At 39.4% G+C, this 121,896-nt stretch overlaps 1 protein-coding gene across 2 annotated transcripts; it reads left to right on the top strand.

The window, feature by feature from the left end:
- Positions 1 to 1,300: 1,300 nt before the first annotated feature.
- Positions 1,301 to 113,673, top strand: PCGF3 (polycomb group ring finger 3). 2 transcript variants are annotated; one of them, XM_036763259.1, is made up of 12 exons: positions 1,301 to 1,490; positions 37,116 to 37,206; positions 52,109 to 52,148; positions 52,903 to 53,055; positions 75,634 to 75,751; positions 80,245 to 80,341; positions 85,213 to 85,268; positions 90,433 to 90,543; positions 94,296 to 94,384; positions 102,940 to 103,077; positions 105,622 to 105,702; positions 107,636 to 113,673. In XM_036763259.1, the coding sequence occupies exons 5-12, from the start codon at positions 75,643 to 75,645 to the stop codon at positions 107,681 to 107,683; spliced, it is 729 nt and encodes a 242-aa protein (XP_036619154.1). In that variant the 5' UTR covers positions 1,301 to 1,490; positions 37,116 to 37,206; positions 52,109 to 52,148; positions 52,903 to 53,055; positions 75,634 to 75,642; the 3' UTR covers positions 107,684 to 113,673. The 2 variants fall into 2 exon arrangements, with proteins under 2 accessions (XP_036619154.1, XP_036619155.1); XM_036763260.1 differs by lacking the exons at positions 1,301 to 1,490; positions 52,903 to 53,055 and having other exon boundaries at positions 37,189 to 37,206.
- Positions 113,674 to 121,896: the final 8,223 nt, after the last annotated feature.

Genomic DNA, 121,896 nt, shown 5'->3' with positions numbered 1-121,896 from the left:
TGCCACTGGGTCAGGTGAGAATGTTAAGCTCCACAAAGTTTTCAGTAGCTTAGAATGATGCGCACAATTAAAAAAAAAGACAAAATTTAATAGATAAATGTAAAATCCCATACTTGGGTTCAAAGAATCAATTGCTCAAGTACAAGGTGGAAAGCTGTGACTAGCTAATGGTTCATACGAAAAAAGATCTGGGAGTTTTAGTGCACTGTGAGCTCAATGAGACAAAACATGGCAGCCAAAAAAGCTAAACCTGCATTAAGTAGTGGGAATTGGTAAGCCCACCGTACTCAGATAATATCTGGGATATTTTACTTAGTTTTGACTGCTACATTTTAAGAAGCCATCTTCAACTTGAAGCACATCCAGAGGATGGTGATCTGATGCTCAGGAGCCTGGAGATCATGCTGTCTAAGAGGAGGAAGACTGGTTGAAGCAGCTGAAAGTGTATAGCCTAGAGAAAAGCCTGCTATCTGTCCGCAAGTATTTTAAGGCAAGTCATCTGAAAGAAGATTGATACACTCTCTAGGTGCAGCCTGAGGGCAGGCACATTCGAGTATTTATTCCCGATGCTCGAACTGTGACAGTTCCTGCCGCTTTGCCCCAGAAGGCAGAACCAGGAGAGATGGGTGCAAGTCCTGGAGAGCCAGGTGTCACCTGGATGTAAAGAAAAACTCTCTCCACCCTTCAAAAAAACAGAATGCGCTGGTTGCCTCGGAATGGAGTGGGTTCTGCCTCCCTAGAGATCTTGGAGTCAAGGCTAGATGACCACTAGTTTGGGGTGCTTTGGGGCGGGGGATGACCAATCAAGACCCTCCCAGCTGAGAGTCTGTGATTCTGCAAAGTGTCAAACTGGCCACTTCTGGCCCAGACATCGTTTCTTCCCATGGTGGGGGGGGGGGGGGGAGAGGGGGAGGTTGTATTTTTAGCCCTTCCCTGACGAAGCCCCCATATCTTTCGCTCCATCCTCCAAACAGCAGGCGGGGGCCCTGGGGCTCTGGCCTCAGACCGGGGCTGGGGGAGGGCTGACACCTCTGGGGCGTGGGTAGCTCAGAAGGGTCTCCAGGCTGCAGGGCTGTGAGGGCAGGCGGCGGTCCCGCCCCCAGAGATAGACTCCACACCCAGCCAGGTGACCCAGCCACCTCTCGGCCGGAGCCCGGGGACTTCCTGGGCCGCGCCGGCGCCGTCGCCCCCGCCCCCGCCCTCTCCCTCGCGGCCGGCCCTCCTCGGTTCGCTCCGCTCCGTCGTCGCCCCCGCGTGCCGAGGGGCGGGGGGAGCCACGGGTGCCGGGCCGGCGCAGTGCGCATGCTCGGAGCGCGGCGCCCCCGACTCCTCGCTCGGCTGGGCTCGGGCATTTCCGCCTCTTTGTTTTAAACTCCGGACGGATTTTTTTTCCTCCTTTTCGGGGGGACCCGGAGGGAGCGGCGCCCCCTCCCCCTCTCCCCCTCCCCGCGCGGCCCCCGCGCGCGGCCCCGCCGATCGGCGACTCGCAGGTCAGTCTGTGCGCCGGCCCCTCGGGCCCTCCAACCGCGGCCCCCTCGGGCCCCCGCCGCCCCCAGCCCGGCTCGCATCTCGGGGCCACGCTCCCTCAGACCCTGGGTCCGGGCCGCCCGCCCCTGTCGGGCCTCCTCCGCCTCGGCGGCCGGGGGCCCGGTGCCCTGGGGCCCGGGCGGAGAGGGCCCCCGCGCGCCCGGCCCCCTCTAGCTCCCGCGCCCGGGCCCGGCCCTCGTCCCTTTAAATCCTCTGTCGGCGGGCCTCGCCGGCCTGACCGGGCCTGTTCTGCCTCCGCCTCCCCCGCAGCCCCGGCCCTTGTGAGGCCCCCGGGGCTGTCGTCGCCGACGAGGCCCTGGGGGCCCGAGGGGCCGGCCCTGCCCTGCCTGCGCTGCTCAACTTTGTTGGGGCTGCAGCTGCAGCTTCTCAAGGACGCCCTGGGGTGGGAGTGTGTGTGGGGGGCTGTGTGTGTGTGTGTGTGTGTGTGTGTGTGTGTGTGTATGTATGTGTATGTGTGTGTATATATGGCTATGGGGGGTACCCTCCGCCACCGGCAGGCGTTCTGTCTTTTCCCTGGCACTGAAATCTACCAAGGAGTAGCTGCCCCCGGACCTGGGGCGGGGGAGGGGGTGGTAGGTGGGGAGGGTGGGGAAATGGGTGGAGAAGAGACCCCGTAGTGGGGAGCAGTTAAGGACCCACTAGGTTAGCAACCAAATCTGCCCCTTTTCCAAAGATAGATGATGGTCACATTGCCCAGACCCGAGGGGGTGGGGTGGTGTAGACTCATTTTAAGGGTTACAGTTTTGGAGTAAAAATTAGCCTGATAGGGGAAAGATGGAGCTCTCCAGGGTATGTGGGTGGAGGGGGGGAAGCTTTTTTCTCCTACCTCCCCTCCTCCCCATTGGGAAAATATTAAAGGATCATGAGTGGGGGCCGGGGTGCTTGTTTTTTTCCTTGAACCCCTCTTCCCCCACAAAATCCCTTAGAATTTAACAGAACGTTTACTCCTTTGTTTAGGATGCTTAGGGAGCAGGTAATGAAATCCTGGGGAGGGGTGGAATGACCCTTTTTCGGGGTAATTTTGATCCTTCATTTGTGGAAAAATTAAGACCACAAAGGCTGATGGTGTCTGTCTCTTGGCTTCACGATATGGCTTGGAGCTTTAGAAAGACTCAGAAAGTGTCAGGTGTTGGAAGAGTGGGTTAAATAGGTGAGAAAACTGACTGATTGTGAGGATACCTAACTGATAGAAAAGTTGGGGGTTGACGCTTGGAGCCATATAGAATGTCGGGAAGATCTGCCTGCCAAAAAGTCTACACGTTTTCTTGTGGAAAAATAATTATTTCAGATTCTAGTTATATTTTCACAGGAACAGACCTCATATCTGAACTGTGTGCCCTGTGGGTATTTAAATAGTTTAGGAAAATTGATTCTTGTAGCTTGACTTCATAAGATCCACAACTTTTTGTACATGTTTATTTATATTTTTGGTTTATTTTTACAGCATCCTTTTAAATTTTATTTTTGTTTCATTTTTGTTTAATTGCAGTCCCATAAAAAGGACCCGGGGTTGGGGAAATAGGTCTTCTAATTTGATTTTTGACAGTGATCATGCCTTTTAATTAAATTAACCATCCTGGCTCAGTGGTTTTTTTTTTTCCCTTCTGATTTAAGTGTTAGGGGATTAGAATTAAGAGTATTCTTTAAAAATTTCCAGCTAGTACAATACCTTTTAGCCAGTTTTTTTTTTCGATTTGACATTAATGTGTCATAGCACCTATTCAATTTGCCTGTAGAGTCCTTTTGTTCTTTCACTGTAATATTGGACACACACTGCTTTTGAAGGTAGAGCCTTTTCCCCCAGTTCGAAGTTAGCATAGGATCATAGATATGATTTTAGATGTGGAAGGCATCCTAGAGATCATCTAGCCTAGCCGAGGCATCTGAGACCTAGGGAATGAAGTCACTTGCTACTAAAAGTCAGGTGGTATAGTATCCAACTCTGGTGGTCTTGACCAGTTCTTTATTTGAGGTGCTGCACTGCCTCTAATGATGTATTGCTTTATTTTGTAATATTTTAGTGTATTAGTTTTAGAAATTGTACAGTAAAATGTAAATTGATTAGGTAAATAATTAGCATCCTGTCAATTTGGTATTCCATGCATGATGTTGTAACTTCAAGTTTTGAAACTAGTTGTCACTTTCCCCCTGTTCCCTCTGATATAAAGGGAAAAGGATCAGAACTGTATAATTTATTTCCATCTGATTTTGTTTAGGTCATGTTAACCTAAAGTCTAATCTAATTCCAATTCAGCTAAAGTTCTCTTCTGATTTAATTTGTTGCAAACTCTGGCATATCCTGTTAGAATCCCACAGGCACCTCAAACATAACATGTTGAAAACCAAGCTCATTATTTTTCTTCTTAAAACTGTTTCTCCCGACTGGGCTGTTTCTGTTTGAGGCACATCCTTTCACTTACCTTCCCATGTTGCTAACGTTGGTCTTGTCTTTGACTCTTCCTTCTTCCTCAGTTTTCTTAATCCAATCATTTCTCAAGTCTGGTGGATTCTACCTTTGAAACATCTCTTCCATTCCCTTTTCTGGTTACATAGTCGACACTGCTGCAGTAGCCTTCTTCCTAGTCTTCTGCTTCTATTTTTCCTGGCTTGACCCTCTTTCCTCCCACCCCTAAATCATTCTTCACCCACTCCTCTGCTCAGAAATCTTCAGTTATTTAGTATTGCCCACCGAGTACAGTTTAGGCTTCTCTATTGGCTGTTAAAGCCGTCTAAAATCTAGTGCCACCCTAACTTTCATATTGTACTTATCCACCAACTCTTAATTTCAAGCTAAATTAGACTACTCTGCTTCCAGACCAACTCAGCACTCTTATGGCTCGTTGTCTATGCTCAGTGTTTCCTATTTCTGGAATGTTGTCCCTTTTCACCTCTAGACTTCCTGCCTAAGTCAAATGCCATCTCTTCTAGGAAGCCTTCCCTCATTTGTATTTATATTTCTAACACCTAGCATAGTACTTGAAACATAGTGGGTGCTTAATAAATGCGTGTTGATTGATCAGTGTGAAGACCTGTACAAGCAAAATCTTGGCTTAAACTATTATTGTCCATGGTCCAAAGGCTAGCTTAGTAAAGTTTGGAAAGGTTGCTTACCGGAAGATTGGAAACCACTACTTATAAAGACAAGTTTACTAAAGTGGGATGGAGGTTGGGGGTGGCTGAAATCTGTTGGTAGAAGATTGTTTTAAGTCTTGAAATAATATTAACGATCTTTACAAAAATGTTTGCCTCTAAAACATATGAGAGGAACTTGTTGCCTGCGTTTGAGAACTTTAGTAGTTGGTAAGTAAATATTCCCCAAAAGAACTTTGAAGAATTGGGATTAGACCTGTGATTTCATTGGTAGAGGCAACTCCTAGGCTTTTTACCCGTGCAGGTCGATACTTTGTCTGCAATTTATAATCTTAAGAGAGCTGCCTAAACCACCAAGAGCTGTATGTAGTCACTTGCTCAGGGTTATGCAGCCATTATCTGTTTGAGGTGGGATTTGAATCCAAGGTTTCCTGGTTTCTGGGTTGGCATGCTATGGCATTGCTACCATACTACCTATCAAAGCTCAGACTTTTAAGAAATGTGTGTTATACATAGAAAAAACCAAGTTTTTGCTTAAGTGAGTTTGTGACTTCGTGACATGCTCAGGTGCCCTCCCTATTGAGTTGCCCCTAATTCGTGAGGGATCATAATGACTGATTAGTCTGATCCTACCCTTTGTGGGCTCTTTTCAGTTTTGATTTGAAGGAGAAATTGCTGTAGATTTTAGGCTTTGCTCTCCTGTTGCTAGAACTCTTTTCTCTCTGACAACTGCAGCCATACTTTTGGAATTTTCTGGGACGCTTGAATTCCAGGGGGGGAAGTATATATACTGGATACCATGTATTTCCCTGTGGTTATATCTACAGGCTTTTGTGTGATGTTCAAAAGGCCATCTTAACATAACTTTGTGTAACTCTGACAATAAGTCTTAATGGTCCAGGGAAGCCATTCCCAAGTTTCAGGATCTTGATAGGGGACTCCTAATGCTCTCCAAAGGGACAAGCATTTCCTTTTGGTTACCTTTTTCCTTAAAGAACTGACCAAAAACCCTACCCCATTTTAGGTACTTGAGTTGGGATTCTCTGACCTGGTTGAGTGTCAGCCTTAACTTATGGGACCTTTGTTGTTCCCCAACTAATATTTCCAGAATTGAAATTTACTCAGTCATTTTCTTTAATTTGGGTTCTCTTATAAAATTTCTGTTTCTTAAATATGAATAGTGTTATAACTGGTTGTGTGATTCATTATATTTTATTTGGATCCCTACATTTTTTGTTATCTAATTAAGTGAACATTAGAACCGAGTTTAAGGTTAAAATTTAAACATTCTTTTAGCACTTTTGACCCTCCTTCCCCCCACCCCAAAATTATTCTTCACCTACTCCTCTGTTCAGAAATCTTCAGTTATTTATTATTGCCCACCAAGTACAATTTAGTCTTCTCTATGTGGCTGTTAAAGCTGTCTAAAATCTAGTGCCACCCTAACTTAACAACTTTATTTCATATTATACTTATCCACCAACTCTTAATTTCAAGCCAAATTAGACTACTCTGCTTCCAGACCAACTCAGTACTCTTATGGCTCTTTGTCTATGCTCAGTGTTTCCTATTTCTGGAATGTTGTCCCTTTTTACCTAATATCTGGGGCCTGTGGGTTAATCTTTTATATTTTAAAACCTAGTAACCTTAAAAGACAAACTTAAAAAACACCCTTTCTGACATTTTTGTTTCTTGAGGTTGAGTTATAAGAAAGACAAAGGAATTGCTAAACATATAAAAGCAAATAGTTGATCTGTAAATGGTGTTTTGGTAAATTCTGGCTAAGCTTGGAGATTAAGATTCTTCAGGTTGGTCCATTATTTAGGCAGTGATGCATTTAAAGATAATTTATGATATTTTAATGAATTCTGGGAGTTTAAGAACACTAAGTGTTTTGGGAAGGATACTCTGATTGGAATTTTTATTTGTAAACACACTGAAACTTGTTCTGTAAAAACACACCAAAAAAAGATAATTGAAAACTGGCAATAGTACCTCTCAAGAACCCTTAGATTTGATTTTGTCCTAGGCATTAAGAGATATAGCATCAAAAAACAGTTATTTCAGAGAGGTGAAATATATATATGTGTGTTTGTGTGTGTTTATATATGTGAGGTATACATGTACATACATACACACACGCACATGCACACCCACACACACTATCCACACAGTTAACTCTTGATTTTTCTTTTTGGGGAGATGTGGAGAGGAAGAGGAACAGTATTAAGCTTTTAACCATTTCACAAGTTTTTCTTTGCTGAGACAGGGAAGACCAATGAAACTCAGTCAGTCTTGATATTCATAACAGAACTGGTGAAGGATTTACTGTGGTAGGAGGAAATTAGTACCCTTAACCACAATCGTATTTTTCTCCTTATCAGAAACTCACTATTTGTTTATTCACTTTCTGAGAATTTAGATTACTACTTAATAAGTAGCTCCTTCTACCACAGATATTCAGCAGTCATATATTTATTAGCTTCATATTTATGCTGCGTATGTATTTATTGCCTCCCATCAGAATGTAAGTTTATGGTGAGTAGGGATTATTTCATCCTTTCTAGCTAGGTGGTGCAGTGGATAGAGCATGGGGGTGGAGTCAGGAAGACCCGAATTCAAATCCAGCCTCAGACACTTACAAGCTATGTACTTGGACAAGTCACTTAACCCTTTCTGCCTCAGTTCCTCTTTTGTAAAATGAGCTGGAGAAGGAAATAACAAACTACTCAAGTATCTTGGCCAAAAAAACCCCCAAATGGGTTCATAGAGAGTGGGATACAACTGAAACAATTGAACAGTGACAGCACAATACCTTAATAAACACTTACTAATTAATTGACCTTGGGCTAATTATTTTTCCCTTATCTGTAAAATGTGGAAAACCATACCTCTCCTGTCTTTCTAGTAGGATTCTTATGAAGATCCATTGAAAGAACTTAAGGGAAGCACTTTGCTTTATGCATATATACAGTAAGCTGATCAAGTCAGTTAAAAATATTCAGTGCCTGCTGTGTATCAGGCACAGTGCTAAGTGCTGGCGATCCAAAGAAAGTAAAAAGTAGTCTTTGCCCTCAAGGAGTTCACAGTCTAAGGTGGCAGGGGGAGAACAACATACAAACAACTATATGTAAACATTCTGTGTAGGATAATTTGGAGATCATTTGAGAGGGAAGACACATTAAGGAGGACTGGGAAAGGTTTCTTGTGGAAGGTGGGATTATAGCTGAAACTTGAGGAAGGTCAAGAAGCAAAGATTAGGGCAAAAATTTCAGGTATGTGTAAAAGCCAGTGAAAATGCACTGGGTCAGGAAATAAAGTGTCTTCTTTAGGGAACATCAAGGTGGACAGAGACACTAGATGAGAGTATTGGTATAAGAATACTAGAAAGCTAGGAACAGGTCGGATTATGAAGGGCCTTAAAAGCTAAACAGAATTTCCTGTTTGATCCTGTAAGTAAAAGTGAGCCACCAGTCTATTGAGTAGTTAGGTAACATGGTCACTTCTTGGAAGACTGACCAGAGTGGGGAGAGACTCAATGAAGGGAGGCTAATTAGCAGGCTATTGCAATAGTCTAGGCATGAGGTGATTAAGGCCTGCACCAAAGTGGTGGTAGTGTCAGAGGAGAGAAGGGGATGTGTACAGAAATACTGACAAAGTAGAACCAACAAGATTTGGCAACTAATTACATGTGGGGTGTAAGTGTGAGTGAGAAATTGAAGGTGACAGATTATGAGCATGGGTGATTGGATGGATGATGGTACCCTTGACAGTAATAGAGAAGTTAGGAAGGAGAGGGTGTGGGGGAAAGGTAATGAATTGAGTTTAAAATGTCTGAGGGACATCCATTCAGAGATGTCCAGAAGGCAGTTGGAGATGGAGACTGAAGGTCAGGAAAGAAATTAGGACTGGATAAATAGATCTAAGAATCATCTGCATAAAGATGATAATTAAATTGATGGGAGCTGATGAGGTCACCAAATGAAATTGTACAGCAGCAGCAGCAGAAGAAGAAATGTAATCCAGTTAGATGAGAGTCAAGTTTCTCATCCAAGATTGGAGAAGGAGGGGAGCTATTGGAAAAGCCACTATGGTGAATGGGACAAGTAAAAGAATGCCCTTACTACAGTGAGGACCCAGGTAGTTGAGATTCTAGTCACCTCAGTCAATATGGTTTCAGTGATTTTTCTTCAGCTTCATTCAGTAGCATGAGAATAGATAGTATCAAAGGCAGAAGATGGTGGAAATAATTAAAGACTAGGCTTGATGCGGTGGCTAGATTGACAATAGAATAAAGGGGCAAAAGACTTAGTAAGAATACAGTGTAGAGTTAAAATGGTTCACCAGGGGATCAGGATGGGAAAGAGAAGAGAATTTAGCTAGTGAAAGGATGATTGCCTGGTAAAGAGCTGAGTGATGGAGGTATTGGAGATCATATTGAGATAGAAGCACAAGGTTAGGAGTTGTAAGGCAAAGGGAGAGGTGGAATGAAAAAAGATTATGGCCAAGTTTTAAAAGGTAAATGTGATGTTAAATAGTGAGGTGGATTTCCCTTTGTAGATTTACAGAACCATATTAAACCATCATGGCCTGTGGTTCGCTTTCAAATTATGATCTATTTGAAAACCTGATTGCAGTTATCCTATGATGACAAACTTGACTTTTAAATTTTCTTTCAACTTGTTAATCCTAGCTACTGTCTTATGACTTCTCATAGAGTTTTGCTGTTAATCTAGTTATAAAGAAATAGCTGTTCTCAGTACATTATAACAGTGAAACTAACATGGTAGATTAGGTTTGGGCAATGCACCAGTACTTAATGTATTTTGAGAAATATCTTTTGAAGAGGTAGAGCCAAAATGGGAGAGTTGTAGAAAGCAGTAAAGCCAAACTCCGTTCCATAAAACTAAATAGATCTAGAAAATGCATCAGACTGATTCCTGATGGTGAAACCTAGAAAAAAATCGCAGTGAGTCATTTGCCAAGTGCAGCTTGGCATAGGAAGACAGACAGAGAGGTCTTTGGACATTGTGGATGGGTTAAACCAGGAGCAGAAGGAGCACTCCAGTGCCCTGGGAGGGCTGTTCACCAGGGCAGGAGGATGACATCTCAGACCCACACTGAGGTGCTACCAGACCCATACTGGGGCATCATGATGGGGACAGGTGCCAAGTGGAAGCTTTGTTGCCTACCACCCAGTTCTGGGTCATAGATTTAGGGTAAACTGAAAAAGTGGTTTTTGGTTTTGTTTTTTGGTGTCCCCAGCACTTAGCATGGTACCAGGCACATAGTAGACGCTTATTGACTGGCTGAATCAGGAATAAGTCAGATGAAGTCCTTTCTTGCTGTAGTTTTTGTTTATCAATGTGAATGGCTGTGTACCTTTGTAGGGACTGTGGGGAGTAGGGAGGGTTTAAAACAATCTACTTTTGTTATAAGGGCAGCTAGGTGACTATGGATAGAATGCTGGGACCAGAGTCAGAAGACCAGAGTTCAAATCCAGCTTCAGGCATTTACTAGCCATGTGACCCAGGGCAAGTCCCTTAACCCATGTTTGCTTTAGTTTCCTAATCTGTAAAATGAGCAGGAGAAGGAAATGGCAAACCACTCTAGTACCTTTGCCACAAAAAACCCAAATGGGGTCACAAAGAGTTGGATACAACTGAAATGACTGAACAACAAAACATTGAGAAGGGGACCTGCACACTATACCAAAAAAAGACAAAGTTTGGAAGGAAGCAGCAACAGTGGTGTGACTCAGACTTCAGGAACACAGCTGGGTCTCAGTTCTAGCAATTCCTCCAGCCTGCAGAGGAATCACTAGGAGAGGAATCCCAGACCAAAGACAATTCTGTCACTTTGAACCAACAGTTTTCTAGCTGGCTGATGGAGGACAAGTCCAGCAGCAGCCTACTGTTGCTCAGATCCAAACCCAGGTCAGAAATGTACAGAGCTTAGACTCGGGTGGATAGCAAATAAACTTTGCCTCAGATTAGACCACTTTGGGAGGACTGAAAGCTTGCAGAGCTCCAAGTAGTCCCTGAGACCCTGGAATAACACACTCCTCAAGAAAGCAGCAGTGGGACCAGCCTAGGCCTTCACTCCTGAAGTGCTACAGAGCCAGGCCCTAATATCAAGTCTGAAGTCAAGAAGTACTCTGGAAAAATGAGCAAATAAAAAAGAATCCCAGCAAAAGGAGCAGGGAAACCCAAGATACAAACTCAAAAGAGAATGACTCCAGAATATTTATAAGCAGAGCCTCAGAGGAAAACATACCTTGGGCAAAAACCCAGCTAGAATGGCTATAAGAGATGAAGGAAGAGTAAAAAAAAAATGTATAAATGGAGTGAGAATTATTGAAAAATTGGAAAAGAAATGAGAACTATGGAAGGAAGAATTAGAAAAGCAATTAACAGCTTGTCACAAGAGGTATAAAACCTTGCTAAAAGTATGAATGGATCAAATAGAAGTCAATGACTCCATGAGGCAACAAGAAATGTTAAAACAAAGTCAAAAGATTGAAAATATAAAAGAAAATGTAAGATATCTCATAATCAATACAAACAGACCAAGAAGAAAAAAAATTAAAGAATCATTGGACTGTCTGAATTTTCTGTTTCAAGAAAATTTAGAAGAAAACTCTCCAAATCTTAGACCTAAAGTGCAAAATGGAAATAGAAAAAATCCACCCCCTAAAAGAAACCCCAAAATGAAAACTCCCAGGACATTATATCTAGGATTATCCAAGATCCAGAATTCCAGGTCAAAGAAAAGACACTGAAAACAGCTAGAAAGAAAGAATTCAAGTACTGAGGAGCCACAGTCCAGAATTGCACATGATTTAGTAGCTATCACTGTAAAGGAGACAACTTGGAATACAGTATTCCACAAGGCAAAGGATATAGGTTTACAGCTATGAATAACTTACTCAGAAAAACTACATGTTTGGGCATGTAGGGGGGGAGAGGGAAAGAAAGGAAGGTTAGAGAAAATCTAATCAGGGTGTTCAGTTTGACTAATGAGGAGGTGGGAAAGGGGGGAGGCACTTGACACTTCAACCTCACTCTCATCTGAACTGGTCAAAAGAAGGGAAGAATAGGTAGATGCTGTTGAGTACAGAAATACATTTTATTCTTTGGGCAAATAGGAAAAAGGGAGAGGGGGGAAAAGTAGAGGGAGGCTAGGGTAAGGGAGGGATTAGTTCTAAGCAGAATAAACTATGGATGCACAAAAGTATTTGTAAAATCTTATTGAGGTGGCAAAGAATGGTAATTTTAGGGGATGCCTATAGACTGAGGAGTGAATGAACAGGTTATAGTATAGATATGTGATGGAATACTATTGTGCTTATGAAATGATGGAGGTGGTTGAAGAGAAAACTGGGAAGACTTGTATGAACTGATGCAAAGCGAACAGAACCAGAACAATTTATACATTGACAATAATATGGTAAAGGCCAACAGCTTTGAAAGAATTAGGAACTCTCATTAGCATAATGACCAACTTTGACTCCAGAGGACTAATGATGAAACATGCCCACTTCCTGATAGAGTAGTGAAGGGCTCAGAGTGCAGAATGAGACAAGTATTTTCTAGGACGTGGCCAATGTGGGAATTTGTTTTGATTGACTGTACATGTTTGTAATGAGTTTTGTTTTTCTTTTGTTCACAATTGGGAAGGGAGTAATAAGGATGGTTTTTGTTCATTGAAACAAATATAACAAAAAAAAATATTTCTTGGACTTTAACTTGGACTTGGACTAGTTCACCCTGCATAGGACATTTCACCTTTGGTTTCCATGCCTTGGTACAGATCGTCTCTCCTTTGCTAGAATGCTTTTTTTTCTCATCTCTGCCCTTCAAGAGGTGTTTCCTGATTCCTCAGTTATTAGTGCCTCCCCTCCCACCAACAAACACAGTGTGTACTAATTTTGCACATATTTATCTGAACATGTTTTGTCCTTCAGGTAGAATGTAAGCTCCTTGATTATAAGGACCCCACCGCCCACCCTCAACCTTTTGTAGTTGTCTCTGCAGCATTTACCTTGGTTTCTGGAGCATATAGTATTTATTAAATTTGGAAGTACTGGATTCCAGGGAGCATTGCTTCAATTCAAGTCAGCAAACATTTATTAGGTGGCCCCTATGTGTAAGGCTGAGTGCTGGCCATATAAAGACAAAAACAGGAGTCTCTGCCTCCATAAAGTTTACCTTCTCCTGGGGGTGAAGAATACTACCCATGCATAGATTAAAAAGTGGTACCACAATTAGAGCTAGGGCTATCAGGGATGCTTCATGGAAGAGACAGAATCTGAGCAGAGCCTTGAAGAAAGACAGGTTCTAAGAGACATTGAAGAGAGGAAAGCAACATTTCCAGAGATGGCGTAGTAAAGTCCAAGATCAACTAATGGCTGTTTGGATAGAACATAGAGATCATGAAGGTGGGAAATGTGAAATATATCCAAGAAAGATAGGTAAGAGCCAGATTTTGGAAAGCCTTAAAGGCCAGGGGGAGCAGTCTGTATTTTATCCTGAAGGCAGTGGAGCACCATTGAAGACTTTTGAGCCAGGAAGTAATATGGTCAGACCTATGCTTGAGGATTATTTTGGCTGCTGTAGTTCGGATGGGTTGGCGAGTAGAGACAGTAGCATTGGATAGACCAATTAGGAGGCTCATCTAATAGGGCTGGCCAGAGGTGATGAGGATCAGAGTTGTGTGAATGGCAGCTGTGTGAATTGAAAGGTACAAGTAGGAGTGATATTGTTAAAATTTCCTTGATTCTACCCCCCCTTTCTTTCATCTTTTCCTTTAGGCCTCGTATTTGTTCCATTTACTTCTAGAGAATCTCTAGTGTAGAAACTTCCTTATCTTCTGTAGCTAGTTCAACTAGTTTACAATTGTTAGTCTTAAGCATTACCTGATGAGGTGGGACTTGAACTTGGGTTTTCCTGCCCCAAATGCAATTAGTGTGGTATTTTTGACCTTTTCTATGACAGCTGATGAGTTGGTTTGATAATTTATGAAATGGGGACAGGCACGCCCTTTTCTTTAGGTTCTAACTAGGAAAGCCCACAGTGGCAGTGGGGAGCTGATGTAGGGCTGCAGTCACACTATAGTAAGGCTCAGAGGGTATAGAGACAAGCGGCGAATGCAGTGTGGAGGCAGAGAGCATCGGATGGTGAAGGGAAGCGGATGAGCAGGGAGGAGGGGAGGGAGGAGGTGCAGCAGAATATTGCTCGTATAACCGTGGCTCAGAGTTATGAACCCTTTGGAAACAGAATATTTGGGGCCAGTAGTTTGAGTTCTTGTTTTTATAGGTTTTTTTCTTTATCTGTGCCACTTTAGGGTTAGTTCATTAACTTACCCAAATCATTTCAGAGTTGTCAGTAAAACTTTAAAATTAACATGTCCACATCATCTCAAAATTATCAACACCCTTTACATACCACAGACCAAAAGGCCTTGACAGAGCAGGGCCTGGATGCCTTCTACTAGTTGAGCACATTCTATCAGAATGTGAATTTTAGTTAATATATGATACAATTTTAAATTATGTTCCTTTGATCTTTGGGATGGTTTGCATGTGATTTCTGTTTTCCCCTTTGCAATCCTATTTCCTGCTATTGCCCCTGTATACTGGTTACTTACAAACTTATATACTGACTAGAATGGGAGGGGTGGTCAAGGAGACTAGAATAAGATACAATTTCAACACACACATTTATCTGAAAAACCTCCAATTTGAACTCCCTCATTCGTTCCCTAAAATCTTACTATATTTTTACTGATTTTTCTCTTTTACTTCTGACTCAGAGAAAAAGATGGCCTTCACCCTTTATTGTCTTCTGCTTCTTCCTTGATCATATGCCAGTAATCATCTTGGTCTCATTCTGCATCTCTCCTGTGTACTTCCACCATGACTTTGCCCTGTTCTCTTTACTCTCTCTGTGGCATTTGCTACTCGATCACCTTCACTCTTCATCCTTCGTGACATTCTTTACTTCTTTGGCTTCCATGACACTATATTCTTTTCGTTTTTCTCCTATGGCTCTGCTCCCCTGTTGCCTTTGATAGGATCTTTTTGCTTCCTCCTTCCTACAAATATTGGTATTCTCCCTGACAGGTTGTTATGAGGTGAATGTTACAGATTGTTTTTGCCTTTCTTTATCCTCCAGTACTCAGCACAGTGTTTGGCAAGTAGTAAACATAAATGCTTGTTGACTAACTCCCAAGACTTCATGTCTCCCCTTTATGTCTCCTGAAGAACATCCGGTTTCACATCTCATCCCTGACTCCTAAGATCGTAGGATCATAAATGAAGAGCTGAAAGAGAGACCTTACAGGCTGTCTAGATAAGAAACTGTTTCCAAAGAGATTAAAGGATTTGGCTAGTAAACATCAAGGATGGAATGTGAGGTCCTCCTGAGTCCATTATACCTGTGTGATCTCAGACAAATCACTTAAACTCCCAGGGCCTCACTTTCTTCATCTCTAAAATTGAGGGTGTTCTACCAGATGACATCTGAGGTCCCATCTAGCACTATGAGATTATGTTATTTTCAGCCTGGACTCCAGCCCTGTTAGTTCCTGCTGGAGATTCCCACCTATCTGTGCTGCCCAAACTTTGAACCCAGAATGTCAATGGCATTGCTGTTCTCCAGGTTTAAGACCTTAAAGTCATCACTGTTTGTTCAGTTGAATTTCTTTTCTTCTACATCCTAAATTCAACAAATATTCTAAGTGCCCACTTTGTATAGAATATTGAGTCATTGAACCTAGTGGATTCTTCTCATGAAAATGTCTCTGGATCTGACCCTTCCTTTCCGTTTCCACTGCCACTATCTAGTTCAGCCTGCCACTACCTCATAACTTGCCTCTTAATTTAATTGGTCTCCCAATCTTTTTTCACTCTGTTCAATCCATTCTACACATAGGAGCTTGATCTTGTCACTCTCCTTTAGTTAACTTTTCATCCTTTACTAAATAATGACTATACTTTTTCATTGTGGTATGCAAGGCCCTCTAAGACTAGTCCCAAAACTATCCTTCTCAGAATATGTACTATTTGTACATATTCAGTGTTCTTGCTAAATTGATTCCTTGTCAAAGATACTTTTAAGATATGTGCCCTTTCCTCCCTTTTCTCCTTTGGTGATATCATTCCCTCTGCCTATATTGACTTCTCTAATATGTTCTTCTAGTATTGACTATTTGTATTTTTTATCATCTTTGCCTGTTGGGTGCAGTGTGGAAATCTCAGGGTTGCATTAGTTGGCTTTTCTCTTACTTGCAATTTAGAGCAATTGTATGTTTCTCATCGTATGTTTCACATTTTGTTAATCCTGCTTCTCTTCTGAAAGTCTTTCAAACCCTTTTACCACTTAAATTGTTAGGGAATGACTTCTGTTATGTCTCCTGCATAATAAGACCATTCCCTAAATATCTTGCTTCCATTTTCTGTTTGTTAGAGATAATAGGATTATGTATCCTTAGGAGCAGCTATTTCCCAAATTCCTGATCTCCATCCTAGTCACTCAGTTTTTATGACACTATTTCTTGATTCTCCTTTCTTTCATTGAAGTATATGGTAAGATTTTCTGCTGAGGAGAGAGGATAAAATGAGGGAAGGGAGAGTGTGGGTAGCTTGAGAAAAGAAAGACAGATGTTGAAGAAGAGAGACAGTTAATCTTGGAAAGATGAGTAAAAGGATGATCATGTAGCAGTGAGAGATCAAGTCCCACCTTAATACTAGTGTTTTCCCACTGTTCATAATGGGTCTACACATATTTTGTTAAGGCCAATATTCTCTGCTAAGCAAATTACAGAGGGATTTTGTGCAGTCAGGTTTTTTGGTCCTTATTCAAAAAAGTTAAGCAATTATTACCCAACTACATGTGTTTTATCTTCAAGGTTTTGTCATTTCATCCATGTGAGTGTTCTCTCCACTGATGTAGAGTGAATCTTCTTCATAACTTTGTAGTGGTTTTGAGAGTGGCGACTGAAAAAAATTATCACAATGTTCACTTCACTTATCATCAGTCTGATAATGAGCTTCCTTGAACTTTTCCATACTTAAATAAATCCTGTCTAGTACCTATTTGGGTTTTCAGTCCACTAGGATAGCCTTTAAGAACAAAAAGTCAGGGGTGTGTGTGTGTGTGTGTACAGATACAGATATCATGTACAGACATGATATATGCACACATCCCCTAGTTTTTAAACAATGTAAACTTGTTCATGTTTAGTGGTCTCCCAAAAAACATCTGTATAGTAAAACCCCAGTTAAAGCAGTTACTAGTGCAGTGCTGCTTAAAGCAGATGTTGAGACAAAGTTGCAGCTAACTTTTGACATAATCCCAGAAAAAGAAGGTGAAGTGAGGTTTTGTTGTATCCGACTCATCGTGACCCCTTTTAGGATTTCTCAGCAAAGATGCTGCAGTGTTTTGCCATCTCTTTCTCCACCTCATTTTACAGATGAGGGGACTGAGGCAAAATAAGGTTAAGTGTCTTGCCCAGGGTCACAGAGCTAGTAGGTGTCTTGAAGCTGGATTTGAACTCTGGTCTTCCTGACTTCAAGCCTGGCACTCTCTCCACTGTGCCACCTAGCTGCCCAAAGTGAGGTCGGGAAAACTAGCCTATCAGACTTAAGAATTACAAGGAATGGGCACTATTTCAATTTTTCTCTTATTTTTATCTGGATTATTATAGTGAATTAGTCTGTGTCCAGTTTCTGCCATTCCTCTTTCAATCCCTTTTGACTGTGAAAATAATCTTGCTAATGAACAGGTCTGACAGTGTCACTTAATCTTCAGTGACACCCCCCCCTTTTTTTTTAAACCAGAATTGTGATTCCATAGGTGCAGGACCCTTTTCACATCTCATAACTTTTGTATGTGTCATGGAACCCCTTTGGGAATTTGGTAAAGATTAATGCTACTCATGTATATTGCTTATGTACATGATTATTTATAATTGAAGGAAATGCTAAAATTCAGAGATTAGTGAAAAATAAAGATGTAATTTTTTTCCCCATTCCAGGTTCATAGACTCAAGAAATCTATCCATGGACCTCTGACCTATGCAGATCTACATTTGCTCTGTAATGGATAGTCTTAGACAGTTGTCTTCCTCTGTGTGGGCCAACTGACATGCCCAGGATCATATAGCCAGTTTGTTTCAGATCCAGGGACACTGGCCTCTTGGCTGTTCCTCTGGTAAGATACTCCATCTCTTGGGTCCAGGCATTTTCACCTGCTGTCTGCTGTGCTAAGGATGCTCTCCTTCCTCATCTCTGCCTCCTGGTTTCTTTCAAGTCCCACCTAAAATCCTACCTTTTATGGGAAGCCTTTCCCCATCCCTCTTAATACTAGTGTTTTCCCACTGTCGATTATTTCCTTTTTTAGCTTGTCGTACATAGTTGTTTACATGTTGTCTTCCTCATGAGTTCATTGAGGGCAGGAACTGTCTTTTGTCTCTCTTTGTAGCCCTAGCACTTTGAAGAGTATTGGTTATATAGCGGAGTATTGGTTATATAGCGAGGGCTTAATAAATGCTCATCATCTCGTTGACTGAGGCACGTTTTTCTGATTCAGGGTCCTTGTTGGTTCTCTATCCACTATACTAGCAGTCAGCAAACTGCAGCGGAGGGCCAGATTTGGCTAGCCACCTGTTTTGGTATGAGTGGCAAGCTAAGAATGGTTTTTACATTTTTAATACAATAAAACTTTTATTTAAAAATGTAAAAACCATTCCTAAGTTAGGCAGCAACAGGACTTGGCCTGCTGGTCATAGTTTTCTGACCCTTGCATTACACTTAACTGCTTATTATATTTGCCTATAATATGATCAGGGTAGATTTGATTTAATGTTAATTGATTTATATCCAGATTTGATTCATAATTTAAATCACTAGTAAGCTTTGATTTAATAATTTTTATTACATTAAACAATAAAATAAAGTGAATTTCTGCTGTCAGATATAGCTTTAGTAATATTTTTGTAATTTAGAACTAGTTTTAGGTTTGATCTCTATTTAATGAACCCCCTGGGAAAGATGCTGCTTTATACCTTTTGGGTAGAGCCACTGACCCTTAAAAAATGGAGAGAAAACTATAGAAGTAAAAAGCAACTTAATTTAATTTTTTTTTTTTGCAGAAGATAGTCACATTCAAGGTTAAACTCACTTGCTTTAAAAAATAAGAACAGGGAACAGAAAACAATTTAATAAATGCAACAAATTAAAAAACACACCTAAGATATTGAAGGGAACTAAGGTGAAAGAAGAAAGAGTAGAGAAAGGATATTCAGGCAATCTGAGAAGGAAGGAAATAGAGGGACATTAAGGAGAAACATTCTCAGTAAATCCCATGACTCCTCATTTCTTTCTCAGGCCATGAGCCCATGCTCAACTGCTCTCTTCTCCATTCCCCATCTTGGCCCCGATGAACCATTTCAGCTTTATATGCTCTCTCTTCTCTTGAGTTCCTTGCCACATCATTGTTTTACAGAACATTCCCTGCTGGGTCTCAGCCTTCTGTCACTCTCAACATCCACTGCTGCGTCCACTCCAAATTTATGTTACTCAGCTGGGCCCTTATTGCTTCAAGGCAGTGCTTTTTTATCTCCCTAATTAATTCATTATTCCATTTATCACACAGGCTCTCCTAAAACTTTGCATCCCTTCTCAAACCTCCTGTGGATCCCCCTCTCCTCATTCTCTCAGTTCACCTTTTATTTTACTGAAAAAAAACCTGAGACTATTTAAGTGAGAGTTCCCTTTTCTCCCATCTTCCTCATTTCTTATCACCCAGATGCATTCCGCTCTCATCTCCTCCTTCAGTTCTGTTTCACAGGATGATGTGGCCTTTTGGCCAAGACAAACCTTTTCATATGTGATACCATTTCATTTTGTCTTCTCCAGCAGTTGTTCCCTTTCTTGCTTATCTCTTCAGTTTTTCCTTGTGTACTGGTTGCTTCCCTACTGCCTAGAAACATGCTTACATCTTGCCATTCCTCAAAAAAGCCTAACTTGATCCATCCATTCCCAGTAACTATCATCCTCTACCTCTCCTCTCTTTTGTGGCTAAACTTAAGGCTCTCTCCTTTCCTTTCTTCTTAAGTCACTGCAGTCTGGCTTCGTCCCGCGTCATTCAACTAAACTTGTTGTCTCTAGCATTACTAACAATTTAACTGCCAAGTCTGTGGCCTTTTCTCAATCCTCATCCTTCTTCACCTTTCAGAGGCCTTAGACACTTGATCACTCTTCTTGATACTCTGGGTTTTCATGATTCTGCTCTGTCTTGGTTCACCTCCTATTTACCCAATCAATTCTTCTGTTTCCTTTCCTGAATCTTCGTCCAGGTCATACCTGCTAATCATAGATATTCCTCCGGGCTCTCTCCTTGGTCCTCTTCTCTTCTCCTTCTATATTGTTTCACTTGGTGATCTCATCCCAGAGATTCATTTGTCATCTTTATGCAGATGATTCTCAAATCTGCTTTTCCAGCCCTAACTTCCTTGCTGACTTCCAGTCTCACATCTCCAGCTGCCAGGACACCTCAAACTGGATGTCTTGTAGGCATCTTAAACTCAGCATGTCCAAAACTGAACTCCCTATCTTTTCCCTCAACCTTTTTCGTATATTGTTGAGGGTATCACCATCCTCCCAGTCACTCAGACTGGGTGCCATCCTTGATCCCACACTCTCTTACCTCTCATGGCTAATCTGTTATCAAGGACTATGGATTTTACCATCCTAACATTGTAGTCTCTCCTCTCCTCGACATTCCCCACTGTTCTCTTCTGACACTGTCCTGGTGCAGGCTTTCATCACCTCATGCTTGGATTACTGCAATAACCTTTTGGTTGGTATGTCTGCCTCAAGTCTCTCCCCATTCCGGACCATCCTTTACTCAGGTGACAAGGTAATCTTCCTAAAGCATGGTCTCACCATGGGTAACTCAGCTCGTCCTCTCCGTCTCCTCTCCAAAGGAAGGTAAATTTTGATGGCCAGAAGCTGCCCACTTAACTTGGGGCTTACTGGCTAGATTCCTTCCTCCCTTCCTTCCGTTTTACTCCCTTCCCTTCCTTTCTTCCCTTCTCTTTCTTCCCTTCCTTTCTTTTTTCTCAAAGACCAAATCTTAAACTCATTTTACTCTGGAGCTCAGAGTTTGGACCACAATAGGTCTCTGCCCAAACTCCACTTAATGGCTGTATTTTGGGCCCTCCTGGCTCAGAGTGAATGTCAATATTAACTGTTTCTCTTTTGACCAGTAGCCCTGAGGGTCTAACCCTCCCAGTTTGATTTTTTTTTTTAAATTAAAGGGGGCATCCCTTGCTTACTTCTTCTTAAAGAGGCCTATTCACTGAATGGGCGTTACCTCATCAAAGTGAGAACCTGAAAAGGCCTTAGCCTAAAAGGGCCAGGGTCTCCCATTGCATCCTGGGCCATCTCCAGTCATCCTGATGAATTTCAGGCCGCTGGACCCAGATGACTCTGGAGGAGAAAGTGAGGCTGGTGACCTTGCATAGCCTTCCTTCGCTCAAATGAGAGTCATCTGCAAGTCATGTCATTTCCCTGATGTCATGGTCCTTTTCAATTTTGAAGGACAAACACAACAAGAATCACCACCACCTCGATCAATTTAAAATCTTCTGTTTGCTCTTTAAAGCTCTTCATGACCTATCTTCCCCCCCCACCCCCCCACCCCTTCAGTCTTCCAGGTTCACCCCCACCTCTTTTTTTTCATTCCATTGACTTTGCCCTCTTTGCTGTTGAACAAGACACTCCAGGATTTTCATGGACTCCCCCATGCCTGGAATGCTTTCCCTCCTCATCTGTGCCTCTTGACTTTGCTGACTTCCTTCAAACCTCAGCTAAAATCCTACCTTCTTATAGGAAGTTTTTTTATATCCCCCTTAATTCTAGTACTTTCTATTGTTTATCTCCAATTTATCCTGTCTGTCTTATTTGTATATAGTTCTTTTTATGTCCCTTCCCTGGGCTTCATGAGTTTAAATCGGATCTCAGACACTTAATAGCTGTGTGATCCTGGGCAAGTTTACTTAACCCTGTTTGCCTCAGTTTCCTCATCTGTAAAATGAGCTGAAGAAGGAAATGGGAAACCACTCCAGTGTCTTTACCACGAAAAGCCCAAAAAGGGGTCTCAAAGAGTTGGACAGGAGTAAATTTCCCATTATACTGAGAGTTTCTTGAGAACTGGGGCTTTGCTTTATTTTTCTTTGTATCCTGAGAGCTTAGCACAGTGCCTGGCACTGTAGGCCTTAATAAATGTTTATTGACTATAAACATTGGTCCCTAGTTGAATTTATCTGGGTCTTATGTGTATCCCGGTAGGTAGACTTCCAGGTATTTCATACATTCTGGAGTTGTTTTAGATGGAATTTCTCTTTCTAACTCTTCCTGCTGGATTTTATTGATTTTACTAAGGGTGACCCAAAAGTTTTAGTACAGTTTTAAGCTATTAAAAGTTATGGTTTTTTTAAAAAGCTATTTAGCTATGACATTTTTAACTTTTAAGGTTTTGAAAAACTGCAGTAAGACTTTTGGGATACCCTGTGTAGGACATTATATAGAAATGCTAATTTGTGTGGATTTATTTTATATACTTCAGCTTTGCTGGGTTATTGTTAACTTTTAGTTGACTCTGTAGGTAGTTAAGTATGCCATCATATCATCTCCAAAAGATAACTTTGCTTTTTCTTTACCTAATGCTTATTTTCTCATTTTTTTCCCTGTCTTATTGCAGTAATCAGCATTTCTAGTATTATGTTAAAATGGAAATTGTGACAGTGTTTTCACTTGCATCCCTCCTGATTTTATTGGAAAGGATTCTAGTTTATTACATATTTTTTGTTGTTCAGTTGTTTCAGTCATGTCTAACTCTTCATGACCATTTGGGGTTTTCTTGGCAGAGATACTGGAGTGGTTTGCCATTTCCATCTCCAGCTCAATTTATAGATGAGGAAACTGAGGCAAACAGGGTTAAGTGACATGCCCAGGGTCACACAGCTAGAAGGTGTCTAAGGCTTCATAAAGTCTTTGAGGGCAGCTGAGTGGCACAGTGGATAGTGTCAGACTTGGAGGGGTTTGTCATGTCCTTCTTCAGCTCATTTTAGAGATGAAGAAACTGAGGCAAACAGAATTAAGTGACTTGTTCAGGATCACACAGTAAGTATCAGAGGTCATATTTGAATTCAGGAAGATATGTTTCCTGACTCCAGACCCAGTACCTTATCCATTGTGCACCTAGCTGCCCCATTATTGCATGTAGCGTTGCTATTTTAAATAGTTTTAAACTGCACTAAAACTTTTGGGACATGCTATGTGATGGTAGCTTTTGATTTTAGATATGTACTCTTTTATCATTTAAAGGAGAGGACCATTTATTCCTATGCTTTCCAGTGCTTTTAACATAATTAGATGTTGTATTTTGTCAAAAGCTTTTTCCTCTCTCAGTTGATCATAAGATTTTTGTTCATTTTGTTATTAATATTACCAACCTTGCATTCCAGGTAGGAATCCAAACTAGTCATAGTGTATCATTTTTGTGATATGTTGTTTTAGACTCTGGTAATAATTCATTTAAAATTTTTATATCAGTGTTCATTATGGAAATTGGTTTGTAGCAGCAATTCTCAACATTTTGGTTTCAGGAGCCCTATGCACCTTAAAAAATTATTGGAGACTGTTTTATACTCTTAAACATTGTTGAGAACTCTGCTTTTGTTTATATGAGTTCTATCTATTGTTTTGAAAAGCCCAAAAAGGGGTCTCAAATAGCTTTGGTATTTTATATTTTGGTAAATATTTGTTTACTTCATTTAAGTTGTAGGTTTTATTGGCATGTAGTTGGGCAGTATAGTTCCTAATAATGGCCATTATTTTGTTGAGAATTTCTTTTTCACTTTTGACCCTGGTAATTTGGGTTTCATCATCTTTTTAACCAAATTAGCCAGCTCTAGTTTTATTTATTAATACAGTGGGGTTTTTTGTTTTCAGTTTTATTAAAGTGCTTCTGAAAAAAAAGTATTAGAAATAAAATGGAGACTAAATTATTTAATACCAAGGAAATGATAGTTCAAAGAACCTATCATAGAAATGATAGATAATTTTATTAAAGATGAATGTCATCAAAATGTCGAAAAAGATGATAAATGAGAATGAGACAACAGAATTTTTGAATGTGGCCAAAGCACTCCTTGGGGGCAAATTTGTATATATAAAAGCTTTTATTTAAAATAGAGAAAGAACAGATCATTGGATTGGGAGTACAACTAAAAACATTAGAAAAACAATAAAACCCCCAATTTTCTTCTAATTTTCTAATTTGGCCTATTTCTCTTTGTCTCATGGAATCATTGATTTCTATTATGTCTATTCTAGTTTTCTTTTTTGTTTGTTTGTTTTTTTGACAGGGCAGTCGGGGTTAAGTGACTTGCCCAAAGTCACACAGCTAGTACATGTGTCAAGTTTCTGAGGCCGAATTTGAACTCAGACCCTCTTGACTCCGGGGCTGGTGCTCTACTCACTGTGCCACCTAGCTGCCCCTATTCTAGTTTTCAAGAGTCCATTTGTTGGATAAGGATTGTGGCCTTCTCTGCTAAGCCACTTATTCCCATTCTAAGCCACATATTTCCCTTTTTGTTCTTCTTGCCAGATCTCAATAGATTACATGTTCCTCTACCTAGTTAAATGAAGCTCTGGCTTCGTTGTCACCTAAACACACTTTCCTCTTGTAGTTTCTAGATTTCCTTACACCAGCATAGATTCTATGTATAACATCTTCCTATCATACAATGCCATTCCACCTCTTATCTCCTTAACCTATGTTCTTTGATTCACTTAAAATGTCTCTCGTCTGCTCCTTGCCCCTATCAAATTTTCATTTCATCCTTCACACCGCTGGCTGCATAATTTTTCTAACATGACATTCTACTTGTATAACTGCTCTACTTAAAAACCTGCAAGAACTGCTCACTTCCTATTGTATAAACTCTTGGTACTGGCTTTGAAAGCCTTTGATAAACTGGCCCAAGCCTTCCCGTTGATCCTCATCTCCTATGAGCTCACCTTTCGAACACTTTCCGTTCCACTGATTAATTTCAGTAACTTGCTTCTCACCCTGCCTCCCACAGCTCCTTGTCCATGCTCATGCAGTCTCCCCAGAATGTACTCCAGGCTCCTCTGCTTGTTGAAATTCCTCCCTTCCCGATAGTGCAATTTAGATACGCTCTTCCCTCAGTCCTTTAGTTGAAAGCAGTCACCCAGCTCTTCAAATTTCTCATCTCATTTTGACCTCTCCTTTGCACTTATATTGTATGAATCTCCCTCATTCAATAGTAAGTTTTATTTCATTGTTGTATCCTCAGTAGCTAGCAAAGCATATTAGGTTCTTCAAAAGATTTTTGAATTACATTTGATGAAGATAACCAAGATACAGATATCATTCAAAGTAACTGTGAAATAGGGATTACAATTTATAACTCAAATAACATGACAAGAAATTAACAGGCTTTTAAAAAAAGCTATAAATGAGTAAACATAGGCTGTATTATGGACCTGAGCCTCTTTAGTTTCCTGAGACATCTATATAGATTTAAAATTATTAAATTTATTTGCCCATCCATTGAAGTTAGTCATCATTAAGTCCAGAAGATCACATTAAGCATCAGGAATGTTCAACTCCTGGATGTTTCTGGAGATAACATACAATAAGTAGTAACAGACATGATTAGTCTCATTGTTTTTCTGTAAATTTAGGCATACAAAAATACAGCCTTTATTTCTTTAAAAAAAGAGGATCATTCTTTTTGTGGGTTTGTTTTCAAAAAATTACTGTTTTTATGAAGTGCATTATTAGTGGAAAGAGCATAGATAGGCTTCAGAAACATAAGACCTGAGTTCATATCTTGGGCTCTGCTACTTATTTCCTGTGATTTGTGGCATGTCACAACCTCTCAGAGGCTCTATTTCCTCATTTTAAAAAGGGGTTGGACTCAATTTCAAAGGTCTAAAGCTATAATCCTATTATCATTCTCAACAAATACAAACAATCAAGTAGAATTTGTAGCGAACCTCCAAATAAAACTGCAAAATCCAAATTATTTCCATCTTTATTTTTAAAAAGTAATATAATAACTTAAAATGAAACTACTCAGCATTTGTTAAGCACCTACTATATGCCAACACTGGTAAACTCACTATCTGTACCCAATATAAGTTAATAGTTTATATTTTCTTCCACTGAAGTCTTCTCCAGTGCCTGATTATCCAGGATTCTGGAAAGACTTTGGCCTTATATTGGACTATCTGCCTGTCATGAGAGGATCAGCCTGTGTAGTAAGTTGAGGCTCATCACTGAGCTAGTTGCAGAGTAACACTTTTTTTTTTTAAACCACATCAATTTTTGATTAAGGAATAGTACCAGAGAGGTCTCCCATCCATTTCAGGCCTCGGCCTTGGGATGTCCAGGGCAAAATGCCAGAGTGTAAATGTGAGACAGCTCAAGGCTCAGCTTCTGGATATCCGAGGCAGCAGAGACCTTCTCTGAAGACGACTCAAAACCTCAGTCCCCGGGAGGCAAAGTGCTTTTGTAGGGGCATTGCTTCTAGGGATTCAGGGCTCTAAGGCATCTCTTTTCAGTCATCATAGGACCTGGGGGGTGGATACCCCTGTATCTACCGTTTCCCTTTCTACCACAGGCAAAGCACTAAGGTCTGGCACTCCTCCTTCCTGTGCTTACCAAGTCAGTGTCTGCTAAGGCAAAAATCCTCTCATTTTGTCTGGTGAGAGGAGTCCACAGGTAGGAACGAGGGATGCTTTTACTGTTTTTCTTGGCACAGTGCGTGAGGAACAATGGAGAAGGTGATGAGGGATTCAGTAGTACTTGAGCAGAGGCAGGTTTTCTATACCCCAAGAAGAATGGAGACTGGAAAGGGAAAAGATCGAGGATTTCAGGCAGGGCAATATGAACCGGTCATAAGATAATAAATTTGTGGAATATATAGAGATAGGAGGTGGACAGCATTTTTCATGATGGGTTCTTCAGAATTGTCTTGCTATTACTGGGCATGTACAATGTTCTGGTTCTGCTCACAAAGTGATTTTCCTGAAGCACAGGTCTGACCATGTCTCTCCACTGCTCAGGAAATCTCTGTGGCTCCAAAATCAATTATAAATGCCTTTGTTTGGCATTTAAAACATTTCCCAGTCTAGCTCCTTCATACCTCTCCAAACTTCTTATACTTGCATCTCCCTTTCCACACACCCTTGGGCTCTAGCCACACTGGCCAGCTTGCTGGGCTTCATCCATGTTCTTCCATCTCCCATCACTGTGCCCATGCACTGACTGTTGCTTGCTTATGTCTGGAATGTTCCCATTCCATCCTTCTATTCTTAGAACACCTGACTTTCTGGTGGTTAGGCCTGAAGTTACAACCTCCTCCAGGAGACCTTTCCTGGTCCTTCTTCTAGATCAGGGGTGGGGAACCCCCAGCCTCGGGGCCTCAACTGGGGCCCTTTGACTGAATCCAAACAGCCATACTTGAAGACCTAGAGGACCACATGGGGCCTCGAAGCTGCAGGTTCCCCACTCCGGCTTTGGATGCTAGTCCACCCCCTCCAAGATTACTTACTTTCATCTTCTTGTGTGTTTTACCTCGTATATTCTGGTTTAGCTATGTTGTCTCCCCCATTAGAATGTAAGCTTCTTGAGCACTGGGCCTGTTTTTGCTTTGTATCTTCAGTACCTAGCAGAATGCCTGACACATATGTAGTTAAAATTGTTGATTGGTCTGATTGACAGAATTTAGTGTTGGAATTGACCTTAAAAGTCTTCTAGTTTAACTCCCCCATTTTGTAAATGAGGAAACTGAGGCCCAAAGAGGTTAAGTGATTTGTCCGATGTTGTCTATGCAGTAGATGTCAGAAGTGGAGTTTGAACCCAGCAGAGTTAGAAGGGGCCTGAGAGTCTTATTTAGTCCAATATCCTCATTTTACAAATGAAGAAATTGGGGCTTAAAGAGGTTAAGTGGAAAGCAGGAGGTTAAATGACCTGCCCTGAACTGTCAGTAAGGATTTGAAACCAGTTATTCCTGACAGCACCATTACAAAGAAATTATAGAATTTGAGAATTGGAAGGGAACTCAACAGCCAAACCATGCACTAACGGAGTTGTATAGCCAGCCTCTGCTTAAAGACCTCTTAACTGGGGTACCCTGCCACTTCTCAAGACAGGCTATTTTGTATTTAAATACTGTGAATTGTTAAGAATTATTTCTTCATCGAACTTAACTTTGCCTCCTTGCAGTTTCCACCCATTGATCCTGGTGTGGCCCTCTGGTGTCAAACAAATTAATCTCCACATAACAGCTATTCACAACATTTGGAGACAGCTGTCAAATCCCTTGAATCTTTTTTTCTCCAGGTTAAACATGCCTAGTTCCTTAACCAATTGTGTCATGTCAAGACCCTTCACCATTCTAGTTGTCTTCCTTTTGACACTCGGGCTTAAATGGGGGTGTCCAGAACTGAGCACCAATGTTCCAGATGAGGTCTCTTGAGGGCAGACTATGGTGGAGCTATCACTTTCCTATTCGTGAAGCTCTTAAGGCAGCCCAAGGTGGTCTTAGCTTTTTGACTGCTCTGTCATACTGCTGAGTCACTGATCTTACAGGTCTAAAAACCCCAGGTCGTTTTTTCAGAAATGCTATCTACGCATGCCTCTTGTACGTTATACTCGTTTGTACCTACGTGCATCATCCTTACTGAATTTTATCTTATTAGGTTGAGCTGAATGCTCTAGTCTTTCAAGATCCTTTTGATTCCTGATTGTCATCCACTGTGTTACCTGTCTCTCTAAGGTTTGTGTCGTAGGTGCAATTGAAGAGTATAATGCCTTTATCCAAGTCACAACGCACTGCCACTCAGGTTCTCAGACTCCAGTGGCAGTGATCTTTTTCCTGTACCATGTTGCCTCTCAAGAGGATAGGATTGGCAGTCCATCACCACCTGGCCACGCACAGAAGTAAATAACAGCAGCTATGGAAATAGGTGAGATTGTCCAGGGAAAAATGAAGAGAAAAAAGGAGAGGGCCGAGAAACAGTTTAAGTCTAGGGGATAGACTTAGAGATAGGCTTTCTCCTTGTTATCCTCCTTGACTTCTCTGTAGTTTTCAGCTCTGTCAGTCACTCCCTATTCCTGAATTATTCTCTCCTCTCCTGGCTTGGAAGCTGTTGACTTCAGGTTAAAAGGGAATTGCCACTGAAAAATTAGAGGATTTGGAATCATAGATCTTGGTTTTAGATCCTTGCTTTGTGTGTGACTTCAGGTAAATTACAAACTCTGGGCCTGTTTCCTCATCTGTAAAATGAGAGGGTTAGAAGTGGAGTTAGATCCTTTTAGTTCTAGAATCTATGACCTGGTAATACTTTTATCTCTATCATCCCTCATTTCTAAGGTTTCTTTTTTTTGTACCATGAATGTTTCTGAAACTTCAGTCTTGAGCTCTGCCTACTCTTGGTGATTTCATTTGCTTTCATGTGTACAAATATCAGCATGTATACAGATGACTCCTTGATCTAGATATCTGGCCCTAGTTTCTCCTCAACATCAAAAGACTGATGCATATCCCCATTTAACTGTTCCATTTGGCATTTCAAAAAGAGGGCCAAAACATAACTATCCAACTTTTGACCTAAATCTTCCAAACCTTACCTGTTTGAGAGCATTCTCACTTTCTAAGTCACTCAGATTCATAAGCTTAGCATCATTTCATATCCAAGTAGTTAAAAAGTCTTGTTGAGTTTATCTCTACATTTTTTCACCCTTAGTCCCCATTCTCATTCAGATCTTACTAATTTCTTGTCTAGAATACTACTTTATTCAGTACCTAACACATTTAATAATTGAGTTTACTTGAAGTCACTCTCTTATTCAAAAGCCTTCAGTGGCTCCCTATAGTCCAAAATATATAGTACAAAATATTGTTCATTTAAAGATCTTCAAAATCTTCCTCCATTCTATCTTTTCCTAGGCTTATCTCAAGTTACATCCCTTCATAGCCACTATATTCTGGCAGATTGAACTCCTAGCTATTTTCCTAACTTAACTAGTCTTTTCTTTCTGCATTCACACATGCCAGACTTCATTCCTAGATTTCTTGCTCATTCTGCTTGTAGGAGCCCTCATCTCTGGTACACGCAGTGAGCCCTCCCTCCGTTCCTTGATTACCCCCCTCCCCCACTACTTGTTAGTGCTCTTTCCGTCCCAAATTATGTTGTATTTATCTCTTTATGTTATATACTCCCACTTCTTTCAGAATGTAAGCTCCTTGAGAAAAGATTTCTTGTTTTTTTTTCCCAATGCTTAGCATAGTGCCTTCAACTCATCAGATGTTTAATAAATATTTATAAAATTGAGCCAAATGGAATGCTGGTAGAGATGATCCAGAAAGTATGGGGTAGAGGGAAGTGGTGAACTATGAAGTGAGGCTGGCATTCTAAATCATATGAACCCTATCAATGGGAGGAGAGTTAGGAAGAGGAAGTAGCAGTCAATCAGCATTTACTTAGCACCTTCACACAAAGAAAGGCAAAAAACATCTCTGCCCATGTGGAGCTCACAATTGACTGAGGAAGTCATTAGGTAAATAAATATGTACAAACAAGCTATGCACAGGATCAATAGGGGAAAATTAATGGAGAGAAGGCTTAGTTCTTGTCCTTTGTTCTTGAAAAGGACCAAATGACATCATTATGCTGGAGAGAAGGCACTAGAATTAAGAGAGATTGGAAAAGGCTTCCGTGTAGAAGGTGGGATTTTAGTTGGGGCTTAAAGGAAGCCAGGAAGTCTGGGAGGGAGAGCATTGCAGCTATGAAGGACAGCTAGAGAAAATGCCAGGAGTCAAGAGATGGAGTGGCTTGTTTGTGGAACAAAAAGGAGTCCAGTATCACTAGATTGAAGAGTATGTTGGGAGCACTGGAAAAGTGGGGGGCAGGAGAGGAGGAAGGGTAGGTTATAACAGGCTTTGAATGCCAGAGAATTTTGTATTTGATCTGGAAGCGCTAGGAAACCATTGGAGTTTACTGATCAGGGGGTGATATGATCAGACCTATGTTTTAGGGAAGTCACTGGTGGCAAAGCGGAGGGTGACCTGGAGTGGGGAGAGACTCAGGTCAGGCAGAGTTACCAGCAGGCTATTGCAGTAGTTCAGGGTGAGGGATTGAGGAGGGTGGTGGCAGTGTCAGAAGAGAGAAGGTGGGGTGGGGCACAAGTAGGACTTTTGCCTAAGGTTGTTAGCCTGGATCATGGAATTAAGGGAGCAGGAAATCTGGACGTGAGTTGTAGGGGCACCATTATCATGTGGGAATCTTTACTGCTAGGCAGCATGGCATTGTAGATGAGCATGCTCTACTAGGGAGTCTGGCCAGCCTAAAATGCTGTGGTGGCAAAGAATTAAATTGCAGGGATGCCCATCAGTTGGAATGGCTGAACAAGTTGTGGTATATGATTGTGATGGAACTCTGCTGTGCTATAAGAAATAGTGAAGTCAGTGATTTTAGAAAAATATGGAAAGACTTGCACAAAACAATGAAGAGTGAGATGAGCAGAATCAAGAGAACATTGTAGCAGAAAATTGGGAGAAAATCTTTACAAACAGCGTCTCTGATATAGGCCTCATATCTAAAATATACAGGGAACTGAGCCAAATTTACAGGAATAAAAGTCATTCCCCAATTGAGAAATGGTCAAAGGATATGAACAAGCAGTTTTTAGAGGAAGAAATTAAAGATATCTATAGGCTATGAAAAAATGCTCTAAATCACTATTGACTAGAGAAATGCAAATCAAAGCCACTCTTAAGGTACCACATCGCTCCTGTCAGATTGGCTAAAGTGACAAAACAGGAAAATGATAAATTCTGGAGAGGATGTGGGAAAATAGGAGTACTGTTACATTGTTGGTGGAGTTGTGAACTGATCCAGCCATTCTGGAAAGCAATATGGAACTATGCCCAAAGGGCTATAAAAATGTGCATACGCTCTGACCTAGCAATACCACTCCTAGGGCTATATCCCAAAGAGATCATAAAAGTGGGAAAAGGACCCATATGTACAAAAATATTTACAGCAGCAATTTTTGTGGTAGCAAGGAATTGGAAATCAGGGGGATGCCCATTGATTGGGGAATGGCTGAACAAATTGTGGTACATGAATGTAATGGAATGCCATTGTGCTATAAGAAATGGGGAAGACACGGATTTCATAGTCTGGAAAGACCTACATGATATGATGCTGAGTGAGAGGAGCAGAACCTGGAGAGCATTGTACACAACCACAGACATTGATTCTGTGATGACTAACTTTGACACACTTGGCCTCAGCAATACAAGGCTCAAAGATAGCTCCAAAGGACTCATGATGGAAAAAGCTATCTACATCCAGAGAAAGAACTATGGAGTCTGAATGCGGATTGAGGCAAACTATTTGCTCTTTTTTTTTTATTCTCTTCTTTTTTGGTTTCATTTCTTCTCTCTCATGATTCATTCCATTGGTCATAATTCCTCTTTACAACTTGACTGTTATGTAAATAAGTTTAATGCGAGGGTTTATATAGAATCTATATCAGATTACATGCCGTCTTGGGGGGCAAAGGGGGAGGGGAGAGAAGGGAAGAACATTTGAAACTCAAGAACATGTAGAACTGAGTGTTGTAAACTAAAAATAAAAAATTTAATAAAAAAAGAGAACATTGTATACACTAACAGCAATATTGTGTTAAGAGCGGCTTTGAGCAAGTAAGTTATTTTGACTATTATAAATACCCAAATTAACTATAAAGGACATAGGAAGAAAGGTGCTATCCGCACCCAGAGAAAGAACTGATAAAAAGATGTATAGAATAATTTTACACATATCTACTTATTTGTGTCTAATGGTAGTCGCCTCTACACCCCCAATCCCCACCCCAGCTCCACCCCTTGCACACTTAAAACTCTTGTCACAGTCTGTTTCTTTTTCTCTTTCTTGTTTTGAAGGCTCTGAGAGCTCCCCATCTTTCCAGGGAGAGGAAGAGAAGACCTCCATCTCCTGACTCTGGGCACTTTCTCCCTCTGTTCCAACTACTGACTTCCCTGGCTTCCTTTAAGTCCCAACTAAAATCCTGTCTTCCACAGGAAGTCTTTCCCAGCCCCTCTGAATTATAATGCCTTCCTTCTCTTATGTACTTCCTATTTATCCTGTCTGTAGCTTGTTTGTACATATTTCTTTGCTTATTGTCTCCCCCATTAGATTGTAAGTGACTTGAAGACAAAGATCTTTTTTTTTCTCTTCTGTATCCCTGAAGCTTAGTACAGTGTCTAACACACAGAAGGCACTTAATAAATGTTCATTGACTGACTGATTGCCTAGGCAGGCTTGAGACAATATCAAATCCATGACTATCGCATGTAGGTGATTCCTGCAGCTCTGGAAGGCAAGATGATGGCATGCCTGGCTAGCCAGACAGTATAGTCTTTTAGTGAGTTTCTGCCTGGCCAGTTCCGATTTAGGTGAAATTGACATCTGTTCTACATTTTCTGAAGTCATCTACAACCTCCAGGAGAGTATCATAGGGCTAATGGGCTTTCTGCGAGTCTTTGGAGTGTTTTCTATATCTGTTTATAGGCTACTGGGAGTCCTTTGTTAGGGATTACTGTTTTTATGTTTTAAGTATTTGTCTATGTGCACATGAGTGTTTTATGTTTGAAGCATTTTTTTTTTTGTGTTGGAGGGAAAATAGCTATTGTATGTCTCATCTATTTGTGTACTGAGTAATTTTTCAAGAAGGGACCTTGTTGATCTCTTTGCGTAGGTGATAGATTAGTGAGCCCTATTTAATATCTGTTTAAGGAATACTTCTTGGGACTCCAGGGTAGAGACATTATAAGCCAGAGAATGTGAGAAAAATCTAATCCTCCCTTTTTGGGGTCGGGTTTTCCAATGGCTGAACCCAGTTTATGTCCCAAGGTGATGCCCTTAGCGAGAAGAGGATTCTGCTCTGGGATGTGGGTGATGTAGAGAACATAGTTCCTGAGTTTAAGAAGTCTCAGGGAGGGACCTGATTCTAGTGGTGATGATGGGGAGGGTTGCGGTTGAACTTACAAGTAGCTTAATTTCTACATCCTTGCCTTGCCCTGGTATAGTATCCATCCCTTAATCAGAATGAATAACAGACCAGGGCTCTGAGTTCAAATATTGCCAACAAGATATGAAGGTAGAAGGGGATAACTGAAATATCCTGGAACTCAGCAGACTTGAGTACAGGTCTGGGTCTGGGCTCTGTTGTTTATTAGTTGGCAGGTAGGTGGCACGATGGACAGAATGCTGGGCTTGGAGTCAGGAGTTCAAATGTGGCCTCAGTCATTTACTAGCTGCATGACCCTGGGCAAATCGCTCAACCTGTGTGCCTCAGTTTCCTCAACTGTAAAATGGGAATAATAATAGTTCCTTGCTCCCAGGGTTGTTGTGAGGATCAAGTGAGATAATATCTATGAAGTGCTCAGCACAGTGCTTGTCACACTGTCATTAGCTGTTATTGTTGTTGTGAGATCTGGAGGAAATCTGCTGTCTGCATCCGGAGAAAGAATTGGGGGTGGGGGAGGGAAGAAAAAAAAGAAATTCATGTGTATTTTTGTTGTGTGTTTATTTGAAAGAAAGAGCAAGCTGTACATAGTAGACAGTTTCATATGCAATGATCTTTTTATTGTACTGTGTTATAGAGATGCTTGTTTTATTCCATAAATCAGAAACAAGATTTAAAAAATAACTGCCCTTGAATCTAACTAGCTGCGGGACCATAAGCAAGTCCTTCTGTAAATGGTGGGGAGTGACACCCACCTCACAGGGAGGGCTTTTCAGTAGGCACTTACTTTACAGAAGACCCTCTAATAGGCCCTGGAGAATCAAAGGCAAAAGGAAAAAAAAACATTCCCTTTCCTCAAAGAGTTTCCATTCTGTTTGTCAGAAGAAAAGATACATGGATGGATAAATAAGTTCAGAGTGATTTGACAGGAAAAAAGAACGCTAACTCTGGGGTTATGGGCCTGAGAAAGTATCGGGAAAGGCCTCCCTGGAGGAGGTGCTGCCTGAACTGAACCTTGACGAGACGAGGGGTTCCCAAAGGTCGGAGGAAAGAACCTTCCAGGCCGTAAGGAATATGCCCGTGTACCTTGTTGCAAGAGAAAATAATGTTGGAAAGGTTGGTTGGAACTACATTGTAAAAGGCTTTAAATGTCAAACAGAAGAGTGTAATTTTCCTGCAGAGCCAGTAGGAAGCCGCTGAAGCTTCTTGAGTAGGGGGATGATGACTCGTTTGTTTGTTTTGTAACATTTTTTTACTTTGTTTTATTTCATTTTATTTATTTATTTGGAAGGAGGAGAGAGAACCTGTGATATTTCATCGCTAATAGGAAATTACCAGTGTGGAAATTCCCTCTAGTGCTTGTGCATTGTGCCAGAACTCATGTGTCATAAAATTTGAACCTAGATCTTTCTGACTATCAACAGCAGTGCTCCACAGGATCTTATTGAAAAGGGCATTTCCTCCAGAAATATAGATGATAAACTATCCATACCTGCCTGTCCTGTGTGATTCCTATCCATGGCTTCTCTTAAATTCGCCAGAGTCTACCCAATATCCAGAAGCCTCCCTTGACATACATAGGAACACAGAGAGAGATGGAAAGGCACGTAGTAGAATGAACCTGAAGCTAAAGAAAGATATAAGCAATGGACAATCTGCTTCCATCACTCTATTGATATGAAAGAAATAAGACCCCAAGTAATTGCAGTACTTTCGGTGGATCCCTTGTGGTATATTTGTTTGAGAACTTTGAAAAGGATCCCACGTGATAAACAGCAGAGACCAGTAAGTCAACAAACATTTATGAAAAGCTTACTCAGTGAGAGGCCCTGTGTAAAAACATAGCCCCTGTCCCCAAGGATTCTAGTGGGAAAGAACATTCAAACAACTATGCATGTTTGATATATACAGTGTAAATTGGGAAGTAATCTCAGGGTGAGCACTAGCAGTGGAGGAAGCTGGGAAAGACCCTTCTCAGAAGGTAGGATTTGAGTTGAGTGTGGAAGGGAGCCAAGGGAAGGAGGGAGGGAGGAAACATCTCAGGCACTGGCCCCACTGGGGAGCAGCTAGTAAAAAGACATGGAGGCCAGAGATGGAGTGTCTTCAAGGAACAAAAAGAAGGCATTGATATATAAGGAACTGATTTCAAATTTATAAGAAAAAGCACTATTTCCCAGTTAATAAATGACCCAAGGATAGGATGAGGAAATTTTTATGTGTAGAAACCCAGCCTATCTATTTGCCATATTTAAAAAAAAAGTTCCAATCCTGAAGGACTTGCTTATGGTCCCACAGCTAATAAGGTCCAAGGGCAGTTATTTTTTAAATTTTGTTTTTAATTTATGGAATAAAACAAGCATTTCTATAACATAGTACAATAAAAAAGATTATTGCATATGAAACTGCCTGTCTACTATGTACAACTTGCTCTTTCAAATAAACATACAACATCTTCCTTCTTTGAGACCTTTAAATCCTTTATCAAGGGTGTCTTCAATTTGTGTATAGATTACTCATAAAGATTTTGTAGAGATGGGAAAGTAGACATGAGTTGCTAGTTACTGATAATTTTTCATTTGCTTCTTGTGTGATAAGTTTTATGATTTTTTTCCCCCCAAGCCCTGAATGTTTTCCATTAGTTCAAATATATTAAGAATCCCTCCCTTAATCCCCTTAAATTTGTTTCCCTTCCAATATGGACCTCATATATGTATATTTGGTCTAGTATATGATTTAGTTCTTCTGAGCTTTGTTTCTTTAGGGACATTTCTACCGCTTCATAGAACACTCAAGGAGGGAGTAAGAGGACAATCTCCCAGTCTTCAGGTTTGAGATCTGTTATGTGGAAAAGGAACTAGACTCCTTCTGCTTGTCCCCAGTGGGCAGAACTAAGAGTAATGGAATTAGGCTTGAGGTAAAGATGGTGCTATCCCAAAGTGAAGTGTGTGGGCTACCTTGGTTGGTAGTTCATTCATTCTCCCTCCCAATGAGTCTTAGACAAGTGGATGATCATTTGTTGTAGATATGTGGTAGAGAGGGTATAATTCTTCAGGTGTAGATTGGGCTAGCCTTCCAATCTTGAGATTCTCGGCCTTGAAGTGAGTACAGTACAGTAGATTGGTGGGGATGTTAAGCATAAATGTTTTTGGACTGATTTATAGACGTGTGAAATCAAGTATTTGTGACAACTGCTATCCTGTTTGCTCTAACAAGGAAAATTATTCATAACTTGAAGCCACATGTACAAGGATTCAAGAACATTTTCCTAGTTTGTGATATACTGTCATATTTATGTTATGCTGTCATTTGTAATCTTAAATTAATCTCTTTCAGCTTGTGAAGCTGCACAAGATATCACAAGGCTGAACGAAGTGGTACATTGTCATCAGTATTTTTACAAGTAAAATGAAGATTAGTTTTTAAAGTAAGTTTATTTTCCTTTTTTGAAACATTAAACTTCTGCAAAATAGAAATATGTGATGTAGCATGTGCTTGGCAAAGAATCTAGAATCTAGTTCAGCACATTTGTAGTAATGGAAGTATTGCCACCAACTGTGCAGTCTTTCCCTAAACCGTGCTCCAGTTGGAAGGAGGTAAGTGCCTAATCAGGGGACATGCATTTATTGAGCACTTCTTGTGAGACAGGCCTTCGTTCACTCGGGAAAAAAAGGCACAACAAGTAAGACAGCCTTTTCCTTTAAAGACTTTAATTCAATTGAGGGAGACAACATGTGTACATATCAGTGTAGAGAAAGTAATGACACAGTGAATACAAGGTAGTTGAGGGTGGGGAGGGAAAAAAGATGAGGAAAGAGGAAAGTGGCACTTGAGCTGAGACTTTAAGGGAAACTAGAAATTCCAAGAAGTAGAAGGGAAGTAGAAATGTATTCTAGATATGGGGTACAGTTAGAGTGATAGAAAGGTCATGTGTGTAGTTCATTGAGTAGACGTGTATGACTGGATTGAAGAGTTTGGAAAAGAGAGGGGGTCAGGCTGTGAAGAGATTGAAAGTGGTAAACAGAGGAGATAATATGGGGTTTGTTGAACAGTGAATCTTAAGAAAATCCCTTTGGTGGCTGCATGGAGGATCGATTGGAGTGGGGAGAGGCTTGAGGCAGGGAGACTACTCCAGGCAGGAGATAGTAAGGGCCTGAACTAGGTTGGTGGTTGTGGGAGTGGGGTAAGTGCATGAATTCTAGAAATGGAAAGTACAAGATTCACTACCTGACTGGATATATAGAGTGAGTGGGAATGAAGAGGGAGGATGAAAGTGAGCTTGGAAACTTGGTTGGAAGGGTGGTGGTGTTTTTGGCAATTATAGGGAAGTTTGGAAGCAGGATGGGTTTAGGGAGAGAAAAGAGTTCTTTTTGGAACGTGTTGATCTTGAGATAATTGTGGAACATCCAGTTTGAATTATCTAATAGTGGTTAGTCATGTAGGCCTTGAGCTCAGAAGAGAAACAAGCACTGGATTTATAGATGTGGGAGTCATCGGCAAAGAGATAGTGATTGAATCCATGAGTGCTTATGAGATCCCTAGAGAATGTAAAGAGAAAGAGAATAAGGCCTTGGACCAAACCTTGGAGTACAATCACAGTTGAAATGTGCATAACGTGGATGATGAATCAGTAAAAGAGGCTGAGAAGGAATGGTTAGACAGATAAGTGTATCAGTAAGGCAATAAACACATCAGCGATAATCATGAATATGCCTATGCAGTTCTGTATCTCAAAGTGTGAGAGACTCTCCACAAAGAAGGTAGAAGTATAACATTTATTCAGACACCAGAGAAGCATGTCCTATAATCAAATGTTCAGCTCCCACAGCCAGTTAGCCCACTTTATCATAAGAGCAAGGAACTTAAAACATAGTATCACAACATGGAGCCTCTCCATCCCAAAACCTCTCCGACCCCCTGCTGGGGTCTTCCCAAAAACAAACTCACAGTACAGCTAAGTCAGCCTGTTCAGTTCTAACTATCATGATGGTGGCCATTAGCAGCCATAACTGCGCTCTCTGTCTCTCTCTCTCTCTCTCTCCTGTGACATAACTTCTTTTTCCTGTCAGGAAGATCCTCCCACTACATGTGTCTTAGGCAGGTCACATGGCCTGTTAATGGGTGGGAAAGATCTAAAAATCTCAATTGCTACTATAATAGGAGAACCAGGAGAGAGCAGAGGATAGTGTTGGATTGGTTCACTAAATAGTCAAGATTGGGAAGAGAAGAAGCGTAGCATGGAAAGGGTAATGACCTGGAAAAATAGTAAGTGGAGAGATAGCAGATTCACTGAGGACAAAGAATGAGTTGGGGAATAGAGAGGCTCAAGGAGAGATGGAAGGATGGGAGATGGTAATGACTCAAAGATGAGATTCTTAACCAGGGAAGTGGAACACCTGTGGATCATGGCAAGCTGAACAGTGTGACCATCTCTTTATGAAGCTGAGGCAGAGTGGAGGAGTACATAGGAGTTAAGCCGATTGAGGAGCTGGAAAGTTAGGGTATTTGAGGGAATGTTAATAGATAAGTTGAAGTTCCCCAGTGTGAGAGCAAGAGTTGGGATGGAGATGAATACTGTGAGCCAAGTATTGAATTCATTGAGAAAATAGGGAGTCAGTAAATATAAGCTGTAGGATGCAGATAGAGTGATAAGTACAGACATTAGGAACCTCAGAGAAGGAGAGATTGCTGAGTGATGGTGGGAGAGGGAGAATCTGGAAGCACCATCTTCGAGGAGCAAGGAATATTCTGCCTTCCCCACTTGGAAAAGTAATTCAAGGTATGTAAGCAAAAGTACGACCAGTACTAGAAAGGAAGGCCTGAGCCTCATCCAGGGGGTACCTCATCTCACTGGGGTCTGAGAATCATGAGAAGAAGAGCTTTAAAATGAGGGGAAATTTCTTAAATCTAGACTGGGAGTTCCAGAAAGCACAGTGGAAGGAGTAGGCAGATATCCAGTGAACATGGTATGGCAACATTGATGTCAGTGGTGTTGAGAGAGTGGACAACAGGGCTGTAGAGTGCAAAGTTTCTTTTCAGAAATATGGGATTTAATATCACAGAGTTAGGGGAAGGGGTAAGAGCGAGTGCTAAACAGTTTGCCACCTGGTGTTCTGAGGTCTGAGAGTGACATGTGTCCCTACTAGTGGGAAGGAGAAGTGGCAGCCTGGTAATGTATGACTAACAATATTTAGTCACTCATCAAAACATTTTCTCAACTTCCGATGTGTGGAAACATCTTGAATGATAATACACTAGCCTCTATGAACAGATTTCAAAGAAACAGAAATGTAGTACTTGATCTCAGGATTTTATGCTCCACCTTAGGTGTTGATTAAACAGCTGCTATGTTCCAGTACTGTAATAGGCCCTGAGGAGATCATAAAGAGAAAAGACATCTCTATCATCAAGAAGATGTCTCCATGGCCACCCAAATTTTTTATCCTTTGGAGATTGTGGTGTTCCATAATTCCCTGCCATATAGCATCACTTCTTCAGCTTTGATTAAAAAAAAAAAATGAACACTGGGGCAGCTAGGTGGCTCAGTCACTAGAGCACTGGCTCTGGAGTCAGGAGAACCTGAGTTCAAATGCGATCTCAGACCCTTGACACACTAAATAGATGTATGACCTTAGGCAAGTCACTTAACCCCAATTGCCCTGCCTCCCCCCTCTCAAAAAAAAAACACCAAAAAAAACCCCTGTAACAAATAATCATAGTCAGGTAAATATGATTCCTACATTGGTTGTGTCCTACAATATGCATGTTATTCTGCATTTTGAGTCCAGTGTCTACCAAGAGGTGGGTAGCATGCTTCATCAATAGTTGGTTATTACATGTTGTCATTTTGTAAATAGTTCTTCTGACTGCTCACTTCACTATGCATCAGTTCATATAAGCTTTCTCAGATTTCATCTGTCCTTTTTGTCATTTCTTGCAGTGCAGTAATGTTCCATTATATTCATATACCATAATCTCTTCAGCCATTCCTCAGTTGATGGCTACCCACTTCATTTTTAATTCTTTGCTAGAACAGAAAGTGCTGCTATAAATAATTTTGTACATATGGATCCTTTCCATCTTCCATCTCTTTGGGGTATATGCTTAATCATGCTTATTTTTGAATAAAGTATTTATGAAATGCAGGCATGAGACTTCTTGGTAATCTACAATTTTTGGTCTCTTTCAGTCTCGATCCTATTTTCCCACTTTTTTTTCCCTATCCTCAATACCTGACTTTGCATTGAAGTCACTGAATATTAAGGTATGTGTAATGCAGACTTGGTCTAGAGATGCTTATTGAGTTATTTATAGAATTTTTTTATTTTTCCATTCTCTAAAGCCAGTGTTACTGCAGAAGCTACAATTATCTTCCAGGATGTTTGTTTGGTTATGCATATACAAAGTGGTGAGAATGACCAAATGGCCCCTGAAAAGATGCTTGTTTGAAACTTACTCAGGCAACTTGTTTATTTGCCTCACTAAAGAGAACCTTTGAGTCTTCCTTCTATTCAGCTGCAATTTGTTTATTTCTTGTTTCATTTCTAGCAAGATTGTCACTTAATAACACTCTCCTTCATATACTCTGCAGTGCTTTACAGAAGCCCCATGGATTACTCAATCCCTGCTCACTTTTGCTTCTTACAATACCTAGTTTCCTTCAGAGCTCATCTTAAACATCACATGCTAAATGAACCTTTCTTTTGATACACATCCCCACCTCCCCATCCCCTGCCTCCATTAGTGCCTTAACTGTAATATTGCCTTCTATTTATTTTATATATAGTTTGAATATCTGTATATGTTTCTTGTTTCCTTCCATAGAATTGAAGGTCCTCGAGGGCAATGTCTGTTTGATTTTTGTCTCCAGCACTGTGCCTAGTGCTAGCAGGTGCTTAGTAGGTGACTGCTGATTATTTGGCTAAAGATCTCACATTTAGTGCCAAAAGTTAAATTAAGTTCATCAGTAATATAGCTCTATGGTCCATTTTGTGTTTTGTTTGTTTTATGGGTTTTGTGTCCCAAAAAGTGGTCAATATAGTGGCCAACTTGCTGGTGAGTATCTTTTCGCTCATCTGTGCTGGTGCTAAAATAGAGGCACAGTCTTTATTCAGGGTATATTTAAAGCATTTGCTGGTAGAGCTTCAGAGAATCCAGGGTAACTTCCACACCATCAAGAGTCATTGGAACCAGTCTTTTAGTTTTACAAAGACTACACTAATAGAATTTTAGAGTTAGAAGCTGCTGTCTAGACCACACAGTCTTAACTTGGGATCCATGAACTTGGTTTCGAAAAGTATTTGAATAGTTATTTCATTGTGACTGGTTTCCCTTATATTACTACTTATTTTTTTAATACTTGTAAAAACAGTATTCTGAGAAAAGGGTATTGGTTTCACCACACTGCCTAAGGGGTCTGTAACTTAAAAGAGGTTAAGGACCTATAATCTAGACCAATTCTATAGCTGATACATGAATCTTCTCTAAAACATCCCTGACAAGCTGTCATCTATCCTGTATTTGAACAGTGTTGAGGAATTCCCTGAGGAAGCCCAGTTTATATAAGCACAACAGCATTATAAGAAAAAATAATTTTGAATGACTTGAGAATTTTAATCAATGCATTGACCAACCATGTCTCCGAAGGACATGTGATGAAGCATGTTGCCCCCTCCTGACAAAGAGATGATGGATTCAAGATGCAGAAAAAAAAACTTAAGTTTTTCTTCTTTCTTTTGTCTTCACTGTGGGAGGAGGAAGGAAGGTTTGCCAAACAAGAGGGCCTTTGGGACATTTTAAGACAGTGCATGGAGGGAAGAGAGGAAAGTTCAGATTGAAGTATAGATGGGCGCCACATGCTTACCTATCAAAACAGAGGCAACTGGGTTAGAGTTCAAGGTGGTTGTATTAGGGAAATGGTGATAATGGTCGTGGTATAGAGTAGGCAGCATGACAGTGGCCAGGAAGTCAAGAACCATGAGGATTGAGAAAACGCCATCTGATTTGGAATTGAGAACGTTGGTAACTTTGTCAAGAGCAGGTTCAATTACGAAGGTTAGAAACCAGATTGCAGAGCATTAGAAAATAGGAGAGAGCACAGGAAGTACATGTACTACGTGATTACTGCCTTTTCAGATGCTCAGCAGAAAGGGGAGCATAAAGGATGAGAGCAGAGACCGTGGGATGAAGTGAGGGTGGGGCTGTTTAAAGACAAGGGGGACATGGTCAGATTTGTGGGCAACAAGGAAACAACTAGTGGGTAGTGAGAGATTAGAGACGAGAGTGTAAGGATGCTAGTGGGGCCGTCTGCTAGAAAAGACTGGCTGGGGAAGTGGAATCCAGGGTCCACGTAGAGGTGTTGGCCCGGTTAAGGAGAAGGGCCACCTTTTTTCACTCATCTAAAGCAGATTAAAAGAAGAGTCAGTTAGGAAAGGTAGCCGAGTGATGAGACACGGTGACAGGGAACTCATTAGGAATGGCCATAGTGTTTTCAGAGAAGTGTAAGGTGCAAGGATTCTATCATGGGAGGCTTGAGGAAGGATGTGAAGGTCTGAAATGGCTCCAGTGGAGACTGGGATAGCAAATTGATTAGAGAGGAGTAAATTGCTGTAGTGAGAGATCAGCTGAGTTAGAGAACGTCAATTGATAGTTGGCCCTGTTGGCAGTTTCAGGATCTACTCTCCGCACCATTCAGCTGCACTTGAGTAAGCCCAAAAGAGGCAGTTGGTGGCAGGTACCTAGGGTTGGCATTTGTTAGATAAGGGGGAGAAAGATTTGAGAGTAGAGGATAGTGTAGAGGTGTGGTTTACTAAGGGGTAGGGATATAGGAAGGGGAGGAGAGAATAGCTGATGTTTTTTGAACCTTCTTCAGATTTCTTGGCCTTCTTTTTTAGATGTAGTGACATGAACTGGACACAAAACTCTTAAATCTCTGTGAAACAGAGTGTAACATAGTATCATTACCCTGTACTTGTCTATCAAATTTCTTTTCATATGTCTCAGTATCCTGTTGGCTTTTTTCAACATTGCTGACTCGTATTCAGATTATGGTTGACCATGACCTTTCAGACCGATTTGAAAAATACACACACAAACACACACACACACACACACACACACACACACACACACACACACACGGTCTTTCTTGGTCTTGGCAGTGAGAAGAGCCTGGGATTTGTAGTCAGAAGACCTGGGATAAATTCCTGGCTCTTCCACTTACTAGTTGTACAAGACTGGATAAGGTGTTTATCCCCTTGGATCTTTGATTTCCTTATCTGTAAAGTGGGAATAATAATGCTTGCACTACCAGACTCAAATGATGGAAATCACTTCCTGACTAAAACGTATATTCAAGTTCTTGCCTTATGTTTGTTGATTTTCTGTCTCTAGGTGTCACTTTTATGTGTTTAATTTCATGATGATTTGATCCTGTAAGTCTTAGGTTTCTTTTATTGGAAGTATTAATAATAACCTAATTTAGTATAATTTGAAGTTCATTGAGACTGGTCTCAGTATCCTTTATTCAGCTCTCAAATTTAGATATTAGATAGAATGGGTCTCAGGTTTGATGCTTTGCTTTTTGCATTTGTTGTTGAGCGTTTCAGTCATGTCTGACTCTTTGTGACCCCATTTGGGGTTTTCTTGGGAAAGAATGGTTTGCCATTTCCTTCTCCAGCTCATTTTACAGATGAGGAAACTGAGGCAAACAGGATTAAGTAACGTGCCCAGGGTCACGCAGCTAGTGAGTGTCTGAGGCCAGGTTTGCAGGCAAAACCCCAACACCGAGTTGCCTGCTTACTTTTTCCTGGGTCCTGACAGTTGAGACAGAGCCATTGGCCTTTTGGTATGCTGTCCTCATAACTTAGTAGTTGGTTGTTTTCTCCTTTCAGGATGATAGTTTTTAAACTTGTGGAGACTGTCCAGATGGATAGAGTTAACACGTTTGAAGTCACGATTTCATCTGTTGCTTCTCACTTGTTTTTAAATTAAAGTCTCATATAATTTGTTCTTCACAGAGCCATCTTGATTATACCTTACGGTTTTTTATTTAGTGGAGCCCTTGAAGGGTTTTCTTACTGTGGCCACTGTCTTGATGACATAGATCACCATCTCTTTATGACTTAGGTAAATGAACTTTGAGAATTGCTATGGCTAAAAAATTAATTACCTTATAGCCTACCTGGCGTAGTCCCTTAGTATAGCTATTGGGAACACAGGAGTCACCTCCTTTCTGGCAAGGACTTTAGGTGTGCCCTTGTAGGAGCTTGCAAATAGATTGATTTTTTGGGTTTAGTTCGTTCCTAGGTATTGATGTTAAGCTTTTCCCCTTTTAAAAGGTACTTATGTTCCCCTCACCTTTTATTATTCAGGAGGTCTTACCCTTTTCAATGACATATTAATTTCTTAAGTACCTTCGTATATGCTATTGGTCTTGCTAATGTGAGTACAGTCATATTTAAAAAAAAATATTCTTTAATTCGTCATATCTAGAATAGGTTGGAGCTGGCTCCTGAGTAGGCAAAGAATGTATGTTGAGTAGGATTTAGAGTTAGAGAATTTGGATTCAAATTTCTGTCCTGCCACTGTGTGATACTTGGCAAGTCCTTTTCAAAGCTCTCTGGGCATTTTTGGGCATCTGTAAAATGAACAGGTTGAGCCAGATCAGTGGTTCTCAAAAGTGTGGCCCAGGACTTTTGGAGGTCCCCGAGGCCTTTTTAGGGGGTCCACTAGGTCAAAACTACTTTCATAAGAATAAGACATCTGGTAAGACATATGGTAAATATCAATAAATACAACCCACCTGAATAAAAACTTTTTGAGTGCAGTGGTCCTCAGTTTTTAAGCGTCTCGGCGTCCTGAGACCAAAAAATTCAAGAGCTGCTTAACTAGATGATTTCTAGGATCTCTTTTAGTTCTAAATCTATTCCTATGTTCCTTATCCCAGTTATTGTTCAACTTCACTTAATCATTTCTATATAATTTTATTATTTCTTCATATTTATCTTCAATGATCTGGCTTAATTACCACATCTATTATCTCATTTGTCTTTTTTTGGGTTTGGTCAAATTATGTCCACTAATACGTTCATTTTTAGTCTCTTTTATGTAGAGGCAGAGATTGTTCCTGAGACTGTAGAATTATGTTCTTGAACTCATTAGATTCCTTCTCTTGCCTTTCAGGCTTTTCCATATTTTTGAATTATGTCTTGAACCTGTGAAAATTTACCTTCCTAAAGATCATTTTCCTAATTGAAATAACAGAGATTTAGCGCTGGGAGAGCCTTTAGAGGTCATAGTCCAACTGCTTCATTTTACAGGTGAGGAAACTGAGGCCCAGAGAAGTAACATCTGGCAGTAGGTGGTGCAGTAGAGAGCTGGATCTGAAATTAGGAGTACCGAAGTTCAGATCTGGCCTTCAGCCCTTATTAGCTGCATGAATGACCCTGGGCGCGTTCCTTAGCTTCTGCCAGTATGTAAAATGAGGACAATAACAGTACCTCAAAGGACTTATGTGAGGATAAAATGAGATAATATTTTTAAAGTGCTGTATTAATGCTATTATAATTTTTGATATCATCATCATCACCACCACCATTACTGTCATTCCTTTGATTGCACAGCTAACCAAATGATGAGGGGGATTTGAATCCAACTCTTAAGTCCATTCTCTTCTGTCTAGCAGTCATATTAACTTGTTTCCTTCTTGCTTTCTTAGGATCTTAAATTTTGATTGTTTCTGCCTAGGCTTTCATCAGCTTTTAGTTCTTCAAGTAAATCTTCCCTTTTAGAAGAGCTTCTGTCAGACCAATTGTTCTGTTTTCTGCTTGGAATTTTTTCCCAGGGCAGTACAAACTTCTCTGATAATCTGTGGGCTACGGAATTGCTTTTCTGGCACATACTTAGTGCATTTAAGTCCCCCGATATGACTATATGCTTTTTTGTTTTCTTTTCTTACTTTAATAAGTATCAAGTAAAACGAACATTTTCATCTACGGCACAGAAGAGAAAAAGGATTGCACATAAAACTGAATCTCCATCTCTGTTTTCTAAGTTTATAATAAATTTAACATGTAACTTTCAAAGCTGTCCTATTTATAGGACTATGTCTTAATATAAAGCATTGATAAGTCAACCAGAGAAAGCCTTCTTTCTGAAGCAAGCATACATCTTTTCGATAACAATATTTTTCCAGTGATGGTGTATGGCATCAAGTCATGTTATATACAGTCTTCAAAAAATTGAAGGCAAGGATCACAGAAAGGTATGGTGAGTGTAAGATGACTGGAACAGATTATGCATAAGGAATTAATTATGTGGAAGTTATGTAAAAGGAGTTGTGAAAGAAGGTTGCAAGACAAGCTAGGAGCTGGTTCTCAGCCAGAGTTGAGGAATCACTGATGGCCAGTCTCTTTCCTCCAGTGGTATCCATGCTATGGCAAACATGCTAGGTGGACCTCTGAGGTGAATTGAATTCGTGAGGACGTCATGGGGAAGAGTCATTCTGGGATGGGTAGGCATGAATGAGTTGTGTTTGTATCACTGGAAGAAGTACACACTGATGAAGTTACAGATCTCATGCTGTCTTGTGTAACAGGTACTTGACAAGACCATTTGACTTTTCCATTTTCTTACTCAGTGAAAATTTTGAAACCCTCAGTTTTCAGTTGTATTTTGCTTATTTGTATTTGTTATCTCCAGGGCTTAACTCAGTTCCTGGCTCTTAGTAAGCCCTTAATAAATGCTTTGTCCTCACCTTTCCTACTCCTTTTTCCATTCTCACTGTTCTACACTGCCTCTGTTGGTGAAATTTTGGAAGGAATATCTTAAACTTGCTACTGGAAGTGTGCTGATAAGTTAGATGAGGGAGAAGAAAAGAGTTATAACTTGGACCAAAGTCCTTATTTCTGGTGGGCTATATAAGTAGGAGAGAGTTAAAAATAAATATAACCTTACTTTCACTAATTATAATAACAGGCACTGGTGAAACCTTTAAAGATAAGTCATTCTGAGAATCTTGGCCTTATTACCTTCATCTACTTTTACTTTCAGTGACATCTTCCTCACTTGAAGTTTCAGGCTTTTCTGGTAGGAAATTGTCCAGAGTCAATATTTGGGGGCCTTACAATCAGTACATTTCAAATATTACACTTTTCTGGGGGAGTGTGTTGGCCCTATCATTTTAAACTTAAAATATTGCTTTATATGATAGCACACTTCAGTCACAACTGAAAATCAATACAAAAAGATATTTTTGAAAATTGTAAAAACTAATTTCATAGCAGAGCTGTGTGAAGTCATATATATGATGCCAGTATCTGCCTGTTGGTGATGAGCAACAATCAGCTTCTGATTACCCCTCTAGTGAATGGAAGAGACAGAAGGGAGGAGGTAATTCCAAATGATAAATACTTATAAATTAAAGAAATGATATGGTATGATGGATAAAACCCTGGACTCAGAACCGGGAGACCTTGGTTTGAATCCTGCTTCATATACTATCTAGTAGGGACTATAGGGAACCACAGTTTTATCGGCTTTATAATGGGCATAATAAAACTTATACTGCTTACCTAACAGAATGGGTGAAAGGAAAATGCTTTTCAACCCTTAAAGGGACATGCAAATACGAATTATTTTAAAATTTCATCGATATTTGGTTTTGCAATGCTTTGTGCCTACATTAAGTGAGTGTGTGTGTGTGTGTGTGTGTGTGTGTGTGTGTATTTTCATTAAGTTCAGAGAATTCACTTGAAAGAAATATATGGAGCCTTGTGATGAAATTCTGATTCAGGAGGAACTGGAAAACTTTATTCACCCTTAGCCCATATCACTGTGTTTTCCCACTCAGCTCATTTTTAACACTAACTTAAGCAGTATGGTATAGTATATGGTATATCCACTATAGGATAGTGGATAGAGAGCTTAGAGGCAAGATAGACCTAGATTCAAGTCCCCTCCTTGACATATACTGGTGGTGTTACCCTAGGCAAATCCCTTAATCTCTAAGTGTTCTAATCAGTTCTCTAAATGGTAGAGAATGTGCCTACTGCTTTGATTGGGGGAGTTTCCTTATCTAGAAGTTCCCTATATCATTGAAATTACAGATTCATTCCTTATCCATAAATGGAACAAGATAAGCTCCTGGGATTTCAAAGGTTTGACCTACCATCCAAAGGTGTTGAATACTCCAGTACTCTAATTTACTGGTAGTGAGGAGGTGGAACTGGTTGGGACAGAATATTCCTTGCTCCCCATTGCAGTTTCCAGACTCTGCCTCTAGACTCTGACGAATCTATCCTCCTTCGAAGTTCATTCAATCCCTGTTTATCACCCAGTCAAGATTCTGGTTGCTGTTGTCTACCAGCCTCTAGGGGCATTCTTCTTCCACTGTGAATTCAGTTACCTGACTTTGAGTCTTTCCTCCTGCACTCTTGCCCTCATACAGGGGATTTAAGCATACCTGTTTATAATATCCCAAACTCTCAGTTCCTCAACTTTATTATTTCCAGCGATCTAGTTCATTCTGCCTCAGCTACCCAGACATGCCTTTGATTTTGCCGTCGCTGGCAAGCATTCTACATCCGTGTTCATGAACCCTGAAATTCCTTTATTTGATCGTAATCTGTTGTCACCTCTCTCTTTGCCTTAGAACCCAAACCCTATTTTTTTCCCTCACTGTGACCTTCATTTCTTCCACCCCTCATTTCTTTCCTAGGCCATCATCCCTGCACTGCCTACACTGTCTTCCCTTCCCATTTTGATACCTGGACAACATCTATACTCTTCACCTCTACACTGTCTTCAGCCTTACGTTATTCCCACCATCTTTTGCCATTGCTTCCGTTCACATTCTGCTTAAGCAAACATGGAGGAAATAATGTAACTATTCCCATATAAATTAATGTAGCATTAAAATAATTGTATCCACTAGAAATTTATGTCACATGATATCAACTGGGGCCTCACTGGGCAAGGCAATTCTTTTACACCACCCTAATTTACCCACTCTCCCATTCATCAGTGTGGCTTTTCCACACCTTTTCATCCGACCTTAAACCTGTGGGTCTTCTTCATCTTATCCTTTTAGCTGAGAAGAAGCTTGACCTCATTTCACTGAAAACACTGAGGTCATTTGCCAGGAGCTCCCTCTTCTCCCCTTCTCATTTCACATCATTCAAATGCTTTCTACCACTATCTCTTGTGCCCCATCTCACAAGATACTAACATTGCCAAGGCTAACCTTTCTACATGCATAAGTGGTACCATTCCATCCCCTCTTTCCAGCAGTTTGCCTGTTATGTCCACTCTCACTAATCTTGTTTTTCCTATTCATTGGCTGCTTCCTTGCTGCCTGCAAACATGTCTCTTCCATCCTCAAAAAAACTCATCGGATCTGTCTATTCATGTTGGCTCCCATGGATTCAACTATCATCTCTACGTGGCTGATGACCAAATCTATTTGTCCAGCTCTAACCTCTAATCTCATTTCTACGACTAATTGCCTTTTAGACACCTTGAATTAGATGTCCTGTAGACATTTTAAAGATGATATGTCAAAGACTAAACCCTTTCCCCAAACCCACCCATCCCCCCCGCAAAAAACCCTCCCCTTTTCCTAAAATCCCTATTACTGTCAAGGGTACCATTACCTCCCAGGCACTCAGGCTCCCAACCTAGCTGTTATCTTTGACTTTTCACTTTAACTCCCCAGATCTAGTCAGTTGCCAAGTGCTACAGCTCTACCTTCTTAGAATCTCTTGTACCTCCTTCTCTTGTGACACTGCTACCACCCGGGTGCAAATTCTCATCACCTCATGCCTGGACTATTGTAATAGCTTGCTGGTCTCCCTGCTTCAAGTTTTTTGCTTCTCTAATCCATTACCCGCTCATCTGTTAAACTCATTTTCCTAAATGATGTCTGACCATGTCACTACCGGCACTCCCTCAACCCCTATTTAATCAACTCCAGTGGCCCTCCATCCCTTCTGGAATCAGATATAAAATCCTCTGATTGGCTCTTCACAACCTGGCCCCTTCCTTGTTTTCCAGTGTTCTTATAACTTACTATCTCCCACGTACTCTCAGGTCCAGTGGCACTGATCTCCTTGGTGTTCCTGTCACATCATGCTCCATCTTGTCACTCTCAAGTATTTTTTGTTGTTCCCGCTCCCACTTTCATCATCTCTACCTCCTGGCTTTCCTGGCTTCCTTCAAGTCTCAACTCAGGTTCCACTCATAAGAAGCCTTTTCCACTGCTTCATTGTAGCACTTTTTCTTTGAATTCATCTACAACTTAACCTGGATTTATCTTGTTGATACGTAATGGTTGGCATGATGTTTTTCCTGTTAGACTTTGAGCTCCTTGAGAATGGGTCTGCTTTTTGACTCTTGAGTACTCTCTCAATGCCTGGCAAATAGTAGGAGCTTAATAAATGCTTGTTGATTGACCAAGCAAGATCCTGAGGTTTTTTGATACAATTCAGTATCAGTATTTAGGTAAATAATAGAAATTATGAAAGGAAGCTGGTCTTTCTGTTAATTGCCTATTCTATACCAGGCATGGTGCTTTTGTGTCAGTCCCTGTCCTCGAGGAGCTTTTATCCTAAGAGACTACATGTATATAAATTAGATTGTGATAGAGGTAAGGAAAAGTTTTCATTTGTATGAAAAATGTGTTGGAGGGAGACTTAAACAATGTGATTTTCCCTCTCACTCCCCTTCTGCATGTTTTTCCCTTCAGCACATAGATGTTTAGGGATGAATCCGTTGGTAACTACATAATGAATATCAGAAGAACTTGAGGAGAAGCTTCTCAGCACGTTGAATAAATCCCCTTGTGGTATATTTGTGAGAGGCTAGTAAGGAGAACCACTGAGGATAGGCAATATGTGTTTGATGTAACCTGCATTGTTGGAAAAAAATAGCCGTATTTATGATACCACAGATCAGTTAAGAGTACTGTATTATTGAGCTGGAGAAGAAGTGGACTTCTTCATTGTAAGTGGTTCATTATGCAAACAAAAGAACCTGATTTTTTTTTCTTTTAATAAAAGACTGTTTTTAGGCCTTTTCAGGTCTTACATTAGCTATCTATTTTTGTCTTTGGTTTTTTTAAAAAATAAAATATGACACCTTTAAATCAGAAAGATTTAAATCTCATTCATTGCTGGAGACACATAAAATAATAACTTTGATTCCTCTGTCTTAATGGCTCTTACATTAAATTTTGGTATTTTTATCATAAGCATAATTGCCATGTATTCTCCTAAAAGTGCTATATAGTATGTGAAGTCTAAAACATATTTTTGTATTGTGCTTCTCTACAGGTTTCCAAAATGTAGCATGAGATTCCAGTCTGTCTGCTAGGTAAATATAGATAATTAAATAAACTTTGAACATTTCAGGGTTTATTCTTCTTTTAATTGAATGCCTATGAATAGATTAAACATTTTTTGGGGGAGGGGGGAAGACAAAGGAAGGGCCTACTTCTCTGATTAAAGTGTAATTAGAGAAAATCTGTCCTTCTGGTTCTATGTGTTTAAGTACTTGAACCATGACAATTTATTCCCCAGTTTTGTTTAGCATATTAAAGGAAAGTCCTATTGCTCGTCTTTTGGAGTCTGCTCTCAATAAGTATTTACCAAACTGTTCTCTACAGAGGTGTGAATAAAGGTTTTTGGGGGAAAATTCAAGTGCAAATACTATTTCCCCCTCGGCATAAAGTGTGGCATTGTGCATGTGCCAAAAATTGTATTTATGTATGCCAGTTTGTTTGTATGAAGATAGGCCTGATTTCCTGTTTTACTTCAAAATTTCCCTTTTATCTTGGGGTGTTTCATAATCCCCATTGGTTACGACCCTCTTCACTAGCATTCACGAATTCCTTTTCTTATTTATCAAGCTTGGAAGTATATCCCTTGTTCAAGTTAGTTTAAGACATGCTACTGCAGCATGGTTTTCTCTGCATATTGGAGATGGAGTACACTAATCCTATATAGCTAAAGTAATGATTGTGGTAAATGCTTTTGTACTGTAGGAAGTTAAAACTTTAGAATTGTGGTGATGATATGTTAAAGCTTAAATGATCAGAGATAAAATAATGGGTAAATGTCTTTGTTAGAAAATGGAAAATAAACAAGGGACAGAGGAAAGGAGCAAGGGTGAAGAGCCAGAATACAAACTAAGACAGACTACCCGGGATAACAGAGTAAAGCCAGTAGCATAAAAACCCAATGAGAAGACAAACTGAAGACAAAGAAAACATCTAGAAGAGGTAAAAAACAAAACCACACACACATACATGCACAGGATAATGGGGAAAAACAAGAAAGCAGAAATGTTTCTCTGTTCCTCTTGTCGGGGGTGAGGGGGCAGTTGTTTTGTGTTTTGGAGGGAGGTGAGAAGGGTCACACGGTATTTTCATATTTTTTTTTTTTGCTTTTATTCTCTCCCTATTAGCTCTGCACTCCTTCTTTCCCACTCTCCTTCTCTCTCCCTCTCTTCCCTTTTTCTTTCTTCCTTCCTTCTAAGTGTGTGACATAGTGAGAATTAGGCAGCCAGGTGGCACCATAGGGCACAGAGTGCTAGATCTGGAGTTAGGAAGACCTGAGTTCAAATCCAGCCTCAGACACTTACTAGCTACTGTAACCCTGGGCTAGTCACTGAACCTCTGTCTACTTTCGCTTTTATTTTCAACATTATGAAATGAGGATAATAACAGCCCCTGCCTCCCGGAGTTGTGAGCTCAAAACGAGATGGTATTTGTAAAGTACTTTGCAAACCTTAAAGCAGTTTGTTCAACTCAGATGCCACCCTTTCTGTGAATATTTCTTTATCCTACCAACTGAAAATGACCTATCCTTCCTCAGATTTCTTATAAATGTGCCACTCGTCACATTTTACCTTCTCTTACAGTTATTTGTGTATTTGTTTTATCTCATTATTAGAGTATAATGTCCCTGCAGCTAGGAACTGTGTTTCATTTGGGGGGGCGGGGCGCGGGGTTGGGCAGTGTTGTAGCAGAAAAAGTATTATACTCAGTAAACAAGAAGTGTTGTACTTGCAAAACAAATCCTCGAGTGAGCATGTGATCTTAGTTAAGTCTCTCAACCTCATTAAATTCAATTTCCCAGTTTGTAAAATGGAGACATTCAAACTTGCACTACTTGATTTTCAGAGTTCATAAATTGTAAAGTGCTTAATGCAGAGAATATTGAGAACATTTTTCTCATCTTTTTATGGCATTAGCAGCAGTGGTCCTGGGACAGGCAAATCATCATTCTATGATATTTAATATTCTTTGAACTATTGCATAGGTAGATAAATTAACTGAATTTTGTAATTAAATAAAAGTATTGGGGTGCAGGGTTGCTTTCTGTAATCTCATCGAAGACATCTTTGGCACAATTGCAATAGCAGACATAGTATGTGTGCCTTGTTCTTATTCCTTCTGCTGGTAAAAAGGTTTTTTGTTTCTCCTATCTTGTGAATTATGAGCACTTGGTATAATAACACTTGTTAAAGACACTGTTCTTAAATTTTTATGGATCAGTGTTATATCAGGGAAATTGTAGACAGCAGTTCTGTCATAATGGTCTAGTTTCAGTACAGTTAACTTGTTGAATCCTCAAGAATATTTTGTGGTCTCTTTCTGTATGAATATTTTCGTACTGTTGGTTTCTGAAAGATTGTGAACTTCTGTTGTTTACTTCTGGCTGTTGGGTCATCTCTTGCTAGGTATTCATTTTACAGGTGTTAAATTTTTGCAGCCTGTGGTGTGATAGTGGTAGTTTCTGCTGTTTCTTTGCATAATCTGTAGCTTAAATCTTTAAGTTTAAGCCATTTATAAATTCTTGTGGTTATGACCTGATCCTCAGTGACCATTATAAACTCTTTGGTTTTATATACAAATCCACATGACAGTAGTTTTTTTGGATGCTTCTTAGCCAATGTATTGTTGGTTGAGTTCATATGGATGTCATTTTTTGATTTCACTCTCTGAGTTTCACATTTTCATTAAATCCAATAGTGTGTACCTGTTAGTGTTGTTTTATTGGAACGTGATATCTCCCTATTCCAGAAGTTTTTCTCTAAGTTTTAAACAGTTTATCCTGTGCTCTGGTAATGTCTCTTAATTCTGCTCTTTTTTTGATTAGTTAGTATTAATCTTTTCATAGCTTCATTACGGTGATAGGACACATTTCATTAATATTTCATGACTTTTATTTGGCTACTTTTCAGATCTGTTATGGACTAGTTCATAGTTCCAAAAGTGTATATGTCAAGACTAGTATTATATAGGTATAAATTACTTTAAATGTGATCTTCCCACACTTTAATTTCAGGGTGCCAATTGGTCTTGACATACACAGGCAGAACTTTCTGTTTGATAGCTTTGTGATGGATGTGCTTTGAGTGGAAGAGCCCAAGGTATTTGTAAGTTTGCCTTTTCCATTGTTTCATGCTTAAGCCTTCAGTATTGCCTCATTCTTTGCCAACAATATTGAGGCTATTCTCTCAAACTCAATCTTCTCCCTCCTCCTCCTCCTCCTTCTCCTCCTCCTCTCACAGCTCTTCAATGCACAACTCTCCTTACTTCCCCACTTTTTCCTCTTTTACTCCAGTTTCTGGGTGATCAGCCCTTCTTTGTGTAACCTCATTTCCAACCTGTCCTATCTTTTTCACACTGAGTTCTTCCAACTGCCACCCTCTATCTTGATGACTGGTTTCTTCCCTGCTGCCTTCATAGGTACTCAATTGTTTATAAAAAACAAAATCCTTAATAGGTACCATCAACAGATAATCCCTCAGTAGATGCTAAGACTCTCTCTGCTTGTTGTTGTCCTCTAGCTCTCCTCCCTTACCATACTCCACACTTAGTACTTGCTCTACTTCACTCTCTCATAAACCCTCTGCAATCTGGGTTCTGATCTTATCATTCAGTTGAAATTCTCTCACCAAAGTTACCAGTGAGGTCTTAATTGGCCTCTTCTCTGTCCTTTTCCTTCTGGACAGCTCTGCAGCAGTTGACACCATTGAGCAGCCCTTTGTCCTGGCTACTGTTTCTCCTCTGGTTTTCATAATACTATTTTGTCTCCTGTTGGTCTTCCTCCTTATCTCACTGTTTCATTTCATTCTACTTTGCTGGGTCATCCCACTAACTGGGTGTAGGTAGCTCAGCTCTGTCCTAGATCATCTCCCTTTTCTCTCCTCCTCATCTATATTTATTGACAAGGTAGAGAAAGAACAGAATTACAAAACACCAGGGGTACCCTTCCCCCTCTGCCACCTTAGTCTCTGGGCATAGTGGGCTTAGAATTGAAGCAATTGCTACAAAACATTCCCCTCACATAGCTCACTTCCTAGCGCAGCCTAACCACTGCATGAGATCCTCCCTTTAGGCAACTCAGCTCCTGGGTTCATTCACTGCCATGTTGGGTCACGCAGGTCACTCCTTGGGGGACACACTGGCCAAATCTGCTATGGATTCCACTTCCCGGATCCCTGGTGGCTCTTTCGAAGCTTAAAAAGCCATGGCCCAGGAAAGAATAGACAATGGGCACTGCAGCAGCAGCAGCAGCAGCACTACTTAGCCAGTACAGCCTGGCTGGGCAGATGAAGCCTGTCTCCCACACAGAGGCTTACACCATTTCTTCTTCCTTCCTTACGCTGACTGCCGTCTTCTTTTTTTCTTTGCTATCCCATTTGATGATATAATCAATACCCAGACTCAGTGATCATTTCTTGATACGCAGATCTCTATTCAGCCTTAATCTCTCTCCTGAATGACAGTTCCACATCACTGTCTGCCTATTGGACGTATATGATAGACATCTTAACTCAGCATGTTCAGAACTGAACTTATTTTCTTTCTCTCCAGTCTTCCCCTTCCTCCTGACTTTCCTGTTACTGCCCCAGGTAACCATCTTTCTAGTCACACAAGTTCACATCCTCAGCTTCTTCCTTTCACTTGGGCAGCCGTTGGTACAGTAGATAACACTGCTGGTGGAGTCAGAAAGACCTGAGTTCAAATCCTGCTTCAGAGTCTTACTAGCTGTGTGACCCTAGGCAAATCAGTTCATCTCTGCCTCAGTTTCCTCAAATCTAAAATGGGGATAGTAATAGCACTTACTTCATACTGTTGTGAGGATTGAATGAGACAATATTTGTGAAGTGCTTAGTTACAGTGTGCCTGGCACGTAGTAGGCACTACATAAATGCTTAGTGCTTTCCTCTTCCCTTCCTCAGCCCTCACTGTTGCTCACTGCACATCTACACTTTTGTAAAATGTTATTTCTCCTAGACATCCCCTTTCCTTCACTCACATGACTACCTTTTTTTTCAGTCCCTTATCACCTTTCATCTGGACTTTTTTCATACCCTGCTGACCCATCTCCATATCTTGGGTTTCTCCTCACTAAATCCCTCCTTTACTTACTTGCCAAGGTGATTTTTCAAAGGTATAAGCCTGACATTCTGTCCCTGCTCAATGAACTCTAGTGGCTTACTGTTAGGGTCAAATATAAAGTCCTCTGGTATTTAAAACCCTTCCCAGCCTTCATCCCCCTTCATACATTCTACAGTCCACTCAAACTGACCCTCATCTTTCCCATCCCTGTGCTTTTTTACTGGCCATCCATCATGCCTGGAATTCATTCCCTCCTTCCTTCTCCCTTGTAGAATTGTTAGTTTTGGGAGACTTTCTCCCCACCCCAAAAAAAAACTCAGTTCAAATGCCACCTTCTACATGGAATCTTTCCTTTCCAGGTTTCTCTGAGAGCATCCTTCTCATCATTTCTTATAATACAATAGTATTCCATCATAATCACACACCACAACTTGTTCAGCCAATCCCTAATTGATGGGCATCTCAGCTTCTGATTCTTTACCTGCAGAAAAGAGCTACTATCAGTATTTTTGTACACATAGGTCTTTTTCCTTTTTGTTTTTTACCTCTTTTGGGATACAGACCTAGTAGTGGTATTGCTAGGTCAAAGGGTATGCATGGTTTCATGGGTTCTTTCCTTAATACTGCTCTTCCCCCAGCTGCCTGTTGTTCCTCTCCCCAAACTACCTTGCATTTATTTGTACATTTTCTGTATATACAAAGGGTATTGCAGAGGAGGAGATGGATAGATAGTATCATGGAAACAATGAACATGAACTTGGACATACTTTGTGCTGTGGTCCATGGGGTCACAAAGGGTCAAGACACAGCTGAACATATATACATGCATACGTATATGTATATTTTCATGTTCTTTCCTCCGATAGACGGCCTCTTAAAGACAAGGACATTTTTTTTTTCATTTTGTCATTATCAGCAATTAGCACAGTATCTGGCAAATAATAAATTGTTTATTGATTTAAGAATTTTGTATTTATGAAATATAAAGCCCAAATGGCATTTTGGTATCATCATATATCATCAATCTCATCACAAGATGCAGATGCCATTTAATGTACTATTCAGTATAACTTGATGTCATTATTGTATATCAAGTGATAAATAAAATGTTTTAGAATGCTTCCTTTAACTTGGAAGGCGTGCTTAGTTCTGTTGAGAAGGGATGGTAATGGGTTTAAGGCTAGGAAGAACCATAAGGAACTTAACCCACCTTCCTGAAAGAGTCCATATTTTCCAACATTTGTTTTTGACATTATCTTGTTGGCACTGAAAACCAAAAGGCCGATGCTGATTGTCTGGGATTTCATCATATCAGTGCTCTGTGCTGTGACTGAGCATAGCTAGAATACGGTGGGGCAGGATTCTAGTGTGTGGGGTACTCCGTGAAGCCTGAGGGAAAGGGCCCAGTATCCTGCTAGGTTAGTTCTATCCACCATCAAGCAGTAGAGGAATGTGAGGGAAAAAATTCCCAAGTATCTCAGGTGGATGAAAACTTAGCTAAAAACCTTGAACAGAAGCAGATAAATGAGTAGGGAAGATTAGGAACTGGAGAGGGTGGCTGGGCCCTCCAGCCATCTGGGAATAAATATTTTAAGATAAAGGAAAAAGAATCAACACCTGAAGAGAAGAGGAAGAGAACCTTATAAATTCCCCAACGAGCATGGAAAGAGTAGGATGTTCCTGAATGGTTTAAAATAGAAATGAGAGTTGTGAAAGCACATCCCCCTTAACCGGCATTCTCCTGCTTTGCTGTTGTGTCCCCTCCCAAACTCTGCCTCCAGGGACATGTATGTTGGGGGTTGGGCTTTGAGAGGGGTTCTAATTTAGCAGTGGCAGCAGTGTCAATCTCAGCAGTGGTGTCAGCACCTCGGTTAGTTATTTTTACTAATGATTTGTTTTGGAATTGAACACAGCTGAAGAATATTTTGTATTGTTTTATAATAAGAGTAACATAGACCTACAAGAATAGTGCTAGAATGACTAAAGCCCAGAATGATACGGGTCTGGAGAAAAATGCTAAGGATAACAATACGCTTTTTAAACTTAGGATCAGAGCAACTAAAAAGTTAAAAGAAGGAGAAAGACTTGTTATTAAAGAGATGGTATAAAGTTAATAGATGAACAAAAGAAAGCCAGATGATTCAAGATAGAAAAAGCATTGGTCTGGGAGTCAGGAGTCAGTGAATTCAATTGAAGAAGCCTTTAATAAATGTCTATACTATAGATTCTAGCAATGTGCTAGAAATACAAGGGCTGAAACAAAAATAGATTTGGGAGAAGAGATAAAGCAATAACAAATACATATAATACAAATAGAGTCTTCGAGTGCATAAAAGAGTTATAAACAAAGTGCTCTAAGAGATCAAAGGATGGATGCATTATCATAAGGGAGTAGGGATCAAAATATGAATAAGCATAGCCACTGGAGGCCTCAGTAGCTGAAGAACAAGATCATTACAAATCAGGAGCAGAAAGGCTTGGTGGAGGCATATAGTGGAAAGAGAGTACTGTGCTAGTATTCTGGAGACCTGGGTTTCAGCCTTCTCTCTGCCATTAGCTAGCTGTATGAGCTCTCTGGGCCTTAGTATTCTCGTTGGAGGGGGAGTTGGCTGGAAGCAGGGAGACCAGATTTAGTATGTTAGAATGGTTACAGACCTGGACTAGGTTGGTGGTGGCTTATAGTAGACAGAAAGGGATGAATCGTGTAAGAAGCTATGGAAGTTGATGAACAACACTTGGTACCTGGTTAGTGGTCAGAGATGACCTGGAAGTTTTAAACCTGGAAAACTGAGAGGATAGTGGAAATCATCGATAGGAGTGTGGAAGTTAGGAGGAGAGGATGAGTTTAGGGGAGAGGGGGGCATGATCGGGAGTTTGACATGTTAGCAGCTGGACATCTAGTTGATGTCCAACAGGCAGTTGAAGGTTTGGGACTGGAGTTTAAGAGACTATATCTATATTTATAGATTGATAGTCATGTGGGTAGAAGTGATAATTGAATACCGCTGATGTTTTTTCCTCCCTTTTTGAGTACTCTTGGAGTGCTTTGCTTCCTTCTTTTGCCTCATACTCATCTGTCTTATTTCATTTCCTTCATTCCACCTGTTTTCTTCCTCGACGTATACAATGTAAACTCCTTTGGGACAGGGACTGTTTTGATTTTGAATTAAATTCATCTTGGATCTTACATAGTGAAAAGCTTTACTTCCGTAAAAGAACAGTTTTTTGGCAAGCTAAAATTCGTTTAGAGGATCTCAACCATGATAATGGATAGTTTGGAAGCCAGGTGTAAAGTTTAGTTGTGGGGAACCTGGAGATGAAGGAGAAAAGACTAGGTTGAGCTTTAAGAATTGTCCTAAAATATTTGAAGGGTATTACGTGAAAGATTATACAAATTACAGGGAAGATTTTGTCTGTGTGCAGAAAAGCTTTCTAAAAATTCAGTATTGGAACCTTAGACAATCAATCATCTGTCTATAGTTTTAGACTGGATTCCTGCTTTGGGTTGGAGGGTTGGGTAGGACTACTTGAAATCTAAGATTCCTTCCTAGTTCTCAGATTCCATGATTCAGTCAAAAGAGTTTTTTGAGCACCTACTCAGAACTTTGTAAAGTCTGTCGATCAAAAGGATTATGGGCTATTATTGAGAGGAATTGAGTTATAGGTCATGGTTTGGCATTCAACACTAAATGATTATCTGTCCAGAAAATGCATTTAAAAGGGGAAGAGCCAAATTGCTATTGATTATTATCAACAGCAATTTCCAGTTCTTTGGTGGTGACTAGTATCATTTTTTCTAGTGTTCAAATGTCAGCTTCTGCATAAGGCAGACACAGTTTTAGTGCTCTACATTTAGTAAGCCTTCAGCCAGCCTTTTGTCCTTTCTATGCAGGCAGGGTTATGGTGCCATCTTCTGGCTATATAGATAGTCTTCTGGCTGTCTTTTCTGAAAGGCTTAGATTTCCAGGCCTCTTGTTACAGTATATTCCTACATCCTAGAATAATTGCCCTTCTTCCTCCGGAGATAAGTTAAGCTTTTTTCTTTTTTCTTCACAGTCCTCACATGTCAGAGATAGGCCTGCAGTTCTGGTATAGGTGAGACATTCTCTAGGTCCCATTTTTCTGAATTTGCTAGCTATTTTTTCTTTGCCTTTTTTCTGTTCCATTTTTGGGGGTACTTAAAAACAAAATTTTTCATTAAGCTCTGTGAATCCCCTATTTTCTGTCTTTTTTTGCATGTTAAGTTAGAATCCAGATCAGAATCATAAAATTGAAAAAAAAAAAGCAACAAACCTCAGAGGTCATGTAGTCACACTGATACTAACTATATTCCCTGTACATCTTCTCCAAAAAAATATGATCATTCAGCCTTCGTTCGAAGACTTTCATTGAAAGAGTCTTCTCTGCCTCCTGAGTAACTATTTTGGACAGTTCATAATTACTAGTGAGCTTTCCCTTAAATTCAGCTGAGATTGATCTCATTACAACTTCTAGAGTGTTCTTGTTTCTGCCCGCGGGAAGCAAGCAAAGGAATCTTAATTGTTCTTCCGTACTTCACTCTCTCCTCTAAGTCTGTTCTCCATACGAAACATTCTTAGTTCCTCTATCCAGTCTTTATAGGATGTGGTTTAAATATTCTTCATCATTCTAGTCTCTCCTGGGTTCATTCCAGCTTTTCAGTCTTTTTCGAAATGTAGGATTGAATGCAGCATTCCAGATGTGTCCAGACCAGGGCAGAGCACCTGGTGGGACTGTAATTGCTTTCATTCTGGATGCTAGGTATCCATTAATGCAATTTCCTTCACTAACGTTCTATTTCACTGCCCCTTCATGGTGTGCACATGACCTTCCATCTATGGTTATATGAGAGTAATGTAGGCCTTTCCACGTAGGGAAGGGTCTGAGTATAAGCCTTGTGATGGATTGTCTGTCTGTTGTCCAAAGACCAACCAGCGAAGCTTATTGCCAGATGGTTAATCCCTGAATGATGGATTTTTAAAGAAGCCGTTACATGTTGCATAGAAAGAAATAAGCCCATAGATGGAATCACTGATCCTTGAGGTATTCTAAGTAAGATCTAGTGAGCTTTGGGGCTACCACATTATACCAATTCCTTTTCCTATTAACTATAGTCCAATCAAATATTTCTCATTCTGTATTGATACAGTTGATATCTTTTTTGACTCAGCCCATCATTCCAGGTTGTTGAGCTCTTTTGGGATTCTGATTCTGTGATCCAACATGTGTCTATTTCTTCCAGCTTGTTATTGTCCACAAATTTGATAAGTATTCTACCTTTGCCTCCATCTAAATCATTAAAATAAATGTTGAACCAATCAGAGAACACAATGACCCTCCACTAAAGATGGCCTTCCAGTTTGACATTGATCTAAATCATTCTACTTTGGGTCTAGTTGTACAAAATGATCTATCATCCCATCTATATCTTTCCATCTTATCTGTAGTGATGATGTGTGAAATTCTTGCCAAAAATCATCCTGAAATTCTAGAGTTATCTTCAGCCTTCCTTTGAACTTACCAGTGTGCTAACACTGTCAAATGAGGAAATGAGATTATTCTGGTATTACCTCTTTTTGATGAACCTAGCATAGTGCCTGGCACAGAGTAGGCACTCAATTAATATTTCTTGACTGATTGAATACCACTTCACTTTCTAAATGCTAATAAACTAATACTTTAATAGTCTGTTCTTGCATTTTTTTTTGACAAATCAAACTCAAGCTTATTGACCTATTATCTGAAGAATCTACTTATTGCTTTTAAAAAATCAGGACATCTTTTACTCACAGTTTTATGGTAATCATATATGCAGATTCTTTTAGGACTTTGGGATGTAATTCATCTGACCTTGTGCTAACTTGAGCATAGCTTGGTGGTGGCATTATTGTTGTTTAAACCATCTCTCTAATACATTTCCTGTTAACTCTTTTTGTTTTGTCCTTCTCAGGTCAAAATTCATTCTTCTTGGTACAGGGGAGAAGAAGCAAACTCAAAGTTGATTACTTCTGCCTTTTTAAGTCACCCTTTATCATCCTCCCCCAAGCAAGAATGCCTTTTCTGATCTTTTGTCTCTCAACATAGCTACAAAAGGGGGCCCTTTTTTGTTGTCCTTAACATTGTTGGATGTATTATCTTATTCTGGGTTTGGGATTCCTGATATTCTTTCTTTTTCTTTTTCATGTAAGTCCAGGTTTTTCTGAAATCTGCCTGCTCATCATTTCTTTTAGCACAATAATATTCCATTACATTCATATAGTGCAACTTGTTCAGCTATTCCCCAATTGATGGGCATCCCCTCAATTTCCAATTCTTCATCTATATAAAAAGAGCTTCTATAAATATTTTTGTATATGTGGGTTATTTTCCATTTTTTTTTAGGATCTCTTTGGGATATAGACCTAGTAGGATTTTTACTAACCTTTAACCAAAATTTAGCATTTCCTTCAATTATGAGTGTATGCAACAAGAGGTCCATAATCTTTACCAGACTGCCAAGTTCCAAAATAGCTTAAGAACACTTACATTTTACAATGACACTACTTTCATGAAAACAGTTGATAGGTACTGTACATGATATAAATAATATTGTAAAAAAAATGGAATAGATTCATTTTAGCAGAAAAGAAAAAAAATGCTGTTGATGTGGGAGTTAGTCCTTTAATCAATTTTCTGTATAGTCAGACCATTGATTTGTCATAGCTAAGATCAGAATTAATAAAAACTAAAAAGAATAATGATTAAAGACATGGCATATAATCAAAATAACTCAATCCTGAACTATTTAAAAAAATTGACAATCGAAAATAGGTAATGAACAATGACCATGACATTGATGCCAATTATAATTTTATGTGGAAGTTTAATCAGTATAATTTCTATAACAAGAATACCAGAATAACCCAAAAAACATCCCAAACAGAGAGAGATAGCTACCAAAGGCAACAGGGAAGAAATTTGCTGCCAAAATATAAATTATGAGAACCTTAGAGAAGAAGTGGCCATGCCATATTAGAATCTATTAAAAGTGAGGAGAGAAAAGCTATAATCTGACACATACACTAGATTTTAGTGGAGAAAACTTGAAAGCAAGTGGAAAAACAATAGAGGAGGGGATCCTATGGCCTAAAATTCTGTAGGCTACCAGTTTTAGAATTTATACTAAATTTTACTATTTATGTAAAATCTTATTAAGAAAGATGATGGACAGTTTTGAATAATATCATCTCACAGAGTAGTGGAGAGTAAAACCCATTTTAAAGAAAGCATAGCAAGACATTCTATCCAAGCGCAATTGTCTTAAAGGTATTTAAGGACAAAAATGGAAAGGCAACAAACAAGAAAAATGGAAAAGTTTTATAGGAATTATTATAGTGGACCTTTTTCCATAAAGGCCAATGGAACCCACTGTACTTGGACCCTAACTTTACAGTTCCAGAAGAGAGACAGAAATGTGATTAAAGTGGGAGCAAAGCAGCTAGAATGAACTAAATGGAAATAAAGGAGATCTGTGCTGGAAATTGCATGGTTGTAAGGGCATTGAGAAGTCAATATACAAAGTATTTGAAGCAAAGGAAGTTTCCATACGGGTGGGAAAATGTCAATACCAAAAATGGCAAGTGAGAGAACATTGATAACCACTTACATATATATCTACTCTCTCATCCATCCACAATCTTTAAAAATTATCTGTATATGAATTGAGAGAACCAGGCTCTTTCAAGTGATATTCAACAGCTAAACCATGTTGTTCAGTTATTTCAGTCGTGTGTGACTCTTCGTGACCCCATTTCGGGTTTTCTTTGCCACAATACTGGAGTGATTTGCCATTTCCTTCTCCAGCTCTTTTTACAGATGAAGAAACTAAGGTAGACAGGGTTAAGTGACTTGCCCAGGGTCACACAGCTAGTATCTCAGGGTGGATTTGAACTCAGATCTTCCTGACTCTGAGTTTGGCACCCTATCCATTATACCTAGCGGACAAGATCATATACACATATACATACATATATATATATATTTTTTTCTTTACCATTTTATAATTGACTGAAAGATATAGACATTATTACATTCTACTATGTTTGTTGTTTGCTGATTATGGGAAAAAAATTGATTATAAGATGCTGTCTTTTAGGCTTTTTTCCCCAACTCGCTGTCTCCTATCTGTATATCAAAATCATTCAAGATTTCTTGAGAGAAATAAAACAAACAACTGTATTCAGTGATCCTCTTATTATAAACATTAAGCCAAGTAGTTGAGATATGCAGACTTGCCAGCGGTGTTTGAATACAGGATATTCAGCACAAAGCTCAAGTTGAAGAGGGAATCCTTGTAGATGGTGGGGTCCCTCCAAAGATAATGCTGTTTGCACATGATACTGTGCTGTTTGTGTCAAGCCCCAGGACATTGTCGAACCTCTGGGAAGAGATCTTTAGTTGTCCAGAGGTGTTTGATCAGAGAAGTGGATGAAGAATCTTTATTGCCTAGATTATAACATGTATTTAGACAACTTGTTGAGCTTGCCCATCATTGTATATATGTGATAGACAGTAGGTGAACAATGAGTGGGACCCAGAGATGAGAAGAAGAGAATAAATTAAATTGCTTTCAGGAAATTGTAGAGTTCCTTTAATGACCCTCAGCTTTCCATGAAAGCAAGGCCCCTCTTAATAGCAACATTCTCCTGTTGTTGCGATTATAGCAAAGCTTGGAATACTGCAGTCTTTGAAGAATAAAAAATGATTATCACACAGATGGTAATAGAAAGTTAGCTAGGTAGGTGTGAGCAGGCTGTAGCATATAGCAAGAAACTTTGAAGAAGAGGAGTAAAATATGTCATTGAATATGGACTGGATAAAGAGGACATGGGATGATAGTCATATTGCTCAACTGGTATCCAGTGATGTCAGGAGTAATTGAGAAAAGCTTCTAGCTTGTTGCATGAACCCTCTTTATTAAACTTAAGAGAAGCCATGGACAGGAGTCATACAGGATGGACTTTCACAGATTGGTTGCAATCTGCATCATTTGAGGGGACTTACAAATTAATGAAATCATAGCTCCGTTTAAGTATGTAAGCATTTGGGAGGTTCATTTTTGTTTTTGTTTCTGTAATTTCATCCCTGCATTTATCTTATCCCATCCTTCTCAGGCTGACTTAGGTTATAGAATTTTAGGCCACAGGATATTCTCTATTGTTTTTTGATTTCTTTGAATGTTGTTTCCTAAAAGCTAGATTATGGCTAGCTTTTTTTCTTCCTATTTTATGCAAACACCAATTTCCTGGTAACAAGATCCTTCCCCGATTTTTGCCTTGTGGAAATAAACAGTGTCTCCTCACATAAATATTGGCAGCTAGGTAGTGCAGTGGATAGAGTGCAAATGACCTTGAACCTATGTACAAATTTAACATGTAAAATAACCAAATGAGAAAAGAAGCACAAACCTAGAACTGAATGAAATGAACATCCTTAAAGAATTTTCCAGATGGCAGGGAACAGTCAGCTTAATGTCAACTGCCCTCTCGTGGCCAAAAATTATTATTGTTGTAAGAATTGAAATCTTTAGTATTTCAGGATCAGGAATCTTTGGGACAGCCTCTAGAGTCTCTGGCTAGGCAGGATCTTGGTAGGAAATCTAGACTCTCTTCCTACTTATCAAGAGTGCATGTAAACAAACCTAGAAAGCTGTGGGTTTATTTTATGAAGACTTTTAAAAGATTCACAGTTTTCCTCAATGAGCTATTCTAGTGTTTAACAGTGATATTATGAAATTTTTCCATAAATCCCCTATGCTGTTGGTTTATATTCCCTTTGACAGTAGTTAAGCTTCTGCGGTAATGTATTTTCGTCTCGCCTAAACGGTGTGAAGTCCAGAATTGAAATTGAGATTGTTGTGTAATTTCAGACTTGATAGTTTGAAAAGGAGCTCAGTTCTCAACCCCACTCCTTATCCAGATTGTGTATCTGCAAGTTGTTCACCTTCTGCCTGAAAACCTCCAGTGACAGGGATCTTGTCCTCACATGAGGCAGCTTGCACTACTTTTAGATAGCTCTAATTGTTGGGAAATTTTTTCTCTATATTGAGCTATTACCTGTCTCTCTAGACCTCATTCTTCTCTCTGGAGCCAAGTGGAAGAAGCCTAATTCAGGTAGGGATGACATGTTGTCAATGTTGAAGAACAGGACAGGAGGCTGGAGTTTAGGAGGGAGGTCATAAGTGGAGATGAACATTTGGGAAGTATCTGTAAAGAGATGGAGTGGAAGCCTTCAAACTCTCCAGGTCTCTTGACTCCCAGGCTTTGCCACTACATGACATTTTTACAGGGGGAAAAAATCCTCTTAATACATAGTTTTTAGACATTATGTAAGATGAATTTAGGGAGGAAAAACCACGTAGCAGTAGCAGTGTACGGAAAGCTTTCTGCTTCAGAAACTTTGGCGCTGCTGAAAGAAAGTGGATTTGACTTAAGAAGCTCACTGAGAAGCTTTGATACTCTCTCATAGTGTGAGCATGGATTAAAAAAAAAATTAAAAACTTCATTTTTCTGAGCCTTGGTTTTTTGTTTTGTTTTGTTTTTTATAAAATGGTGTCGTGGTTAGAGATTTGTCCTCAAAACAGTTGGTTGTGTTACCCTGAACAAGTCATTCTCAATACTCTAAACTAGTGGTATCGAACTCAAATAGGAATGGATAACCTATAAATTAGCTTTACCTGTGTGGTATTTTTATTTATCTTATTAAATATGTCCCAGTTCATTAAAGCATAGATCTGATCATGTCTCCCCCTACTCAGTAAATTCTTGTGGCTCCCCATTGCCCCTAGGCCCTCTGTTTTTAATGCCCATTACAATCTGACCCCTTCTTTCTTTTCCAGTCTTCTTATACTTTATTCCGCTCCCAAGGACTCCGTGGTGTGGTGTCACGGACCTCCTTGTCCAAGACATTCCATCCCCTGAGTTATCTGTACCTTTTCACTGGCTCTCCCCCAGGCCCAAAATACCATCTCTTCTGCCCTTTGCCTCCTGGCTTCCTTTAAGACTCAGCTCAAATCCTGCCTTCTGTAAGAGGCCTTCCCTTTGAGACTACTTATGATTTGCCCTGGATGTTATTTGTCCATCGTTGTTTGCACGTTGTCTCCCTCCCAATGAGGGTAGAGACCTCATTTTTTAGCTTTCTTTTTATCCCCAGCTCTTAGCATAGTACCTAGCATATAGTAAACACATAAAAGCTTGGTGATGGTGATGGTGATGGTGATGATGATAAAGGTAGCATTTTTCTTAATAGTCTGGTAGGTTAATAAGGAGTTTTGCTTCTGGTCAGCACAGTACAAAATGGACTAACTTGAGTCATGTAATTCTAAAAATGGAGAACTTGTAGGAAGCTTGAATCAGAAATGATTTTAAAATGGGCGGTACTCAGTGAGATAAGAAAAATTTACAGTATAATGGCCTTCTAAAGCTTTGGATGGTCATTGTCTCTCCATGGATCTATCTGCTGGAATAAAACTTTGCTAGTTTTCGTCTTTTCTGAAGGCAGGGTTTCTTAGTGTCACATGAAACTGTGGAAAGAACATTGGATTTCGACCCAGCAGAGCTGAGTTTCTGTCCTGACATTACCGCTTACTCTCTGGGTGACCTTGGGCAGTTCATTTAATTTCTCCTGGGCCTCGTTTTCTTAATTTCTAAAAATTAGGGGGTTGGACTGGGTGATAGCCAAGGGCTCGTCCTGCTGTAAAATTCTGTGGCCCCGGTGACTGCCTGGCTATACAGTGATTTAATTTTTGGTTAACATTGAAAGATGGTGCTTTTTGCTGCAGTAATACTAGGAATGTTGTATTACAGGGGCCTCATACATTAAGTACTTGATAAATTATTTGTTGCATTGAATTGTCTTTTACTAAGATCACTGTAGTCAACCTTAAGAGATTATCTAGATTACCCTGGCATTTTATAGACAGGGAATGGGTCCCTCCCAGCCCTCCCTTTCCATCCTTTTGCCTTTGCTCTCTGGCGTTCTTCCTTCCCTCTCCTTTCTTGTCTCTTACTCTTCTCCCTGCTTTGTGTTTCTTTCCTCCCTGTTTTTTTGTTTGTTTGTTTGTTTTTGAGGCAGCTTGTCTTACTGAAGATCACACAGGTATTAAGGAACTGAGCCAAAATTTAAACGTGGCTTTAGACTCTAATGCTAATTAGAAAAATAATTGCAAAAACAATTTCTATGTTTTCAAATTTTAATTCCCAACCTACATTATAACTTAAGCCTTTCGATTTGTGGTCTTAAATTTCTAAAAAAGTAGCCAAACTTCCAGTTGAAAAATAGTCAAGGAGAGGATTCTGGGAAGATGGTGGAGTAGGCCAGAAAATTCCAAGCTCTCCAGAGTTCTACCACAAACGGGAAAAAATAATACCTGAATGTAGAGTGGCAAAAATAAACAAGAGTTGGGGCAGAACAGTGGTCCTCCTGGGACAACAGAAGAATGTCCAAAGAAAGATCCTAGAACAGTGGTTTGGCCCAAGTGAATATAAACATCTCCAGACTAACTCCACTGAAACAGTCAGTGGTGAGTCCTGGGGGCAGCTGGGCTGGGAAGTAGTCTCCACCTGAGCCACAGAAATTTTCACATCCTAGACAGTGTGGGGAGTCAGGTATCTGAGTGGGGGAAGATTGAGGGAGCCTCTGCTGACAAGGGATGCCAGGCCTAGTTATGCTGCTGAGACTTGGTCTTGGGCAAGAAGGAACCAGCACATGCCCAATGAGTGCAGAAGCAGTGGGACAGGGGTGCTGCTGGCTGCGGCCACTTACAGGAAAGCTGAGTTTTGTCTCCATTTCCAGGCCAGAGGGGAGAACTGAAGGTCATTACAACTGGAGGGTTCTCAGGGAGCAAGACCATTTCCAGCATAGTGTGCCAGAGGCTCAGAGAGGGGAAGGAAAGCAGAGGTTGGGCCCATGACAAAGCTCAAAAAATAACAGCGGGAAAGACCTGAGGCCGGAAGCACCACCCCCACACCCCAGGACTGGAGGTGATTATAATTACAAGCTGCTGAAAACATTTTTAAAAAATGAGTAGACAAAGGAGAAAGACCCTAACCATACTTAGTTACTATGGGGATCAAAAAGACCAGGGTTCATCCTCAGAGGATACTGAAGCAAAAAAAAAAGTCTCTCCTACTCCAAAGAATAATATCAAATGGTCACATGCCCAAAATGAACTCAAAAAAGACTCAGAAATCAAATAAGAGAGATTGAAGAGAAAAAAAAATTTTAAAGAAAGAACAAGAAGATTATAAAAACAAAGTCAACCAGCTGGAAAAGGAGATCCAGAATCTTGAGGAAGAAAATGACTCCTTGAATGGGCAAAGGGAAGCTAGTGAAGTTATAAGAAGGCCAAGAAATAATAAAATATAAATAATGAAAAAATACAAGAGAATATGAAACATCTTATAAGAAAGACAACTGATCTGGAGAACAGATCAAGAAGAGAAAACGTAAGAATAATTGGACTACCTGAAAGCTATGATCAAAAAAAGAATCTCGATACATTGATACTTGAAATAATTAAAGAAAATTGCCTTGAAGTGTTAGAACAAGAGGGGAAAGTAGAAATAGAAAAAAAATCCACCAATCACACCCTGAAAAAGATCCTACGAAGATAACCTACAAGATAGCCAAATTCCGAAACCCCTAGGTTTGAGGAGAAAATAGTATGAATAACAAGAAAAAAAATTCATATATGGCAGCGCCACAATTAGAATCACACAAGACTCAGCAGTGGCTACACTAAAAGACTGTAGGTCTTGGAACATTATGTATGGAAAAGCAAAAGAACTAGAGTTATGGCCAAAGATACCCAGCAAAGTTAAGTATAATCCTGAATGAAAAAAAAAATGGACATTCAATGAATTGACAGACCTTCAGGAATTTATTGCAAAAAGACCAGAATTTAATAGACAATAGATCCAAGAGAAATGTAAGGTAAACATTGTAGATGAATTGCAAGGGACTCAAGGATAAACTGTTTACTATTTACATGGAAATGTAAACCATATGTCTAAGAGTATCATTAGTAATTGGGTAGTTCTGAAGAAAGGCTGAGGTAGAGCAGAATATGATGTGATTCTGAAAAGCAAAATGATTTAGGAAAAGGTAAAAAGAGTAATTATCTCATACAGAGGAAGTGTGAGAAGAAGAGCTAATACAGAGAAATTAGATGGGGAAGGAGGACGGGTAGTTCTGGAACCCTACTGTCATGGGGAATGGGTTAAAGAGGGAATAATACACATATCTAGAAGAGTATAAAAGTCAGAAAGAAGAGGGTAAAGAGATAGGGAGGGGGACAGAATAGGGGAGGGGGAGAGAATAGGATAAGGGGGGTATAGAAGGATGTATAGATTAATGGGAGTGAGATAAAGAGGGAACAACGTATATTTAGAAGGGTATAAAAATCTTGTAAATTCAGAAAGAAATGAGACGGTAAGGGGATAGGGTGGAAGGAGAGGGTACAGGAGGGATTCTTGGGGAGGGTGTTAAGGAATAGGAGGGCAGGGTAGTGGGTAAAAGTGAACCAGAGGAATGAGGATACTGAAGAAAATAGGAAGGAGGAAAATATACAGTAAGTAATTATAGTTTAGAATGTGAATGGAATGAATTGGCCTATAAAAGAAACCGATACCAGATTAAATTTTTGAATTCAACAAAATGTTGCTTTCAGGAAATGCTATAAAAATGAGAGATACACACAAACATAAAATAAAGGCAGGAGTAGAATATTATATTAAAAAGCAGGGGTAGTAATCATGATCTCAGACAAAGTTAAAGCTAAAATCATATTTAATTAAAAGAGAAAAATAGGGAAACTACACTAAGCATCAGCCGTATTAATCGGTAGTTTTAGACAATAAAAATAACTAGACAGTAAAAAAAATGAGCGTATACCTGCCAAAACAGACACAGGAACTATATTAATATAAACACAAAACACCTTTTATACAAAGTTAGTTCTAAATAATTGATGTAATATTTATTGAGCATGGTTAGGTAAAGCTAATATAATTTTTAACATGACAGTTTTACCTAATGAATCTATTTATGTAATGCCACCCCAATTAAATTACTAAAAAATTATCTGAGTCAGAAAAAATAATAACAGCGTTCATTTGGAAGAGCAGAGGGTCAGGAACTTCAAGGAAAATGGGGGGAAAAGATGTGAAGGAGCTAGATTCAGTAGTATCAGACCTTAAACCATACTGTAAGATAAGAGTAGTGTTGAAGTATAACATGAATAATTACGATTATTTTAAATTAAAAATTTCCTGTATAAATAAAACCTATGTAGCCAAAGCAGAGGGAATGTAGAAAATTGGGGGGAAAACTCTCATAGACAATCTCCAAGATAAAATTGGGTCAGAATATTGTTGCAGTGTAGGAAATGATGAGTTGGTAGATATAGAAAAATATGGAAAGACTTGGAAGATGCTATCCCCTCGTCAGAGAGACAGATAACAGGTGGAAATAAGCATGATACTGTTTTACATACATGTGTTTGAGTGTATATGCGCATATATGTCTATGTTTATGGATATGTAAGTGTATACATATGTATGTGCATACATGCACATATACATGCATACACGCATACATGCATGCATGCATACATACACACACACCTGTGTTTAATTGTAGCCTTGTGGCGGGGTGGGGGGGCAGGAAGGGGAAAAAATAAAATGAAAAGTGCACAACAGAGGACAAGAAAACATACAAGGAAGCAAAGAAAAGATGGACAGCTTTGAAAATAAAGTGTAGTATTCATTATAGGTTTTCTTGAAATGGAAATTTATTGTTCTATATTGAGTCCTCTCATGTTCTGCTGTGTACATGGTGATTTTTTTTCTTATTTTGTATTTAAGTTTAAAAATAAATTTAAAAACTTAAAGAAGAAAGAAAAATAGTCAAGTGGTTAAATTACTCAACAATCAAGCACTTACCAATACCCTTTCTAAATCCCAGACTCCTTCTGTTCCTCACTGCCGAGAAACTGAGATCAGAGGTTTTGAGAGTCGAAAGGGATCTTAGTGGTAATTGAATCATCATAAAATGTTGTAACAGTGTGACATAATCAGGAAACAGATTCACATACTGGCAATAACCTTAGGTCTGTGACCATGGATGCATGTCATGTTCTCTGAAAAATACTTGTCAGTCAATAAATATTTAAATGCCTACTATGTGCCAAGTACTGCTATGTTCTAGGGATACAAATATGGAAAAGAAAGACAGTGCCTGTCCTCAAGGAGTATATATCCTATTGAGAGAAGATAACACACAAAAGGAAGCTGAAAAGTGGGGAGAGGAGGGAAGGGAAGGTACCAGTCTAGGCTACAGTATGATGGAGAAAGCCAAAGGAGTTCATCCAGGAGGGGAATGAAGAGATGACCCTCTTTAAATGGGTGTTTGGGGTAGAGCTCTATACTCCTACCCTTTTATCAAGTAATTGTTGGGGAGAGAGGGGGCACTGCTGTGGTATGAGTCCCAAGGCCGATGTGGATGGCAAGGCATTGTGAGGAAAGTGCTTTGGAAATCCCAAAGCATTGTACAAAGATGAGTTCTCATCTAGTCTAGCCCTTTCAAGCCTAAGATCACACAGGGAGTAGTGATTGTGCTGGGATTTGAGCCTTCCTTTTCCAGCCCCACTGGGATGGATCCTTCTCCTGTGCTTATAAACAGATTCCCCACATGTCCGCAAACTTTCCTTCTTGTCACCTCCTTAAATTAAACTGTTTATTTTCCTCTGTGACACTGCATCCTTTAAAACCTTCCTCAAAGAGCCCATTCTTTTCCTCACTTCTCCTCATTCAAGCCAAGAGAAGGGGCTGCTGCACCTTCTGAATGAAGGGCAACACCGTGATGGCAGGCGGCAGAGAGCACCACTGGCCAAGTGAGCAAGTTACCTCGTGTAGCCAGACTCAGCTTCAGTTTTCTCATCTCTAAAGTGTTGATGAGAATTATTGCTCTGCCTACTTAGTTTTTTCCTTCACTTATAATTCTGTATGTAGAATTGCAGTTTGTAACTGTGTGTGTGTGTGCGTGTGTGTGTGTGTGTGTAAAAGTAGTTTGAAGAAACATAGTCCCACGACTGAAAATTTCAAGTGGAGACTGAGTAGGAGTCACTTCTCCAGGTTGTCGTACATGGGATATCTGCCAATTATGGTCAGGATTTTAAGGTTTCTTTTAGCGCTAAGATTCTATAATTATTACGCCGAACTGTGGCATCATCTTCCAGGACTCCTCCATATTTATCAAATACTTTAGCCTGTAGTTCTGTCAGTCTTCTCCATCCTGTCCCCTTCCTTCATTCTCCATTCAGGTTGGTGATTATCCTGTTACAGGGGATAATTTTCTATTGAGGAGAGAGGAAAGGGAATTTATTTGGAAATGGAAGCGATGTTAAAACAAGATTATTTTTTGAGAGAGGAAAAAAAATGAAGGGCAAATGACCTGGAAGGCTTGTAGATGACTGTGACAGCCCTGGGCTTGTTTGATTGAAGGGAACCTTAAAGGAGGAGAAGTTTTTAAATGATCATAGATGGGCATTATGAAAGAGAGGAGGAGCAGGTAGAGGAGGCCTGTTTTTCCTCCTGGACCAGTGTTTAAATTTTTTTTTAACTTAAATTAAATATCTCTGGACACAAATAGCTCATTATGATAAGGGGTTCAATTTGCAAAAGGGCCACTTAACCTTCCAACTAGGCAAAAATTAATTTCTTTAATATATATCAGCTTTATCTTTATTAAATGCCATTGGTTACAAGAAGACCAGGAAAGAGGATGTCATTGGTTAAGCAGAGGGCTTAGCCTCAAAGCCATCTCCACACCCAGTGAAATCATTCTATGAACACATTTTCCTGATGAGCTACAGTCATTTTTGTATATTAAAGAAAGCACAGAAGCAAATTTCTGGCATACCGTTTAAATTAATAGCTATAAGTTGAAATTAAGCAAAATTTAGATTAGTAACTCCAAATTATAGGCAGTGTTTTTCAAAATATTTTGATAACATGAATCTTTTCCTAAATTAATGGGAAAAAAAGCCAATATTCTGACACCTTTTTTTTTCACATAAGACGATTGTAATCGATACAAAGAACAATTCGTTGTTCCTTTTTCAGTGCCTCACATAAGATGAGCAAACCTCTTTTAGTACTGCCAAAAGAGGTTTGCTCATTTTTGTCTGTACCTGACTAAAGTCTGTCTCTTTGGTTCTTTGCGATAGAGGACTCTAATATATCAAGGCAATAGTGTTGAAATGAGATCAAGTAAAGAATCATTTGAGTCATATTTATTAAGCTGATTCACATAGATAAAAAGTGAACTTTTAGTAGTGCTCATTATTTTTTTCAGATCTTAATTTCTTTTTTCTTTTCCCTCTTACAGACACCAAAGATGTTGACCAGAAAGATTAAACTTTGGGACATAAATGCCCATATCACATGCCGCCTGTGCAATGGATACCTAATTGATGCTACCACTGTAACGGAGTGTTTGCATACCTGTATGTATAAAAGTTATTTTAGAATGTTAAAAATTTTAAAAACTCAAGTGACATAGGTCCCTTATTTCTGGCTGAAGATCATTCTGTGCTGGATCCAAGCATATGCATGAGCCAAGTATGGAAAAAGCTGTACTGTACCATTTTAGTTCCAAAGTATACAGTGGAAGCACATAAGGAAAAAGGACTATAGTTGGTTTTATGGAATTTTAGTAGTAGTAATTTGTAATAGAAGAAGCAAATGGGAAAATAAAAAATAATTGAAGCAGTATATTTAAGAAAGTTCAATTATGTAGTGACAGTTTGTCTTCATAATCATTATAGAAATTAGAAAAATTGCTTGTAAATAAAATGTGCAGAAGCTATAATACATTAAATTTCTTAAAAATTAGTTAACCTGTGATGTTTAAACAATTTACAAGTAAATTACTTATGGGAAAAAGCCAGCCACAGGCATTTGGACCAATTAGTTATCTTAGTACAGAAGGTATATTCAGAGTTGACACATGGGAGATAGGCCTCATTCTTACAGAACTGGTTAGTAGACATAGCCCTTTATTATAGAACATATTAAAGAAGAATCCTATATCCAGTTTAAAAAAATTGACAAATTTGATATATTAGGAAAGATACACGCAGAGTATTTTTGAACTGACACACACACCATTAGTTTTGATGGGTCTAGAGTAAAAATTAAGGGCTTGTTGACCCGAGTGTTGGGACAAGTGACCAGTGAGCTAAAGGACTTTTTGTTCATGAGGAAAGTTCCAAAGAAGCCCTGGTGAGGTTTCCTTCCATGACAGTCAAAGTGAAAACTATGGTCAAGATAGAGGGACCCAGGGATGTGCTGTTAAATGTTTAATAGCTGGCTCTCTAGGATTTAAAAAAAAGTCCACAGGACAGAATGCATTATTAACATTTTCCCCATTACTTTATAAGTGCAGACAGTAAATCAAGTCCTGGTTGGTAGCATTTACCAATTTTCAGTGTTTAAATGTGTGATTGTTTTCAATGTATAAATGCTCCCACTGAAAATTTAACAATTGTTGTCCAGCTTGCTCCAGCACACTCCTGGTAGGAACACTAAATACTTAAGCTTCACATTGAGGAAAAGCAAACATGGTTCCTATCTTGGAAAGGAAAACTTAAATAACCCGATCTGTTAGTTTCTTGCAGGTATCTGTCATGTGAACAAGGGGAATTAGTAGTCACAGTTTAATCCAGGGTCAGCAGATTTGCTTTAGATGATTCTGATAGCACATGTTTATGTAGCACTTTACATTCCTCACAACAGCCATATACAACAAGCAGTACAAGGAATATTTTACTTTTTATAGATTACATTTTATAGATTAAATTGAACCCTGGTTTCCTCAGTGTCTTGAAGGAAGTGACTTGCCTAATATTGAATAGTCAATAATGCGTCTTTGACTCCAAGTCTAGTGTTCTTCCCACTATATCATGTCGCCCCAAAATTTAGGAGCTAGATAAATTTATTAATATATTAAAAAGTGCTTTTCAAATGTAAAAAAAAAAGCACATTTCAGATGCTAAACCCTATTAAGCCATTAAAAAATATTTATAGATTGAGAGATTAGGAGGACAAATTATATTATTTGTGACCTAAGTGACCTCACAAAAGACTGGGAATTTTCTCTCATTGAGGTAGATTTTCTACTTTCCTAGCCATGCATGAGCATTTAGTATGTTTTAAGGCAAGAAGGAAGATTCAGGTGCTGGGGACTCTACCCCCCTCCTTCACTGAGCAAGCAGATGAGAAGGACTTGGGAAGAAGGGTGTAGAGACCCTTTATTTTAATAATTTAATGACACTGGAAGGCTAGGACAACTAAAAGTTTTTTGAAGTTAGTGATTGTTGGAGCAAGGGCCATGAATTGAGGGCCTATAAGGTAAAGTACAGTTTGTGATGGGCTCCAGTGAGCCATGGTATGATGGGGAAACACAGCATCATAATACTTAGAGATGGAAAGGATCTTCAAACTTTGACTCTAAATTGAATGGTTCTTGCTACTATAATGATGCACAACTTCCTCCTCTTTTTTGTGGCACATCAGCTGGTGACAGGAGGGGGTGGTAGAAGCTGATCTGGAGTCCCTCCCCCACATGCTTTTCTTGCATTGGATGGAATCCAGAGTCAATACGACACATCTGGTACTTAATAAGAATCCTAATATGCTCTATGTAATACATAAAGCCATGCATTTGAATTTACATTTGTTTTTACTATTAATTACTATTAAAAATATTAGATACTGTGATAAAATTTCTAAATGTTATATAGTAATTGGTCCAAAGATTGAAAAATTCTGATTTAGACTTTTCAAAAAGACTGATAACATTAGAGGCCAAATGAAAATACCATGAAAAATGTAGGGGAAGAGGCCACTTGATGTGGTAGAAAGAACCCTAGACTCTTGAGTCTTGATCCCCAGGTTCTGATCTTGACTCATCTGCAAGTCACTTCACCTCTCTGGAGTTCAGTGTGGTTATCTGGAAAAGAATGGAATTGAATCAGATGATTTCAAAGTTCTGCTTTAACTGTGATCTCAGTGGTGGGAGAAATAGGCATAAAGCGCCATTGGATTTGTTTTTACAAATGGTCTACAGGGGGAAATTGAGGGGTGGTTTTTTGAAGTTTGCAAATGGTACTAAGCATAGTGAAATGTCACGTGAGCAGGGTTCATGCAAAACTGGCCAAAGTTCATAGCTTAGATCTAGGGTGTCATCCACCTTCCCACACTCCTCCCAGTGCAGCCTGACCTAGATTAAAATGGAATTGGGAAATATTATTAAACTAAATAAAAATACAATAAAACATAGATAATGTTAGGATGTGGTTTTCTAAGCCTGGGGAAATCTGTATGTTAGTGTTTAATGGCTCCTGTTTCTATTTGAGTTTGACACTGTTGCCTGAACTATTCCTCTCACCCCAATATCATTTTAATCATCGTAAGTAAACCACTGTGGGTCAAAAAGTAATTAGAAATAATGTACCCTCCTTTCTCTAGGGTTACAGAAAAAAACTTAAGGTATGAAAAAGATAGGAGACAGAAAATTCTGTAAGATGAGATCTAAGGCCCTTATAACTTGTTATGTAGAGGCGATGCTGGAGAGCCTTGAATTTGGCAACATTGTACTAGCAGCTGGCCTTTTTCCTTGGCTTTTCTGGGTAGCAGCTGTATCATTTAACTCAGCTGCTTACAGCTCCTTTTATTGGAGACTCTTGAGTGTGTAGCAAAGAACTACATGTCTCATAGTCAGCAGGAATTGCTATCAATGTGACCCTGACAATTTCTCATGAACATAAAATAGGATATGAATACCCTTTAGTATCATGTTCAAATAAATACTCTTTATCATATTACTATATGTATTTTAATGCTTAATAAACCCATTTGTTTTGATCGTTTAAAATTTCAGCTGGTACTGCAGTTGAGTTTTTTTTGCATTATCTTAACTGAAAGGTAGATGTCACTGTTTAACTTTACAATGTGGTTTTATAATCTTAAGTATTTTAAGTGTGGTGTATGTACTAAGGATTGTTAATATGCCAGTGGGTGATACATTTGAGGGTTCTGGGGAACATCGATTTTTAAAATATGATGAAAGCCTACCTCCCACCCCTACCCTGCAGAGTGAAAATGGAAAAAGCAAATTAGAAATGTTTTTTTTCTGGTAATTATGGTAAGGAAAATAAAACTCATTCAGATATACCTTTTGATTAGCTGTATTTTTAGATGCTGGTGGGGTAGCTTGTTCAAAACTATTCTAGTTGACTTATATTCAGCTTTAACCAATCCAGAATATTCTGATGCCTGATTCTTGAAGGTGAAGCCAGTATCATACGCACTCTGGCCAGAGCTACTAGGTCTGGCTATACCAGACCACCAAGGACCAGCTGAGCTACAGGATGTGCAGCAGCCCCTGCAGCTGCTCTGCTTAAGTATGGAGGGGCTGCAGTCTTGGCCAGTTGAGTCAGTACCCACAACAATGAAAGAATCATTTCAGTCCTAAGTTAGTTCAAAGGAAAGGTTATGACCTTTTAGTCTTCATCTAAGTGAATATGATTTTTAAAAACAGTCTCACAGTGAAAATGTTGAGATTCTGAAACTTCTGTCCCATTACCTCATGGCCCTTGACATTGGTCCCCACACCTGAATCAGTTTGCCTGTCTCTTCCATTTTTCACCTTTTACCCCCCAAACACAGAAAAGCAAGCAAAGTAGATTTAGTGGGGGGAGAGGGCCCACGTTTTTTGTCCACTGTCAGCTTAGGGGTGATAAGAGTATCAAATCATTTCCTGCCTGAAGCCAGGAATAAGGTATGCATGTGAAAATTTGAAGAATGAACTTTTCAAATCTTTAGAAATTCATGGTAACTCATTTTTAGGCACTTAAAGATATTCATAATAGTTTGTATGAACACTTTCTAATTTGAGAATTTAGTTTTCTAACTTTAAATATACTTTTGAAAACAGTCTGTAGAAGTTGCCTGGTAAAGTATTTGGAAGAAAATAACACTTGTCCTACGTGTAGAATTGTTATTCATCAGAGTCATCCGCTGCAATACATTGGGTAAGTACGCATTATAAGAGAGAAAGAAGATATGAAACTAACAGTGCATGAAAATAACTTGCATATTGGCGTGGTGACAGCATATTGTATGGTAAAATTATTCATCATAGTTTTTAAAAATTTAATTATGTATATCTCCTTTGTGGCTAATCATGCTAATTAATGGCATTTCTTCTTGGTGTGGATTAAAATACAGTTCCTCATGCATATACCAAGTGCCCCTTTTCTGTTCTTCTGCTTTTAGGGCATGCCACTGTGTGTTATGATGTCTCTTGGCCTAAAGAACTACACATTTTCTTCCTTTAAAATGAAATAATCTCTGTTCACACTCCACAAATGTTTGTCCAACATAAATTGGAAGGTTGAATTTCTAAGGGTGATTGAAAATTTCATATTTTAAAATAAATTTTTAAAAAAATCTTAATTTTCAGAAACTAAATTTGACTAAATGTTATTTTTTTTGTTCGTAATAATATTTTTATGTTTACACAATATTTAAAACTTAATGTAGTAGGTGCAGTAGATTCTGACCTTCTAGAAGGACTTGTGCTGAGAGAGAGCCCCTTAGCACTCCTGCCCAGAACCTTGTTCAACATCTAGACTCTTGTCTGCAGTTATGGATGGCTTGTTTTCTTATACCCCAGGAAGCAGACACTTCTTAAAACTCTGTCTTGTATTCCCGGTCCTCCCTTCACATGGGGAATGACTGAGATAGTTTCTTCACATATACATGGACTCAGTCAGCATTTACCTGTTGGGCATAGAGTAGTTCTTGAGTGTGCTAGGGCAAGACACATGAGGCTCCTGCTTTCAATTCCACAACCATTTACTAAGTGCATGGCCCTGCGGATGCGAGAACCAAAGCCAAAGAGTCTTTGACTTCATGTAAATTACATTCTTCTATGGGGGTACAACTTGGAGCCAGATAAGAGAGCAGTAAGAAGCAGGGATCTGGGAAGATTGCAGAGGAGATGGTGGCCTCTGAGCCAGACCTGAAGGGAGAGGTTGTCTTTGGAGGTCAGGGTGGGCCTGAGGTAGAGCTTGTGTGAGCTCCTGGAAGGAGACAATAGAATGGGGAATTGGGGGTGTAGTCCAGTAAGAAATAAAACTAGAAGGGTAGGTAGGAACCAAATGGACAAGACCTTTGAATGTCAGGCTGAATTTGGATTTTGTCCTAGAGGAATAGGGAGCCACTAAAGCTATTTTGAACAATGGAGTTTAAGCTGCAGTGGTGAATTATGGCTGTGAAGAAGTAGTTACAGAAGTGCTGTGCAGGTTGGCTGGAATGAAGAAGAGTCTCTCAGACAGAGACAGGAGGGAAGGGGAGGGGAAACTTTCTGAGAGGGGGCCCTGCCTGCTCAGACACAAATGTCCTTGATGAAAGGTGCCTTAGTGTCTAGGGTGGCACCTGTGGAAGCAGCTGCTCTTTAGTTATTTGAAGCCCTTCCACATTAACAACTCTGCACCTGTTCCTGAATTTACCTTGTTCATTTGCCTAGCCATTAATTACCTGAAGCTACTGATACTTCTGCCCTGGTACAGTCTGGACTCAGTAACCTGGATTGCCCAACTTTACTCCAAGTCCCATAGGTGAATCTACTGTATGACTTAGACTGCTGACTTTTAAACTTCCCATTGGGAAAACTGCAATAATAGGAGCATCATTGGTGGTTGCAGAAAAGAAGAAGAAAATTTACTTTGTTTTTGACATGTTAAGTTTTAAGTGGCTGTGAGTTATTTAAAATGGAGATTTTTAGGAAGAGGTAGAGAATTGGAAAGAAGATAATATATCTAAACTAAAGATGGTATAGTTGTAAATTTGTAAATCTCCACACAGATTCAGTAGAATTGATTTTGTTGTTCAAGTGTTCTCTCTTTAGATACAGTAGCTTCTTGGAAACTAACTGCTTCTTAGAATAAGGTGTTATAAGAGAAGATCTTGACTATGCCTGCTCTCCTAACCCTATACATGTGTTTGGCCACTGGTTACATAGGGACTGAGAAGTGAAATATTTCTAAAGTCTTAAGGAATCTTCAAATGAGTAGGGCAATACAAGGTGAGGCAATGAAAAGTCAGGATTGCCTGTTTAAAGGGAACAGAAGTTTGGATGGGCTAGAATTCTGTCGGGGAATTAAACTTTGCAAAATGAACTGCCACTTTTCTAGGTTCTGTTCTGTTCTGTTGACTGGGGGTGAGATGGTTACTGAACAATGTTGCAGACAGTGGTTAAAAAATCTCCTATTTGAGAAAGAGACCGCTATGAGCTCTACTCCTAATGTTCCTTCAACACTTTTTCTCTAGCCTAAACATCCAGTTCTTTGTATGGCATCCTGCTTACCTTACTCTTAACACCTTTTATCTTATCAGTGTTTTTCCCAAGATGTGGCTACCAGAACTGAACCCAGTACTTCTGATATAATCTGACTGGGGCATAGTAAAGTGGATGTCATTTTCCTCAGTTGGGACATTATGCCTTGCTTAATACTACCTGAGACATGTTAGCTGCTCCAACGGTCCTGTTATACTGTTGTTGAGCTTTCCACTAACTCCCCTCCCTCCTCCTCCCCCCGCAGTCTGTTTCAAACGATTGTCTGGCCACGCCCCTCCAATTATTTACTTGTAAAGTTATTTCTTCCAACCCAGGAGAGCAGAAATAGGGATTATGGCAACAGAGTATGGACTTTGGCAGATCCCACCAATTTGGAAGATCTTTGAGTGTGAACCCAGCAATTGATTATTTATTGGGCATTGGAGGACTAACGTAGTTTGCAAAGGTTCATCTTTAAAATATTGGTGGCAGATATTTTTTGGCCACATCAACTCAAAGAAGACAGTCTATTTAGCAGTGGAGGAGTTATAACTTACATTGTTATGCACACTAATCCGTTCACAAATTTTTTGGATGAATTAGGCTTTAAAGAAGAGTTTTTAAGTAGGACCTAGCAGGGCAGAAACTATATAACATAATCTTAGAAAGTCAGCAGAAATTTTCTGTTTATTTAGAAAGATTGGGGATTACTCTAACCAACAAAAATCACTGTTGATTCAGGTTATTGGATCCCATTAACTGTCAGAGATTTGTATTCCTATACTTTACAATTTAATATGCTTGCTGACAGTGAGATATGGAGATGAAAGGTAAGACTTCATCAGTTCTTTTGTCTTTGCAAATTTTCATACATAAACTTTTACCTCTCGGGAAGTACCAATTTTGTTATTAGAGAAAAAAGTCAACTAAATAGAGCCTTTTATTTAAGTTAAATCTACTCTTCTTGATTCAATTAAAAGTTGACCCCATGCTACTCTTCTTGTGGCTTTACCTATACCCATTGAAGCGTGACTAAGACTTTTGGTTCCAGTGACAGCTATTTTTGAGGTAATTATCAGGTTCTCAGGTTGGGTGCTTTCTGAAGTTTTTTTTGCAGTACAGGAAGGCAGGATTACATTATTGGTTCAGAACACTTTATGTGTGCATGAATATTATTAATAGCAGCAGCTTATTGATAACAGTTTAACAGCTTTTTGACATATAACAGGGCTTGAATTCATGTCACTCAAATCACAAAATTTTACTACATCTCATTAAAATTACTGTGTTTCACAAAATTGTCTGTTAAGAAATTTATTTGCAGACTGGCTCTTGTATAGCACTTGAAGCTAGTTGGCGCAGTGGATGGAACACCAAGCCTGGAGTCAGAAAGACTTGAATTCAAATATGGCCTGAGATACTTATGATCTGTGTGACCCTGGACAAGTCACTTTAAACCCCTTCCTTCTGTGTGCCTCAGTTTTCTCAACTGCAAAATGGGGATAATAACAGTACTTAGCTCACAGGTTTATCATAAGGATAAAATTAGATATTAATTGTAAAGCACTTAGCACATTGCCTGACATAGAAATGTTTATTTCCTTTCCCTCATGACAATCACATTTTGAAATTACACCTGAAACCTCACAGGTCATGATGGGACTCTTCCATTGTTTTTTGTTGTTGTTTTTAAAATAAATTTTGTTGATACCTTACGGTTTTTTTTAACATCACTAAAATTTTACCCACTATCTCTCCTGCCCTCCCAGAGAACCATCCCATATATATAACAAAAGAATGTTTGTGAAGGGAAAAAAGTAAAAGAAAAAGAGAAAAAAATATCAGCAAAACTTACCAATACTTCAAAAAAGTGTGGGAATGTGTTCAATGTCCTCTGCCAAAGAGTGGCCCCCTTCATTACTGAAATTGGTTAAATGTTAATTAGTGTCTTTCATCATAGATAAGTGATGGTCATTGGAAGTATACAGTCATCTGATGACTATCAGAAAACATTGAGGGCCTCATTGCACATGATATCTTGCCAGTGATATTATAAAACTGTATCAACTCAGGGCATACCTACTGGTGCTTACACTTTAATATTGGAAATTATGGTAGGGCTTTCCAACTCTGGATCTACGGTATTATGATTCTGTATACAAGACAATTCTGTTTTTCCCTTTCAAAACCCAGAATAATTTAGAAATACAGATGATTAAAATGCTCTTTCATATTTTTATACTTTTCTATAACTTAATAAATTTTCATGTATGCATGATCCCTAACTTACATAATGTTCATTTAACAAAGTATATTCTAAACAAATTATAATTTTTAAAAACACATGTGTTTATGGCTTTTAGCTTTTTAAAAATGAGAAACATAATGCATCTCATTGGATTCTTCTACAGTGCAAAAAATAAATACTTCCAAACCTTTGTGATTTTGTGTATTGCTCAATGCAAGATAGAAAAGGAAATTTAAAAAGAACACTTCAATTTGCATCTTATGATAATTTCAGATGTTTTTTAATTGTAATTTTGTTTTTGCTTTTTTTGCCAGTCATGACAGGACAATGCAAGATATTGTTTACAAATTGGTACCAGGCCTCCAAGAAGGTAAGTCTTAGAATGTCAGAATTTAGTTATTAAATTATATATATATCACTGATAGCAGAAATGCCATGGAATTTCTTCTCACTTATTTTTCCTCTTGCAGTACTATATAGTCTTGTGTGTCCCTCAAATTTCTAATGTTAAATGGATTTTTTTTTACCTATTATAATTTGACATTTGGCTAGAACTTGCCTCTTTTCCACCATGATCTGTCTTGTATTCATAATGTCTTTTCCATTTCTACAGAAAGACCTTATCTATGATCATTTGTGTATGCACAGAAATGTTGGGTTTTTTTTGGGTTTCCTGTGGTCATTCAGACTTGCATGTATCCTGTGCCATCCTGGCAGTGTAATTCACTGAGCCTAGTAAGTCAGCCTAGTTGTGTTCTCCCAGTCCAACCCAACAAGCATTCATTAGGTGCTTACTGTCTGCAAAGTGTTGTGTGAGGTTCTAGAAAGAAGAATAGTCCCTGTCTTCAAGAAGCTCATAGTCTGCTAGGGAGGTGGAACATGCAAACAGACATGTGTACAAGGAGTGTGTATGTGTGTGTGTGTGTGTGTGTAAATTTTGTTGGTGCCTTTTGTACATCGTAGTCATTTGTAGAAGAGCACTTTCTCTGGTAAATAAGCCCCTCATAACACAGGTAAATAGTTAAGGAAAAACAGGTCTGAGATAATCTATGCAGCATTAGTACCCTGAGGATGCCAACTTCTCAGCCAAGAGAAGGAGGTATGTTTCCTTACCTGCTGCTGGGGATTTTTATTCAAATAACTAGATTTGAGCTCGCTTTAAGGATGCTTTTCATTTATATCAATGTAGTCATTTTGTATATTCTTTTGGTTCTGTTCATTCCACTCTGCATTTGTTTATACCACTCTATCTGTGTTCCTTTGAATTTCTCATATTCCATCACATCCATGTGTGGTTTTTCCAGACCTCCCCTGGTCAGCTGGCACCCCCTTTTTTCCAGCATTTACCTCATGCAACTCCCTAAACACTTTACTAGCTACTGAGTCATAACCAGCTTATGATCTACCTGCTTTTGGTGGAGGGAATTCCCACACCAGAACTTTCCAGTACTGACAAAAATCACAACTGCTTCTTATTTGCCCATGGAGTCACTACTGTGTCTTTCTTTGATATTAGAGAGAAGAAGAAAATACTTAGGCAGAGAGAGAGAGGGAGAGAGAGAAGTGAAGATACTGAGATGTTAACAGTTTGGAGGAGAAAGTATTAAGGAATCTTACCTTAGTTGGTCTTAATTTTCTCAGGGAAGTAGAAAACAGTCATTTGTATTTAAAGGGAGAGAAGCTCTGGAGTTGGAGGATTGATTAGAGGAGAATACTCTTGGGGGTTGGGGGGAAATGAGATAGGGAATCATTGGTTATGGAAATGTCTTTAATCCTATATTCCTTTGGTGGGTTCTGCGTACTTACATCTGAATCCTATCCCAGAATGTAAGTCCATTCTAAACTCATACTCTGGATTTCAACACCTTGCTTCAACTACTTCTCCCTTGCCTTCTCCATTCATCCCTGTGGCCCTCCTCTCCCCTTGGTGAGCTCTTCCCACAACCTCCATTTTGAAGAAGGGCCCATCCATCCCTCATTCTCTGGGCTTCACCACCTCCATGCCAGTACCCGCTCCCCTACCCCACCTCCTGCTTTTCAGCTCCTTTTTATGTGTTGTCTCCTGAAGTTGAGTTGAAGGGAAACTGGGACTATAATGTCTGGGTGTAAGAGCCTTCACACTGCCTATTCTTTTGGCAGTCCAAACCTACACTTTTCAGAGCATTTCTCCTCTCAAGTTGGAAAATCTCTCTCACTAGCATGGGACAGACTTCTTAGATGGATGAATCTTATTCAGAGGAGAAAGAAAAGACATTTTAGAACAGAAATTTTCCTTTGATTATAATTTTTAGAATTTGGGGAGAGAAGAAATGATCAGCTTGGGCTTGATTCACTCAAGCACTTGGTACTAATGGCCTGCTACAGAAGTATTTTCACTCCCCCAGCTTTTGTCTGCTGGCCTGTAGAACAGCTGTGAAGTTTTTACCCTATTCATTTGGAATCAGAGAAGTGTTCTTTGCCTCGTCTTTGGAAGCTTTATGCAGAATGTGGTAGTCACCAACAAAGGTGCTTGTGTTTTTTATGTCTAGATCTTTCATTCTTCTTTTAGGCCCTCTTCAATATGATCCAAAGTATAACTTTTCTTATTTATGTTGCATAATTTCAGTACTTTTTTTGTGGACCTTTCTCAGTTCAGGTGAAATCAGAATCTTGTGTGACGTATATATTCCAATAGGCCATTAATCCCATTTTAAAATATTTCATGGGGCACAGGGTAAGCTTCATTAGACTTGAATTATGTTTAAATGGAAACTACTTTAGAGGAGGTATTGTTTCTTTCTTTTTTTTTGTTTTTGGCTACCTGAGTTTCTTACCTCCATCTCTCCTACCTTCTTGGCTCTGCTAACTACCAGTCTTGTACCCCAGAATACAAGTGTAGGAAAATCAAAAGCAATAATCAACCAAATTCACATTTCTGTTACATAGATTGACCACTTTATGAACTAGGATTTGCAAAGACATCTGTTCTACAGGATCTTTCATTTTATCAAATTCCTTTGAGCCAGATCAGCAAAGCTTTAACTATGAGCCGTCTGCTCGAACAGGAAAATAATTCTGCTCAGTAGAATGCATTCTTAAATTGGTGTTCATTAAATAGGATTTTACCCGTATTATTCAGGCAGCTAAGACTAGTGGCAAAGGATTCAATTCTTGTACCTATTGAAACACGGTCTTAGTAATAGTATACTTTGTGTCTCTACCCAGGACTGTTGGTCTGAAGCCAATACTCTTGAGATGGTAGCAAGTACCATTTTGGAAGTTTCCTCAGGAATAGACAAAGTGTTTTATTTTAAAATTCTATGACCTTAAATGGAAGAGATCTCCATTTTGCTCTTCATACAAGATTTCCATGGACTGTGTTATACCTAGGGCACAGATTTAGCAGTTCCACAGCTATGACCATTTGTAGTTCCCCTGTGAGGTCAAAAAGACAGGGTGGAACACAGGTGCAGGCAATGAGAGACTAAAGGTTTAAGGCTAGCCAGAAAGGGAGATTGAAGGGTTCCCCAAAAGAAGTCACTAGGCAACAAGCCCACAAACACAGCAGAGAATATAAATGAACGTGACTTCTAACAAAACCAGAGAGCCATGTGTTACAGGCTTAGTAATTCCAAGGTCAGGAGTTAAACTTCACAAGGTAAATAAGTTGTTCAGAAATCACCTTTCTGGGCACTGTCTACATTTAATAGCTGGTCTTACATTTGGCCTGGCTTTGGCATTGCTCCCCAATAGGGCTTCCAGGTCTCCTAAGGCCATGACTTAGGAGGAAAAGAAAAGGGCCCAATGAAGGGGAGGAGGAAGGTGTGTGATGCTGTATGACTTTTCTATGACTTCATTGTCTGATTCTTACCCCAAAAGACCAGGACTGATGGTTTGTGGCTATTAAATTATAACTGACATCCATTTGTCTTTCTCACTGGTGGAGAAGGGAGATTAGGTAGTTGTTTCACCATGATTTCTCCATATGTATATATTTTAAAATATTGCCATCTTTTGTTTTATATCACTGTATTTCCTTCTTTTTCTCGTGTTGATGCTATCCTATGTAACAAAGTATTAAAAAAAACCAAAAATAGTTCAGAAAAACAGACCAACATATCAGCCAACTTTGTCTGATGTGTAGTTATCCATACCCATGGCTCTCTGGAAAGAAAGGAGATGCATTCTCATATCTCTACTTTGTGGACATATTTGGTCAATATGATTTCACAGTTTGTCCTCTCTGTTTACATTGTTGTATATTGTACATTGTATATATTTTCTGGTTCTGCTTACTTCCTTTTGTATCAATTCTTTATAAGTGTTTCCATACTTCTCTACATTTATCATCTTCAGTGTTTCTTATGGCATAGTAATATTCGTTTATTCATGTGCCACAATTTTTTTAAACTTGACCCTGATGAGTAGGCATCTACTTTGTTTCCAGTCCTTTGCAGTTACACAAAGTGTTGCTATAAATATTTGATGTGTATTCTTTTCATCATTGGCTTCTTTGGAGATATGTGACTGGCAGAGGGATCTCTGGGGTCAGCGAGTGTGGATATTTTAGTCGGCTTCTTTGCATTGCTCCAGATTTCTTTCCAGAATGTTTTTCAGAATGACCAGTTCATAGCCCCAGTAATATCATGCTAGCATGCCTGTCTTTCTACAAACTTCTAGTATTATCTTTCAGTCTTCTTTTGTATTTGCCAATTTGATGGGTAAGAGGGGAATCTGCAAAATTATTTTGATTTGCATTTTTCATTAATGATTTGGAGCATTCTTCAATATGCTTGTTAATGGTTTACAATTCGTGTGTGTGTGTGTGTGTGTTCACTTTTAATGAATGCTAGAGGCCCATGTTACAGTAATAGTTTGTGAAAAAGATTAGAAAGAACAGATAACCCTTGATTAGCCAGTAAATTACTGTGTACAAAGTGGGTGCTTAGTAATCTTGATTGAATGGGGTAGCACAGAGGGAGGTTGTTAATAGGTGTATTTAACAAACAGCTGTATCTCCGATCTCACGTCTATTTCCAATGAATGCTTTTTGGACACTTTCAATTATATGAACTGCTAGGCATGCTATATAAAATGGGCAAGAGGTAGCATTTGTGGATGTTAGATTGGAAGCATTTAATTTCAGAACTGGAACATAGATGGATCACCCAACCATTCCTGAGAAAATGGGAGGCCCAGAGAGGGAAAGGGATCTGTAGGAGTCGCACAATGATTTGGACAGCTGCACATAATTTTATTTTTATTTAAGGAGGCTTACAGGTTATTCATTTGCATAATCAGGCACTGGTTCAGCACCTCCTGTTTTCATTTAACAAACCCAAAGCCACTCAGGAGTGACTGAATCAAGGCAGGAACCCTCAACTCCTGACTCTTTCCACTATATCTCTATCCCTAGAGCAATTTGCCATCTAAATTATCAGTTTTCTTCAGCTGACAGTTCTGTGAGATCTTATTGTTGGTGGGGCAAAGTTTTAATATGATAAAAGCATTCTATTGGCCTTGTTAAAATAAAAGATAAATGTTGTTTTTAATAGCGGAAATGAGGAAACAGAGGGAATTCTATCACAAATTAGGCATGGAAGTGCCAGGAGACATCAAAGGGGAGACTTGCTCTGCAAAGCAGCACTTAGACTCACATCGGAATGGTAAGCCATCTTCTGACTAGTTCTTGTGGTGATCAGTTACACTAAGAATCTCTTTAAACTCTGTTAAATTAGAAGCTTTACTCAGCACTCAGATTCTGTGTTCAGTAGTCTGTATTCCAACATAACTCATGTTTTTGAACATTTATGGGGACCCATGAACCTTGGTACAGATAATGACATGTGAAGATAATAACAGATAATGAGAGTGAAGAAACATTTTCTCATGTAGGCCAGGAAATGTAGAGGTTGTGGATAAGAAGATTGTTTACCCCAGAATACATTTCCCACATAGAAAATGAGAGGGAAAGTATCAGAACAACCCGCATTTTGTCTAAGCATATATCACAGGAAGAGAAAATGCATAAAATTGGGTGAAGGAGGAGCAGTAGGGAAGTGTGTTCCAGAATAGGTATTCTCAGAGAAGATAGAGGAGACTTGCCTCCTCTTTATCTGTTGTGCCTGAGGCAACATAAAGCAACTGTCCCAGACTTTCTGGGAATAAAATCTCTTTTCTGAACTAATTCAGGTGATTCTACCCTTCAGCATTCACATTTCCCTAATCTCATTGACCTCTGTATTCCAGTTTGAGTCATTAAGCCTCCTTGGATTTTCTTGCTCCCTGAGCTGATTTGACTTCCTGGTTTCAGATGCCTGTTTACCTGAACTCTAACTGTCCCATGTCACACACACTACCCCCCCCCCCCCCCCCACGCACATACACACTTTCTACCATAGTCATCATCTCTAGGTGCATTGGTTATTAACCCACTTGCCTCTCTCCTACCGCCGTCTACACACACACACCCCCTTTTCATTTGGACAGGACCTTGAAGGTCAACTAGTCAGACCAAACCTGAATAAAGATAACTATTCCCAACAAGTGGAAATCTGCCCTTTGCTTGAACACTACAAGTGCAGGGGAACCCACTCCCTCCCAAGGTAGCTCATTCCACTTTGAGATTTTGCTTAATTACTAAGAACCTTTTTCTTGCTTCAAGACTAAATTTATCTCTTTGCAAATTCTACTCATTTTTTATAGTTCTGCCTTCTAAAAGCAAAACTAGTCTAATCCTTCCATGTGATAGCACAATTACCTCTTTTTTCACTCAAGTTTTACTTTCTGCAGGCCAAACATCCTTAGTTCTTTTAGCTCGTAGGAAATCAGCTTGAGACCTTTAAACTTCCTGGTGACTCTCTTCTGGATAGTCTAAGCTTATAAATGTCCTCCCTAAAATATGATGCCCAGAATTGTACATAATACTCTAAATGATTAAGGCAGAGGCCAGTGGAACTACTTATTGTCACCTCCCTAGTTTTAGGAACCCCTGGTCCCTAGGTCCTTTTTCAACATTATTCTAATTACTAGGTGTTTTTTTTCCCACAAGGAAAAAGAGAAAAATCACCATCATTAGACATATGTTATAAAAAACCTATCCTGTTTTAGACTAAGTGTACTTTTTCTTTCTAATTTGATTCTTTTTTTTATCTTTTTAAAAAAAATTTTTTTGAGGGGGGGAAGACAGGGTAATTGGGGTTAAGTGACTTACCCAATGTCACACAGCTAGTAAGTGTGTCAAGTGTCTGAGGCCGGATTTGAACTCAGGTCCTCCTGACTCCAGGGCTGGTGCTCTACTCACTCTGCCATCTAGCTGCCTCTCTAATTTGATTCTTAGCTAAAGTTCTCTAAATCTAGGCACAGTTCATCTTTCTTCTCCATGGCCCCAAATGAGAATGGTTCCTTCTCTTTAGAACAAAATCCCCAGTTTAAGGACTTGCCCAACTGAGCTCTTTGAATCGGGTTTATTGGTTCATTTTCACAGTCCCAGTTCAGTTTAGACAGTCAGAATGCCTAATGCTCTGAGAGCCTTGTGATGTTTCACTTTGTCATTTGTAATAGTTAATTAACGTCTTCCATCCTCCTCCAAAGGGAAAATCAGGTAAATACAAATCAGGTAACATGTTCCCATCACCTCAAAACTATGGATGATCAGATAAATACAGATCTGTAGATAATTCTGTGATCCCATCAGTGTGGGTACAGATTACAAGCCTTTTTGCCACTTCATCTTGTACTATTCTATCTCTTGTTTTTCCATAAATCCTCTATAGAGGATTCACTCCACATCTGGAGTCCTTCCTGTGGTTCAAGAATGTCAGTATGGATATAGTTCAGTTCTTCTAGTTGTTTGTATCAACTTGCTGGTCCTAGATACAGATTTCACTTAAAGAGCACTAGCTGTGAAATTAACCTATGACTCAGTTGTTCTCAGCACTCTGTGTCCTCCCCCTTTCTGCCATCACTTTCCTTGCAGAAGTTGAAGAGGCCACACACAACCAAAGGCTGGTTTTTCATGGACTGCTCTGGCCACCAGATTCATTACTTGATATGTTACCTTTTGGTGATGAACCTCCCTGTACTTAGCAAGACACACACATTCAAAGTCTTTCCTGTTTATTAGAATCTTCAGGAGGTTGTGCCCACTGGCACATCAGCCTTCGAGAACCACAGGTACCTTCCATGTTATAGAGGTCTTGGAGTAGGACTTTTTAACAGAGATAGACAAAATAAGTCACTTCCTTAAAAAAAAAGTTTTATTGACATTTTTTGCTTTTATATCACAAAAATTTCTCCCCATGTTCCTACCTTTCCCCCTCCAAGAGAGCCATCTCTTTCGACAAATAGTTTTTGTTTGTTTGTTTTTTAAATAAAAAGAGAAAGAAGGCAAAAAAAATCAACAAAAGTGTTTAAGAATTTTCTGGCAACAGGGTGAAGCATATAAGAATTTGAAGATAAAAGGAAAGAGGTAGACTTCTAGAGATGAGTAATATCCTCTGTGATTTCACCATGGTGAGAAGTAGGGACTTTTCTGACACCACCATCACATGTCCATGTAGAAGGATAAAGTCTAGGCTCTTAAGGAGGAAGTCTGCCATTCTTACATAGTCTGTATGGGGTCACGACCCACAGTTTAAGAAGCATTGCAGGGGTCATGAGTGCAAAAAGTTTAAGAAGCCCTGGGCTAAACCTTAATTTGACTTGGCTTTCAGTGAAGGGTTAATATCACAGGTTCTCCCCAGTTACTATAGTATTAAATGCATTAATAATCTTCATTGACACATGAAATGAGCTAAATTACTTAGTTTTTTTTATTAGTATAGTATTTTTCCCCTTTTCTTAACATTTCTTTCTGAGTGAACAGTGACTGTTCTAGTTAAATATAAACTCCTGGAACATTTTATTCCTAAAGGCTATAACTTTTTTTTTTTACAGGAAAGATTCTATTTTTAACAATCAACAGTAATAAAAATTTCCTAACAATTGTTAGATAGTATGGGACTACATATGTTTTTTTCCTTCAGGACTTACGTTGAAAAAAACTTAAACATTAACATCATGTTAGATGCTCTAAGAGCTAACAGTATGGAAAAGACATGGTAGATATCAGCTCACCTTGTGATAATTTATGAAATATTGTAGGGTGATATACCTATTCAGAAAACTTCTTATCTGATATTAAGTAACTGGGGCCTGGTGAATGATCTAGTTTTGAAGAAGACCATGCTCTTTTAGAGTCCATTGCACCTAAGTTATCTGCCTTTGATTTTGCATGCATTCCATAGGCAAATACTCTGCTTACTATGTTATTTAGACTTTAGTGTTTTGATATCACTTTGACTTATACTGCATAGACTTGAGTAATGAACAAGACATTCTGGATTTCGTCAGTAAAGTATTTACTTTGTATTAAAAGGTGAAACAAAAGCCGATGACAGTTCCAATAAGGAAACATCAGAAGAAAAACAAGAAGAGGATAATGACTATCACAGAAGTGATGAACAGGTAGTTTATCTTTCCATCAATATTTGTGTCTTAAAATGCTCTTTTGCTGGTATTTATGTTTCTGGACATGTAACATTTAGCACATTTTAAAAGTTCACAAGTACATTAGAAGCCTGTGGCTTTACCCCGATAAGTTTTGTTCTTAACAGATAATAAAGTCATCTGCATGTTGGCTTCACAAAAACATTTTGTTCCATCACTAGGCCTAGACTCAGATAGATTTTAAAGAGAATTAGCTGCTCAATAAACATCCTAAGAATTTTAGGATTTCTCTAATAGGATATACCAACCTTAGGTGTTTTTATGGAGTTTACACTATAGTAAAGGAATAAGTAGATACAGATAACTATAATATTGAATATTATGTGATAATCACATTAGATTGCTATGTCAAGTCAGAAGAGAATTGCTTCCTTGAGGGATTAGAATAGGCTTCCTGGAAGAGGCGTCTTTGACTTAACCTCTAAACAATGAGTAAGAATTCATTGGGTGGCAAGAGATAAGGGAGGGCATTCTAGCTGTGCACAACAGGAGAGCAAAAGCACAGGAGTGAATTGGTGGGTGTATAAAGTTTAGGTCAGATTCTTAATCTTGTTTGTGTTATGGACCCTTTTGGCAGTCTGTTGAAACCTATAGACTCTCTTCTCAGAACAATGTTTTTAAATGAATGAACTAAAATACATAGAGTAACAAGAGAAACCATTGTATTGGAATGAAGTTTTTGAAGCATTTAAAAATTCATAGACCATTAGGTCAAGAACCTCTGGTCAAGAGTAATAAGAACTAAAACTAGAAAGATGGGTTGTAGAGTTCCTAGAGTACCTGGGGGAATGTTTGAACTTTACTTGGCAGATAGTAGGAAACTACTGAAGCTTTTTGAACAGAGGTTCAATGTAACTACACAGTTTTAAAGACAAGATTATGCTTGTAGCAGTTTAAAGGATGGTTTGGAGGGAGAGGAGGCCTTGCACATAGTGGGCACTTAAAAAATACTTGTTGGATCAAAGACAGGAAAACATATTGGAAGGTTGTTGCCATTGGGTGGGTAGTAAATGAGCATCTATAGGAGGGCAACTGGAGTAGGAATGGAGAAGGGAGACTTTAATGCAAGATAGGCAGGAATGTGCTAGAGCCACCTTGCTAAACTGTCTCTTGGGTTTAGAGACTGAGCCAACGCTTAAATTTTCAGTGTGATTATTTACACTTTGGAAATGGGCAAATGCTACAAATCAGGATTTGATTTATTGTTTTGTTGATTGTCTAGATCTAAGAAGGTGATGGAAAAATATTAATAATACAGATTAAACTCAAAGGTGTGTCATGCATGCAGTTTTGGTTATTTTTTTTTGAGTGCTGCTTATTAAATATTTACCAGCACACCTCTGAAGATATGTTATAGAAGTTGAATGAACAGGACCCTGGAATCGATGGGATATGCGAAGGAAATTCAGAAAGATAACCCCAGAATTACAGATATAGGAAACTCAATGGTATTTACACAGATGGAAGGAAGAAAGAAGTAATAGGTTTAAAGAGAAAGAAAATCAGCTTGGTACATGTTGAGCTCCAGTAGCCAGTAGAACATCCTGTAGATGCTTTGAGATGTAAATCTAATTTCTGAAGACAATGGGAGGTATTTGTGAGTCATCTGACTAGAGGTCATAGTTAAAAATAAGATTGCCAAGGGAGAAAGTATAGAGACAAACAACAAGAGGGCTGAAGGCAGACCCTTGAGGAACAGTCACATACTTAAAGGAGTCATGAAGAAAATGAGGAGTGGATGAAGGAGACAAAGAGGAGAGATCAGAAAGACAGAGTGTAGCATCTCTGAAGCCGAGGGGAGAGCAAGGCTCTCTAAGCACTGACTGGTCAGCGGTGTTAGAGCTGCAGAGACATCCACGAGGACTGTGACTAAAGAAAGGCCTTTGGATTTGGTGGTGAGAGCTCATTGCGGACCTTTTAGGAAGCCATCTCATTAGCATTGTGGAAATGAGAGCGTGAGGGCAGAGACTTGGAAAGATAGTGTAGTAAGGACAGGAAGGAATTAGATATAGACATGTTTTTCAAGGAGGTCAGCAGTAAAGGAAAGGATAGAGGTAAGACAAGGCCAGTTCAGTAGCTATGAGTGTCAAGGAAGACTGCCAGGTTTAGAGGGGCCTGAGCATGTTCTTTGCACTCAGATATGGAGGAGGTGTTATCAGGAGAGGGGCGTAATGGAATAGTCTCAGAGGAGGCAAGAGGGAAGGCATCAGTGGTGTAGTGGGAAGGGGGGAGTCTTAGGAGGAGGAGGGACACCTTCTGTCTCATGCTGCTTTTTTGAACGATGGAGTAAGGAAGCTGGGAATCAATGTTAATCTATTCTTTTGATCCTAGATATAGTCTTGTCCTGCAATCCTTTACTCAGGAAAGCCTAAGTTCTAAACCAGCCTGAGCCATTTACTAACTGGGGGAGCTTGGGGAAGTCATTTAACCCCTCTGAGCCTCAGGTTCCTCATCTGTAAGATGGATATAATAACAACACCTACCTCACAGGGCTGTTGTGAGGGTCCAGTGAGATAATATGTGTAAAATGCTTTGCAAACCTTAAAGTACTACATAAATGTGAGCTATTGCTACCTTCTAGGATATTGTTTCCCAGATTGTTCTGTGGACCCTGTTGTTTTGAACAATATGAATAAGGATTTTGTGAGAAAATTTGATTTTAGTGGTACTTTTTCCTCAAATATTAAATATGAAGTATTCATTTGGTAATTTTTTTGTTACAGAAATAGAATTTGTTTTTTTCCAAGATTTCCCTAATTTTTTGCTTATCCTGGAGCTATTCCTTCTTCCAGATCCCCCTATATTTATGGACTCCCTCAATATATTTCATTTCAGGAACCAACATGTTCAATGGCCAGATAAGGGAAATGCTGCTCTGGGAAATAGGGATGTAATTCAGTGTGATTATGAACATAATCAGAGTATACAGAAATCCATATATCTCCAAACATGCTGATGGTACCACATGCAGACAGAAAATGTTTTGTTTTGGTTTTTTTTTTTGTGAAATAAACATAGCCCTTTGGATTAATGATCAGCTTAAAGAAAGCTAAAGCCATATCAGTTTTCATTAAGGAGAAAAAATTATAAAGTATTTTTGTGAGAGTTTATTTTCAGGACTAAAAGCACTCATATCTTTTTATCTGGTCATCACATTACCTAGTGATACAAAGAGAAATAAAAATCCAAATCACGAAAGATTGTGATTTTGGGTGAGTCATAAAGTACAATATTGTATCACTCCAAAGCATAATGTCCAACTTTCTGTATGATGATGAGTCTTAGAAAGAAGACAGGTACATCTTCTTGAATGGCTTCTTCACCTTCTTTTTTGAGTCTTATTTCAGTACTTTGATGGATCCAATCTACATGCTGGGGGCCTTCCTGACATTTTGTGATAGAACACGTGGGCTATCTCTATATCAGTTATCTCTTGCTCTTACTGTGTAACCAACCCATCTTGTTTTCCCTGGTGACTTCTTTTTACCTGCTTCCTTTGCATAATTCTTAGTTGGGAGTGTGTTGAAGCCTATTCGTGCCAACTATGTACCTCTCTCCATTGGTCTCTGGGTATCCCTCAGCTTCCATAACTTGTAGCTACATAGCATCACTGAAAAGAAATTTGTAGTTAACAAGATGCACCTTTGGTCACCTTCCTTTTGTAAGAGAGTTGGTACTGTCGTTAAGGAACATTATGTATGCTGTTCGACATGATCAATATGTTAGTGGTTTTGCTGGTTGTTAGAAAGAAAGGCTCTTGGAGTGGGGGAGGGGTGCAGGGGGAGGTGGGTATATTGGGAAATTAATGTGGTGTAAAAACAAAGCCTTCAATAAATTAAAAAAAAACAGATGGACTTGTGTTTTGGAGAGAAGCTTGTGGTCATTACAAGAACTGTGTAGTTTCCCAAAGACTACTGTCTTCCTCCTATTCAATCCCTGGACCCAGCACATTCACAGTGCCTGTATTAGATGTATTGCTCAGATGGACCAACTCTATGGGTTGTCCGTTCAACTGCATATAAAAATATAGACAATAAGCATTCTTCATCTGTTTCATTTGTCCTATGTACATGATTAGGCCAAATTCTCTCGAGTGATTATGGATCTAATTGAAGAGGCTGTGCAGTATTTCTGGGCTTGATGCAATTAGTGGGATATCATTTGCAGACAGGAACATCTGGAAGACCTGAATCATCAGTAGGGAATCCTGCTTTCCTTTGTGCCCTGCACACTGCATCATTTATGATGGGGGCAAAACACCTTTGATGAACTGAATATTTTTCCCCATTTTATGCTGCACTTGATATTAATGACCTGAGGTTCATTGAATGAAGTTATATCTTGTTGACTTTTTCAAGGACTATTTTATAATTCTGGGTACCTTTTTGGAGTAAAGCCCTTAGTTTAAGCCAGTACTCGACTAAATCATACTGCTTTAAAGAAAGTCATCAAACAGTAAACACAATGAGATCTTGTATTTATGATACTCAGTTAAGTGTGAGATTATAAGCACATGTTCTGCTATAGAATGTAATTAGCAAAAGCTTGCCTGTTTCCTTGTTTTGTCATCAAGGTGATCTCAATGTTTGTAAGTTATTTTCATAAAAAAAATTGTAGAAATGGAAAAGAAGGCACACAGGTCAATAGATCTGAAATTTTTGTCAAGCTTTCGTTCTCTCCTTTTCGAGATATCTTGAAATTATACCTCAACACCCTCAGAAGTACAGCCCTCCCAGCTTTGACCTCTTTGTATGTGCATGATGATCCAGCTACTTTTTCTTTATTTTCTTTATTAATATTACTACCTTCTTATGTAGTAGCACACCAAAGGCTCTACTGTCTAAATATTGTGGCTTTGCTGTCACTTTGTAGTGAAAAGAATTCTTTTAAAAAAAAGCTTTATCTCTGTTTTTCATTTTTTTATCTACTTTTTTAGCTTTCCAGTTTTATCCTTAAATGGTCAAGATGACTATACCTAGTTGGGTTTCTCACCAAACTTTTTGTCTAAAGCTATGTTTGCCCCTCCACTGGTTCTTGCTACTTTATGAGGCAGTGCTTCTCATAAGTTTAAACCATCCTTCCAAAATCTAACAAATTAGTCTATTCTGTACATCAGTATTGCCCTTAGTGACTATCTCTGTGTTTTGCAAGGAGAACACATTAATTTTGTTTCGTCAATTTGTTGACGTTGATTAAATTTGTTTTAGGAAATGGTAAATGTCTAGGTCGATGTCTGTTCTTTATCCAATCCCCATTTTGAGGCATCAGTAATTTGTTTAAATGAGTTATGAGTTGCCTCAGTTATATGTCATATCTTCATCTCATTTTTATCCTTTTTTTCTAATTTGATACTGATTTTGTTTTTGCTTGATTGGTGGCCTGACTCTGATTTAGAAATAACTCACATCAGTCACTAATGGTATCTTAAATGCTTCATGTGTTTCTTTGAGTCATGTTTGACATTAAATTGCACAGCTGTCAATAACAATGAAATACCAAAAGTAAGCCCACTAGTGTGTTAGTGATAATTTCTCCAGTATGCCTTTACTAGGCAGAAAATAGGCTGATATGAACTGATCTGAAATGGAAACTGTAAGTTAGGAAGTAAAAAAGTCCTGTGGATGCACAATTGTGAATGATGGAGCGTACCTGTGAACTTTCAGGAAAATCTACAGTAGGTGGACCAGTGTAGTGGTCAACACTCAGAAATGGAATTGTTCTTTATTAAAAAAAAAAAAACAAAAAAAACAAATTCAGCAGCCCTTGGTACAGAGGTAGTAAAACCACAAAAACAGGTTTGATGCTGTTCATAGCTTTAACTACTGTTTAAGGGCATTCACATGCAAATGGCATAGAGATTACCTCATAGACACTTCATCTAGTCCCCTCCCTGAATAACATCAGCACAACATATGCCATATGTTTTGAAATGTAAATCTACACAGTATAGAGTTTAGACTGAATTTTTCTGCCCTGTCACTGCACTGCTTGCAGATCTCCCCATTCCTATTCTTAACCATGACTGAAAGCACAGTATTTTATTTGAAAAGAGAACTAAGAACAGTAGAGTAGTTGATGATGCCGAAAGGATAACACAGTGAGAGTTGGAAAGGATCCTTAGAGATCATCTATGAGGTGACCGACTTAGAGATTCTCATTTTATAAATAAAGAAATGAATCCATAAGGATTCAGTAGAACCAAAAGCCATTGAAAATATCACCCTATTTCAGCTTCTTTGTTTCTGTCTCCCCGTATTTATGCCCCATGATGAAACATAACTAAACCAGGGCTGCCTCACTCAGCCTGGCATCTCTGTCCAGCAGATAGCAATCAGAGCAAATTCCAAGCCAGAACACGGAAGATCTCTTAAGGTTTCAAAAGTGAATTCCTAAAGCCCAGAGCGCGTTCTGTTTAATGTGTAGTACTAAACTTCATTTCATGAAAGATATTACTCTATTTTTTAAAGTATCTTAGAGTGGCTTAAAAATTTAAAAATCTGATGCTAAAGTGGTAGGAAAAAAGACTCTTCTCCATTTTGCAATCAGTTCCTGAAGAGCTCATCAGTTTGTGAAAGGACTGTTATCACCCCTCCAGAGGTCAAAGCAGCTTAGTATACACATATTCATGAGATGGATTCCGTAGCCATGAATTCAACCTCCTAATGTCACAAAGGCCAACGGTGCTAGAATGGATTCACCTGTGATTATGGAGGGGCCATGAGGCAGAGGAAATGGAGTACAGTGGAAAAAGTACCAGATTCAGAGTTATAGGTCCAGGATTCAGCTCCCAGATGAGCCGTTTACTACCTATAGCAGGTTATTTTCCTTATTTGTAAACCCACAGAGTCAGACTCAGGGCTCCCTTTCAGTTCTAAGCCTATAATTCTAGGATCCTGTCCCATCTGGTAACAGTAGAGGAGCTGATAGCGAGTCTCTGGAATAGTACAAGTGGGTAAACCTTGTTAGACTACATTTAAAATGATGTCACAAAGGTGGTGGACAACTCCTCCATGGCTGCCCGAATGGAGAAGCTCTGCTGCCAATGTGTCCAGACTAAGTCAGCCTCCATTTGGGAAAATACTGATTTATATTATACATGAGAGGAGGGCAGTTACACATACACAGGCTTGAACACAGCATCATACAAATGTATCACAGAATTTTCTGCTCAAGTCAACATTAGAATGTTTCTGGTTTTGTCTCATTCAAGTAACATTTAGTGATCTTTAGCAAAGAATGAAAGGCTAGCAATTATTTGATGTATCCTTCTTTATTAAAATTCAAAGCAGTCTCCAACTCGCCTATGCATTTTTTGGGTATACTTTCTATTCCATTCTAATAGAAGGAATTCTGTTAGAATGAGAAGAAATAAATGTACCTCCTCTTTGTGGTGCCTCGTTTTACTGCTGCTCCTCAAAATTTTATCCTGACTTTTATTATGACACATAAAGATTAGATTCTGACCTCCTACCTGTAAAACCCCATCAGGTGTTAATTTATCCATATCACATCTCATGTCTTTCAGCTTAACATAGGTTCATTAATTTATTCATTCAGCACTCATTAGGGTACTACTTTTTCAAGTCTCTGTATAAAACACCGGGGAGAAAAAATGGACATGATTTTTTCTGATATCCTAAAGATCTTTCCTTTCCTTATTTTTTAACAGCTCTTGAAGCCATCCTTCTCTCACCTGTTGATTGGTTCCCTCTTGTTGCCCTGTGCCAGGACATTATTTCTTTCATCCTAACCTAGTTGGTTAGTTGTGATTCCTGAATGATCCTCTTATTTTTTACCCCTTGGTCAATTATTAGTTAACATTATTCTAAGAGAGTATGGAGAAAGAGTATATGTTTGTTGAATATAATTTGATTTAGTACTGAATAGAGGAAATTAAGGCAACCATCTGAGGAATGCCATAATTATTTGTGCCAGTGAAGGGACACATTGAAACATGTAAAAAAAAATTGTAGTTGATCTATGTAGAGTAAACGTCTGTGGCCCACTCAGAAAGTTTCCTGGGTGCTACATAGCTGGCCAGCATGCATACTAGATAATACATTAGACTGTAAATCCTATGATTATTTTCTTGTTTCAATCTCTTCAATGAAATTCCAAGTATAAACTTGGACTGAGACAACAGGAGGCAGGTTTAATTTGTATTTTCCCATGGCTATTTATTCGCTTTGGTTCCTTTGGTGTAGTGATAGTGACCCAGGGAAGAGTTGTGCTTTAGTATGAAATGGTAAAATACGGGCAAACAGGAAAGTGTTGGATTTTGTTTTTCTGGTTGACAGCCAAATCTTGAGTGCACTCAATGAATAGACATAAAATCGCCACAGATGGAGTTACTTTGCTTCAGGAATAAGGTAAAGAAAAGCTGTAGTGTTCACGGATATCAGAGTTCTTTGGTGTAATTTCATTTATAGATAGCTCAGAAAGCATTTCCAGGGAGAGCCCAGTGGAATTCCTTTTAATGAGCTCTGCCAACATGTGTGCACTTTCTCTTGAAGGTAAGCATCTGCCTGGAATGCAATAGCAGCAAATTACGTGGATTGAAACGAAAATGGATCCGCTGCTCAGCACAGGCAACAGTCTTGCATCTAAAGAAGTTCATTGCCAAAAAACTTAATCTTTCATCTTTCAATGAGGTAAAATGGGAAATTAAGTAATGACAACACTTATAAATGCAGATACGTTTTAGAAACAGCTTTTTCTTATTTTGTTACAAGTTTCAACTAGAAAATTTTAAAACAATGTAAAGTAGTTTTGCATACACCTTGTCATTATAATAGGGCGTATACACTCTGGCATTATAACTGCTCCCAACATTATAATTATTGGTATGGGACTGGCTTCAATAGATAATGCAAGGGCTTTTCAGTAAGAAGCATCTCCAGATAAGGCAATAGATAAGAAGTAAATACTAATTGTCTAAGAATTGCATGTTTCTAAGGAAACTCAATCTTAAATCCACTGAAGGAGGACTTGAATATGTTTTATAGTTAAATATTATGGAGTAATTGGCTGGGAACTATTCCTCCCTTCCCTTCTCTCCAATTTTTTTAAATCTTAAGACATATGTAACATAACTTACTCTGAACAAGAGCTAATTGGGACAAAGGGGATAGAACAGTGAGAAAGGACAAGGAGGTACTTGGGTGTTTTGGGGAGGTGTTAATATAGATCCTTGCAAGGTTCAACAAAAGTGAATTGGGCTTGGAACCCACCAACCCCCTTCCTCAGTGAGCTGCACAGTGAGTAACAAATAAAACTACTAAATACTTATGTTATAAAGCATTGAAGTTACTGTATCTCAGGAGCCATGACTACAGGGCAGAATGACCACAACAGTGATAGGTCTGGGAAGCACATGCTATCTATAATGAGTGGTTGAGGATTATCTTGGATGTTTAGCCTAGAAAAAAATCAGACTGAAGGTATAATCACTTACATAAAACATTAGAAAAACTACTATGTAGAAGAGTTAGACCAATGGGTGAACATTACCAAGAAGCATATTTTAGTTCACTCTTCAGAAGACTTTTCTAACTACAGCTAGCTAATAATAGAGTGAGCTTCCTGAACCAGCAGTGAGTTCTGTGTCACTGGAAGAGCATGAGGGATGCAATAAGAGATGCAAGTTGTACTACATGACCTTTAAGGTCCCTTAAATATTTGAGGAGATTCCTAAGGGAGCTTTGCAATCAAGTACCCCAAATTTCTCAGTTTGCCATTTCCTGAGTAAATTTTTTATTCTTTACCATTTGCTTACCTACCTCACAGGGTTGTTGTGAGGAAAGCACTTTGCAGACCTTCAAGTGTTATATAAATAGGAGTTACTATTATTATTATTATTTGTTGTTTAACATAGAATGTTACAGCATAGTGTAGTGACAAGAATATTTATTGCACTTTAGGAAACCTAGATTCTAGTCCTGGTTCTGCCACTAACTTACTAATGTGACTTTGGATGAATCAATTCCTTTTTCAAGGTCTGTGTTTTCATTGACAAGATGAGGTATTTGAGCCAGATGAATTATCCAACATCCTTTTCAATCCTAAATATCAGACTGTTGCAAGTCTGTTCCAAAAGTTTATTTGGTTTATATGCAAAGACCTTGTGTCTGAAAGGAAGTCAAAAGTACATTGAGTTGACAAAAGGAAGCAGGGACTAAAGGAACATAAGGGAGAGTGGTGAGCCTAACAAGGCCCTGTTTTACTGTGGAAAGCTACAATATGGTACCCTCCAAGAAAGCATATCTTGTAAGAGAGTAAGCTGTCAGCAGTGTTGAATATCCACCAAATATGGGGCTCAGGGAGAAGACAGTATGGGAAAAATGGAAAACAAAGTCTTTGCTGTGAAAGAGATTTGGGTCTACTAACACCAGTTTAAATGTATTCTTTGGATCTTTCTGCCTTTCTCTTCCCCTCTAAGTAATGCACAGAGACATTTATGTGTAGCTCAGTTTTTCCTTACTATCTGTAAGATAGCCGCATCTGGTGTTCATGAGGGGAGATTGCAAGAGAAATTCATAAAATGTTTTATCATTCCCATAAATACTGCTAGTGATCCTTCTTGAGCTTTAAGGGAATCATGAGGATAGACATCCTCCTTGCTGTAAAGGAAGGACTTCATCTTCTCTGTGGCATCCCATGGAATGCATCAAGAGCTAGTCTGTCAGGATGACTGGAGGGCAAGTCCTGCCTCAGACATAGACTTCCTCTGTGACTCTCAGTGCCCCCCACCCATGTCCCCAGCTCCAGTGAACAACAATCACTGGCCTGCATTGGGAGAGGGAGTTTCCTCACCTGGAGCGCCTTCTGCAACTAAGTCACAGGTCTAAACTGTGAGTGGCAGAGAAGACTATGGCCAGATTGTCTGAGCCTGTCTCTGGGCATCAGGGCGTAGGCCACACTTGCTTTAATTGACCCTTTGAAAAGAATGTTGCAATCATCCTGATAACAGAGACCTGAAGTCATAATGTCTTACAAATTATATCATATGATGGAGACGCCTCAGCATCTCAGTCATTCGAAGGCAGTGTTCTTCAAAGTCCACTAACAGAGAGAGTTTTTGTCATTGATAGTTTTAGTCTAACTTATTTACAACAGGTAGTAATGTGTGTTCGTTGACTGGTGTGTTTTGTCATTTACTCCACCCTAAATTAAAGTATTTCTTCCTCTTCTATTAGCTGGATATATTATGCAATGAAGAAATTCTTGGCAAGGACCACACACTCAAGTTTGTAGTTGTTACTAGATGGAGATTTAAGGTATGACCCAGTTGTTTTGTAACAAGGTGTTTTATAGTCTCTTCTATGAATAACAGTCATGTGTGTTTATGTAGTCCATTCCTCTCAGGGGTTAAGACTGTCTGCAAGTATTAGAATAATGATTTGAACACAAATAAAGGGTCCCTTTAAAATAGGAGATTTCACAGCAGCATTTTAGGTGGTTTTCAATAACTATGGTCTGTCAGAGTACTGCTGACCCCATGCAGTTTGCTTGAGCCCCCAAATTAGTGTTGTTAGTTTGGGGGGACTTGATAGAGGCTAATTAGAAGGCTAAATTTATAACAGATCTCACCTCTAGCCCCTTCCCATTCCTTTCATACTCGTTGGCAGAATAACCATCAGGAATATTCATGGAAAGGACAAATTGAGGGAATTACTTGTAGAAGCATGGGATTCCCACTGTGAACGAGTGAGGGCTTTTGCAACATGGCGCCTCATCACTTTTGAATTCTCCAGAAAGGGAACTGACAGATTCAGATAATTTCTGTCTTTGGAGTATGGCAAGTTGTAGCTGGTAAGGGTTGGTTACCCCAAGAGAAAAGTACCTAGAGGGTGTGTTATCCTATGAAGCATCAAAGGTTAGTCCAGGTTACTTCTGTTTATTGCCGAGATTTAGAGCCAAGAAAATGAGTCCCAGTGTTCTGTGGTCCAGAGGTATTCTGGGGGTGCTACTACCACCACTGTGGCAAGGTCTGCAGAGGACTGCTCAGGGACAGTTAGGGAATAGTTGTCAGGCACATTGGTGGTCAGATAGTTGCAGCTACTTCCCTGGGGCGATTGTTTTCAGGAATCTTAGACCCAGAGCAAAACATTTGCCAGTAAGGATTTCTGACTGAGTAGCCAGGCCTCCTCTGCCTCTGTCTACCTCTCTAGGAGCCAAGAGCATTTGAGGGGCAACAGTAGACCCTTTCCTTTTTCTTTGTCCATTCTTCACCTTTTACATGAGGACCCGCACCCACCTCTTCCATGACTCAAGCCAGGGGACAAGTTTACTTGTCATTGGCACACAACTCGCCTCTCCTAAAAAGCACTTCCACAGAAGATTAAGTACAGAGAGAGGCACAGATCTCTCTCTCTCTCTCTCTCTCTCTCTCTCTCTCTCTCTCTTTCTCTCTCTCTCACACACACACACATGCACGCACACACACACACACACACACACACCCTCCCTCCCCCCCTCCCCCCAACTCTCCTTCCAACATTTCCTTTTTCTCATCTCACTTAGACAACTATTATCACTGCTTCCTGGAATAAATTATACCACTGCAATATCCTTGAGGAGTCAGGGGGAAAGTATAGGAAGCTGCTAGGTGTAACATGGGAGGGGAGGGGGCAAGAAGGAGCTTGCGAGGTGGGTGGTATCAGGAAGCCTGACTGGCCTCCTGTTGACTGGGCAGAGGGAAGGATGGGCTCCAGCAGAGGTGACAGTTCAGGTGCTATGAGGAGCCTAGGAAGAGGAGAGTCAGGAAGGTCCAGTGAAGAATGCAGTGTCTGCAGCAACCAGTAGAGAGGCCAGGGTTATAATCCTGGCATTGCCATTTACTTCCCCTGTGACCTTGGGTAAGTTATTCAACCTTAAGCCTTAGTTTCTTTATTTGTAAAATGAGAATGTTAGACTAGATGGCCTTTAAGGCTCCTTCCAACTCTCAGTCTGTGATGGGTCTAGTTATGAAGGTACAAAGGAGATGACCTCCTCTCATCCCATACTTTGTTGGGCTTCATGACTACAGAGAATCAAAAATGTTCATGTTTGATTAGCACCATATTTGATTCTTTATAGTAAAAGCATTTTAAAATAGAACCCTTTAGTTTGTTCTTTCATTATATATCAAAAAAAATTTTATTTTGTGTTTTTGTTCTGTTATCTTTCTCCATTAATAACCTAGCTATTTGGGGGGGTTTGTTTTTACAGAAAGCACCTCTACTGCTACATTACAGACCCAAAATGGACTTGCTGTAAGAGAACTTTAGTGTCCTTTGGGACAGAGTTTTTTGCAGAGACTATCACCAGGCACCTTCTCAGTGCATCACTTAACTCACATCACATGACCCAGTAGAATTGTTCTGGAGGACCAGTGATCTCACAGCACACCATACTTCAGAATCTTTCTTCTGGGTGACGTGGGAACCAGATTTCTGAAAGAGAATATTTATACCTTTTTGTACGAAAAAAGAATTCACAACTCAACAAGACACTACCAGCACTAAGTTTACAGATTATGAAAACACTTCACAGTTTTATGTAGCTGAATAGCATTCGTCTCTTTGCTGCGATTTCACAAGACAGATTAATAAATGTAATAGTGATATAAATGTCACTTTCCTGACACCAAATTACTTTTGCTTGCTTTCCATGTCTTGAAAAGTGGAATTAATTTCAGTATATTTTATGAATTTGATTTCATTGTTTGCCTCAATATTTTGGCTTTCATCCAGTCCTTCCAAAGCCACTTCAGATCCCTTTTGGTGGTGATTGACTGTATTTATGTTGCCTTTAACTTCCTGAAGACTTAGAAGATTTTTATTAAAATTTTATTTAATAGCATATCAATAGGGAATTCCATAATTTTATAATTTAATCATGGCATTAAAGTTTCCATATTAAATAAAAGGAAGATAATAGTTCCCCCAGTTTGCCTCTATATTTTACTATATAGCATAAAATATCATCAGATCACTTAACAAGAATACTCACAAGTGCTTAATATGTTACTTGAACTTATTTTAAGGTAGACGTGTCATACAGAGTTAGAAGCTTGCAGAAATCTGTTCTTATTTGGGAGGTAACTTTTATTTTAAAAATATATCACTAGTCATGAAGACAGTGCAATAGAAAATGTTTTCATTCGTAGAGCTGAGTGTTATATATTGTTTTTAGTTGTTTTAACAGTGGCTTACAGAACAATTCTAGTTTTCTTTTAGTCATTTCTATGAAAAAATTATATAATGTGTTGATATCATAATTTGTCCGCTTGTCCTTCCCCCCCCTTCATTTCACATATGTTTTAGCAATCTGGAGATATAATGGCATTCTGTTTCTTATTTAGGGGCCTGATTTAATTGATAGTGTCTTGAGTAGTAACCACCAAATTGAGTAGGTAAAATTTTCATTGAGGTCTTGGCTTGAGCTAGTAGCTATCAAGTTGAAAAAAAAAAGCCCTCCTAAAGGCTGTACCAGCTACATAAAAAGGTAAAGTAGAGAAATGAGGCGATTTCTATCCATTTTGGGCCAAACAAGGCCAACATTTTTACCTGATTTGCCCACATTATTGCCTTGGTTCTTAGCTTTGCCTGGTATGCATGTGTATCCAGCCTGCATTCTCTATGGTAAATGTTAAATCTAGAATGATTTCTGCAAGCTACACATTATGACTGCTGACTGGTATAGAAAGAGGTTAAAAAGGACTCAGAATGAATTCTAGTCATTCTTGACCGATAGAAGTTGCTTTTTACTTGATAAGCTAAAAACGCCAGTCAGTATATGGTTTTGTTAAACCCTTTCATCTCCAAAATGTGGGTATCTTTGGCTTTTTACAGAGTAGTGTCCCCTATTTGCCAACACACAAACATTTATTATAATTGTGATTTGGAGTCTTGACTAAGTAAGAGTGAGAATGGAGCCATTTACTGAAGTAATCCAAGTCGAAGTCACCAAGTGAGCCCCCCACAAGTCTGGTGCACTTTTGGATACATCCCTCCCTCCTTGCTCCCCATTTTTGTTGTGTTGTGAACTGGAGAAATCCAAATTGAAAACATACCATTAATGCTGTTATCCTCAGAGAACCTGGAGATCTTGTGCAGTTCACCTTTCTCCCTCAGTGGTAACAGAGACTGAGGTGGGGTTGAGGAGGAGCCCGTGATTCTAGGATGTTTGGTCCAGCATAGTATCATTGGCAACGCTGGCCCTTAGGAAACTCTGTCTTTCTCAGCATGTATTTCTTTGAATTCATTTTTGAAGGTATAATTGGACTCCTTTATATACTTTTTTTTCTTCCCATTTCACGTTTCACATGCATGAAATGGAAAGAATTAATAGTTAATGCAACTTGATTCTTAGCTATAAGAACAGCTAATTAAATTAATTCAATCCACTTGACCATAAATTAGGCAATTAAAACCAAAACACAAAACTATTAATTCAGACTATTTAAAATCAATTTCTTTATTATAAACAGTTAAGTTCACTTCTAGTATGGTTTGAATTGTTGACGTATCCAAGCTCATAGCCTGATACCCCATCCAAATCAGATTTACCATGTGAGGGTTTAATGATTAGATATGTGTATATATAATAAATGTTACCTGTCTACCTCAAAATACATAATCTGCTGAAGCATTCTACAAGACCAGAAATTACTGCAATGCAATTTTAAGCAAAACATTTAAAACTTGGGTAGTTTCCTGTGTGATGAAACTGAGAAAGGATTAAACAGTATCAACATGCAAATTCAGATTAAAAGTAATTCACAGTCAGTTGTAACTTGGCCTCATAACAATCTGCATTATACATATTTGTAAGTTTGTAGCTATCTTTAAAATCACTTGAATTTGCTATGGTGCTATGTCAATATGTTTAAATATAGGTAATCTATGTATAGGTATGTAGGTAATATATGGAAGCCAGTATTAACATCTCTAACTGGTTATTGATTATTAATTATTGTGTTTAACTCTGCTTTTGTAAGTGTGTTAACCTGATAAAACCTCAGTGGCAAAAGTACCTATTTTTCTAAAATTGCATCATGTCAAAAATCTCTTCACAACAGGACTGTTTTCCCTGGGGAGTTTTCTGCTCCATTTGGCTTAGCTTATTGTAGCTTTCTCTGGTAAGAGGGGCTGTGCCTAAGTAAATGTCACCGGCAGAGGGACGCCTCAAAGTCAGACTCTGCTTCCTTCGCCTTCTGTGGAGCTTCAACAAACATTTCATTCAAGGCGGAATTGGTTAAAATGTGCATTCTTTCCCCCAGAATGAAAGCCAGGCTCACTTTGTGTTTGGATAATCATTCAGATTTGTTCAGTACTTTCATGCAGGTGGAGTTACTGTGAAGTAGTTTTCACCACTATTTAGCTGGTCAAACAGTTGCAGCTCAGTTATCTTGTTGAATTATCTTCAGCAGCAGTGAGACGGATTCCCCAGGCATTAGTCTCACTAGATAGAGTTTTCATTGAAAATAGAGAATTCAGATAGAATATATAATATTGAATTTAAGATTTGGGGGGTTTAAAAAAAGAAGAAAAGTTAACTTTATAAAATTATTTATTCTATTTTAAGCCTTCTATCATAATTTACCATCCAAATATTTTGTTTTCCGTGGTCCAGCTTTATTTACGGGCATATAAAATGAAATTGTGAGATGTTTTACAAGCTTCTTTTTACCTTGAGTAGCTTTTGATTTGTACGTTTTTGTTTATATGGATGAAGAGCATGACTTCTGCTTCTGTGCAATAGGTTCAAACGTGCATTTATTAGACCTATGTTGAAATGGCAATGTAGCATCTACTCACTGCTGAACTGAAAGGTAATTAATTGTAGGTGGGATTTTAAAGTGTGTACATCCAGCTACTTGGGTTTCTTTATCCCACTTTTTATTTCTTTTTCTAATTGTAAGAATGACATTTTGAGATTAAAATTTTGTGTGTGTGTGTGCGTGTGTGTGCACATGCACGTGTGAAAGAGCTACCTGTCAGCAATATTTACAAATAAATGATTGGGCAAGAAACATTCATGTGAAGTGTGGACGCGTTCTGCAAGACTGGCCACCTGTCTGACATTGCTTTGTGCCATTGTTATGTGTGGTATCTTTGTGTACCATCTAACCTGGGAATATTTGTCTTATTGGTTGTGCAGTCATATACGCAACGCTACAACCTCTGGGGATATGGGACCATGTAAAATATCAGACTGTAGGATGATGGTGCTATTTTTTCCAGTAGGCAACGAGCCTTTGAAAGCTTACCTGGCTCTTTGTAACAACATAATTAGTCTTTGGAGATTCATTGGACCTTTTCTAATGGAAGATAATTGTATTTTACAATAATTTGAAATTTACCATTGAACTAAATGCTATATAGGATCAAGCCAACCAGTTTATACATCAACATATATGAATATTTGATAAATTTATACTTAAAAGTATTTTAAAAGAAACTTAATGCACTCAGCTAAACTGTATATTTTACAGAAAAAAATCCACATTTCTGTATTTCCTCAGGTAACTACATAGTTCCACCACCTCACAGGTGTGACCTTAAAACATAACTAATGTGTTTCTTTGCTTTGATTTAAAGGAAATTGGGAGTCAAGATTTGTAAATCTTCCATCCAAATTATGCTTAGGTCTTTATATTTAGTTTTCTTTCTATTTATTAAACACGAAGTTTAAAGAGAGAGCACTAAACTAATTGGACATCAGATTGGCTTGGAATTTTAGTATATTTTGGCAAATTTTCATCTCTGAAAAGATTAAGGTTAAAAAAAAGCGCAGAATTACATTTTGTTTGTGCTATCATTACATTAATTCCTTCATATGTAAGCTTATGTTTGAAGAATGGGTTAAAGTTTGAATTTAGCTTTAAGTATATGTAAAACATTGGTGTAAATGAGTATCCCAATAACTTTTAATTGGGCATAAAGGAAAGCAATTTCTCAGATGAGACAGATTTAGAAGCAGAGGACAATAGACATTGCAACCACTAAGCCTTTAACATCGTTGTGTGGCAAAAGAAAGACCTGAAATGATCGCAGTCTGGAGAAATGAGACCGCAGATATTTTTGACTGTTTCATTTGAAAGTTTACATTTTTTTATGCTTTGTGTTGCTGTGTAATTTTTGTACTCTTGGTGGCTAGTTTTTTGTCTAAAAATCTTTTTGGAATATTGCTTAATGTTTTGATTTTATGATAGTGAAGCTTGTATTCAGTGTTTTGCCAATTAATATTATATGCTTGTAATAAAAGCAAAAAAAAAAAGCTCACTGAATTTCTGTCAGGCTGAAAGTTTATTATCCAAAATTTGTATAAGAGTATTATAAAAATAATTTCCTAGTATACTACAGTGGTAATATGAAGATGCTGTTAGCTGCTAGTACAAACCTTTACTAGAGCCTTGTCCTTTAGTTCAGCCAGTATTTAATATATCTTCCACACCTCTGTGATCACACATCTCAGCCCTCTTGTCAGAGTACATTTGCTGCTCACTCTCACCGCTGACATTTGTAAAATGTCATATTACATCTGAAACGTCATTTAAGTTAGCCAAATGTTTCTGCCAAATGCTTGGCAGAAACTGTACATAAAGTGACAAATGTTGTTCATCTGTTACATGGAGAGAAAAACAGAATTTGGATGCTTTGGTCTTCGGTTTACGTACACCACTGCAGATATTCTCAGCAACAGTAATGGTAGCATTTCGCATTGCTCTTGGTGTGCTGACTGATTAGAATGAAGTATTCTGTCACCTGCACTGAACAGAGGAGAAAAAAAATACTCAGGCCAGATCCTTAATTTTCAAAGGTTAATAAGCAACATAATACTTTTGTTTGCTTTGGCAGAAAGTTTAGTTAGTAGGAAGAGAGAATGTAATGGCTAGTTATGCCTTCTGAAAGGTTTAGGGCCATTAACTAGGGTTAAAAGTAAACTTAGCATCAAGCAATTGGCTTGAAATATGGGTCTCATTTGGCTGATTTGGTAAGTTCTTTGATTAGCTCTTAAGGTTATCAAGATTTATGCCTGGAATTGTGTATAAAAGAATTTGTTGCTCTAGGATATCTTAGTGAACTATAAAGCAGATGTTACGCTGGGTGTGTTTCTTTGCAGTATCTGCATACAGCAATGTCAAGTTCCAAAGTTATATCACTTTTGCTGCTTTTCTTCATATTGGGAGATTCAAAAGAACTTATTTTCTGCTACTGAATTGCTATTGTAAAATAAAATGGTCACCGCTGTGGTCTTAAGCCTTTAGACATTCTGTTCCCCTCCTTCAACACAAATACATACATAACATCTACTAAACATTAATGCAGATTATGTGCAAAGAGAGAATGGGTCTGTTGTTAGACATTTGCCTTTGCTTGCTCAAGTAGATAGATAATGGTGGAAGCAAAGAGATGGCCCTAAAAAGATTGGTTTTTTTTTTTTTCATTTTGTTGTAAAGACAGGAAAAGGATACAACCTCCAAATTTAGCATCATTCTACCATAGTGCATTCTTCCACCTCCCCTGTTTTTGTTCTGCAGCCATTAAATTATTGTTCTCCCCTGTAGACCAGTGTGTTTTTGTATGTAGGAAGTTTTTTTTTTTTGATCTAGCTTAATTCTGTGTGTATAAGATATCTAATTATATATATGAAATAGAACCCTGTTATGATAGTACATGGCCACAAAATGCAACATCTACCTATGGTAAAAGCCTAATAGAGCGGCCTAGTATTGGTGTCAGTTCTGAACCTGTACACACCCACACTGTGAGGGGTTCATCTCTGTGTCTCTCCCTGTCTCTCTCTCACTCTATACTCTGCAGCTAAGATCCATGATGGCATTTGTTGAACTTTACAAGGTGATCTATTTTTGCTTGCTGATTCTCAAGGGAAATTATTGAACTCTATTATTTCAGTGTCCTAAGATACTCAAGGAGAGCATCTGCCAGCAGCTCAGTTTTACTGTTGCTCTGTTTACATTGGGCTAAGAGTAGGAACATCAGTGTAGAAATTGACAAATCTGATGGGCAGACATTACCTACACCCTTCACACAATACACAAATACACATACGTTATGCATGTGTCACCTATTTAAGTATAACTGTGCCATACACATCGCATCATTTCCCTTTGTGCTGGGATGATCAGCTTAAATCCTTTTGCCTATGACCTACAAGCCATTTCCTCAGCAAAAAATTAAATAAACTGTACCTTTAATAATGCACATTTGTTGGCAGTTTTTTTTTCCATGTTTATATGGCACGAAATCTGCTCAGGTTTATAGTAGAAATGATATGCTTATATACCTCACTTCAGGAAGGGATAAAGGCACCACCCTCAGCAATTGTGATTGTGACCTTTGAAATACCCCATTGAGAAAAACAAACAAAAAATGTTTATGAGTTTCATGTTTTGTATTGCTTTGTGTATAATATATAATGTAGCAATTTAATTGTTTCAGGCTTTAATTTGGACGTAAAATAAATTCTTTCATCATTGCATTTTATTTCTATGATTTTTATGCTGGAAAAAGTCTGGATTTGATCTTGGTGTCAAACCATAGAATGATTTCCTATTAAAAATTTGAATGAACAGTAAAGTTTCTTTAGGAAGGATCGCTTTCTTTGTAAGTCTTTAATAAGACAGAAAAGAATTCACCTAATTTTGGGGGAGAACTACAGACTTTGGAAAACTTGTATAGACTTTAATGGGGAGAGATCTTTTAAAAGATCTTGGGCAGCACAAAATTCTAATAACTGGATTCAACTATTATTAAGCATCTTCTCTGTGAGCACTCTGCCGAGCACTGGGGGATTTGATTTAATTCCAAAGGCATTTATTAGCTGCTAGGCACTGGAGAATATAGAGACATTTTATCCTTCATCAAGGTAGAACTATATATCCCTGGAGAATTTGATTATCTGGGAATGGATACAAAGGTAAATGAAAAAGCCTATTGCCCCAAGGACCTTACAATCTAGTGAGGGAGGTGACTGTGCCACCAAATGGACTAGAGTTACGATAGAAATAGGTGAGATGTGCCAAGGAGGGAAGCTAGGGTGCTTTTTTTTTTTAAGAGGAAAAGATCAGTTCCAGTTGGGAAGATCACTTTTGTGGATGTCATGACATCTGAGGAGCCCATCTGAGAGACAGAACAGTGCAGGTGGAGATGGGGTAGGAGCTGAAGATGGCAAAAACAGAGACACTGAGGTAGAGACAAATTTAGAGAACAAGGAATAATGAATGAATGATCCAGGTTACCTCCAGTGTGGCTTGTTTGTTAGAAAGGCTTATTACGCAGGGCACTGAATGGCAGACTAAGGACGTTGGCCTTTATCCTGTAGGCAGTTGGGGCAAAATGTCTTCAGAAGAAAGATTACTTTGGCAGTATAGTAAGGTTATGGAAATTATCTCAAGTGAATAATAAGTGAAAGAATGTTCCTTGCATCATTGCCAGGCTTCTGAAGGTTATAGGAACTAGAGAAAGGTATGGTATTCCTAGTGTATACTGCTGATCTTTCAGCTTCCCAGAAAAGTGGCATGTGTCTTACACTCCAAGAGGTTTCAAAGAGGGTGCTTCTAGGGTACCATACGGGACTTTACTAAAAACAAAGGCTTTTTTTTAAAAACTGATTTCTGGACACCCTTTCTATTAACAGGTAATCCAAGAAATTTTTGGAATATTTTAAATGTCCCCTGTGTGTCTACCGCTGTACCAATAAACATTAATAACTTTTATAAGTTTATCCAGATAGTGTTCTAGATAGCATTTTTAGAGAAATTCTACGTTTTTGTTTTCAGAGACTATTCTATCAGTCTTTTATAATGATTTTTCCACCGAGTTTAACCAACTGAGTCCAAAAAGAATTAAATCTGTCACTGTGCATAATGATCATTGCTCTTAATGACACTTTGCTGTATGCCCACAAAGAATGGATGGAAGCAATTGACAGTCATTGTCTTCTAAGCAAGACAAAATTAGGGTCTTGAGCTTTCTCCATTTTATGTATTGTCTCATTCCTAAATTGTTACTTTACTTGACTAATGAAACCAAGAGAAGTGGTATTGATATGGCTCTATTTTAAACCTTTGACTTTAATTTCTAACCTAGCTATAAGCCTTAAGAGCCATAGCTAATCAGCAAGCATTAAGCACCTGCTGTGTGTCAGGCTCCAAAAAAAAATAAAGCCACTCCTGTTCTGAAAGAACTTACAATCTACCAGGGGAGAGACATGCATATAGAAGTGTATTTTGAAAAAGTACAAAATAAATAATTGATAGGGAAGGAGTGCACAAGAAGTTGGAAAGGAATAAAGGAAGGCTTTGTGTAGGTAGGAAAGGTGGTGCTTGAACTGCATCTTGAAGGAAGTAGGATTCAATGAGGCCAAGGTAAGGAGGGAGTGCATTCCAGATGTGGGGGGAGACCCGCTTAAAGCCTGAGAGATGGGAGATGGAGAGCCTTGTAGAAGAAACAGAAACAGGAGCTTATATTTGATCCTATGACAAAGTACTTGAACCTGTGGTGAGCCCAGCATTTAAGGAAAATCACTTTGCAGGTGTATAGGAGACCATCACAATAGTCTAGGCAAGAGGTGATGAGAGTCTAAACTAAGGTGGTGGTTATGTGAGGAGAAAGGATGCAAGAGATTTTGTAGGAGTAGAAATAGCAAGCATTGGCAACCAATTGCCTAGGAGCAGGAAGGGAGAGGCAGGAATTTAAGGAGGAGTTTAGACACCTACGAGACTGGCAGAATGGTGGTGCTTTCAACAGAAATGCAGAAATTTGAAAGAGGGAGAGGATATTGGGGGACATAATGAGTTCTCTGTTGGACATGTCTGGAATGTCTCCAGGGCATCTGGTTTGAAATATCTAGTAGGCAATTAGTGATTCGGGATTGAAGTTCATGAAGGACACTGAAGCTGGTTATATAAATCTATGTGCTATCTGCATAAACCCATGGGAGCTAATGATGTCATCAAGAGTATAGAGAGAGAAGATGGCCCAGGACAAGAGGCATAATGTGGATATCATTTGAGCATGTCTTCCGGCATCTTCTGGTGTCTTCATGTTCTAGATTCTGAAATCTGTCAGAGCAATTTCAAGGTTGAGTAACTTCAGTAATCTTGTAGTGGTTTTGTTCGTCTCAATTTAGGGTAGTCGGTCATCTTGGTGTTCATTGTTGTTTTGGAAGTATCATGGTGGTTGATGATGCAGCTGAGTTCTAGACCATTAGCTATCTAGTAAGCTAGTCAGATTACATTTTGGGATCTCAGTTTCTTTATATGTCAAGTGAGGTTTCAACTAGATCATCTCAAGTTCCCTTCTTGCTCAAAAAAATTTATATAATTCTGTGTAGCACCTATATTTGAACACAGATTCTCTAGTATTTTTTTTTTCAATTCAATCACTTATTATGTTCAAGGCACTATTCTAGACTTTGAGGATACTGTAATAGTCCTTGCCCTCAGAGACCTTACATTCTAATGTAAGCACCTTTCTCAGAACCTGGAATGAAACCCAGTCTAGGCCCTGTGAAAATTGCCAGGTTCCTGAGCTAAGCTGAGTTCACAGCTGAGCCCATAGCATGAAGATCTCATGGGGGTGGGCCACAGAAGTCAGGTTCCAGACAGGAGAAGTCTGGGAATTCATACCAGGGTAACACAAAACCAGATACGGAGCAGGGAGGACTTGGTAAAGGGCTAAGATGAGCATACAAGAGTTGGGATCACTTTTTGGCAGTGATTTGTGCCCTTGCTAAAGCCAAAGGTTACTCTAATGTCTTTGCACAGAACGCCTGAGAGAGAGGCCAGTGAGGAGCATAGTGATTGGCCAGCAAATAGGTGGAACTTGTCTCTGCTATGTCCAGTGCTTCATGCTGCACCTGGCTCATAGTAGGCACTTAATTTAGGCACTTAATAATTATGTTTTGACTATGTCCCAAACCTTTAGCACATGTGGAAAAACATCGACAGGGGCATTGACTGAGTCAAAATGGTTAACTTCATTAGGCCGACCACTGGCATAATTTCTCCAGTCTGGATTTGGATTTGAGCCATCAGTGATTATGGCTCTCAAGGCTCTCCTGATGAGATCTATCATAGTTCCTGAGTTGTGCAATCACCTTGCATGAAAAAAGTCTGTCTTTTCATAATCTTAAGAATCTCAAAGGTTTGCAAAGTGTATTACATACATGATCTCGCTGGACCCTCACAACAGCCTATGAGGTAGGCAAATACAGGTGCTGTCATCAGTGTTTACAGGTGAGGAAAAGTGTTGGAGTGGTAGGGGGTGGGGGGAGACAGTAGCAAATGAGGAAGATCAGAGTTGACTTTTGGTAGGAATGACCCTTGAGCTGAGCCTTGAAGCAAGCTGGGGATTCTGTGAGGTGGTGGTGAGGAAGGAGTGCATTCCAGGCATGGGTCATGGCCTGTGCAAAGACTGGGAGAGCTCCAGTGTCATAGATGGGGAACATCAAGCAGGAGAGCTTGGCTAGACCATGGATTGCATGAAATTCCCAGGACAGGGGCTGTGGGGTCGCCTCTCTTGATCCTTTAGATTGTGGAAGTCTCACATTTGGTAAGGCTAGCTGTCTTGCTAATCATTGAGGCAGCTCATTGTTTCATTAGCTTTGGGGTATACAATGTGCTTTCCACCTTTCGTAATCAGCAGCCAGGCAGGTCGTCCCACACAGTCCTCCTGACGACACCAGATAACATAGGTGACTTTTAAAAAGGGAACTCCTGTCGCTCAGAACGGTGATTTAACATCACAGGCAAAAGGAATACATTGTGTAGTTCCAGAATTGGTCTCACAGGGAGGAAAGCTTTTCCTTGTCCTTCCTCATCGTTGGTTTTCCAAATATCTGCTCCATAGAGTGCTCATTCTAAATGCTTCCTACGGCTGTTTTCCTATAACAAATTCAAGAAATAGCATTTGGAAATGTGGGCTTATTTGGAAAGAATGTTAATTTACTTTCAAAACTTGTATTCTAGGCATATTTGCATGTGTTTTCATTTGTTTTTCTGGCCTACAGCTAAGGCTTCAAAGGACATTGGACAGATATATTGGGGTCACAGGCTACCCCTGCTGTGGCACAGGCCTTTATTCCATGACTTCTAACTGCTAGAAGCCTAAGAGGGTAGAAAAGGGTTCAAAAAGATGCATTTACCACTGAAATAATGACAAGGAGTTATCACCCCCACACACACCCCACCCCTACCCAGTCTGATGTATTTATTCTGTGCCTGCTGCATAAGACCTTTTATCCTAGGACACACAAAAAGGATGCACAAACATACACAGAAAGCCACTGTATTATACATTTAGCCATATCATTTGGGAAATGACCACCCCCCCCCAAAGAAAATGAATGGAATTAAGGGTTGGGTTGTTTAGATGCCCAAACAGCTTTTCCTGTACATAAACACACTTCCCAGAACTGCAGGGTTCTATTAAAAAAGAATATAAGGTGCCTGGGGATGGACACCTTGTCCTATTTGTCTTTGTATCCCCAGCATCTACAAAGTGCCTTTACACACACTCAGCACTTAATAGATGCTTGTTAATTTAACTGTTGATGTCTTACCAACTCTCCTTTTTGTCAACACATTTAGTTCTTCAATCATAAAATCAGGCCTTGTTTGGGAACACTAACTCGGTAGCCTGGGCCTTCCTTACTTTTTATGAGTGGGAAAGGCTGACGCAGCAGCTGCTTACTCCTGGCCTCCCAGAACAACTCCCATGCCTTCCTCACTGTGGTAGCAGCATAGATTTTGCATGCACTCCACACTCATCTCAGCTGATGCTGCAGAGCTGGGAGTGGATTCAGTCGTATCCTCTAGGAGTGTGTTGCCCTGCATTTTAATACTCTCACACACTCTTCAGAATTAAAGGCTCTGAGCACCAAATTACCTACACAGCAATTGGTTTGGGTATAATCTAAGCCAAGGAAAAGAAATCAAATCCAGCCAGTCCCAAGGCACATTCTAGCTCCTTGTTGTCTGGGCTTATTAGGATACACTGGGTTTATCATCTTCCAGTCATACTCTCAGAGGCTGACCTCCTCAGTGAGGAATTCTGAACAGGTGGGATCAGAGTAAAAATGTAAAACCACTGACTTATTTGATACAGCATGCCATCATGCTGCTAAGCTGCCCTGGTCCTCCCCTGGCCCCTCGCCCTTTCTCTTGCCCCAGATGAGGGGAAGATGCTTTGAACATATATCTGTTCCACCTGCAGGGTGCTCCTGCCTTGACCTTGCTGCTGAACTTGGGATTGGCCACCATGAACTCTGAGGATGCTGAAACCCAAAGAGGTCCTGCTATCACAGTGCTGACGGGCCACAAGGAACAGAGTGGAATCAAGCACCAGGGACGGGCACAAGCTAAGGCCAACAACACCAAGAGTCAAAAGCATTCTCATCCGGTGATGGAGCAGAAGTTGGGAACCCAGGCATGGGCAGGATCCCAGACTGTGTAGGGAACAGGGCCAGCAACTTGTGATGACTGGAACTCACTGTCCACCACCTCCTCATGGACTCTCGCTACTTGTGGGCCTAAGAGTGTTGTATCTCAGGCAGAAAGCCAGCAATTGGGTAGCCTGCCAGACAACTTTGGTCCAAGGCCACCCACCCATGAGTTAATGAACAAACCTTAGGCCAAGTCCAATTTTCTCCATCCCCTCACCAGTACACACAGGCCAAGGGGCCTGCAAAGAGGCCCTCCTCTCCGGGGCATGCAGAAGACGCAACACTCCTCCCCTGGACCAGAGCCAGGATACACGAGACAGGGAATGAGGGCCCTGACCACCAGACGCTGAGGGTGGGGTTCCTCTGACAACCAAATCCCATAAATACTTCTCTGCTATCACAGAGGCCAAATTCAGTTCCATTCAACAGATTTTTATTAGATACCTGCTGTGCCCGATGCACTATACTAGCTCCTGGGGATAGAGATGCAGAAAACCGAGACAGACCCTGCTGTCCAGGAGTTTGTTTTCCCTGATGAAACAAACCTTTACCAATGAGGAGGGGCTAAGGTTAGACCAGCACTGGGCTCTTTTGCTGGCTCTTCTGGGCAGTCGCCTTTCCGCGTTCCTACCAGGTTATGTGGAGTTACCGTAGACAGTCCTCCTGTGGTACCCTCATAGGGCTACCTCTCCATGTGCTTGCACACACACACACACACACACACACACACCCTTACCCCTAAAACTCATTCTCTAGACTTTGCCTAACTCTGTCATGCCTTCTAGGGGAAGCAGCCCCGCTGTCTGACCTCCAAACCCTGTCCGTAACCATAACTCTCTACACAGCGGGGCAAAGAAGAGGAACTTGACACCCACCCCCAACCCCTACACACAAAGTGGTACAGAGAAGGACCTATAGAAAGAGTTCCTGGAGCTCTGGAGACCCAAGGAAATCCCCTTTAAAAACCTCCTTTCAGATAGCAGTAGAGCAGGCTGGAGATGCATAGTTTAGAT

Source organism: Trichosurus vulpecula, chromosome 6 (assembly GCF_011100635.1).
Source record: "Trichosurus vulpecula isolate mTriVul1 chromosome 6, mTriVul1.pri, whole genome shotgun sequence".
NCBI lineage: Eukaryota > Metazoa > Chordata > Mammalia > Diprotodontia > Phalangeridae > Trichosurus > Trichosurus vulpecula.
The sequence above is the reverse complement of the archived record's forward strand: the minus strand, read 5'-3'. Positions and strand labels throughout refer to the sequence as shown.

Coding starts and splice junctions, on each gene's coding strand:
- PCGF3 (XM_036763259.1), top strand. CDS start 75,643: ATGTTGACCAGAAAGATTAAACTTTGGGACATAAATGCCCATATCACA. Junction 80,342..85,212: donor CATCCGCTGCAATACATTGG/GTAAGTACGCAT, acceptor TTTTTTTGCCAG/TCATGACAGGACAATGCAAG. Junction 90,544..94,295: donor CTTAGACTCACATCGGAATG/GTAAGCCATCTT, acceptor TTGTATTAAAAG/GTGAAACAAAAGCCGATGAC.